The 139,531-nt window shown below is 52.0% G+C and overlaps 5 protein-coding genes and 1 pseudogene across 15 annotated transcripts in view; 2 read left to right on the top strand and 4 right to left on the bottom strand.

Annotated features, from left to right (window-relative positions):
- MMP15 (matrix metallopeptidase 15) overlaps positions 1–8,969 on the bottom strand; it is a 21,230-nt gene extending 12,261 nt beyond the window's left edge. The window contains exon 1 of one of the 2 annotated variants that reach the window (XM_036834926.1): positions 8,826–8,969. Coding sequence is in view for 1 of the 2 variants with exons in the window: in XM_036834923.1 (XP_036690818.1) it covers positions 7,993–8,154 (162 nt within the window). In the remaining variant the exon portion in view is untranslated. Of the gene's footprint in view, positions 1–7,992; positions 8,155–8,825 lie in introns of those variants that run through there. The other variant, XM_036834923.1, reaches the window with a different exon arrangement.
- Positions 8,970–21,655: 12,686 nt separating this feature from the next.
- USB1 (U6 snRNA biogenesis phosphodiesterase 1) lies at positions 21,656–41,835 on the bottom strand. Of its 8 annotated transcripts, none has more exons than XM_036833829.1 (8): positions 41,606–41,835; positions 40,571–40,737; positions 38,592–38,775; positions 27,912–27,965; positions 25,469–25,574; positions 23,825–23,908; positions 22,671–22,771; positions 21,658–21,927 (listed from the first exon to the last, which is right to left on the bottom strand). In XM_036833829.1, the coding sequence occupies exons 1-8, from the start codon at positions 41,701–41,703 to the stop codon at positions 21,702–21,704; spliced, it is 1,020 nt and encodes a 339-aa protein (XP_036689724.1). In that variant the 5' UTR covers positions 41,704–41,835; the 3' UTR covers positions 21,658–21,701. The 8 variants fall into 8 exon arrangements, with proteins under 8 accessions (XP_036689728.1, XP_036689724.1, XP_036689726.1 ...); XM_036833832.1 differs by having other exon boundaries at positions 21,788–22,026; XM_036833833.1 differs by having other exon boundaries at positions 21,656–22,771.
- LOC118885326 lies at positions 33,687–38,499 on the bottom strand (annotated as a pseudogene).
- An 821-nt stretch (positions 41,836–42,656) lies between the features above and the next one.
- Positions 42,657–50,436, top strand: ZNF319 (zinc finger protein 319). Of its 3 annotated transcripts, XR_005017479.1 has the most exons (3): positions 42,970–43,098; positions 44,825–46,986; positions 50,427–50,436. XR_005017479.1 is itself a non-coding variant. In XM_036833826.1 (2 exons), the coding sequence occupies exon 2, from the start codon at positions 45,076–45,078 to the stop codon at positions 46,831–46,833; it is 1,758 nt and encodes a 585-aa protein (XP_036689721.1). In that variant the 5' UTR covers positions 42,657–42,795; positions 44,825–45,075; the 3' UTR covers positions 46,834–48,684. The 3 variants fall into 3 exon arrangements, 2 of the variants coding, with proteins under 2 accessions (XP_036689721.1, XP_036689720.1); XM_036833826.1 differs by lacking the exons at positions 42,970–43,098; positions 50,427–50,436 and adding an exon at positions 42,657–42,795 and having other exon boundaries at positions 44,825–48,684; XM_036833825.1 differs by lacking the exon at positions 50,427–50,436 and having other exon boundaries at positions 44,825–48,684.
- A 5,029-nt stretch (positions 50,437–55,465) lies between these two features.
- On the bottom strand, positions 55,466–62,810 carry LOC118885724 (testis, prostate and placenta expressed). Its single transcript, XM_036834654.1, has 8 exons — positions 62,710–62,810; positions 61,711–61,971; positions 58,320–58,381; positions 57,925–58,099; positions 57,437–57,498; positions 57,154–57,218; positions 56,769–56,801; positions 55,466–55,642 (listed from the first exon to the last, which is right to left on the bottom strand). Exons 2-8 carry the CDS (start codon positions 61,931–61,933, stop codon positions 55,612–55,614), a joined length of 651 nt encoding a protein of 216 aa, XP_036690549.1. The 5' UTR covers positions 61,934–61,971; positions 62,710–62,810; the 3' UTR covers positions 55,466–55,611.
- A 4,283-nt stretch (positions 62,811–67,093) lies between these two features.
- Positions 67,094–137,533, top strand: CNGB1 (cyclic nucleotide gated channel subunit beta 1; the record flags this gene model as incomplete). Its single annotated transcript, XM_036832325.1, has 35 exons — positions 67,094–67,166; positions 69,275–69,435; positions 71,990–72,047; positions 72,353–72,425; positions 73,223–73,343; positions 73,445–73,490; positions 73,684–73,720; positions 75,329–75,404; positions 75,604–75,643; positions 76,019–76,178; positions 77,303–77,378; positions 78,650–78,686; positions 84,404–84,566; positions 85,544–85,682; positions 85,713–85,946; positions 86,313–86,353; positions 92,532–92,625; positions 93,292–93,328; positions 102,025–102,241; positions 105,152–105,259; positions 107,737–107,894; positions 109,311–109,466; positions 110,613–110,821; positions 111,855–111,905; positions 112,161–112,247; positions 114,140–114,204; positions 115,053–115,175; positions 120,914–121,055; positions 121,833–121,992; positions 123,821–123,918; positions 124,015–124,098; positions 127,410–127,528; positions 127,802–127,948; positions 134,438–134,654; positions 137,201–137,533. Coding segments are annotated over exons 2-35 (4,059 nt in total), but the record flags the coding sequence as incomplete, so codon positions are not given.
- Positions 137,534–139,531: the final 1,998 nt, after the last annotated feature.

Below are 139,531 nucleotides of genomic sequence, written 5' to 3'. Positions count from 1 at the left end.
CAATCACAGGCCACCAAGGGGCTGATTAGCGGTGTCTGGCGAGTGACAGGAGGAGGGCAGGGCAGGGGAGGCTCAGGCTGGGGCCCTGGGGAGGGGAGGGAGCTGGGCCTGTCTGCAGTGAAGAGCTCCAGAGCCCGGCGGGGGATGGGGCAGAGGGGCCCCTTCAATACTGGGCACAGTTCGGGGGGCTGACGGGAAAGGCCCAAGGGTGCCTGTGGACCCTCCTTCACACAGGCAAACACCCTTTGAGTCCCAGGGAAGCCAGGAACTTCCATCTCGGTATCAGCCAAGGCTTCCTGATGACAAATGTCTCTCGGCCACTGCTGGGTAAAAAGCTGAGGCTGAGGACTGGTGACATGAGTGGGCTAAGCTGAAATACAGCCTTGGCCCAGAGCAGCTGAGTCCCCGGAAGACAAGGTGAAGGAGCTGACGGAGCCCGCCTGACTGGCAATGCACCAGTCAGTCTACACCGCCCGCGGGGCTGGGGCTTTTCCTTCCCCCAGTGTCCAGGAGAAGTTTCTCATCACCTTACTGCTCTGCTAAGTTCGACAAGCCCTGGGGGTGGAGGGGAAAGACCATGGGGGGCACAGGTGCATGGCAGGTGCTGCCCTAACTCCAGCCTCCTGAGGGGCTCTGCGGCCCTGGGACAAAAGCGGGAAGCAATTCCCAAGGTCATGACTGACCCCTGGTCTCAAAGTCGGGGAAGGGCTGTGCTCAAGCCCCTGCTGCTCCTACCAGTAAAGACTGTCCCTTCCATAAGGTGTCTCCTTTTCCGTCCGGTCACCTCAACTCTCACAGGTGGGGTGAGCCAAGCAGTGAAGCTTTGTTGCTCAGCTGGGGAAACTGAGGCTCAGGGAGGTCAGTAAGCAGCAGAGTGGTGGGCCCTCCTCCATGAGGACCACTGTCCAGTGGGAGGCAGGTAAGGGTTCTGCAGAGAGAGCTCTGGGCCACGAGGCCTCCTCCTGCCTGCAGCCCAGGGAGGGAGGCTGCTGCAGGAGACCCCACCCACCCTGGTTCTTTCAGCCATTTCTTTCTCAAGCTCCAGACCCCATCCAATAAGTGTGTGTAGAGGCTTCAGGTGAGTGGTTGCCGCAGGCAAAGAGATGTAGAGCCATCAAGAGTCTGAGGGGGAATTCCTGGCCCCCTGGCCCCTAGGAGAGGCCAGAAATGCAGCAGCCAGGGGCCGAGAATCTGCTGGAGGCCAGACTGTCCACTCTCATCACCCCATTCAATGCTCACAAGTGCCCCATCCCCATTACACAGACAACGAGTTTCACAGAGGGTGCGGGGCCCAGCCAGGGTCACGCAGCTGCTCTGTGGCTAGCACCGGAGCCTGTGGGCAGTGCTACCGGACCAGGCTGTTTGTGAAGCAGCAGCAGCTCCTCTGGGCCTGAGGCAGGGCACACTGGGCCCTGGCCCTTCTCGGGAACAGCGCCCAGCCCTCCCCACACTCCACATCTCCGGCTGGGTCTGGGCGCTGGGCCACGTCAGCAGGGCTGCCCCCCAGGACTGCCGAGACAGCGGCGAGGCAGGCCCTCCCCACAGGGCGGGCGTGTCTGGCAAGGAGCTGCCCGATCAATACTGTGCATGAAGCAGCAGTGGGGGCAGGGTGAGCGCGCTGCTGCTGCCACCGCATCCAGCTCCTGGGGCTCAGACGGCCGAGCCGCCTCCCACCCGGCCTTATCAGACCCTGTGCGATAAGAAAAACCTCTCCTGGCTCTGCTTTGCTTCACTCACCCACAGCTCTCTCTGCAGGCCAAGCAGACCCTAGCGGGGCTGCCCAGACAGGCACAAAAGGCGTCTTGTCAGGCCCGCCAGCGACGGACGGACGCAGACCTTTCATGGTGTCCTGAGGTCCTCGCTGTGCCCGCAGATGGCATAACTAGTCCAAGGCCGGGCAAGAAGGGGGGCGCCAAGCCAGACCACCCTGTCCTTAGTGGATCATTTACTCCCTTTAGAGGCAGCACAGTCCATATTTAAGCAGTTCTAGAAGAACAAACTTGCTCATTTGGGGCTCAAATCTAACCCCCCAAGATGGGAAAGTTGCAGGTGGGGAAGGGGCTCTGGGTGGTGGGGAGAGCAGGCGGGGTGGGGGACGTCCAGCCAGGGAAGCAGGAAGGAAGTGGACGCCACTTCTTTACCCTGTGGCCTCCCAGCCTGCCCCGCACTCCTTAACCCGGAGGGAAAAGCAGCCGGGTCCTTCGGCCAGTGGGCGGGCAGGGGTGGGGAAAAGGGCCCTGTTTGCTAGTGGTTTTGGGCTGGCTGAGGGTCAGGCCTGGGGCCTCACCTGGAAACCCCCTGTAGGTGTTGCCTCTTACATGGGGCTGCCTTCCAGGCAGAGCCTGGGTGGCTGGACAGGCAGGGGTAGGGCTCCAGGCTCACGTGCTTGAGGGCGGGCCCTGGCTCCACCTCCACACCCTCCTTCCCACCTGGCTCAGGCCCAGTAGGCTCCTGCCTGGCGGCACTTCCAAAGGATGACACCCTGGGCTCTGACCTGTAGCCTTTAACCCAGCCTGGGGGCTGGGAGCTCAGGCTCCTCTGCCACCACCCAGGCTGGGGAATCAGGGGTAATGTCTCTCACCTCAAGGTCTCAGCTTCCTCTTCTGTACAATGGGGTCATGATTGCACCTAAGCTTACAGAGTTAATACAGGATTAAATGTGAAAATGCTTACAAAACACACCTAGGCCCTGCCCAGGATAGCACCAAGTATGTTGAAGGTGCTCAAAAATAACACTTGATCCTCCATGGGCCCCGCGTGAGCGTGAAGGACACCGTACATCGCATTCGGCATTTTACACATAAACGCACTGAATTTCCCCAGTAACTCCATCCAGTAGATACTATTACTAGTCTCATTTTGTAGACAAGGAAACTGAGGCTCAGATGGGGTCAATGACTTGCTCACAACAGCAAATGCCATGTGCTTCTCACTGTCACTGTATTTTGCCACCATTTTGTAAGCGCTTCCTATGTACCAGGCACCAGGCCCATGTGTGGTGGACACGAAGCTGGGCTCTCACCCCTCGGGGGGGGCAGCTGCTTCTGGGAGAAGGACCAGGTGGTGTCCAGGGCTAAGGGCGAATCCTAGAGAGCAGTTCTAGACCCTGACCTCCAGGCTCCGTGGCTGTGGGGCATCTTTGAGGGGTGGCTGATGGCTGGGACTCAGGTCCCCATCTGTCTGTCCAGATACTGGAGGTTGAGTTGGGTCTTCTTGCTCATTTCCTGCTATTCCCACAAGGGAAATGGGATCTGGTTAAGAGGCATCCCTCTTTGTCTCTCTGATCCAGGACCATCTCATACATCTCTGCTGTTCCTGCCCGGGGCTGCAAAATCTGTACTACCTCCCCTAAAGGGCTCAGGCATCCCCAGAACCACTGTTCTTCTGGGGAACGGCCTCATATGAGCTCTAACTCAGCGGGGGCTTGTCCACTCAGAAGGCACCTACTGTGTGCCTCAGGCCTGGAGTGTTCAGCCACCTGCAGGGTCCCAGGTCCTCACATTCATCTGTGGACTCCTCCCTGGGCCCTCTTTGAGCTGGAGAAGGATCTAAGCAGAGAGCTCCCAAGCCCTCTCTGCTTCTGCTGACTCAGAGAACACATCTCCACGCCCAGGGCAGAGCTGGCCATGGGGCTCGACCCCTGCCCGAGTGGTCAGCTGTGTGAACTACATAAATGTTGGGACGATATTGAAGATGCCAACTGCCTTAGTCCACCCTGGCTGCTATAACGAAAATACCATGAGCTGGGTGGCTCATAACAGTATTTCTCACAGTTCTGGAGGTAAGAAGTTCAAGATCGGAGAGACAACACGGTCAGGTTTGGTGAGGGCTCTCTTCCTGGCTGCTAACTTTTTGCTGTGTCCCCACATGGTGGAAGGGGCAAGGGAGCTTTCTCAGGCAGTTTTAATTATCTTTTTTAAAAAAAATTTATTTATTTAATTTATTTTTGGTTGCGTTGGGTTCCACATTGCTGCGCGCGGGCTCTCCCTAGTTGCAGTGAGCAGGGGCCCCTCTTTGTTGCGGTGCGCGGGCGTCTCACCGCGGTGACCCCATGCACTGCGGAGCACGGGCTCCAAGTGCACGGGCTTCAGTAGTTGTGGCTCGCGGGCTCTAGAGCGCAGGCTCAGTAGTTGTGGCACACAGGCCTAGTTGCTCCGCGGCACGTGGGATCCTCCCAGACCAGGGCTCGAACCCGTGTCCCCTGCATTGGTAGGCAGATTCTTAACCACTGCGCCACCAGGGAAGCCCTCTCAGGCAGTTCTTATAAGAGCACTAATCCCACTCACGAGGGCTCTGCCCTCATGACCTAATCACCTCCCAAAGGCCTACAGCACCAACTTTAATTGGAGGTGGGAAGCAGTGGCCACCACTACGACCACCTCAAGCTGGCCTCAGGCAGAAGTCAAACCTCCAGCTGGGCAGAGGCTTCGATGGCAGGGGACATCTGGACCAAGCAACAAAGGGGGCATGGAGGGGTGACCAGAACCAAGTGCTTGGCAGGGAGAGGATTTTCCTTGCTGGGCAGCATTGCTATTCTGAGTTGGCATCAGAGAACATGGGTAGTATTTGGAGGGATTTGCAGGAAGTCTTCTAAGGGGGGGTCTGGGTGTGTTTCTAGGTTGCTTCCTCTCCACCCTCCTTGGGCTGGGGCAAAGGAAGGCGTCTGAGTCCAGGGGTCAGAATGGGCAGGCCAGGTGATGCACACACATGGAGCGCACACTGGGCTGTTCTCTGCAAGGAGGAAGCTGACTGACTGCACGCCAGGGCAGACCTAACACAGGGCCCTGGCAAAGGGCTGGGCATGAAGGGCACAGCCCAGTCGGATCCCGAGTGCCTGGCAGCACCAGTCAGCCCAGTTCTCTCTGGGTTTTGAAATAAAGTATAGAGAGCAGTAGCTTGTTAGTGATAAGAGGAGAACAGATTAAAAAGCAGAGAGGGAGAAAGAAGGCGAGAAGATTCAGCTTCTGTAGGTTCCCAAAGACAAGCCCTCACATTAACCCCTTCTCCTCGAGGGTGGGCACGGGGGCCCCTGCCGCTTCTGCTCCGCAGTTAGGAAAGGGCACTGACAGGAGCACACAGTGGGGCCCCAGGGGCCAGCATGGAGGTGTGGACAGAGACTGGAACCCAGGAAGCCTGGGGCTGCGGCTCAAGTTAGACCTGAAGGTCAAAAGCAGAATTCCAGCTGACTCCTACCCCTTTTTTTGCTCTCCTGCTAAGCTGCCAGGTAGGGGCAAGGAGGTGGGTGTGTCCATGTTTCAGTGGCAGTGGCACCACACCTTTGAACTCTAGCGGCCTGAGTCACCTCCATGCGGAGGGGTGGGTGGGCTGAGGGCCTAGATGTGTGTCTGGTGGGGAGGGGAAGGTGGGGAGAGCCAAAGCTTCTCTGGTGAAAAATCAAAGGCACTTAAGCAGAGTATGCGCTATAGCCAGAAAGAGCAAGACAGAAATCTGAAGGAGGGCCTGGACTCTCAGGTCAGGGAGGCCAGGAGCTACAGCTGGCACCTCAGTCAGGCGGGGCCTGGGTCTATGTGGGCCAGAATGGCTGGAGACTGGGACCTGACAGCCAAGGGAGGGAGTGGGACAGGGCAGAGTAGCTCAGTGGTGGCTTCCCCAAGGAAGACAGCCTTCTCCAGGCTGAGGCCTGGCAGGTGGCCAGTGTCTACTGGCTCCTAGCACACGTCTGATTCCTAGTCTGATGAGATGCCTCTGGTTTCTGCCCTGGGAGGGAGAGAGAGGGAGAGGGGCTGGCCTTGCCTCAGTTTCTAAGCTGCTCAGAGACAGTCCCAGCCATGACCTGACTGGAGGTCTGGAGCTGTGGTCAAGGACCAAAGCCCTGCTCCAAGGGACGGAAGCTCTGGACACAGGGTACAGCCAGGCCCAGGAATCTCTGATGCTGGTTCTTGGTTAGCACGGACCTGGGGACAGTTTTCACAGCCTCCGGGCAAATGGGCTGGCTGCTGAAGCCATTTGACTCTTTGGGCCCAGATCGGGCCAGACTTGATGGGACTCCATGGAACAGCCTGTACTCCAAAGCCAACTCTAGGATCTGGGATAGCCCACCGGTCTCTAGTCCTGCATCTACCTTGGCTTCCAGCATTCAAGGGTGCCCTGTACTTTCCAGAGTTTCTTCCCGAAATAGCCCAACCCAAGTTTCTCCCGAGGGGAGGGGCTGCAGGTCAGTCACAGAATCCCTAGTCAGTGCCACACAGGCATAGGGTCATGGTCTGTGGCCCCAGTGCAGGCCCTGGGCTATGGGTACTCCCGCAGCTGGGAGAGGAGGAGGTGATGGAGGAGCAGAAGCAAAGGAAAGAGAGAACGAAGGCCCTCAGACCACAGGTCCCAGTGCCCCAGCTCCTGGCCATCTAAAATGCCAAATCACAATGCCTGGCTACCAAATTCCAGTTTGGTCTGCAATTGCTTTCTGTGTGGAGATGCCGTTTCTAAGTATAGATTATAAACTCCTCGGGGGTGGGTCTATGACTTGCAATTCTTTGGTATTCAACTCCAGAGAGTGGCAGGTGGGCCCAAACAGCACTCTCCGCCCAGTACCTGGATGCAGGCTGAGGGGCAATCCCCACCAGCAGGAGTCCCCAGTAAGCCCCTGCCTGCCTGCCTGTGTGAATCAGGGGTGGGGTGGTGGAGCTGGACTGGGCATGGCCTGGGGTCCCACTCTGCCTCCTGCCTGGGCCTGGCTCCCCGTAGCTTTCCCTGGCCGGGCCGAAGAGGGAGGGGGCAGAGCAGGTGGGGAACTGGCTGGGAGGTGTAACTTGAGCTGGGAGGAATTCCCTGCCCTTCCTCAGTGCTTTTATTAAAGTAGGGCGGGGAAGGGCAGGCTTCCATCGGAAAAATCTCCCAGGCAGCCGGGGAGGTGGGGAAGCCGCTGAGAGCTGGGAGGGAGCACCGGCCTGGCTGCAAATAGAAACGGCACTCAGGGCAGCAGCCCGGGCGGCAGGAGGCTCCAGGCCGGCGCAAGGGCACCGAGGGCCGAGCCTACCGGGGACGCGCTGAGGGGGGTGTCTCCCCACCATGCCAAACCTCTCCCCTTCTCCTGGGCGGGGAGCAGGGTCTTAGAAGTCGTGAAGGAACGTCTACGCTTTTGCTCTGGGTCAACGGAGCTAGTGCCCTCACTGTCCCTAATCCGGAGGACGGCGCTCAGCGACCCCATGGAGCCGGGGACGCTGGCTGGACGCAGCTCTGCGCCAGGAGGCGGCGCCTAATCACCCACGGGACCGCTCCAGAGATGGGCCCCGGTAGGGACGTCTGCCGGGCTCCTGGTGAAAAAATGTTCGGGGTCCACCCTCTTGGGCCCGGGCCTTGGCGTAGAGGCGCTGGTGGAGGAAGCGCCGGCTGAGACCGGGCTTCCCTCTTAGATGCCATCTGGCCCTGGTGCGGCTTGCGCGCAAGAGTCTGAGAAAGTCGCCAAAGCGCCCCCTCAACCCGAATGGGCTGCCTCGGAGGTTCGCACCCCCTACCCCTACCCCAGCCTGCCGCGCGAGGCTCAGTGTCACCCAAACTAGAGTCTATCTAGGCGGGAGCGCTGCCTGCTGTGCCCAAGACCCCCCCCCAACACACACACACAGAGCAGCCCCCTTCCCATTCGCAAAGAACGTCACCGTGCGTCCGCAGAGCTCTCGAGGAATCAGGAGTCTGGTAGGGAGGGAAGGAGAAGAGCAAGGGCTGGGGGCGGCAGAAGCGGCTCCCGGGACGCGGGCTGGGAAGGATCAGTGCCCAGGACGGGGCTATAGGGGTAGAGAGTGGGCGCAAGCCCTACGCCCTCCAGGGTTTGGGAAGAGGTGCACCGCCAAGGGCCAGCTGGGGAGGGGCAGCTTGCCGGGTCCCCTTTCTTCCCCGCCCCCAACTCCGGGACTGGGGTTCATCTCCGCGCCCTTCCTCTCCACGCTTCAGGCTGCGGGCGTGGCTTCCTTCCCACCCCAAGTCCCCCAGCCCCAAGTCCTCCAACCCGTGGCAAAGGGACTGGGCGAGGGTCCTTACCTCGGCATTGACTTCTGCGTCCTCCGCCGCTGCGCCGCGGCCCAGGCAGCCCAGAAGCACCAGCAGCAGCGGCAGCAGTCGCGGCCGCGCAGCCGCCTCCCGGCCGCTAAGGAGACTGCCCGCCCAGCCCGGCCGTCCGGGCGCGCTCCGGTCGCTGCCCATGCTTCCGGCGACCGGCCTGGCCCGGGGCGCTGCTGCACGCGCGGCTCGCCCGCTCGCCGGGTCCCCGCACGCGGCTCGGAAACTTGCGACGCTCCCTGGCTCCCCGCCCGGCAGGCGCGAGGCAGACCTCCCGGTCCCGGCCACCGCGGAGCCGCTTAGGTCTCCTCGGCAAATTCCCACGCCCGAGGAAAAGCGGGCCGGGCAGGGCCGGGCGCGCGGAGCCTGCCCACAGGGGAGAGGGCGGGCCGGAGCCGCCCGCCGCGGGGTCCTGCAGCCTCGGCGCCCGGGGCCCGGCTCTCGAGAGCAAGCGCAACTCCTGAGCCTTTGTCTGGCTCAGCGCTCCGGCCGCCCGGTCCCGCGGCGCCCCCTGCGCGCCCAGCTCCTTCTGTCCATGTCCGGGGCCAGGCGCTGCCCAGAGCGCGCGCCTCCCGCCCGTGGATCCTGCTCGCCCCGCGCCCGACCGGGCCCGGGTCCCCGCGCAGCCCAGGGATGAGGCGCAGGGAGCCGGTCGGAGCGAGTGAGCGAGCCAGAGAGCCGGCGCCAGAGGTTCCCGGCGAATTCCGCGCAGCCCCGAGCGCTCCCGGCCCTCCTCCCCGCGATGCACTACCGCCGCTCTTAAAGGGCCAGTGCTCTCGTGGCGGGCGGACCCGGGCGGGGGCCGGGGGCGGTACCTCAGCCAGAGGCTTTCTGGTAGCAGGTGCCGGCGGTGGAGCCGGACAGGCGACCCTTTAACTCTTCCCAGACGGCGGGAATCCTCCCCAGTTCGCCCCCGTCACTCGCCTTCTTGTTTTTGGGGAGCTGGGTTGACCCCCAAGAGGCCCGCCCCACAGAGGGAGGGGCAAAAAGGAATGAAGACGCCTCTTTCTCCCGCCTAGTGGGTTGGTGGGGACACTGAGGCAGCGGTGAGCAGGGAGAGCCGAGAAAGAGAGACCCAAGTGTCTGGTCTTAGGCTAAAAAAAAAAAAAAAAAAAAAAAAAAAGATAAACAAAAATCTAGAGATTTGTTGGCCTGAGGTCTCTTTTCAAGAGCCTCAGGGTGTCTTTGGCCCTTCAGGACTTTTCTCAGTTGCCAAGTGAAGCGTTGGGTACCTTGGATGGGCAGTGCCAAGCGACAGAGACGCGGTTGCAGTCCTGGGTTGCCACATACTTGCTGTATGGAGGTGGGCAAGTTACTTAACTTTTCTGCACCTCCAAGTCCTTATCTGGAACGCAGGGCAAAGGGCTGGGGTGGGGGGTTAGATATACTTCTGGCTGCTGGCCTAGCACACATTAGGTGTCCGAGCAAAGAACACTATTTTGTGCAAATGAAATGTGACAATGCAGCCCCACAGGGTGCTGGGCGGGTGGGCAAAACTCCCCGCAGAGCGGAGCTTAAAGTGCTAGTTTAATTCTTTTCCAAGAGCGGCTTGAGATCCGGTCGGTTTGGATGCTGAAGGCCTGAGGTGGGAGGCCTGTGTCTAAGGTCCACAGAGGCTGCGCATCCAGACCAAGGGAAGTCCGGGAGGGGCAGAGTCGTGAGGTGAAGGCCCCCGCGGGAGGGCAGGAGGGCGGAGACCGTCCCTCTCCAACGCCACCTCCCAGCCCCGGAAATGGGAGCTTTCCTTACCTGAGGGAGGGTTTCCCTAATGTAAGCCCTCAGGTTGCCCGGCAGGCCTCACGTCCTGGAAATCCACAGAGATCTGGCAGAGCTTCAGAAATGGCCTGTTCACCGACCTGCCAGGTGAAGAAAAAGAGCACTGTTAAAGAGAACAGGCAGTAAAGTGACGAAGATAGATTTTATTTTAAAAAAAAAGCTATTGCAATAGAGACTCCGATATAGAACTGGGCCTGATTCAAAATACAACTGGAACAAGTGGGGATTTACTGCCAAGGAGCAAGTGGGGGGCGGGGTGGCATTGGTGGATGGAAAATTACTAAGGGGAGACATCAAGTCTGGGGGATTCTGGCTGAAGGTAGGTGAGGGTGATCAGATATCCCCTGGGGCATAGTGGGGATGCTGCGTTTGATCAGATATCAAGGGTGGGGCATTCAGCTAAACTGACTTAGCAAGATTCTTGCTAAAACTGGATTCTGGAAGGAAGTACAGGGATGAGTCTTGTTAGGGAGAAGGTTCAAGGGAGCCTGACTAAAGTTTGGTTAAGCAAAGGGTCTTTGTCACTTCCCCCTTTTGTTCAAGGGAAGGAGAGGCATTCTTTCCTCTGATCAATATACGTTCATTTCTCATTTTATTGCTTTTTATTCATTTAGAACCAGCTGAATCATCTGTTGAGACTTGATGGTTGCTAATTGCTGTACTGTAGGATCCACAGACATTTGATGAGAGGAATACCTTGAAGATAAATGGAAAGATGAAGGTTAGAGGCTGAATTGGTCCTTGTGCCCAACTTTGTAGACCTTCAGGGATCTACCAGAAGTCCCAGGACCTGTTGTCCTTCCTCAGTGGGTGGTGTCAGCGCGATGGCAGTGATGCACACACTTCTTCGTTCACAGCTCGAACCTTCCTGGTTACGGCAGAGATGTCAGGTAGGTTGCTGAGGACAAAGGTGCAGCAGTTGTTTCCAACCACTGTACACGTGCCCCCTTTTTGGGTCGTATCAAGGGCAATGCAGTTATGGAGAATAGCACACTGGGTTTCTCACTGTTGGTGAGTCACTGATTTCAGGCCAGTGGTGATGTTATCTGGGGACAGGGTGAATTGCTTCAGCAATGAGTAGATGACTCTGTCGTTGAGTCTAGCTTCTTTTGTTTTTATTCATCTTTTAAAAAAATTAATTAATTAATTAATTATTTTTGGCTGCACACAGGCTTTCTCTAGTTGTAGTGAGTGGGGGCTACTCTTCATTGTGGTGCGCGGGCTTCTCATTGCGGTGGCTTCTCTTGTTGCAGAGCATGGGCTCTAGGTGTGTGGGCTTCAGTAGTTGTGGCATGTGGGCTTCAGTAGTTGTGGCATGTGGGCTTCAGTAGTTGTAGCACACGGGCTCAGTAGTTGTGGCTCGTGGGCTCTAGAGCACAGGCTCTAGAGCACAGGCTCAGTAGCTGTGGCACACAGGCTTAGTTGCTCCGCGGCATGTGGGATCTTCCCGGACCAGGGCTCGAACCCGTGTCCCCTGCATTGGCAGGCGGATTCTTAACCACTGTGCCACCAGGGAAGTCCCGAGTCTAACTTCTTGAGCCAGGCTATAGATTCCTGGGAATGGTACCCAAAAGGTGGCAAACCGTTCCCCCAAAAGTAGTGAGGTCGTGGATGGAATGTAGGCCCAGTTCTGTAGCTGTTTTTTTCTAAATTGTCTCCCCGGGAACCAAGATCATCTACGATGATCCTGGATACCTTTTGCTCCTACAGTGAGAGGAGATGAACCTGAGGGAGTGGGTGATTGTTTTAGAGACAGTTTAAGAGAGGAAGGAGGTTGTGGGGAATAGAGTAAGATGACGGGATTGGTAAGATTGGCAAGGTAGGAAGATCTGGCCCAGTTGGCAAGTAACAGCCAATAAACTTGGGTTCCATGGACAAAATAAGAATCATCTGGAGTTAGCGAGGGGCCATAGAGATAGTTATCTGATGGCTGAGGGTAACCAAAGGATGCTAAATTTAGGGTGGGGAAAGGATTTGTTTGAAGGTGGTCCCTGTGTGGTTGGTCTGGGTCCCAGAAATTAGGCTGGGAGGGGCAGTGGGATCATTTCCACTCATGTGAGGGATATCCAGGGTTCCTATAGTGGCTTGGGGGTTTTATGTTTGATCTAGTGGCAGCTAAGTAAGTGTAATGGTGAATGCTCATTCTCAGAAGAGAGCCTGTCGTAAAATGACGATGGCAACAGACTTGACCCTTGTGAGGATAGACTGGAATAGGTGCAGGGGTTTCTTACAGTATAAAATGGTGGAGGGGTGACTTCCCTGGCGGCCCAGGGGTTAAGACTCCGCACTTCCATTACAAGGGACACGGGTTCCATCCCTGGTCGGGTGGAGAACTAAGATCCCGCGTGCCACAAGGAGCAGCCAAAAAAAAAAAAAAAAAAAAAATGGTGGAGGGAAAGCGAGGGAGGGTTTTAGCAAAATAGATATCCTGATTGATCAAGGGATCTGGGAAATGCCAGATCAGATGTGCGCACAGGAAAGGGAGGACAGTACCAATAGTCTGTGGTGTTAATGGAAGTGGCAACTAGTTTACCCAAGCTTACAGGTTCTGTGGGCAAAATAGTCTTGCTGAGAGAGGGAAAAGCAGGGCGTGGAAGAGGAGCAGGAACTCATAAATTTAGAAGTGAAGGTGGAGACTCATCTCAGGTGAGGAAAAGTCATAGTTAAGGCAGAAGGTTATTGTGGGAAGAGCAGGAGGGTCTCCATGCAAATGGTAAGGATAAGAAGCAGAGGAGAAAGGGGAGGGACCCAGGTGGGTCTTGTTCTGTGGTCTTGAGTGGAAATTGACTCCCTCCTGACCTCATTTACTGTTCCAAGGTTCTTGGGGCAACTCTCTGCTCTGGCTGTTATCTGCTTATGGAGGCTCTCAATAGAGACCCAGTTTGAAGTCCCACTTGGAATACTTCCACGGTCTGAATAGCTCTTGTATTTCTTTTTTAAAAATTTTAATTTTATTTTATTTTTATTGAAGTTTAGTCGATGTACAGTAATATTATATAAGTTACGGGTGTATAGTATAGTGATTCACAATGTTTAAAGGTTACACTCCATTTCTGATTATTATAAAATATTGGCTATATTCCCCATGTTGTACAATATATCCTTGTAGCTTATTTTATACCTAATAGTTTATACCTCTTAATCCCCTACCTGTATATTACCTCTCCCCCTCCCCTCTCCCCACTGGTAACCACTAATTTGTATTCTATACTTGTGTGTCAGCTTCTTTTTTTTTTTTTTAAGAAAACACTTTTATTATTTATTTATTTATTTATTTTTTGGGCTGTGTTGGGTCTTCGTTTCTGTGCGAGGGCTTTCTCCAGTTGTGGCAAGCGGGGGCCACTCTTCATCGCGGTGCGCGGGCCTCTCACCATCACGGCCTCTCTCGTTGCAGAGCACAGGCTCCAGTTGCGCAGGCTCAGTAGTTGTGGCTCACGGGCCCAGCTGCTCCACGGCATGTGGGATATTCCCGGACCAGGGCTCGAACCCGTGTCCCCTGCATTGGCAGGCAGATTCTCAACCACTGCGCCACAGGGAAGCCCTCGGCTTCTTTTTTGTTATATTCACTAGTTTGTTGTATTTTTTAGATTCCACATATGAGCATACAGTATTTGTCTTTCTCTGTCTGATTTATTTCACTTAGCATAATGTTCTCCAAGTCCATCCATGTTGCTGCAGATGAGAAAATTTCATTCTTTCTTATGGCTGAGTAGTATTCCATTATATATATATATATATATACCACGTCTTCTTTATCCACTCTTCTGTTGATGGACACTTAGGTTGCTTCCATATCTTGGCTATTGTAAATAGTGCTGCTATGAACACTGGGGTGCACATATCTTTTCAAATTAGTGTTTTGGTTTTTTTCAGCTATATACCCAGGAGTGGAATTGCTGGGTCATATGATAGTTCTATTTTTAGTTTTTTGAGAAACTTCCATACCATTTTTCACAGTGGCTGCACCAATTTACATCTCCCTCAACAATGTGCAAGGGTTCCCTTTTCTCCACATCCTCTCCAGCATTTTTTATTTGTGTTCTTTTTGATGATAGCCATTCTGACAGGCGTAAGGTGATATCTCATTGTGGTTTTGATTTGCATTTCCCTAATGATTAGTGATGTTGAGCATCTTTACATGTGCCTATTGGCCATCTGTATTTCCTCTTTGGAAAAATGTCTATTCAGTTCTACTCATTTTTTTAAACTGGGTTGTTTGTTTTTTTTGACATTGAGTTGTATGAATTATTTGTATGACTCTTGTGTTTCTTTAGTTGTGAAACATGAGCCCAAGGTTTAACACCCTGTGATTTGACAGCAGTGTTAGCAACCAGTAAAACAGTATAAGGTCCCTTTTGGGCTCAAGATTGGTTTTCTAATGGTGGCATTTCTAGAATACCAGATGGCCTACTTGTAAAGCACATGAGGGATCAGGAAGTTCTAAAGGGAAGGCAATCAAGGGAAGTCTTGACTTGATTATAGGATCGAGTATATTTTGTTAATCCTTGACAGTATCTAAGGATATTGCATTGAATTAAGTTAGAATCTTCCACTAGACAAGATGAATAAGGCGTCTTTGTGGGCCTTCCTGTGATCATTTCAAAAGGGGATAGCTTGCCTGGAGATAGGGGTGATGATCTGAGAGTCTTAAGAGAAAGGGGCAGTGCTTGTGGCCATGTAAGTCCAGTCCTTCAGACAGTGGAGCCAGTTTGGTCTTGAGGATGCTGTTTCTGTGTTCTTTCTATGGCACCTGATGGCTGAGGATGGTAAGGATGGTGGAGTCTTTGACTAAATGTGTTGCCTTTTCAATTTCCTGTATAATTTTACCAATGAAATGTGATCTTCTGTCACTAGAGATGGCAGAGGGGATGCCCCAAGTGGGGAAGATTTGTTGCAGGAACACTTTGGCCTCTGATGCTGCTGAGGCATTTGGGCAGGGGAAAGCCTCTAACCATTTAGAAAACAGGCAGACGACAGTGAGAACATGTTGGTAGCCTTGTGCTTTTGGTAACTGGATAAAATCTATTTGCTAGTGAAGGAAGATCTGAGGGGGAGGTGCCTCCCTTCTTGCCCCACCTTTACAGGTTTTCCAGGGTCATGTTACTGGCAATCAAGGCAAGTGAACTGCTTGATCCAAATAAAAGCCAAAGGGTCCAAACTACTGTTTGTGTAACGCATCCTGCATCTTGTCCTTTGCATGTGAGTCATGTCATATAAACCACACACAGTGACTCAAGAGAGATACTTAAGAGCTACCAAGCAGCTGTCTCGGTGCTTGCAAAGTCCATCTGAATGGCTTGAACAGCCAGCTTTTCCCCATCCAGTTCTTTCTGAGTCTGAAGCTGTTATTTAGGCCATGTGGACCCCTTTTAAGACTTCCTTAGGAGTCATCCTAAATGAGTGCTCTCCCTCAAGAAAAGGTGAATAATCCCATTGGGGTCTAGGGCCTTGAAGCAGGATGCAGGGGGCATGGTCCCAAGGCTTAGAAACCACTTGGATTTCTTGGGTGGTTGGGGAAGACGCTGCTAATGTATCATATTTATCGGGCCTCATCTGAATGTTTTTGTGCTATGTCCTTCAGTTTTAGCTGTCATGATCTGCTAGGACAATAACAATGCCTCTAGAGGTTCTGCTATTGGGGCCCATTTTTGACTGGGGTACCAGCTGCTGTCATGAATCCTCTCTGTTTCTATCATGTACCAAAAATCATGCACTAACCCAAAGGTGTAGCAGCTATCAGCATAGATGTTCACCTTCATTCCTTATGCTCTTAGGCAAGCCCAAGTAAGAGCAATTAACTCGGCTACGTGGGCTGATCTGACATTTGGCAAGGCTTGATATTCTAGAGGTTTATATTGATCAGTGATGGCACATGCAGCCTGGAAGGCCCCATCTTCCTTCCGGAGGTAGGAGCTTTTAACATGAAGAGTGAGGTCAACTTGGGGGAGGGGTTTTTCTGCTAAATCTAGCCTAGGACAGGATAATGATCTAGTGTTAATGACACAGTCATGGGATGTCCCATCAGTGGGTAAAGGAAGCAAGATAGCAGGGTTAAGGTTTTGACAGTGACGTATTGTGATGTGAGAGGGAAAGAGTAGTAAGATTTCATAAGAGGTGAGTCGAGATGCAGAAAAGTACTGTGTGTTTTCATTAGGCAATAGGGTCTGTGCAGCATGAGGGACGTGTATGTTAAGCAGATGACCTAATACTCAGTCAGAGGTAGCTTGGACAAGTTTGGTGGTTGTAGCCATGGCTCACAGGCAAGGGGGATGTGCCTTAGCTGCTGGGTCAAAGGCCAAACTATAATATCCCAGAGGTCTTTGGTGTCCATTATGCTTCTAGGATAACACTGAGGGCATGACCCTCTCATTCGTGCACAAACAAGGAAAAAGACAGGGAGTCGTTGGAAAGTTCAAGGGTGGGAGGTGAAAGCAGAGAGCCCTTAAGGTTCTTGAAAGCATCTTTGGATAGGGGGTCCCGGACTACTGGGTCTGGGGGGTGCCTCCCCAGTCACGGCATAGAGGGGTGAGGCAATCATAGAGAATTAGGTATCCACGGCCTACAATATACCACAAGACCCCAAAACCCTGTCCGTTGCCCTTCTCTTTCAGGGACAGGAAAATGTTGAATAGCAGAGGCTCAGTCTGTGATCATTTTCCCTGAAGCTGAAATATCATGACCCAGATATCCGACACACAGAGAGCATATCTGAATTTCGTCTCTAGCCACCTCATGGCTCTTTCTTGCGAATGCCTTAAAAAGGTATTCAGTGTCCAAAAGGAGTTGTCCTAACTGCCAGAACATAGAAGGAGGTCATCTGCATATGGGATTAAAGTGGAGTCTCCTGGGAATTTAAGTCCCTCGAACTGGCATTCAGGGTGTGTGAGAAGGAAGTAGGAGCCTCAGTAAATCCCTGGGGCATAACAGTCCAGGTATATTACTGGTTATCCCAGGAGAAGGCAAACAAGTACTGGATTCCTTATAAAGGGGAATCCTAAACAACGCGCAACACAAACTGAGGGCTGGGAAATATTGGGTGTTGAGAGGAATAGCAGACAGGATAGTGCTAGGACTGGACACCAGGGCAAATCTGAGTTTCACGATTTTGATAAATCTCAGATCTGGACTGACGAACATCCTTGCCCATTGGGGGCTTTGATGGTCCAAATGGGAGTTGTGCATGGACTACAAGTGGGAGCTTGACGTTTCCTGTCTGATTAATCTTGGATTATCGGGCAGAGCCTCTCAAGGCCTTCTGGCCTTCAGTGCTATTGGGGAATCCTGCGGAGGGGCATGGAAAGATCGACTTCTATCTTAAGGGGTAGGCTTCCCCCTCCTCTCGAGGTCTGACCACTCCTAGACCCATGTCTTTTTTTCTTACAATTTCAGCAAGGGTCTTGATCCATAGGAGACCGTGATTTTGGAGCTTGCCATAGATTAAAATTTTCAGGTCGTTCTAGCTGTTTTAACTGCAATGCCATAAGCTTGTGTTGTGTATTTTCCAATTTTCTGGAAATAACATCTTCATAATGCTGGGCTAATGTCTGGAGCTCAGACATGTTTGCATTTTGCCAGTTAATATAATTTCTCTGTAATGTGTCACGAAGCTCTGGTCTGAGGCCATGTACAAAGCTTGTGGCCAGAGCAGAGGCTGTTAGGGAGGTCAGGTCCAGCCCCAGATGCTCTTTCCGTGTTGTTTCTAATTGATGGTGATGGTCAGCCACAGTTCATCTCTTTGCTGTTTACAATTTTGAATACACAAGCGACCAGTTTTGGTAAAAGGGACCCGTGGAATGGCTCCTGGTAACTTTCCTCTTACTTCCCTCGTTCTCCAATGAGAATCAGGGTCATCTGAGACCCTTGAGGGTCTTCAGGGATGGTGCTCCATTTGGCCTTTCCAAGCCAAAGGGAGGTATCCCCAGGGCCAACCAATAGGTGGATAAGTTGACATAAATTGGGGAATCTGGAGAGTATGCTCCCAGAACAGTCTTCAATTGAAGACTGAATAAATCTTCAATAAATCTTTCCTTTTTCATTTGGGAGTCAGGAAAATTCTTTTTTTAAAAAAATTAACTAATTAATTAATTAATTTGGCTGCATCGGGTCTTAGTTGCGGCACGCAGGATCATTCCTTGAGGTACGTGGGTTTTTCGTGGTGGCGCCCGGGCTTCTCTCTAGTTGTGGGCTTCTCTCTACAGGTTCAGTAGTTGCAGTGTGCGGGCTCCAGAACTCATGGGTTCGGTAGTTGCGGCACACAGGCTCTCTAGTTGTGGCACGCGGGCTCTAGAGCACATGGGCTTAGTTGTCCCGCGGCATGTGGGATCTTAGTTCCCCAACCAGGGATCGAACCCATGTTCCCTACAATGGAAGGTGGATTCTTAACCACTGGACCACCAGGGAAGTCCAGGAAATTTCTTGATGATGGCATGTAATTCTGACAGAGACCAAGGTTTAAATGTTCTCTTTTCTGTTTGCCTCCCTTGAGAATGGGTAACAGCCACACCCTGAGCTTCATCTACAAGAGGTGGGGATCTGGAGAACCTTACAGTTTCAGGGAGTTGAGGGGCTGGGGTGCCGCTGGTGAAGGACGTTCTGGGAGAGAGGGACAGATATCATGGAGAGCTGGGAGGGGAACTCCGGGGCACTGTGAATGTGTCTAGGGGGTTTCCTGGGTCAGAAAACATTTTCTTTTCTTTTTTTTTTTTTTAATATTTATTTATTTGGTTGCGCTGGGTCTTAGTTGCGGCAGGCCGGCTTCTTTAGTTGCGGCTTGCAGGCTCCTTAGTTGTGGCAGGCAGGCGGGCTCCTTAGTTGTGGCATGTAAACTTTTAGTTGCGGCATGCATGTGGGATCTAGTTCCCCGACCAGGGATCGAACCTGGGCCCCCTGCATTGGGAGTGCAGAGTCTTAACCACCATGCCACCAGGGAAGTCCCAGAAAACATTTTCTGAAGACATTATTTAAGAACTTCAATAGTTTGAATGAGGTTTGAATCATTTAGCTGTTTTCGGCTTCTTCATACCAAGTGAAAAAAGTAGACCATTGTGCATCAGAAGTTTTAGCTCCCTTTTGCCCTAGGGCTTCCCCTTCGGTAGACTAATTTGAGCAGATCCCAGGACCCCCAGAGGGGCTGTGTTAGCTTAAGAGAGTTTGTGGTCAAGTTTTGCCAACAAAAGCAGACAGTACTAGGGCCGTAGAAGCATGTGGTCAGCAGGAGTATGAGGAGAGTTCCAGTTGATTAAGAAGCCCCCATGTTCTTGACTAATAGTGCCTTTACACGTATGAACAGAAAAACGTGGGATTCTAACCCAGCCTCTGTTCCTTACAGGGACCAGCCTCGTACCAACAGAAAAGCCTAGGACTCTAACCTAGCTTGTTACAGAGAAACCCAGGACTCTCACCTGGCCTTGGCTTGTCTAGGGCTCTAACCCAGCTTCTAGAGTATACTCTGAGTCCTAAGAATCAAGATCTGTCCTCATTCCGCATCAATGGACATTTATCCAGAGCACTGGGTTTTGGAATCGGCCTCACCACTGGATCCCCAAACCAGCAAGCAGACCGGAGACACAAAGTGTAGGTAGGTGTGCCCTGTGAGGCCTGGCTGTCGCATCTGAGGATTCAGTGGTGGTTCTGATCCAGATCTGAATCATGGCACCAAAAACTGTTAAAGAGAACTAGAGCTGGACAGAGGTTAAAGTAGTAAAGATAAATTTTATTCAGAAAGACTATTGCAATAGGGGGAGAGTGATTCAGTTATATATACGTATCTCTAACTGAATGTATCTATTCTCAGTCACCCAGCTTTAAAACACCACCCCCATCTCCCCTCTATCTTTTCATCTAGCCCCTAACCTCCCCACTTTTTTTCCTGGAGTCTTTTGAATTAAAGCCCAGACACCTCATTTCACAGCACAGTTTCATTCTGAGACCCTGCTGTGGTGTGAGAGGTTATACAAACAGCTCTGGATCCGAAGCCAGGCCAGGGGTTCCTGCCCAGCACAAATTTACTTACTGGGCAATCTCGAGCAAGTTGTCTCCCTTCTTTGGGTTCGCCTCCTCATCTGTTAAAGGCAGATTCTGGCTCAGGTAGAGACTGAGATCCCTCGCTCAGGAAAGGAAAGGCACTGTGGGCTGGAGCCAGGCCCAGAGACCCCACCCCCACCCCTGGCGCCCCCTGCGGGCCCCCTGGGCTTCTGGTACCAAGACAGGGAATAAACAAACAAGCCGAGGTAATTTCCCGCTTCCTTGGAAACAAAGCTGGGGTGGTCTGGAGAGGCGTGTGGAGAGAAGGGAGAGTGCCAGGTGGAAAAGGGCCAAACAGGCCGAGAGATGATGATTTCTCTGCCCTGCGGGGAACATCTGAGGACACCGAGGCCAGATGTGTTGATTTTGCACCCTCCCTGGTGTGATAAAATCCCCCTCGAGAGCGTGTCTTTATTCTGAGCCAGCCTGCCGAGGGGTGGACCCCAGCCTGCTCTGGTCTTGCCTCCTGTCTCCGGAGCACATCTCCTCTTATGGAAGAGCCCCAGCTGCTCTTGCACTGTCAGCGCGGCGCCCATGAACGCACCCCCTCCAGCTGCACTCTCAGTGTCTGGGCGCCCGCCAAGCCCTGCCGCCTGCTGCCCCTCCCCGCTTGGTGGATCTCCTGCTTCCTTCCTCTATCACCACCTTCCATTCTCTCTTGAAGAGCCGGTTATTGATCTTGGCCCATTTCTCACAGTCGCTGCACTCTAATTCCATCCGTGCCACATCTTCCCCCAGGGGACCGGCCGGTCAGTCTGTCCTCCTGGGTTTGTTAATGGTGATGCTACACGACATGGGGCCCCCCTCCCAGAAGAGCGAGTGCCCGAGATGGAGGCTCCATGTCCCTGCTGAGGAAGATCAGGTGGTCTGTGCCCACAGAACCTGCCTTGTTGGAGGCTTGCCTCCATCCTGAGGTTGGAACCTGTAGGAAATTGGGTGGCTTTGCTTGTATCTCCCAGTCTGAGAAGTGCGAAGTTTGGGGATGGGGATTCTTCTCTGCACCCTGTCTGCTGCCACCATCCCCCCGCATCATTGCGAGTATCCAGAGGGCCGGAGGAGTCTGATTGACCCAACTGCCCAGGTCAGGGACTGGCACAGGGCAGGTGTCAGTAAGTGCTGGCTGCACAGGAGATTTGCCAGGAAGGATGGCCGGCTTCTCCCTCTCCAGCCCGTGTGACCTCAAAAGCCAGAAGAACTGACTGGCCAGTCCTAGTTGAGTCGGCAGCTCAATGCACAGGGCTTGGGGAAGAAGGCACAGAATGTGATTTCCTGGGTCTTTCAGCATGGCGATTGGGAGCTGGCCTCAGGAAGCACAGACGTTCGGGAGGCAGAGTGGGGGCCAGAGCCACAGGCCCCCTTTCCCCACATCTTTCCCTTGGGGGCCCAGGGTGGAGTACGGGAGAGCAGGCCTGGCAGGCTGCAAAGGGCAGCATTGAGGTTAGGGCCTTACCTGATTTCTCATGTGACCCAAGGCAAGTCATGGAACCAGCTTTTCTGGAAAAGCAGAATAATCATTCCAACCCAGTTTACTTTTCAGGGGGTTCTTGGGAGGAACAGCTGAGAGGGTCCTAGAAAGGACTCAGAAGTGTCATAGCAGGATTGCGTCTAAATGTCTGTGCTTACGCCCTGGTCTAGGTGTGGTGTGTGCGACCCTCTGGCCAGCAGGCCTGGCAGGCCGGGTGACCCCACCCTGTACTGAGGCATCGTTAAGGCCTCTCCCGGCCACCTTAGACGTTGTAACAGAGACTGCCGAGAGTACCGCCAAACTGTGAAGCAGGCTGGGGAAGGTGGGGGCAGAGGAAAGTCATCTTTGCACCTAGTTGAAGAGAAGTGGTCCAAAACAGAATCCAAAATAAGAATTGCAATTTTTATTTGCTGAACCTAATTTAAAACTAAAACATCAAAGTGTCTCTTCCTCCATCACTAGAAATCAGATGACAACTGGAGAGGACTGGTCCTTTGCTCCCGTGAGGGCTCGAAGAAAAACAAAGACCCCTGTGCAGCCCCTGGCCTTTCCTCGGCGTCCCCTGGGGATGCCTGCAGGCCACAGCAGGGCAGCTGGAGGCAGCAGAAGGAGAACTCTGCCTGGTGAAGGCTCCTCTCTGCTTCTTCGGGAAGCTGATGGGAAGCCAGAGGTCACAGAGCGTTGGAGGCCTGGCTTAAAGCCACCAGTCAGGCCAAGATGAAACATCTGCTCAAGTCTCCCCAGGCACCTGGCTGGGGGTGAGTGGGAGGAAGGAATGGAGAAAACTGATGCTAAACCACACATTAGCACCCTGGGCCTTGGCCCTGAAATGGCCTCCGCTGGCATAGGAGGGGGGTGAGACTAAAAACAAATAAATAAAAGCGACACCGTGTCAAGGAGGGAGGATGACAGGCCCGTGGAAGCACGCTATGTCAGGCTTGAGCAGAGATGAGCCAGGGCACGATGGCTTACAAAACTCCTCGTCTGGGGCCAATGGCATCAAAATACAGACAGCTCACGGGGCTGTGGGAAGCGGCCATTTGTTGGAGGGACTACAGTGGGGATTCAGGCTGAGTCTGGGTGGGCTCACCAGGTGACCCCCCATCTTTTGTTGTGTCTTGTTTTTGGCATAACCACCACAGACCTAGAACTAGGAAGCCCTGGCTGCCCTCTACTGGTGATTTCTGGGAATGATCGTGACGCAGCAGCACCCAACCTGCAACCCAAAAGGGCCAAAAGAGAACCAGCTCCCGGGGAGGACCAGGAGCGGCTGCACCTTTGGCCGGGCCTCCCAGTGGCGGGGCTGGCAGCATCCCCATCAGTCCGAATGGGTTCCTCCATCTCTGCCTGGCTGCAGAGGGAGGGGCCCAAGACAACAAGGGCCTCTGGTGCTCACTTCAGAGGCATCGAGAAGAATTTGTTCCCAGACTTGCAGCGGATCTGCTCAGCGTGCGCACGCAGCACCATCTCGGAGTCTTCAAACTCACCCACGATTTCCTTAAACCAGGAGAGCACCGTCACATGAAGGGGAATCAGGGACCCAGAGGGCACTGCAAACAAAGCCAGCCTACTGAAATCCTTCAGAGGTTAGGCCTGCTCAGGGCAGGCTGAGGGCCACGCAGGCGCCAGGCTCTCCAGGTTACCTTGTCTAATCAGCTCTGCAGTCTTGTGAGGTTAGTCCTATCATCCCAACTTTGCAGATGAGGAAATGGATGCTCAGAGCCCTGGACCACAGAATCCAATAAAACCAGGCTTGGGACCTGGGTCTACTGGAGCCCGAGACCGGAGCTCCTTGCTGCCTCCAGAATGATTAGACCAAGAGCAGATGTGGCTACTTGATGATGGCCCACAGGCTGTGTCCCGTCTGCACATGTGTTGTTTGGCTCGCAAAATGTTTTCTTAAAAAATACATTGGTTGCCAACATTTGAAAATAGAGGGATTACCCACAAAAATTAAGATTTCTCGCTTCTCTTGAAAAACAGAAGTGCTTGCAACACGAGGTCCACATTCCTGCATGGCAACTGCCTGCACCAGGGGTGAGTACCGGCTCCTCTGAGGGCACTGACGGGAAAGTGAACGATATCCCCTACTTATCACAATACGAGAAAGGCTGTGAGGGTGGACGTTCTTTAGACCTGGTGCGTTTCACTCATTTCCAGCACCTGCCAGGCCCCTGGGAGCACCTGAGCCTTTGACCTCTGGGTGAGGGTCTAGGACTTCAGGGGAGGCCCGCAGCATCCTCTCAGATTAGTGTTCTAGGGCAGGGCTTCTCAAATTTTAACGTGCACACAAATCCCTAGAGATCTTGTTAAATTCTGATTTCTTAGATCTGGATTGGGGCTTGGGAGTGAGTGTTGCTAATAAGTTCCCAGGTGGCCTGGGACCGCACTGTGAGGAGCAGGGTAAGGTGCTGGGGTCTCCGGCTATACCAGGTATTTCCTATGCCAGGATTCAGGTTTGCACGCCTAATCCTCAGCGCCTGTCAGCTCCCCTCCACCCCCCAGCTTCTGGAGTTCAGCACCTTCCATGCTCCTGCCCTGGGAATTCACCTGTAGTTCCCGCAGGCACTGCCCTTCCAGCTGGAGACGTGCATCACCCACGCACCAGGCCAGACTGATGTGGAATGAGGGGTCCTGCAGAGGAACGGCGGGGAGACAGGCGGTCACCTGGATGTCATGGTAGGCTCAGACATCACAGCAGCTCTGTGACAGAGTTGTCACGGTATCCCTGCTGCATCCCTGACCTGATTCATGGGACACTAGATCCTCAGTGTTGATCCCAAGCACCCTCCACAGACAGATAAAATAGCCGTGGGTTGGTCCCTGCTATGGACTGAACTGTGTCCCCCAAATTCATATATTGAAGCCTTAACCCCCAGTGTGATGGTATTTGGAGAAGGGGCCTTTGGGAGGTAATTAGGTTTAGATGAGGTCCTAAAGGTGGGGCCCTCATGATGGGATTAGTGCCCATATAAGAGATGGCAGAGAGCTGCTTCCTCTCTCTTTCCATCACGTGAGGACACAGTGAGAAGATGGCCATCTACAAGCCAGGAAGAGAGGCCTCAACAGAAACTGACCATGATGGCACCTTGGTTTTGGACGTCTAGCCTCCAGAACTGTGAGAAAGTAAATTTCTTTTTTTTTCTTTTCTCTTTTTAAAATTAATTAATTAATTATTTTTGGTTGCATTGGGTCTTTGTTGCTGTGCGTGGGCTTTCTCTAGTTGCAGCAAGCGGGGGCTACTCTTCGTTGCAGTGCGCGGGCTTCTCATCACGGTGGCTTCTCTTGTTGCGGAGCACAGGCTCTAAGTGCGTGGGCTTCAATGGTTGTGGTGCTCGGGCTTTGTTGCTCCGTGGCATGTGGGATCTTACCAGACCAGGGCTTGAACCCGTGTCCCCTGCATTGGCAGGTGGGTTCTTAACCACTGCACCACCAGGGAAGCCCGAGAAAGTAAATTTCTATTGTGTAAGTCATCCAGTCTATGGTATCTGGTTATGGCAGCCTGAGCTAAGACAGTCCTGTTCTCAGAGGCTCTCCTTTACATATCATAGAGAATCATTACCTCTGGGATGTGGAAGAGAACACATGTCCCAGATTTAATGTTTTCTGATCAAAAACATTTCAAGAGATGACATGCTTTTTAAGATGAACAAAAACCAAAATGTCTAAAATTATAAAACTATAAATTATCTCCAATCAAATTCATCCTTATATCTCTCAGCATGATTTTAAAAGAATATATCAAGCAAAATTACTGGCCCTTTGAAGCCTTGATATTCGACTTGGAGTTCAAGTTCCCCTGGAGGGCACGGGGCAAGGCACAGGAAGGTATGCGAAGCTGCAACTCTACCTGGAGTGTCAACGTGACTAAAAAGTATTGGGGAAAACTACTTCCTAAAAAATATAAAAATAAACATGGATACATTATAGAGTAGAAGACATAGATCTCATGCATATTGAAGAGATAACAGAAGATTTGTAAGAAATGTTGGACTTCCGCTGGGCTGCATCCGACTACACCTCAGACCCTCAACTCCCCAGGGTTGTGTGTCCTCTGAGGGCTGGCCGAATGGACACTTCCCACGGGCAAGTTCTGGAGGGCTCTTCGGTTTGCCTCTAACAAGGGTTTCTTTAAGGCTGATTTTATTCCTATTAGAGATGGGTCAGTGGAGAGAAAAAGACGCTGCTGATTACCTGGTAGAAAGTGGTGAGGTCAAACTCCTCCATGACCCTGTCCACCTCGGAAACCAGGTCCAGGAACTGGGTGTGCCCCGAGGTGACCTCGAGTCCAACAAAGGTCCTGGGGGGAGACAGAGGTGGAGACCACACGGGCATGAGACGCAGCCTCTGAGAACAGAAACCATCCGCGAGGGGGCAGAGGATGCGACAGAGGAAGGCCGGGAGGGAGGTCTGGGCCGTGAGTTCAGTTCGCTTCCCCGCTCTCCGAGCTGGCTCTCCATCCTTCCCCGGCTCTAATCGCACATCTCCCCTCCTTCCCCAGGGTCTAAGAACCCTAGCAGGGCCGTCTTCATCCGCCGCTGCCAAGTCTACGGACCCCCAGGCTGTGGCGCCCAGGCTCGCCGGCATCGCTCCCATGTCGGACTCTTTCTCCAGGGCTTGCCTCTCTGGCACCGGCTCCCTCCCGTCCGCACCCTCTCATCTCTAAAACCCCTCTCTTGAACCCACACCCTCAGCCAGCCCCCATCCCATTCCCGGTAAAACTTGCGTTCCGATGATTTGTCTCCCTCGGCTGTCTCTCACGCCTCCCCGCCCATCTTCAGTCCACTCGGCCAGGAACCGCTCCCGTCAAAGCTGCCAACCACCTCTGTGTTCCTGAACTCAGATACTTCTCTGCCCTCACCTTGGCCGCTCCGCAGGATCTGACACAGCTGACTCCTCCCTCCCTGAAGCCCTTTTTTCTCTTGGCTTCCAAGAGACCACCCATCACACCGTCCTGGTGTGACCCCACCTCTGGCCTCCTGTTCAGTCTCCTCTGCCGCCCTCTCTTCTTTCCAGCCTCTAAATGGTCAGGGGCTGCAGAGCCGGCTCCGCCTGCCCTCCCCAGCAGGCTGATCTCACCCAGCCCTGCTTTCAGTATCACACAGCCCGATGGCTCCCACATTTCTATCTCCGGCTGGCACCTCTCCTGTATACCCAATTGTGTATGCGACTCTTCCACCCGGGGGTCTCATAGGCGGCAAAATCCACCAGGTACAGAGCAGAACTTCTGATCTTCCTCCCACAGGTGTTTCCCATCACGGACAATGGGGCCATTTATCTATATTTACCTAGCTGTTCAAACCTCAAACCCAGGAATCTACTTTGATTCTTCCCCTTACTGTGCACAGACCCAACCCACTGGTAATTCCAGGTGATTCTACCTCCAGTATATCGGGAATGTGTCTGCTTCTTGGCTCTTCCACTGCCATCGCCCTAAGCCAGGCCACCACTGGCGCCTCACCTGTCTCCTGTCTGCTCTCCCTGCATCCAACCTCGCTCTTTTGTATCTTTTCTCCACTCAGGAGCCACAGACACAGACACGATAGGGCCGGACTGATGTTTACAAACGTAAACTGGATCACATCTCTGCTTAGATCCCTCCAATGGCTTCTGTGACACTGAAAATCCAAACTCCTGACCTTGACCTTGAAGGCCCTGCAGGAGTTAATCCTGCCTGACTCATCTCCTCACACTCTCCCATGTGCTCCCCAAGTTCTACTTCACTGGCCTCCTCCAACATGCCAGGCTCTTTCCTCCTCAGAGTCACCTCCTTGGCTGTGTCCTCTGCTTGGAGGCTCTTGGGGCAGCTCTTCCCAAGGTTGATTCCTTCTTGTCCTCATGTCACCAGCAAATGCCACCTTGCTAGCGCCCTCCTTGGCCACTTGCTCCAGACTATCGTTTCACGCGATAGTTATTAACGATCTCATTTCCTTGTTTATTGTCTGTCTCCCCTGCAGAATGTGAGATCCCACAGAGCAGGGACTATGCCGACCTTTTCACTGCTGATCTGTAGTGTACAGCAAGTGCCTGGCACCAGGCGGTGTTTAACAAATTTGTGCAGCATAGAACGAATGAGCGAATGAATGAGCGAATGAGTCCTCTTCTTAGAGGTGCTGAGAGCAGAAGGCAGCTCAGATCCAGTAAGTGGATCTGACAGGGAGGCTTGCTTTGAAGCCTTGATAACAACAGTTTCTTCTTATGTTCATCTCATCCTTGAATGCTTTTATAAAACTTGTTTTGTTCATCTGAGTTTCACAACTGCCCAATGATGGATGCTTGGAAATGTGACAGGATGTGATGGATGATGTGACAGCTTGGAAATGGCAGGTCACAGAGGTTGAAGGTATGAGCTCAACGTTAAATTGCAGACAGAGCTGGGCAGGCACCCAGGTTTTCTTTGAGTCTCAGGCTTTTCCCACTAAACCAAGGTGCTGTTCTCTACCTCTGCTCCTCCTCCCATGCTCCCTGAGTTATTTTTCTTAATGAAAGGTTCAGATTTGGGAACAGCTGCCTTTGTAGTCATAGGGCCGGTTAAAACACAAACACACAAAAAACTGAGAGAGACAAGGCCCCCTCAAGTCTTTACTCCAAAGAATCCTCTTCTGGAAACAACTGGGGGCAGAGTGGGGAGACCCACCTGGTCTTCTCTTGATTGGTGTAAATCTTTACCCGGTCGGCAGTAAAGCAGAATCTGAAATTTAGGAGAAGGACCACATTTCAGGAAGAATAATAAGGAAAAAAATCAGAGAAAATAGTGTATATTAAAAAACATCACTTTGAAAATACAGTTAACTCATTTCACATTTAGTATTGTCACCCTATTATACAGGTGGTAAGCTGAACCCTAAAATATTAGAGCTGGGCAAGACCTTAAATAATCACCCAGTCCAGGTAACACATAGCTTCACGCAGATGCTAGCAAAAATTTTACTTTATTAAGAGCAGTTGATTCCAATAAGCGATTTGAGACTACCTCAGCTTTACTGATGGGAACTGAGAAAGTCATCAGGTCGGTGATAGTAGGTCACTTAAGAGCCAGTTTTTTTCTTTCCAGGTTAACAAAAGACAATTCTGATCCAGTCTAAGCAACAACAAGAACATTTCCGTGTGCCTGGGCTGAGCTTGGGGATCCTCATACAACTCTGTGAGGCAGGTGCTATAATGGCACCCATTTTACAGACACAGAAACTGAAGCTTGGTGAGGCTGAATTTGGTGAGTCACAGTTTGAACTTCAATCTGCCTGATTCCAGAGCCCTTGCTGTCACCTGATGCTTTAGTGAGGGGTCTCTGTTGGTGTGAGATCGGGGCAGAAATACCCAGTCACCCACCTCTCAGATCAGTTACACAGGGACCATCAAGTTCAGCCAGGTAAGTGCTCTGACTCTGGCTGGTTCCGCCTGTGTTCTCTGGGACACTAGGTGATCTCAGAGGGACAAACTGGCTTCCTGCCCTTCCTGGACCAACTTGGCAAATCCCATTATAGGAAACACTCATTTTACAGGCTCCAGGCCAAGCTCTCACCCTCATCTGAGGGAACACAACAACCCAGCTTGCCGGTTAGAATCTCACAACCTGTCCAAGGGCACGAAGTCAGTTCACTTTTGGCTTTCCTGTCAGCCTTCAGCCTCCTAGTGCATCCCTTCTGGGGAAAATGTAAGGGGTGATAGAACCAGCAGGAGCTTGGTTAAGTGTAGAGCACCTGCCGAATGTCCTGGAGTGGACATGGGGTGTTTGCACCCAACTATAAAGGGTAATTTTATGCATTGACTTGACTGGACTAAGGGTTGCCCAGATAGCTGGTAAAACATTATTTCTGGGGTGTCTGTGAGGGTGTTTCCAGAAAGATTAGCATTTGAATTGGTGAACTGAGTAGAGCAAACTGCCCTCTCCAGTGTGGGTGGGCATCATCCAACTTTTCAGAATAGAACAAAAAGGCAGAGGAAGGGCAAATGCATGCTCTCTCTGCTGGAACGGAGACTTCCAGCTTCTCCCGCCCTTGGACATTGGGGTCCTTGGTTCTTAGGCTTTCAGGCTCATATCAGTCATTATGCCACCAGTGCCCCCACCCCTCCCTGGTGCTCAGGCCTTTGGACTCATGCTGAATGACACCACTGGCTTTCCTGGTTCCCCAGCTTGCTGTTGGCAGATTTGGGACCTGACCTTCATAACTGCGTGAACCAATTCCTACAATGCATTTCCTCATATCTCTATTTCTCTCTCTATCCTATTGGTTCTGTTTTTCTGGGGAACCCTAATACAGATTTTGGCACTGAGAATGGTTCTAGAGGAACAGAATTTTAAGGATGAGTTTTCTGAATTGGTTCTGGGGTTCCTGGAATTCGCTCTCTAATCTGATTAGATTCAAAGATGCTAATGACTCTATCTCCAGTAGTAAAGAGAGCACTGATAGTCCATGCACGAACTGTTTATAGAGATGTGAAAATGTCTTCCTTGATACCCCTCATCAGCCATTTATTAGAAGCAAGGAGCTAAGTGACCCTATATGATACTTGCGAACATTTTTGGAAAACTAAGGAATATAATGATGTTGGTTGGTTGCTCCTAATGTTGCTGGACAAAGTAGTGAAATAAAAAGATGAGCTCAGGGTATTGAATTCCCAACTCTAGCATAAAGGACCTAAGAGCTTCTCGGTGTGCCCTAAAGGAGACCTTGATTCCCTGTAGCTGCAGGGCTGAAATTGCTGAAAATCAAACCCGGAACCTTATCCTGCCATTTGCTGAATTATAACACAAGTTGAACTCCTCGAACAAGCAGGATTTTACAGTTAAAGTGAGGGCACTGATTGGGAAAGTATGGGGACTTGTGGGAAACTCTGATGAAGCTGGGCGTATTGAGCCCTTAAATTCTTTTTTTTTTTTTAATTTATTTATTTAATTTTTGGCTGTGTCGGGTCTTCGTTGCTGCGTGCAGGCTTTCTCTAGTTGCGGCAAGCGGGGGCTACTCTTCCTTGCGGTGCACGGGCTTCTCATTGCGGTGGCCTCTCCTGTTGCGGAGCATGGGCTCTAGGTGCGTGGGCTTCAGTAGTTGTGGCTCGCGGGCTCAGTAGTTGTGGCTCGCGGGCTCTAGAGCACAGGCTCAGTAGTTGTGGCACACAGGCTTAGTTGCTCCGCGGCATGTGGCATCTTCCTGGACCAGGGCTCGAACCCGTGTCCCCTGCATTGGCAGGCGGATTCTTAACCACTGCACCACCAGGGAAGCCCGGGCCCTTAAATTCTGATGAGTCTTCTTGGACGCAGTGGAAGGGTCCTGCCCCCACTGGTGTTATGGACCTTCCCACCTCTATCTGAGGGGATTAACCCTGCATTGCCTGAGGAAATGGTAATGGCCTCCCCTGAGGCAGATGCCAAGAAAATGCTGAGTCCCCTCAGGACCCACCTCCAACACCCCTCTTTGCTTCTAGACCTATAACTAGACTCAAGTCCCAGCAGACCCCCTAAAGGTGAGGTACGATGTGTGGCCCACGAGGAGATGTGCTACACTCCAGAACTATTTGAGTTTCCTAATATATACAAGCAGAAATCCAAGGAACGTGTGTGGGAATGGATATTAAAGGTGTGGGGTGGGACTTGCCTGGTGGTCCAGTGGTTAAGAATCCGCCTTCCAATGCAGGGGACGCGGGTTCAATCCCTGGTCGGGAAACTAGGATCCCACATGCTGCGGGGCTACTGAACCTGCACGCCACAACTAGAGAGAAGCCCGTGCGCCACAATGAAAGATCCTGCATGCCGCGACTAAGACCCGACACAGCCAAAAATAAAAATAAGTGAATATTTAAAAAAAAAAAAAAAGGTGTGGGGGTAATGACGGAAGGATCAAAAGTGGGATCAGGCTGAATTTATGGATATGGGCTTGCTAAGCAGAGATTCAGCATGTAATGCTGCAGCTCCGGGAGTTGGAAAGGGGTCTGTTTGGTTAGGAGGCTGAAACACGGACCAAAAAGTGGCCCACAGTGAGTGAACTGGAAATACCTGGCCCGCAAGGTGGGCGTAGTTACCGTAAAGGACAGCGGAGTTGAAGCAGCAATCAGAATAGTCTGACTTGTGCAGACATAGGGCGTTGGCTGTTTCTAGAAGTGACATAGATAGGAAGCCTACTAAATTCTTCCTTCATCTGTATAAGCAGAAAAGTTCTAGGCCAAGTGAGCCAAAGTCTAACTTGAATCATAAAGGCAGAGTCATGGCCCCTCAATTCCCAGAATGGAGCCAGTTCACAGACCCAGAGCCGCTTGAATGAAGGGCAGGTCGGGTCCCCTTGAGGAAGGACCCTGGTACACTACTACAAATTTATACCGTTGATCTTTCTCCCAGCCTTCCCCAAAGGGACCTATGCCATTTTACCAGGGTAACTGTGCACTGGGGAAAAGGAAATAACCAGCCTTTCGGGAACTACTGGACATTGGCTCTGAAATGACACGAATTCCTGGAGACCAAAAATGTCACTGTGGCTCATCACTCGGAGTAGGGGTTAATGGAGGTCAGGTGATCAATGGAGTTGTAGCTCAAGTCCATCTCACAGTGGGCCCAGTGGGTCCCCAAACCCATCCTGTGGTTATTTCTGCAGTTCCAGAATGTATAATTGGAAGAGACATACTCAGCAATGGGCAGAATCCATCCCCACACTGATTCTCTCACCTGTGGAGTGAGGGCTATTACGGTGGGAAAGGCCAAGTGCAAGCTATTAGGGCTGCCTCTACCTAGAAAAATGGTAAATGAAAAGCAATACCGCATCCCTGGAGGGACTGCAGAGATCAGTGCCACCATCAAGGACTTGAGAGATGCAGGGGTGGTGACTCCCACATCTCCATTCAACTCCCATCCTGTCTGTGCAGAAGACAGATGGATCGTGGAGGATGACAGTGGATGATCATAAACTGACGATTGGAGGTGGTGGCTCCAATTGCAGCTGCTCTTCCAGATGTGGTTTCATTACTTGAGCAAATTAACACATCCCCTGGTTCCTGGTTTGCAGCTATTGATTTGGCAAATACATTTCCCTCCATCCCTGTCCATAAGGACCAGAAGCAGTTTACTTTCAGGCCAGCAATGCACCTTCGCGGTCCTACCTCAGGGCTACAGCATCCTCCAGCCCTACGTCCTAATTTACTGTAGAGGGTTTGCTCATCTTTCCCTTCCACTAGATATCACACTGCTCCAGTACACTGATGACATTATGTTGACTGGACCTAATGAGCAGGAAGTGGCAACTACTCTAGACTTATTGCTAAGACATTTGTGTGTCAGAGGGTGGGAAATAAATCCAACTAAAATTCAGGGCCCTCTACCTCAGTGAAATGTCTAGAGGTCCAATGGTGTGGGGCATATCGAGATATCCCCTTTGAGATGAAAGATAAAGTATTTTTGAAATAAGGTATGTACCTTTTTTTTTTAAACATAATGCTATTGCACACTTTATAGACATAACTTTTATATGCATTGGGAAACCAAAAACTTCGTGTCATTCACTCTATTTTATTCTGGAACAGAACCCACAATATCTATATCTGCTCTGAATCAGCAGCCACATATGGTGCTGTTTCTCTTGTAGCCAGGATTCACGGGGCCAGGAATCAAGGGGTAGAAATGGGAGTGGTACCACTCACCATTGCCCTAGTGATGCATTAGCAAAATGTTTGCTTCCTGTTCCCACAACTTCATGCTCTGCTAGCCCAGAGGTCTTAGTTCCGAGGGAGGAATGCTTCCACCAGGAGACATAGTGCTTCCACTGAACTGGAAGTTGAGACTTGCCACCTTGCCACTCTGGGCTCCTGTACCTTTGAATCAACAGACAAAAGAGTTGCAGTGTTGGCTGGGGTCATTGATCCTGACTACCGGGGGGAAACTGGACTACTATTCCACAATGGAGATATGGAAGAGGATATCTGGAATACAGGAGATCTGTTAGGGCATCTTTCAGTATTACCATGCCTACTGATTTCAGGCCAATGGAAAACTACAACAACCTAATCCAGGCAGGATTAGTAATGGCCCAGACCCTTCGGGAATGAAGGTTTGGGTCACTACCCCAGGTAAAGAACCACAACCATCTGAGGTGCTTGCTGAAGGCAAAGGGAACAGAGAGCTAGGTAGTGGAAGGTAGTTGTAAATATCAGCTATGACCATGTGACCAGTTACAAAAATGAGGACTATAATCGTCATGAGTATTTCCTCCTTATTTTGTTATGAATACGTCTGCGAGTATATATACAGGATACCTCAGGGACATTGCGGGTTTGGATCCAGAACCCCACAATAAAGAGAGTCACACAATTTTCTGGCTTCCCAGTGCATATAAAAGTTACGTTTATACTACACTGTAGTCTATTAAAGGCATTGTGTCTAAAGAAACAATGTACATACCTTATTTTTAAAATACTTTATTGCTAAAAAATGCTAACCATCATTGGTGAGTCATAATCTCTTTGCCGGTGGAGGGTCTTGCCTCGATGTAGGTGGCTGCTGACTGATCAAGGTGGTGGTTGCTGAAGACTGGGTGGTGATGGCAATTTCTTAAAATGAGACGACAATAAGGCCAATGATGAAGTTTGCCGCATCGATCAATTCTTCCTTTTATGAATAATTTCTCTGTAGCATGCAATGCAATGCTGTTTGATAGCATTTTACCCACAGAACTTCTTTCAAAATTGGAGTCAATCGTCTCAAACCCTGCCACTGGTTTATCAACTAAGTTTATGGAACATTCTAAATCTTTTGTTGTCATTTCAACAATCTTCACAACATCTTTACCAGGAGTAGATTGCATCTCAAGAAGTCACTCTTTTGCTCATCCATAAGAAGCAACTCCTCATCTGTTAAACTTCTATCATGAGATGGCAGCAATTCAGTCACATCTTCAGTCTTCACTTCTAATTCTAGCTCTCTTGCTGTTTCCATCACATCTGCAGTTACTTCCTCCACTGAAGTCTTGAGCCCTTCAAAGTCATCCACGAGGGTTGGAATCAACTTCTTCCAAACTCCTGTGTATGTTGATATTTTGACCTCTTCCCATGAATCACAAATGTTCTTAATGGCATCTAGAATGGTGAATCCTTTCCAGAAGGTTTTCAAATGACTTTGCCCAGATCCATCAGAGGAATCACTATCTATGGCAGCTACAGCCTGATGAAATGTATTTCTTAAATAATAAGACTTATAAATAATAAGACTTGAAAGTTGAAATTACTCCTTGATCCATGGGCTGCAGAACTGATGTTGTGTTAGCAGCATGAAAACAACATTGATCCCATTGTACATCTCCATCAGAGCTCTTGGGTTACCAGGTGCATTGTCAATGAGCAGTAATATTTTGAAAAGAATCTTTTTTTTTCTAAGCAGTAGGTCTCAACAGTGGGCTTAAAATAGTCAGTAAACCATGCTGTCAACAGATGTGCTGTCATCCAGGCTTTGTTGTTCCATTTATAGAGCACAGACAGAGTAGACCTAACATAATTCTTAAGGGCCCTAGGATTTTTGAAATAGCTAATGACCATTGGCTTCAATTTAAAGTCACCAGCTGTATTAGCCCCTGAGGAGAGAGTCAGCCTGTCCTTTGAAGCTGTGAAGCCAGACACTGACTCCTCTCTGGCTATGAAAGTCCTAGATGGCATCTTCTTCCAATAGAAGGCTGTTTCATATATTGAAAATCAATTGTTTAGTGTAGCCACCTTCATGAATTATCTCAGCCAGATCTTCTGGATAAGTTGCTGCAGCATCTACATCAGCACTTGCTGCTTCGCCTCACACTTTTATGTTACAGAAATGGCTTCTTTCCTTATACTTCATGAACCAACCTCTGCTAGCTTCAAACTTTTCTTCTGTAGCTTCCTCACTTCTCTCAGAGAATTGAAGAGAGTTAGGGCCTTGCTCTGAATTAGGCTTTGCCCTAAGGGAATGTTGTGGCTGGTTTGATCATCTATCCAGACCACTAAAACTTTCCCCAAACCAGCAAAACACTTTCTTATCATCCTTGTGTTTACTGGAGTAGCACTTTCAATTTTGTTCAAGAACTTTTCCTTTGCATTCACAACCTGGCTAAATGGGACAAGAGACCTAGCAGCTTTCAGCCTACCTCTGCTTTTGACATGCCTTTCCTCACTAGGCTTAATCATTTTTGGCTTTTGACTTAAAGTGAGAGATGTGTGACTCTTTCTTTCACCTGAACACTTAGTGGCCGCGGTAGGGTTATTAATTTCAACATTGTTGTATCTCAAGGAATAGGGAGGCCCAAGGGGAGGGAGAGAGATGTGGGGGAATGGTAGGTTGGTGGAGCAGTCAGAACACACACATTTATCAATTAAGTTTGCCCTCTTATATGGGCGTGGCTCCTGGCACCCCAAAACAATTACAATAGTAACATCAAAGATCACTGATCACAGATCACTACAACAAAAGTAACAATGAAAAAGCTTGAAATATTGCAAGAATTACCAAAATGTGACAGACAAGAAGTGAGCAACTGTTGTTGGAAAAATGGCACTGACAGATTTGCTCAATGCAGAGTTGCCACAAACCTTCAGTTTGTAAAAAATGCAGTATATGTGAAGCACGATAAAACAAGGTTTGCCTGTACATATGTTGAGCAAATATCTTTGTTTTCTTCTCTTATTCCCTTATCATGTAACATAAGATGTAGTGACTTTATTCTAGTATTCAAGTATTGTTAATTTTACATCATAGTATTCAAGTTATGGGCTTTTAGAAGAGTAAAAAGTATCGCTCAAGAAGATTACCTCCTCTTCTGGGGAAGGGATTAATGCATTTTCAGATGTACACTGGATGTTGTATCATGTTAGGCAGAATTATGACCTTGTTGTGGTCTTAATTTAGAGATTAAGTATGATTTAAGAAGATGCATATAAGTGTCAAGTTGATAAGGGGTGGACTTGAGATGGTTAATTTTATGTGTCAACTTGACTGGGCTAAGGGATGCCCAGATAGTTGGTAAAACATCTTTGGGTTTGTCTGTGAGGGTGTTTCTGGAAAGATTAGCATTTGAATTGGTGAACTGAGTAAAGCAAACGGCCCTCCCCAATGTGGGCGGGTGGGCATCATCCAATCTGTTGAGGGCATGAATAGAACAAAAAGGCAGAGGAAGGACAAACTCCCCCTCTCTGCTTGAGCTGAGACGTCCACCTTCTCCTGCCCTCCAACACTGGCGCTGCTGGTACTCAGGCTTTCAGGCTCACACCAGGACTTACACCATCAGCCCCCTGATTTTTAGGACTTTGGAATCAAATTGAATTACACCACCGGCTTTCCTGGTTCTCTCCTTGCAGATGGCAGATAGTGGACTTCTTGGCCTCCATAACCACATAAGCCAATACCTATAACATATCTCCTCTTATGTATATCTGTATACATCTTATTGATTCTGTTTTTCTGGAGAACCCTGACTAATACATCAACCAACACCCTTTCTCCTGGTGATATTATATAGGAGGACTGCTCTCCCATTTTGTGCTGGTAGAGTGGTCAACGTGCCCCCACCCAGGGGTGTGTAGTTGACAGGCCTGGACAATCAGAGCATAGCATTCCCTCAGTCACAGCCATAGAATCAAAGGTGCACTACCCACTCTTGGTCGTCTTAGGCTCAACCAGTCAAACCTGAAGAGGCCACCCGGCCCAGCTTCCTTCAGGACACAGGCTAGGAAACACTGCACCAGCAGGGCAGCACCAGGGAGGGCCAACCCAGTGGTCCAGGGGCTGTTCCCTAAATGAGCAAGAGAACAAGCTATATCCACCCACCCCACCCACCCCGGGGAGCAATATCTCTTGTAATAGCCCTTGCGCAAAGTTTCCAGAGGTTCCAGCAAGGGACTTGCCCGGGTAGAGAACCACCGCATGCAGGGAGGCCCAAGCCATGGTTTCCCAGGAGGGGCTTAGTTCACTCACAATCTTCCCAGCCCAGACACGACGTGCTAATAAGTCATTTTTACCATAAGTGACGTGGCCCGAGAACACAGCTGGCATTCCACCTTTATCCAGGGACACAGCTAGAAGCAGGATAACTGAAGCATTCTCACGTAGAAGGGGAAAGGACTTGGTGCCATCTGACATCTCCTGGTCCCATGTATGAAGCCAGTGCTACCTCTAAACATTTTAGTTACACCAGCCTATAAATTCCCCCTGTTTAAGCCACTTTTGGTTGGATTTCTGGCACCTGCGATCAAGAGGGTCCTGACTAACATACATATGACTCAATAAAAAGAGGGATGGGGGCTGGATTAGGTGGAGAGATGAGTTTTAGTCCTGAGTCTCTGGCTAACTGACTGAATTGGAGCAAATCCCTTCCTCCTCTGGCCCTGAGTAGGGGCTACACGAAATGGGCAGTCCTCCAATGGTGCAGAGTAGTTCTATGGAATTCCTGGGCCTCGGGCCTCCTGAACTGCGAGGGTGGGACTTTGGCTAAAAGACTTCTGTTTTTCTCTCTCTTACGCAGCTACACATCAGGGATCTGCGTGACACCTCATTAGAAGAAAGGACTCTGCAGATAAGACCAGGAGGAGAAAACCACCACCTGGATGGCTTCTTAGGCTCCTACTAGAACCAACACTCAGAGGATCCAGAGGAGGATTTCTGGGCTCTCTCTCTCCTCAGTCATCCAACAAACATCCATTTGATGCCTATAGTAAGCAAAGCACCTGGAAAAAAGCCGTGGGGTAATTCAGAGAGCAGCCGCATTCCTGGCCTGCAGGAACTTGGGCTCCAAGCGGGAGATGGGACATGGGGATGACTGAATATGGACATGAGGATGAGTGGAACGAGCACTGGGGTGTAGACGAGCACAGGACAGCAGGGTCCCTGGGACTGAGGAATTCTGGAGGAGATATCAACTGGGACAGCCTCAGTGAAGGAGCAGTGCTTTGATCTGGCCAAGTCTAGAAGGAGAGGCATTTCTAGTAGAAAGAAGAGGTATGAAATAGTCAAGGGAAAAAAAGCCTAGGCTGGCAGATAAAACCAGAGTGGGGGTGAGCTCTGATCGTTCGCCAAGTGCCACATTGAGGGCACCCGGATCTCATTCACTCTCACAAGTCCCCTCTGAGGCAGCCACCACCACTCCCCTGACCCGCACACAGGCAAGGCTCGGAGGCTTCCAGAGCTTACGCGGCACGCCCAAGGGCACATGGGAGGAAGTGCACAGCAGGCGGCTCTGGGAGATGTTCGGTGTGCTAACCTTTAGGTTTGCCTGCTTGAAGGGGTGATGCATCCCACAGGTCCATCCCCGCAAGAGCTCAGGACAGGAAGAGGAGCCTTGAAGGGGAGGGAGATGAGGGGCAGAGGGAAGCACTGGGCACTCACCTCTGGAAGGAGGCCACGCGGTCTTTCAGAGCCTGCACGAAGGGGAGGATCCAGTGATGGCGCAGAACCACGCTCTGGGACAGGCTGAGGTGGAAGGCCTCCATCCTTACCAGCCGGGGGACGTATGTCTGTGCGTGGGGCAGCAGCACGTCAAGCAGGTCCAGGAACTCCTCCCTGGTTTCATCTGGAGGGGAGGAGTGGAGAGGGTGGGCCATTCTCTTAGCCAGGGCGGCATGGCTGGATGAAGCCCAGAAGGCGGAGAAAGGTTTTTGAGAGCAGCCTATGTCTATGTATTTTGAATAATACTTTAATATGCATTTATGGCTATAGAAGTAACACATACACGCTCTTTGAAAAGAATTCAAGTGAGAAAAGAAATATGTGACAGAGAAAGTAGGGGCCCCTGATATCCTATGACCTACAGCAGTGGTCTCCAAACTACTGTGATTGCACAGGCCATTAGTCAAACAAGCTCGCACACATACCCGCAATAAATGTGTATTTATTTATAAATTACAAACATGTGCTACACTGCAAAATTATGTGTGTTATAAAATGTACACTTGGAACAACAGAAATTTTAAAAGATGAGATAAAGAGAAATACATAAGAAGGTTTTAATACTTTTCTCTCTAATGGATCATCTTGATCCCTTCCCCAGGCACATACAGCCCACTTTCAAGATACTGCCCTAGAGATAAAGGCTGTCAAATGTGATGCCTATTTCCCCAGCCTCTTCTCAGTGCATGTACTAACGTATATATCTTATTTGTTAAAAAAGATGAGGGCATACCAGTTATTCCATTGGCTTTCTCCATATAACACTACATGTTGGCCAGCCTTCCTCTCATTACTTAAATCAAGCTCATGATTACAGCTCCACAGTAACCCATAATCAGAAACAGTTCATTTCTTTAATCAGACATTTATTGGACATTTAGAATCTCCTGATAGACATTTAGAATGCTCCTAATTGTTCATAAAGACAAAGAACGCAACAAGGACCACCACTGTATTTCCACAGATTATTCATTTTTTTAACCAAACATGTGACTAGAGCTGCATGGTTAATAGTCTGCTCACAACTAATAAGTTACTCGATTTGCTCAAGTGCCCTGTGGAGTAGGCAGTATAGAGAATCATTCTCATTCTGTGGATGGGAAAATGGAGGTTCCAAGAGTTTACCTGATCTAACACAATGTAATAAGAGCCACCACGTTCTCTGTGTATCGTGCTAAGAACTTGACAGAGATTATCTGATTTAATCTTCACAAAAGTCCTAGAGGATAGGTATTACTACTATCCCCATTTTAGAGATGAGGAAACCGAGGCTCTGAGAAGTTAGCAACTTACTAAAGGGCACACAGAGTAGTGGGTAGTGGAGTGAGGTCAGACTCTGAAGCCTGGGCATTTTCTGCCTGCCACTCACTCATTAGGGCTAGGGTGGGGTGGGACTGGAGACCAGCACACCTACAGCCCTCTTTGAAATAAAGTACCAGCTACAGCTGCAGTCTGGGATGGCCTTGACACTCTGCCCTAGACCCTCCCTTGGTCACATCCTCATGAGCAGGGAGAACAGTATACACAGGGTTAGTAAAAGATATTTCAGGCAACGAATTCAAATCTGAACTGTACAGCACAGGGAACTCTGCTCAATATTATGTAACAACCTAAATAGGAAAAGAATTTGAAAAAGAATAGATACATGTATATGTATAACTGAGTCACTTTGCTGTACACCTGAAACTATCACAACATTGTTAATCAACTACATCCCAATATAAAAACAAAGACCAGAAAACCTGAAACCAAGTTAACAGAAAAATTCCCTAGTTCTTGAAACTTGTTCTCTGTTGAGTTAATCTCTTTCCCACCACCAGTGTCAGAGGTTTCTGGCTTCTTCCTCCTGGTTGGGGCCAGCTTCCTCCCATAAGGGGCACCTGTCAGTGTCAGCCACGTGCCTCTCACGCATTACTCACATGGTACATAGACGTGGGTGGCCCAGTTGCCCCGCTCGTGGGGAAAGGTGCGCACCCGGCCCCCATGTTTTGCGCTATCATCTGCAAGCCTCTCCTCGGCGCCTGGGAACATGTCCAGCACACTGTCGGGTACTGGCAATTTCTGGCTGGGAAGGGGGCTCTGGCCCCTGCAAGAGAAAAGAAGAAATCAAGCACATTTAGCCTCTTAGCATTCTCTACCTCTGTACACACAATGAAAGTTGTAACCCCTTGTACCAGGTGAGTCTGCGTGTCTATTTCTCACCAGGTGCTGTAAGCAGCTTCTAGATAACCACAAAGCTCTTTCCCCAACACTGTCTCATTGGGGTCTCCCAACGGCTCGCGGAGGCCGACTTTAGCAGAGAACGTGGTCCCCATGGAAAACAACGGGGCAAGTGGCAATATGTGGTTCAGAGGTCACATGCCCTAACTGGCCAGGCCTCAGCTGGAGTGACACTTGCTAGCTCCGTGGTCTTGGGCAAGTCATGTGCCCTCTGTGGGCCTCAGTTTCCTCATCTGTACAGTGCACTGCAACCTGATAGGGCTATTGTGAGATGAACCGGGAGACTGCTTGAAAAGCACTCAGGATGCACCAGGCTTGGCAATTAAGAACTGAAGCTGCACAAAGTAGGAGGCTTGGATGGTTTTGCTCACTGCTGAGTCCCCAGTCCCGAGCCTGGCGCAGAGAAGGTGCTCAATGAATATTTACTGGATAAAGGAAAACACTCTCCAAATGAGGAAGCAGACCTAGGGTGGTACAGCGGTGCGCTCCGGGAGACAAGTGGGCCAGCGGCGGAGGCTGGACCCGTACCCACGTTTCCTGCCTCCTAACCTTGGCCTAGCCGGGTGGGGGCACTCCGGGGCTTTGCCAAGGCTGTCCTCCGGATCCTCCTTTCCCCCGGTGCCCCTTTTCCTTCCCTCGCGAGCAGCCCGGCACCCCCCCCAACCACCCCAAAGCTCGGGTCCGGTCCGGGTGCCAACCCGCACCCTCCCCAGAAAGTCTTCCTCGCTCCTCACCGACTGCAGCCTCCAGTCCCCGGCCGGACCCGGGCCCCGGCCTCAGCCTCATCCTCGGAGCCGCTGCTGCTGTATCCCACCAGGGGCGCCGCACTCATGGGGGACCCCCTCCGCTACCGCACAGCCGGCCCGCCAGCAGTCGAACCACACCCGGAATTCCTCTGCGCCGGAAGTGTTCTCCCGGGGGCGGGGCCCGGATTAGCACCGCCTCGGGGCGGGGACTGGGGCGGGGCCCGGCAGGACTCGAGCAAAGAGGCTACCCACCCAGAGCACGCTGCTTGCTGGCTCGCCGCGCTTTGACCGCTACCTGGAGCCTCCCGGAACCGCCATCCTCCGCGTGCCCATTAAACAGATCGCTCTCGGCCCTGACCTCTCTGTCCGCTGCTCGGTCTGCAGCAGCTCGGGACCTCCCAGCAGCAGATGGTCCCTGGGTCAGAGGTCAGCGCACTAGACTCATCGGAGTCTAGTGCCCTCGCCCTTTCCCTCGCCGTCTGGACGGGGTCAGAGGTCCCGGGGCCTCTTACTCAAGCCGGCCCAAAGTCCGAGCTCCGGGGTCCCCTCCGCTAAGAGCGAGCTGAACAGTCAGAGGCGGGTCAGTTCCAGAAGTTCAGAGTCTAGGAGGCTCCTCCTCTCAGGTTCAGGGGTCGGACCAGGGGCCGGGTCCTGGGAGCCCCCTCCCTTAAGGCCGAGTAGGGTGGTCGGAAACAGCGCCCTCCCTGGGTCAGCTGAGGCGTGCCGGCCGGGCGACTGGAGAGCCGGCCCGACGCGCCCAGCTGTCCGACCCGGCCCGGCCGCGGGGTCCCCGGCAGGGGGCGGCCTCGCTCCGCGCCGCCCGCTCCTCCCGCGGCCGCCGCCACCCAGGCTGCCGCTCCTCCCCCCGGCCCCGCCTCCCTGGCCCCCGCGCCGCCCGCCTGTCCGCCGGTCTCTGCAAGGCCATCGGTCCGTCCGCCCGCCCTCCCAGCGCTCCTCCGCCCCGGCCCCGCTATCCCGGCCGCGCACGTCGCTTCCTCGGTTCCGGCCGCCGCTAGCCCGTTCCCGCCCCCGAGCCGGACGCCGCCGCTACGCGAGGCCGGGGATTGGCAGAGCGCGTAGGCCGCGCTGCCGCGGATGGAGTCGGAATAAAGGGGCGGCTGAGAGAGCAGCCGGTCGCCACTCGCCCTGCGCCTGACCCCGCGGGCGGCCTGGAGCAGGTGAGCGGCTGGGCGCCCGGGGCCGCGGCTGGGCGCCACTCCCGCGCCCGCCGCACCCCTTCCCCAGCCGGCCCGGCCGCCCCTCCACTCCCTCCAGCCCGACCCGGCGGCCTCCTGAGCTCCTGGGCGGCCCAGGCCGACCTCGACGCGCAGCTGTCTCCCGGGCCAAGCCTGCAGCCCTGGGGCCTTTCTCGGGCCCAATCGCCCGCGGGGCCGGCCCTCGGGCCGCAGCGGCCTGTCCATTCCCGGCGAGGGCTGACAGGAGGCAGCCCAGCTGGGCCGGCGGGCAGTGCCGGCAGGGAGGTGATCGGCTTTCATTCGGTTTCCCAGGGAAGAGGAAGGGCTGGGGTGGGGCGCAGGTGGGGGCCTCCGCTTGCTTCCCTCACCCTAGTCTCTCATCCTCTTTCCTGAGTGGTCAGAGAGGCCTCTGGCCGCACCTTCCTGGAGGGGGGCCAGGGTGGGCAGCTGAGCTGGGGGCCTGGGACCGTGGACCCTGTGTCTGGCAGCCATTCATGCCGGAAAAAAAAAAAAACAGTTGGGTTGGCGCAGCCTGACCTAGACCTCGCTCAGAGTAGTTCTGCTTCCCTCTTTCCTGGGGAGGCTTCAGTACCTGCTCACTCATGCAACCTGCTGCCTCCACCCAGAGCAGCGGCTTCTTTACTTCTTCCCTTCCCAGAAAGATGCTGAGGTTGACAGCTTTTAGCCTGACTCTTATGTTTCTTTGGCAGAACAGTTAGAGGCCAGGCTGGCCTGTAAAGGCATCCCTTCCTTCTCTTTTCATCGGGAGAAAACTTAGAAAGTTTTCAATGTTAGAGGCAGAAGAGCTGGGAACCTGAAAGTGGGTTGCATCTGATTCTAAAAGTTGTTCCCTCTCGCTGTCATTACCTTATGCTGCCACAAAGTGGTGAGTTAGAGATTTGCCTGAGCTGGGTGGTCTTTACCTTCCATTGATTATCCAAAATGTTACAGACTTGGAGCAAGGGAAAAGGGTTCTCTCCGGAAAGGTGATAGGGACGAACACTCTGTGGTTAGCATGCTACTTCCCACATTGCAGAGGCAAACTCGAAATTGCTTACATTTTCCTACAGGCCTTGACACTGTCAGATGAAGAGGATTTAGGACTTGTTTTGGTGCTCTGGGAGATGACTAGACTAGGGAACTTCTGCTATGTGGATATCTAGGCTGCATGGGTCTGTGGACCCGTCATCTAACCCCCATCATGCACTGGCTCAGGTCCCTGCAAAGCCATCCCACTTATGTGAAGAGAGAACAGGCACATGGTCAGGGGGGAGGGCCTGGGGGGTAGTTGAGAGGGGTATGGGCCAGCCCCTGATGGGAGAAGGTTTCTGAGATGGTCCTCAGTTTCATGCAGTTGTTTTAGATATTGACTGACTGAGGCCGTTTGCTGTGGGGCCCTCAGGTCTGGGAGGCCTGGCCTCTTAGACCCACAGTCTGTTCTTATGAGCAGTTGTGTCCTGGGTTGAGATTCAGCAACAGGAGAGAAGCTGGCAGGCCTACAGGGAGGCCTCAACCAGAGCCTTTCTGCTTTTATCTATCTTATGTACTGGGCTTCCAAGTAAGAAGTGTTTTGCAAAAAAAAAAGTTATGTTACTAAAATTCTTGTTTTGGATGCCAGGGCCCTATCTGGTCACCTCCTTCTTTCTTTGGAGCAAGAGCAGAACTTGTGACTTCTTTGTATTGTGGACAGATCACCCCAGACTGTCACCCGTGAGACAGCTAATTGAAGAGGGTTGACAGTAAGCTGGGAGGTTGGGATGCCTGGCCCAGGGATGGGGAACTGAAGGTGGGTTGGGCATGGAGACAGCCACTGTCCCCTTTGCTGGAGGAGCTGAGCCGCCAGCAGACGTCTTTGGTAGCATGTGAAGGGAGCAGATCTCCCAGCCCTGAGCCCCTCTCGCTTCCCTGATGTGGTTTATGTCAATGTGGCGAGTGCAGGCAGATCAGGGAGAGGCCCCGGGAACAGCTGCATGTCCCTGCCTCAAGCTCACGATTTCTTTCTTCTCTACAGAACCAATCATCAGGGAAGGCAGAGCTTCCCTGCCATTGCTGGCACCCTGCCTCGAAGACCCCCGTCCTGTAGGCAGAGCCTTGTAGTCTGTCTTGGTTAATGACTTGGGCCGCCTGACTAGCCCCTCTCTGTGCCTTGTCTGAGGTCCTCATCCATACCTGATCCTGGGCAGCTTCTCTCTCTGGTGTGGGTCACCTTAAGCAGGGAAACTGAAGCCATTACTCTCCAAACCCTGTTTCATCTTCCCAAGCATGTCGGAAAGCTGGCAGCAGCCGCCGCAGACGCAGCCGCAGCAGCCGCAGCCGCCGCAGCCTCAACACCACGCAGAACCCCCGCCGGCCCTGGCCGAGCACACACTGACCCCAGGCACAGCTGAGAACCCCCTGGGCTGTGCCGTCTATGGCATCCTTCTGCAGCCTGACCCGGGCCTGCAGCCCCCGCAGCACGCGCCCCTGCAGCCAGCAGGCGAGCCGGGCCCCAAGTGCGGCGTGTGCGGTCACGACCTGGCGCACCTGTCCAGCCCGCATGAGCACCAGTGCCTGGCGGGCCACGACCGCTCGTTCCAGTGCACGCAGTGTCTCAAGATCTTCCACCAGGCTACCGACCTGCTGGAGCACCAGTGCGTGCAGGCCGAACAGAAGCCTTTTGTCTGTGGCGTCTGCAAGATGGGCTTCTCGCTGCTCACGTCGCTGGCGCAGCACCACAGCGCGCACAGCGGCACTGGGGGCCTCGTGAAATGTTCCATCTGCGAGAAGACATACAAGCCCGCCGAGGCGGCTGAGCCCGCGGCCACTGCCGCCCCTTCGCTGCCCCCTGCACCCCCTCCGCCCGCCGTAGCCCCTGCAGAACAGGCCGACAAGCCCTACAGCTGCCCCATCTGCCAGAAGCCCTTCAAGCACCTGTCGGAGCTCTCGCGACACGAGCGCATCCACACGGGCGAGAAGCCCTACAAGTGCACGCTGTGCGACAAGAGCTTCAGCCAGTCTTCCCACCTGGTGCACCACAAGCGCACGCACAGCTCGGAGCGGCCGTACAAGTGCGCGGTTTGCGAGAAGACCTTCAAGCACCGCTCGCACCTGGTGCGCCACATGTACGCGCACTCGGGCGAGCACCACCTGTTCCGCTGCAACGTGTGCGAGCTGCACTTCAAGGAGTCATCCGAGCTGCTGCAGCACCCGTGCACGCCCAGCGGGGAGCGGCCCTTCCGCTGCGGCGAGTGCCAGAAGGCCTTCAAGCGGCCGTCGGACCTGCGGCAGCACGAGCGCACGCACAGCGCCGAGCGGCCCTTCAAGTGCGACCTGTGCCCCATGGGCTTCAAGCAGCAGTACGCGCTGATGCGGCACCGGCGCACGCACAAGACCGAGGAGCCCTTCAAGTGCGGCCTGTGCGAGAAGGGCTTCGGGCAACCCAGCCACCTGCTTTACCACCAGCACGTGCACACCCTCGAGACCCTCTTCAAGTGCCCCGTGTGCCAGAAGGGCTTCGACCAGTCGGCCGAGCTGCTGCGGCACAAGTGCCTGCCGGGCGCGGCCGAGCGGCCCTTCAAGTGCCCGGTGTGCAACAAGGCCTACAAGCGGGCGTCGGCTCTGCAGAAGCACCAGCTGGCCCACTGCTCGGCCGCCGAGAAGCCTCTGCGCTGCACCCTGTGTGAGCGCCGCTTCTTCTCGTCCTCCGAGTTCGTGCAGCACCGCTGCGACCCGGCCCGCGAGAAGCCGCTCAAGTGCCCGGACTGCGAGAAGCGCTTCAAGTACGCCTCCGACCTGCAGCGGCACCGGAGGGTGCACACGGGCGAGAAACCCTACAAGTGCCCCAACTGCGACAAGGCCTTCAAGCAGCGTGAGCACCTCAACAAGCACCAGGGCGTGCACGCCCGGGAGCAGCAGTTCAAGTGCGTGTGGTGCGGCGAGCGCTTCCTGGACGTGGCCCTGCTGCAGGAGCACAGCGCGCAGCACAGCGCCGCCGCAGCTGCGGCCGAGGGCGCCTACCAGGTAGCCGCCTGCCTGCCCTGAGTCCCCGCCGCGGCCCCCACCAGGCCCGGCCCGGCCTCCTCGCACCCATCCCTGCACCGGCTCGGTGTTGTGAGGGAGGCCCTGGGCGTGAGGACAGAAGGGCACTGGGCAGGTGGAGGGTGTGGGTGCCTGGCACTCCCGGTACAGGCCTGGGTGGGGGCGGGGACGGCAGATTGCTGTGGCTGGTCCTGACCCCACAGACCTCTTTCCCATTACAGGATTCGCTCTCTTGAGAGACCTCAGCGTCCCTTGTCTCTGGGGGCCTGGAACCAGGCTGGAAGTCCAATGGCCTCTCTCCACCCCAACGAGGGGGTGGTGCTAGCCCAACCTTCCCAGACCTTTCAGCCTAATTAGAAATCGGATAGGTTAGGAAAGAGGAGGGTCACGGTAGCGCCTGGGAGAAGGGCTGGACTCCAGAGGTAGGCTGGGTGTAGGGCATCCCCCTTCAGGTTGCTGTTTGAGGGAGAAGGCCAGCTCCGTGATGTAGTCCTGGAACCAGGAGGGCAAACTGTGAGCCACCGGCCTCTCTGTCAGCTTCAGCCGGGGGCGATGCATCCTCCAGGTTTCTGGCAGGCGAGACATACAGGGGTGCTGCACACCTGTGGGCTCAGTCTGCTTGGAGGACAATTGGCCCAGCCAGAGGGAGGAGGCAGAGAAGTTCTCCTGTGACTCACTCAGCCAGGGACAGTGCTGTCCGCAGGGAAAGGAGGAAAGGCAGCCTTTGCACCCAGGGCTAATCCCACTGTTTTGGAAGTGCCCCTCCCACCTTTGTGGCATGGTTCCAAGCACTGGTGGGGAATGCGCTCTCAGCCCGACAGAACTACTGATGTGAAAGAGGGGACTGTTAGATCACCTGGTGCCTGGGAGGAAGCAGGGCTAAGCCCGTGATCTTCCCAGTGGATGGGAACAAGTGTCACCCCTTTGAATTGTGTGAACCAAAGCCTCAAGGGCGTGGCCCTAATCAGCTCGCCCCAGCCCTGCTTCAGGGCCAAGACCATGCCTGGGTACCCAGGGTAGGGGAGGTGAAAGGACCATGGGAACGCCTCTGACCCCACAGTGCCCTCCCAGCCCATGGGCACCCTCCCCCATCAGTCTGGCTGCTGGCCTGTACTCCAGGGGTCTTGCTCTACCAAGATGCTCTAGACAACATCCAGCTACTTCCAAGGCCAGAGTGTTCTCCTTCGGGTCCTCCTAGGGTCCCCCTAGGTCTCTGGCTGCCCACTGGGCTCATGGAGCTGAGGGTGTCCAGGATAAGGAGTGGGCAGGGGAAGAGGGTTGTTAAGGAAACCGGTAGGGAGATGGAGTCGATTGGTATTGCTTGCTGGCTGGGACTCTTCTCGGGAAGGCCAGAAGATCTTTACTATCAAAATGATTCTTTTGAACCCAGCTCTGCCCCACCCTCTCCCAGACCCCTTCCCTGGGTCTTAAAAGGAGACTTTAATCAGTGCCCACCCCAAGATCCCAGAGGAGCAGGGAGACCCGTCTTGTCCCACTCTCACCTTCAGAAGTCTGAAAAGCCCTCATCCCCCTCCTCTGCCTAGGTTCCTTTCCTGTGCCCGCAGAGAGGGGCTGGTCCTTCCCCTCGGTGCTGGCTTTAGTCACAATGCCTCAAAAGACATGGAACCCAGGCTGAAAACAGTCCCAACTGCTAATGTTTTTCTTTCATTTTGCTTTCTAAAAGCAGTTGTTATACTGTTCATAACATTGTATAGTTTAATTTCATGTCATTTTGGATCTTATATAAAAATGTGAGAATTTGGATTTTTAAAAAGAATGATTCCATTTTAGATAGCCCTTTTGATGTTAATATATAGTGAGTCCAATGTATGCTTTAGAAGTAAAGACATTGACCTTCACAGACCAAAGCACAGTTTGTTCTGGTCATTCTTTAGAGGGGAATGTTGGGTCGTGGAGAGGGAGTGAGGTGTGCAGGCCAGGGTGGCAGGCTTGGGATTGGGACATAAGGCTGGGTTCGAATGTTTTGAACATTCTGGTTGTGTGACTTTGGGCAAGTCACTTAACCTCTTTGGGACTCAGTTACCTCATCTATAAAATGGGGAGGTTAACCCTTGCCTTGCTTGGTTCTTGTGAGAGTTAAGTGGAGTCGCATATGGCGGCCCTGGTGGGGAAGCTGTGACGATGCTGACGGTACCAACTGCAGGACACTTGGGATCCTTGGGCTGTGACCTCTTGACATCCTTGGGGTTTAACTGCAGCCCCTGTAAAGGGAGCTGATCTGTGAGGGACCGGCAGCTCATGGATGGTCAGAAGCTGGGCACTGGGCCTGGTAAGCAGGAGAGCTTGCTTAGCCCCAGTGGAAAATCAGGGTCTGCCTGGAGCAGCCTACAGGCGCCGCCCCCGAGGATCACATGCTCTCACCCCACTCCTGCTCACCCTGTCGCACGGTGATCCCTCTGCATGTCCAACCCAGCCGCCTCCACCTCAGCCTTCCTGCACCCCTCTTCTGTCCCCTATCCTGTCCCCCAGTGGGCCAACTGCAACTCAAGCTCCTCCTGTTTCTCAAAGGCAAGGGTGGAGGTGGGGAGAGGAAGGTAGAAGCAACTCCCCCCAGGTCTGAGAGCCAGTGGAGGGTGGTCAGGAGGGACCCCTGCCCTGAAGGTAGGGGTGGAGGTGAGGGTAGAAAGAGGACAAGGAGCTACCCACGCCGCAGGGAGCTCAAAACTGGCTGCAGAAGTCTTAGTGGAGAGGCCAGGGGGGACCCCGGATGTGACCAGGACCCCATGGTCCTCTTACTCCCTCGGCGTGTGGCCACAGGAGGACTCTGCCCTTGAGAAGCCGTGTGCAAGCGTCCACCTCTCAGCAAGGACGCCCAGGGCCCCTTGTCCCTGTGCCCGGCTTGAATCCTGGCTTCCTTTCTAGTTCAGTGACCTTAGGCAAAACCCACCCACCTCGCAGAGACTCCTGGAAAGCACTGGCATGTGTTGGGTGCCTTATAGCTTCAGGTTGCTCTTCCTGAACAGGTGGTGTTCTGCGTGTGCCCTGGTGTTCTTCCTTTGTCCCCACCTTGCCTCCCCTCACAAAGCAGTGGGGCTCCCACCTGGACTAAAACCAGGGCCGTGAATGGAGCCCTGGCCTGGGGGCCTGTGTGTTCAGGCTCAGGTCTTAGACCTTTGATAAGTGATCCCAGGCAGGCTCTGTTCCTCTTGGGGCCTTGATTCCATCTGAAGCAGAGTTCTTGACCTCTGATCTCTAAGGGTCCTTAGAGACCTGTCGCTCTGATTCTGGGAAGGTAACTGGATCAACCCGTGGGCCCTATTCCCCTTCCTGCCTCTCTCAGCCTCCAGTCTGCTCCCCACCTGTCTCATTCTGGTCTCTCTTGATTGTAAGTGACAGAAACAGCACAAACTGGCTTAAGCAGCTACACACTGTACCCGGCCACACACACAGGTACCTCTCCCACCTACCTGCCCAGGAACCCCACCGCTTCCTGTGTCCCATAGCTGATGTGAGGCTCCATCTCTTAGAGCATGGAATTTTCATGGGGGAACTTCAGGTTCTATGGCTGGGGTACAAACTAGCACTATCATCTTTAATCTCCGGGTAGTCATCCCCTTTGCCCCAACCACTGACAGGATGGGAAGAGGGTGGTACCTTGGGGTGAGGGGTGACATGTGGATGAGGGCCAGAGGAGCGAGAGCGAGAGGCTGACATAAATTCACACTCTGGACTTAATAATTTCCCCTTCCTGGGGAAAGAGGCACTGCTGGGTGGGGTGGGGGTCCCTTCTCCTGGGTCCTTGAAGTCATTGCCAGGGCAAGCTGGGCCACCAAAGACAACTTTCCTAGGGAGCCCATCATCTTGACGGCTCTGTCAGACTCCCACTGTGTGGCTGGCTCTGTGCTCGGCCCCCCAGGGGGGCAGTGGGAGAGGACCCTGCTCTCCAGGGGTGGAGCCTGCGCTCGTGAACCACCGTGGCAGTGCTGTGCTGTCGTAGTTAAGAGCACCACAGTCAGGCCTGGCTGGAGTCCTGCCTCTGCCACTCATCAGCACCAAAGCTTTGGGAAGGTTTTTGGATCTCTCTGGGCCTCATTTTCCTCATCTGTGAAATGGAGCCATTAATGCTCTCTTCTGGGCTTAGGGTGAGGGTCCCATGAAATGACCTGTGTGGAGTGTTTGCCACGTAGTGGCCACTCAGGAAAGCAGAGCACTGGGAGGTCAGAGGCAGAAGGGAGCCAGCCTAGCTCTCCTACCTGAGCGTCAGGGCTCTCCCACGCCCACCCTGCTACACAAGACCTTTCCCATCCACCAGCTGGTCTGAGCCTCATACCACCTCCATGAGATGGGCAGGGCAGACCTGAGGATGTGTTTTGTGCTGATCCTTGAGAAGTCCAGGGGCTTCCCAAAGCCGTACGCTTAGTGATGAGAGAGGCCTGGCGTTGTGGGGTCTGGCTAGGTGGGGGGATAGGCGGCGGGGTGGGACCGCCTGGGCTCTGAACCCACAGACCTCCAGCTGCAGCCACTGAAGCCTGGGGCTCTGGCTCCAACCCACTCTTTGCGGGCCAGGAAGCCGGGAACAATGGCCGGGACTGGTGCTGGCACCAGGGCTGATGGGGGCAGGAAAGCTCTTCACCAGCAGGCAGAGGGGACAGCCAGCCCTCGGGCCTACTCTCAGCTCCTTGAGGGACTGGAGCCTCCGTTTTCTGTCCTGCCATCTGTGCAGAGGCAGCTCCATGGAGAGCCTCCACCTGACTTCCCAGTCCCCAACCTCATCCCTCCTCCAGAGCAGGCCCCAGACAGGACCATGGACTGCTCAGGCCTTGGAAATTTGCCCAAGGCCTCTGCGCCTGGGCCAGGCTCGCCTGTGATAAGCTCCGCATCCCATCCTCAAGACGGTGCTTTCTTTGTTCCTTGAAGGTCATGCCTCCAGGAAAAGCCTTGGCCGCTATTGATTTTTGCAGATTCTGGCAGGAATGCCCAGTCCTCCTTCAGGGCCCTGAAAAGGAGGTTGAGGGGAGGGGCGGAGGTGGGCTGGGGCCCGTGGGGTCTCCCTCCTCACCATGCGTGTGTCTCCATCCCCACTCTGGGTCTGCATTCCTGCCTTTGTTCATCCATAAGCATCACTGAGCACCGGCTGTTTGCCAGACACTGAGCTGGCGTGGCAGGGCATGAAGGTAGAACTTCAGATGAGAGAGTTTTGAGGTTTTCATGTATCAAAAGGTAGGGTCAAAAATGTCAAAGCTGCTGGTACTTAGTACAAAATATTACCTGTGAGAGTCCTCCCCAGCCCTCACCCCGTTCTCCCTGAGCTAGGACCCTTACTCCATCCCTGACCCTCCCCGTTGCCAGCCCCAGGGTGAGGGTATGTGTTTTGCGTGTTGCTTTGTAATAAACACAACTATTACTTTGTAGTAGTTGTTTCATTTAGTCCACATCCGTGTGTTGGTTCTGGGAGGCCCCAGGCCCCATTCCTGAGTCCCAGATCCTGTTAGAGAGATAAGAGGGGCCGGCGAGTGCAGTATTTCCCAAGATCCTACTGTGGGCCAGAGGCTATGAGTTAGTCCCCCTGAAACAGCTACGGTTCCTGTCCTCATAGTCTTGGGGAAGAATTGGGGAGAAGGGAGGATTTGAGAGAGGTCTGCCTGGAAGAAAGGGTGAGGTTTGGATAGGAAGAGATGGGGAAAGCATTTCAGGTGGGAGGAAGGCGTTGACTAAAGGTTAGGAGGCAGACAGGAGCCTGGGTGTTTGGAACAGCAAGGAGACTGGTGATGCCGTCGGGGGTAGGGGTAGCACATGGAGGCCCAGGGCCTGGGTACTGGATTGGGATCAGGCCAGAAAAGCCTGGAGGTGAGGCCATGGGGGCTGGGCTGTCCCCAAGGCAATGGCCACAGGGAGGATTTCTACTGTGATCTCTCTATGAGGAGCAAAGAGCCCCCTGAGGCTGAGGGAACTTCCAGGCGGGGAGACAGTGGCACAGGCTGGGTGGCTTCTCTCCATCTCTTGGGATTTTCAACCTGCAGATTCTGCCACTGGCAGTAACTCCAAGAGAACTTTCTGGTGGAACATCTTCTCCTCTCTCTAAGCTCAGGTCGAATGTCCCCACTGGTTTCCCCCCGACTCTTGGCGTGCATCTCTCTCATAGCAGGAAGGCAGTAGAGTATGGTGGCCACAGGCTCAGGGGGTCAGGCAGGCTGGCTTCAATTCCCAGCTCTGCCAACCACCAGCTGTGTGACCATGGGCCAGTCACTTAGCCTTTCTGAGTTCATTTCATCATCTGTAAAATGGGTCTAAAACTGCCCACCTCCTGGGCACTGCAAAGTGCTTAATATTGATACATTGCCTTGCACGTAAAAAATAGCAAGTGCATACTAAATCAGACTTGTTAATGTGCATCTACTCTGTATTTCCTTTATTCTTGGGCACATATTTTTATATCTATGAAATTAGGATTCCATGTACAACTGGTGAGGAAGGACCTAATCAAATTCCTAGGCTTGAGGAACATGGTCTAGGTGTGCTCACATTCTCACCTTCTGCTTTCAGGTTTGAATCAGCTGGGTTTACCTCTCTCCTACTGGACTAGAAGTACCTCTAAGGCAGGCAAGTCTTCTGGTCTGTGTCCCAGCACCTAGCATGGGGTCTGGCAAGGCCTTGAATGTCTGCTGGGCCAAATTCCCAGAGGGACTTGTCCAGTCATTCAGTGCCAAGGAAGCAGGGCCACGAGAAGACACACAGGCACTTGATTCCCTCTGGTATCTCAGCACGCTCTCTGGAGCTCCCTGACTGCCCACAGTCTCACACAGGCCAGGACTCCAGCATCTCCGCTATGAGCCTCGGGCAAATCTATTTCTCTCTGAGCTGTCATGTTGGAGGGGACACTCAGGGCTGAAGAATGTGGCTCTCATACCTCAGGGGCCTTCGCCAATGGCTTCCCAAGGTTCAATCCAGGTGGACTGCCCCTGGGCTTGGAGGAAAGTGCTTCTTCCTGCATGAAATGGCAGGAAGCTGGATACCTCCTTGACAGGCCCCCAAGGAGGAAAGGGCTCTGATCTACTTACCACTTCCCATCCCCTCCTCCCCATGCTCCTGTCTCCTGCCCGGTTGTCAGCAGAGCTCCATACTTCAGGACAGAGGACAGACTCCCTCCCTCACCTCGGTATAAGGGTGATGATCTCCAACACCACCCCCAAAAGAAATTAAAATCAGCCTCGAATTTGTAAGGCAGGCTCTGCCTGCATATCAGACAACAAAACAACTCATTTCCTTGTTTATTACCCAAGGTTGAACAAAAGACCCCCATTCTGGGAAATAACTTATTCTACGAATATTGAGCACAAACTGTATGTGAGTACTGTGACAAGTGCTGGGACTGACTTCGAGTCCTGGGTTCTGGTTTTGGCTGGAGCCTTTCCCTGATCTGGGCCTCAGTTTTCCAATCTGTGAAATAGAGTAGCTTTGGTTCTGCTCACTCTCCTGGGTACTTATGGAGTATGAGGCCTGGAGGAGATGATGTGTTCTAAACAGTATAACACAGGGTCCAGAGGTGAGGGGCTGGTATTATTGTTTTAAACTCCTTCCACCTGAGACCAGGCTTGCATCCACTAGGTGCTCAGTAAATATTAGTGGAAGGGGATGAGGAGGATGTAAGTCAGGGTTTCCTAACCTTTGTGGGCACTGACTCTCCTGAGAATCAGATGAAAACAAGGAGACTTTCCATGGAAAATGCACATGTGGGTGGACCCATGGTTTTGGACATGATTTCAGAAGGTTCATGGATCCCTGAGGCCTCAGATCCTAGCACCAGAAGTCCTGTTCAAACAGTTCTTGAGCTTGGCGGCTATTTACCCTGATCTGGGTCTGTCCTTGCAGACTGGCCACAGGTGGGATGGTATTTGGAAGGTCCTGGAGCTAAGTGCTGATGCTGGCTTCTCTAACACCCAGCCACGCCGAGACACTCTTCTTTAGCCCAAAACTTTGAGCAGGGTTATTCTGGACCTGGCCCAGGAGCCCCACGGCTGTCCCCAGCACATCAGGCCTCCTTTCTGTAGGTTGGTAGGCAGATGAGGGCTAGTCCTGAAGCTATGTGGATAGAGCAGATAACTTTTTGCTTACATGGTATGTTCATTGGCGGTGCTTTGGGGAGAGGAAACTTTCTTCTCTGAGTGGGCTTGGGCACCTCATCTTACTTCCACACTCAGCTGCTTCACAGGGAATAGAGACCATAGGCCAACCCTCCAGGGCCTGATTCCACTTCTTCAGGGGAACCCTGGGCCCAGGGAGGCCCCCAGCACACGCTGGGATGGCAAGGGCTTCTGAGAGAGGGGTCTAAAATCCCTTTTGAGCCCCCTCTTTTCTCTTTAGGGCTCAAGTTCAGAGTCTGAGGTGGAAGGGGCTTGGTTGTAGGCTTATGAGCAGGGGAACGGGGGCACAAAGAAAACCTAATTCTCAGGCGGGCCTGCCTCTGTACTTCATCCCTGGCTGGGCCCTGGGGCCTAGACCCTGATTCTCTACCTGGGGTCACCAGACATCTTTCCCAACTCCCCCCACCGCCACCAGTCCTCCAGGAGTTGGCAGGAGGCAGGTAAGGGTAAGACATCCTGAGGTCCTGAGGTCCTGATCCTCCCCCAGCCCCTGCACCACACACACACACACACACACACACACACACGGGTGTGGTGCCTGCTTATGGAGCATAAGGTTTATTTCCAGTCAGGCTAAACTCTTAGGGAGATGGGTGCTGCCGCCATACACCCTCTGTCCTGCTGGGGAACCTGAGGTGGCATGGTTCGGCAGCCTGGGGATCGGCCTCCTTTTCACAGATTAACGCCAGGGTGTCAGGTAGTTAACACGACTGTGGAAAGAAACAGGTGAGGTGGGGGCCTCTAGGATGTCCTGGGGAAAAATCAGGCTGTCCTTCTCTAGGCCTTCCCCACCAAACCCACCTTCCTGCCCTCAAGGCTCTGAAAACACAGCTTCTGTCCTGTCTCTCTATGGCTCAAGAGCCTTCAATGGCTCCCTATTTCCTTTAATATATTTTTGACTGGTCTGTTTGACTTTCAAGCCCCACTCCCGGTTTGCCTCATCTTTATCTCCCGTGAGCTTTACTCACTTTTCAATCATTTAGTGAGCCTACTCTGGCAGGCATTATATGGTAGTAAAAAAAAAAAGCTTTCCCTTGTGTGTGCACAGGGCAGGTGAAAGAAGGCAAACTTTCATCAATAATTATAATGCAATAGCCTGTGTGCTCTAAGATGGAAAGAGATACACATACGGAGACCAACTGGAGGGGGGTTTGAGCTGGAGGGGAAAGGCAGAAGGTCAGAGAAGACTTCAAGGAGGATGGGACATCTGGGCTGGGTTTTAAAGTGTAAGGAAGAGTTTTCCAGGCAGAGGTAGAAAGATCATCTAGGTGCTGAAACAGCACAAGCAAAGATATGGAGTGCTTGGTTGCTTGGTTTGGGTTGCACCCAGGAGTCTGGTACTGCTAAAGTGTAGGGAATGGGGCTGGAGAGGTGGGAGATGGCCAAATTATGAAGGTGCTTGAATATCTTGCATTCTTCTCCTGGGAGCACTTGTCCCAGCCCTTACCACTTCACCTGCTTCCTGGAAGGCAGATTCTTGGCTCCTTCCATTATATTTCTTATATGTCTGTTTACTCTTCCAGTCCCTGCTCTTCTCCTAGGTAACCCCGCCCCCCCTAATCCCCCTAACCCCCGTCTTTGCCTTTTGGTCTCCTCTGGGCCAAATCGAGAGGGAAAGGCACTCTACTGCCTCCACCTCCCAGTGGGCTGCACTTTTGCCTGGCGAAGATCTCTCCAGGGGGAAGACCTTCGCGCCCCCCTGACATCATCCAGGAGGGTACCAATCCTCTGGCGCCTCCTTCATGAGGGCCCGCGCGCTGCCCGACTGGGGGGCGTGGCCAAATGTGGGGCGGGGGCGGGGTCATTCCCCCCCCACCACTGCAGTTGGAGCCCTACCTGTAGATAGAGCCGAAGCGTCGGAAAGCATTCCTGCAAAAGAGAGAAGAGGGTGAGGCCGAGGTGAGGAAGGGTGACCCTCTCTGGGAACAAACTCGTCAGCAGGCGCCATCCCACCAAGATTACACTGCACCTTCGCCCCACCTTAACTCCTCCACTCTGAAAGGTGGAGTTGCTAGGGACTGGATGACAGGATGCTCCGTTTGGTAGGAATTAAACATTTAGTCGTTTTAAAGTTGCAATTTTCTTGTGGTGTTTCGGAGCCAATCAATTCTTCCTAGGTCTCACATTTTCAAGGGCCACTAGGTATGCGGTGGTGAAAGCAGCCAAGACCGCACTCTCCTTCCGCCAGGTATGGGGTCCCGGGGTCTGTGGGGTCACTTACAGGGAGTCGAAAGGCAGGGGTTTCTGTCCATAGCGATCCAGGCTGGGATTCTGGTTAAGACAGAACTGGGGCGGGCCAGAGGAATTAGGGGGGGGGATGTCCACTGAGTAGAGGGGACACGGACTCCCCCGCCGAGGCCCCGCACAGCACTCTCTGCCGGGGATATTGGCCCTGGGCACTGGGAGACCTTACTCTCGGTCTCTTCTCCCCCTCCCCGACCCCCGTGTTAGCCGCTTCTCTCCCACCCCCGCCCCGCCAGGGACGGAGCAGCGCGCCTACCTACCCGCCAGTTCTGGGTCACCTGCGGCTTCAAGTACCGCACCGCGTAGCCGCTGAAACTCTCGACTGCGGAGAGAGCGCCCATCTCTGGCCCCCCGCCAGCCCAGAGCAAGCCCCGCCCCTACTCTTAACTGAGCCCCGCCCCTAGATCAAGCCACGCCCACGCCTGCTCCTAGAACCAGTCCCCCCTCCGGACTAAGCTCCGGCAGTCCCAGAACCAACCCTGCCCTCCACCTCCGCCCCACTGGCTCCCACTGGCTCGGGCCTGGCCCCGCCCCCTCCCCAGGACAAGCCCTGTCTCCGTGAACCTCAGTCTGTCTGGGTCCAGCCCGCTCTGAGTGCCCCAGCTGCTCCTATCTCCTAGACCTGTCTTTGTCAGAGCCCACCCCCGAAGCCCCCGCCCGCGGTCAGCGCTCGGGGTCCCGGCTCCAGGGACCCAGCGGCCCAGTTGTCTCTCCCACAGTAAGGCATCCTCCCCGCCGGTAGACTGACCCTTCCTGCTCGGGCAGGGCAGCTTGAATTCGCCGGCAGAGGACACGAAGCGGGACCAGTCCTCGATGGCGCGCGTGAAGTTGGGCCAGTCGACCCTGTTGATGCCCGGTGCGATGGGCTCCAGCTTTCTCTCGCGGCACCTATTTTGGAGCCTCTGGCCGGTCGCCGTGATGTCCTGCCAGGATGAAGGGAGTCAGGGCGCGGGGGGCACTTGAACCATCTGACCCAGGGGGCTCTGAAGCCCCTGAAGGAGATGCAAAGGGGCTAGGGTCCCAAGCTGGTAGCTGAGGAAGTGCACGGAGTAGAGCCCAGCACTCGAGGTGCTTGGGGCTAGGTGCACGCGGGACCTTCAGGTCCCCAGAGCAAACCCAGGGCCAGGGGCAAAGGACACTCACCAAACACTGCAGGCGTTTGTTGGGGACACCGAGGAGTGTGAAGTAGGCATTGTCAAAGTCATCTGAAGGAGAAAGAGAAAGGGAGGAGTCCACCAGTGGTCACAGGCCCACACAGGAGAGGTTTGGTCCACACTGCTTTAAAAGGTTTTTGAAATACTTGACAACTTTAAAAAAATCTAAGATCAAGTGGATTCTTACTTAACACACCCCATTCAACAGAACAAACTCCAAATAGATAAAAAATTTCAATGTAAACCATAGACGTACTAGAAGAAAACATGGATAAATTTCTTTATAACCTTGGGGTGGGGGAGGCCTTACCAACTCTAATTCAAAATCAGGTAGCCTAAAGAAAATGTTGATAACTTGGACTACATAGAAATAAACTTCTGCATGGCAACATAAGGAAACACAAGGAAAGTCAAAAGACAAATGGGAAAAGAATATTTCCACTTATTTTGTAGATGAGGTGAAATTTCCGTAATATTGAAAGAATTCCTATAAATCAAGACAAAATAAAATAAAATAAAACAAAATAGAAGAAAAAGAGAAAAAAAGAAAAATGGGTCAACAGTCTGCATAGGTAGTTCACACACAAACACAAGAAATGCAAATGGTCCCTAAACTATGAAAAGACACTCAGCTTCATTCATAATAAGATGCATGCATATTCAAACTACATTGATACCAATTTTTCATATCAGATTGGAAACAATCCAAAAATGAGTGCAGTTATCAGAAACAGGGCCATTGCCATATATTGCCAGCAGGGGTTATAAACTGATTTGAGCCTATGGAAAGAAATTGGCATTATCTATCAGAATTATAAATACACATACCTTTTGACCCTATAGTCCCACTTCTGGGAATTTATCCTACTTTACAGTTGCACAACTGGGAAATGATGTGGGTAGAAAGTTTACCCATTTCAGCATAGTTTGTAATAGAAAATGATTGGAAATAACTCAAGTGTCTGTCATTAAATGACTGGTTAAATAAACTATGATACATCCTCACTATGCCTTGATTAAAAATCAGTAGAGGAAGTTCTTGATTCAAAACCTTCCAAGGTGCAGAAGAGTATATGCCTTTATATGGCTTTAAAGCCTAAAATTGAGATGATTGGAGGCAGAGAAGAATATACATTCAGGTCATCACCTAACCAAGTCATCAAACTTAGCATCATGCATAGTGGGATAATGACATTATGTGCCTCCTGCTGAGCCATCATGGCAAATATGGCATCCAACACCTGTGAAAGCTTCTACAATCAAGCTTCTACACCTATCTTCTAGTTTACAGAAAATAGACTATCAAGGTAAACAGCACCATAAGGAAACAATCACTCAAATTCACAATGTAGGACTCGTCTACAATAAAACTGTTTTGGACTCTTTAAAAAGTCAATATTATGAGGGAAAAATGGAAAGTGGGTAGACTGTTTTAGACTAAGACACAAGAGACATGACAACAAATTACAAGGCACAATCCTAGATTGAACCCTGGTTCCAAAATTTTTTTGACAGCTATAAAGGACATCTTTGGGGATAATTGGGGACATTTTAATACGGACTGAATATTAGATGTTAGGGAATTATTTTTAACTTTCCTAGACGTGATAATGGTATTGAGTTTGTTTCTATCATTGGGAACTGCTTGCTAAAGTGTGTGTGTGTGTGTGTGTGTGTGTGTGTGTGTGTGTGTATGTTTGTGAGAGAGAGAGAGAATGAAAACAATATGTCAAAACATTAATTGAAGCAGGTGGAAGGTAATGAATGTTCATAGTATTAGTCTTTCAACCTTCCTCTATGTTTGAATATGTTCCTAACAAAAAAAGTTGGGGAGGAAAATAATAGGTTTGTATTTACAGTAGCAAACAATGGAAGGATTCAGCAGGAGCTCAGAGTGGTTACCTGTAAGTGGGGATGGCAGGGGGAGGAGTGAGAATTTTTAAAATGTACATTGTTACAGCATTTTGAATTTTGAAACTGTGACTCCATTGCTTTTATTAAAAACATACTTGCAATACTCAAGAGCTCGCCCTAAAAATCTAGATCCCTGGCCTCTCCTGGAAGCCAGGAAATTGGTAGAACTGTGCTGACCTTTCCCACACAGTATCAGCAGGACCCCATAGCTGCTCCCCTTCGGAGGGGGGGGTGTGGGGACTCCACCTCACCTTTCACCCCTTCCCCCCACTGCGTTCCCACCCACTTCCCGTATTTGTGTTTCCCATCGTGGCCCTGTAGGGGTCTCTGTGGGACCTCTGGAGATCTCCCTATAGTCTCTGACACCCTCACTCCACCTGTCACCTGGGTCTGAACCTGGGTATCACCCTGGACTCCTCACTCTTGCCCCTCTACCCACACTGGTACCAAATCGTGTTACTTTATCTCCTAAATACCTTCCAAATCCCTCCCCTGTGGCCAGACACTATCACTACTTCCTGAAGACTGTGGTCCCTCCCAGTGTCCTAATCACTCACCCTCCCCCCCATCATCCACTTCTAGTCTCTCTGGGTCACCCACTCCCCACGGCCCCAATGCTCGGACCTCTTTCCTTCTTAAAGTCTTCAGAGGTTCTTATCTACCTCCCCAGGAAGTCCAGACCCCTGAGCTTAGCCCTCCCTGAGCTGTGTCCTCATCCCCAGCCACAGCTCCTGCTGCCCCCGCACTCCTTATCCTCCCACCCAACCACACCCCTCAAGTTCACCAACACCTCATGCAGCTTTTCCCCTCCAGGCCTCTGCATGTGCTGTCCCCGCTAGCTGGAGCGCCTTTGTTCCAGGCACAGTGTCAGGCACAAAGCAGGCAATGAATAAATGTGCTGGAATGAATGAGTGTGGGTGTCTGTGTGGCACCCCTATCTCCATACCCAAGCTTCTCAATCGATGAAGAGTTCTTCCTTAGCCCCGTGTGGCCCTTTACCCCAAAGGCTCCCATGTCCACCTCTCTTTCATGACAGGTGTCTTTCTCTTCCTTTTTCAAAGGGAGAGATGATTGGGCAGAAGTTGTTATTATTGCTATTATTATTCCTCCTCCTCCTGCAACTGCTGACCTCTGCACAGTTCCCTCTCCATTAATAATAATAACAACATTATTGTTGAGCACATATTATGTGCCAGGCACTACTCCAAGTGCTCTTCATGCCTTATCTCATTTTAATCTCAAAATAGCCCTGACAGGCCGGCACTGTTAGCGTCCCCATTTTACTGATAAGGAAACAGAGGCTCAGACCTGGAAGATACCCAGGCAGGGAGGAGCAGAGCGGGGACGACTCCCTTTAACCCTTTCACCTGCCACTCATGGTTTCTCCCTCCGAGATCTCTCTCCTCCAAACCACCCACGCCTTCCCCGAAGGCCCAGAGGGGCCGGTGGTGGCCAGGTGGCCTGACCTTTGCGGCAGTAGGTGGTGGTCTGGCAGTGCTCGTCGGAAAGGCAGGCCCTGACGGAGTCCATGTCCATGCGGCGCAGGCTGGGCAGGGCTGGGTGGTAGAGCTGCTGCTTCACGCCGGCCAGCTTGTTGCGCCGCCGCGCCACGGGCAGCAGGACGGCCGGGGGTGCGTACACGTGGGTGGAGCCGTCCTCCCAGGGCACCAGGTTGATGATGCGGGCCATGGCTTGGGGGGGCAGAGACACCCCAACCAGACACCCTTCTGTGCGGGAACACAACCTTGGCCAGTGCCGGTTTGTCTACTCGTCCAACAGGTACTGACCACCTACTGTGTGCCAGGAGCTATGGTGGGGTCAGGGACGCTCAAATACACACACACACAGAGGGTGTGCTAAGGGCCCTGGCAGAGGACAGTACAGGGGGTGTGTGTCTGGGGAGGCTGAGGCATTCAGCGAATGGTCTAAAAGAGATGCCATTTGTGTCTGTTCTTCAATAATGAGCAGGAAGCGGCAGCAGCAGCAAGTGGACTCACAATTGAGCTCAGTCTGCCTCTGGGTAGTTAATTATGGACTTCTGGCCTTAGCTAAGGTGTCTGGCATTTACTCAACATTCTACAGGGAGACATAGAAAGGTTTTAAATAAGGGGAGAGACGTGATAGACGTGAACTAGAAAAAGTATGGCTGGTTCCCCAGTGCTTCGTTTTAAAAAGTGGATATTCCCAGAGCCTTTGAGTCATTTAAACTTTAGTGAGAATTTGTTGAGTCCCGTTGCTTTCTTCCTGACCCCAGTTGGAGGTGAGAGATGGAGGTGGGCGGTAGGGAGGTGGGCAGGAGGAGAGAGGACCTTGGGCCATGGAGGAGCACGGAGAGGGCATGACGACCAGATGGGGAAGCCGCCTCGAAGGCTGGGCCTTCGTGGGGAAGGGACAGGGAAGTGGGGAAGTGAGGGTAGAGGGGAGGGAGGACTCCCTGCTCCTGATCCACCACAGTGGTACCTCACCTGCAGGCCACGGGCCCCAGGTGCACAGGCTTACGGGGATTTTCTGCTCTTCCGACTGCTCAATGGGGAAAAGAGGCAGGGAGATGGGCTGAGCCCCAGTGCCTTATGAGGCAGTAGGAGAATAAAGGGACATTCTGCGGAGACAATGCCCATTGCAGCCTGATTGTGAGGGCACCGTCTCCTCGGCAACCATGACAACCGGAGGCTCCGAGGAGAAGAGCCTGCTGCCAGGGGTCCTTGCCCTGGCCCCCTCTTTCAGCCTTCCTGAAGGATGCTGTCTCCCAGGCCTCACACAGGCTGGGCATGTTGGGGAAATCAGACAAGGAGCTGGGTCTCCCTGGGGGTGGCCATGCCAGGGCTGGCCAGGGCTGGCCAGGGCAGGCTGTGTGACCCTAGACTACTTATTGTCTCTCTCTGGGCCTCAAATCTCCCATCTGTGTTAGGCAAGGGCCCCGGGCCCTGCCAGGAGGAGTGTCTGTGAGCTGGCAGGGCTCACGGACACTTACTGCCCTCCTTACAAGCCTCAGGGAAGAGGGCACTGCCCTGCCTGCCAGTCCTTGAGTCTCCAGAGGTGGAGATTAGTGGCTGCCAGGATCCAGGGTCAGCATAAGGGGATCAGGGAGAGTGGTGGCCTCAGCAGGACAGGGATTAGCAGGTGATACTCCCCCTGCAGGCCTGCAGCCTCCCTCCCGCCTTCCCAAAAAAGCAAGGTCATGAGGTCCTAAGCCCAGCACTGAAGCCCTGGGGCCTGACCACCACCAAGGTCAGAACCACTGGGGGAGTTCCCTGGCGGTCCAGTGGTTAGGACTAAGTGCTTTCACTGCCGCGGTCCTGGGTTCAATCCCTGGTCAGGGGACTGAGATCCCACAAGGCTTGCAGCGAGGCCAAAAAAAAAAAAAAAGAACCGCTGGAGGTGGACCCTGCTCCCCCCACCCCGTGAGGAAACCCTGGGGAGACTCAACTTATTTGCATATCTTGGCACGTGCTTTTGCATACACCTGCCCAAGTGCTGAGCCTGATGGGCCCTGGCACCCCTACTGTGAGGTTCAAGTAGGATTTGCCTCCCTAGTTGCTCCTCCTCCAGTGCTCCATCCAGCCCCAGAGCAGCATCCCCAAGTCCCACCCCTTAAAGAAAACTTTCCCTGGACTTCATTCACCACCCCATCATAATTTATTTTTTTTAAAACTCTTTTAAAGTTAAAAATATAACAAAATCCAGAAAGTGCGTAAATATATAATGTAACTCATAATTTATAAAGTGAGACCCTGTGTAACTACCAGTCAGGTCAAGACATGGGTACTACTTTGCAAAACAGTGTAGCAGTTTCTTAAATAGTGAAACATAAATTTACCATATGACCCAGCAATTCTACCCCTAGGAATCTTCCCAAGAGAAATTAAGATATATGTCCACACAAAGACTTGCATACAGATGTTCATAGCAGCATTATTTATAATAGCCAAAAGGTGGAAACAACTTAAGTGTCCATTGACTAGCAGATAGGTAAACAGACTCTAATATATCTCTGCCATGGAAACAGACTGTATGCCATGGAATACTCTTGGGAATTAAAAAGAAATGAATTATGGATACGTGCTACAATGTAGATGATCATCAAAACATTATGCTAAATGAAAGAAACCAGACACAGAAACACTCCACATATTATATGCTCCATTTATATAGAATGTCTAGAAAAGGCACATGTTTAGAGACAGAAAGCAGATTAGTGGTTGCCTGAGGCTGGCGGGGGGGAATGCGGAGTGATTCTAACGAGCATGAGGGATCTTACTGGGCTGATGGAAATGTTCTAAAACTAGATGTTGCATAGCTCAGTAAATTTACTAAAAATCATTGAGTTGTACCCTTAAAACTGGTGAATTTTACGGCATACAAATTATACGACAATAACGTTGTTTTAAAAAATTGATATCAGCTAAAGAAAGCAAGTTAGGGCCCCGCCAGCCCCTAGAAGCTTCCGCTTACCCCTTCCCAGTCCCACCTCCTGCAAGAGGTAACCACTCTCCTGGCCGAGTAGTATAACCACTGCTTTTCTTTATAATTTTACTACCTATGTTTGCAGCCATAGACAAGATAGGCTAATTGTGCCCTATTTGAGCTTTGTATGCGTGGGCCATTGGTGTCTTTTGAGTCTGGCTTCTTTCCCTCCGTATATATGCACACGAGAGTCATCCAACTGGGGTGTAGCTGAGGTTCGTTCATTTGCCTCACCCTAGAGCTCGTTACTCTTCAGCCAGGCCCACCTGACTCTGCCCACTGGCCGGGCTGCATGCCCCCAGGTTGCCGAGCCTTGGGGCACAGGTCAGCCTCCGCTCACACGGTGGTCCCATGTGGCCAGTCCTCCCCCAACACACTCAGCCGTCTTGGCTGCAGCAAACTCGGCTTCCTGGCTCTTCCCCTACCCCACCAGCAGCTCTTTCAGTCTCCTTTCCTAGCTCCTCCTTCTTTTCCCAACTTCGAAATGTGCCAGTGTGCTCCAGGCACCATCTCTGGTCCTTCTCTTCTTTACTTTTGATTCAATCAGTCCTGTGGCTTTAAGCATCATCTACAAGCTGAGCTGGTGCCTCCAAAATTTCCATCTCCAGTCGTCCACCTCTCCCAGACTCCAGACACCCTCCACCCCCCAAAACACACCTCTCAACACCTGCTGCACATTTCCACTCAGATGTCTCTCAGACATCTTAACGAAGTAGAGCTCGTGGTTTCCCCCCAAAACTCTTCCACATCACAGCCCCAGGCTCCCTCTTTTCAGTAAATGGCACCACCTGCCAGTCGCCTAAGCTGAGCACCCTCAACAGCTCCCTTTTCCCTCCCCTCCCCTTTTCTCTCTCCTGCCACCTGCTGGGTCCAAGCCTCGTCATCTCTGCACTGGCCTCCGTGGAGCTAGAGGCAAGGGAGAGCATCACCGATGACGCTGGCCATCACTTGCACACCCTGGCAGAGCAGTAGAGCTCACTGTGCTCTCTGGCTGGAGGTGCCATGGGGAGGAGCGCTGATCCCCAGCAGCCTGGCGTATTGACAGAGCACGGCAGAAAGAACATTCTCTCACACCAGTTGCCTTGGGGGTGGGTGCATATCAGAGGTTCTGCACAGGAAGGAGAGGACAGGGGTCGTCCAGTCACAAACTGGTTTGTTCCACCGCTACCTCCTGACTAGTGCCTTGCTTCCACACCTGCCCACTACGAAACAGCTGCACAGATGGCGTCCGGCCCCTGTTCTAGACCATCATGGGCTTCCATGGGCCATCAGCTAAAACCCAATCTTCCGACCATGACTTACAGGCCCTACCTGATCTGTCCTGGACCTCATCTCCCACCACTCTCCCTTACACCCACTAAGCCCCTGGCGCCCTCTCTGTTCCTCAGGTGCATTCAAGCTCATTCCAGCCTCAGGACCTTTATTCACCCTTGCCTGGAACACCATTCACTCAGATCTAATGTCTCAGCTCAAATATGTCCCTCTTCATAGAGGCACCTATGCCCACTCCCACTCCCCACCACCTCACACATGTCTGCCCTGTGTGTTTCTTTCATGGTACTCAACATATCTGCAATATTTTTAAGGTCATCGTTAATCTTTTTTACTTCTGAGTCTTCCATTGGAATGTAAGGTCCGTGAGGGCAGGTCCTATTTCTGTCTTTCTCAATGTGCCAAGGCTGGCAAGCTGCCTGGCACGTAGGCAAGGTCGAGAAATGTTGTAGGTGATCAAGTCAAGTTCCCTGCCCCTTTGCTAAAGAGCCCACTGCCCTGCCCCCCACCAGGTCCTGTCACCTCACTGACCCCTTTGTGCTGGGCCTCTGTCGCTCTCCCCCTCTCCCCTGAGATCGCCATCCCCCTCTAGGGTTCGACCTCAGTTCAGGAGGCCGGCTTGGATGCAGTCATCTATCCGTCCTTGGATCCTCCCTAAAGGCCCAGCCCTTCTGGTGGATCCCAAGGCAGTGGGTGCTGAGGCCCTGCCCAAGCTGCAGAAGATTCTGAGACAGAGGGACTCTGCTTGAGTCCCTGCATTGGGGCTGGAGAGCTGGAATGTGCCTCCTGCCACTGCTGACTGAGAGTTGACAGGCCCCTGCTACCTTGAGGAGTCTCCCAGAATCACCTGGGGACTCCAAGCTCTTATCCTCCCACCAGCCGCTCTGTGGGTTGGCCAGGGTATGCAGGGAACCAGGTCCTCTGGCAGCTCCTGGTGCCCCAGACCAGGGCCATGTAGGGCTCCTTCCCCGGGGCCGACTCCTGGTGGCCCCTGGGGTTTGCTGCCGGCTCCCTCCGCATCAATCTCTTCTCTTCCGCTGCCACCTCCCCACCCTCTTTAGCACCTCCTAATCCTTTGCATACGGGCCGGGCCGGCTGCTGCCAATTAATCCCCTCTGTGTCTGAGAGGCCAGCTGAGAGAGGCAGGAAGAAGGCAATTCCTGGCTGGTGGACGGCATCTGAGCAGGTAACTCAGGGTGAGGTGGCGGCTCGGTGGGACCCCTGATGAGACTCCCTCCATGCTCTCCTCCCATCAAGCCATTTAGACATGGAGAACCCGGCAAGGCTGGAAACCTGAGGCTTCTGTCTTCCCCTGTGAGGCTCAAACCTTAGAGAATATCCAAGGCAGCTTGTGAAATACGGATTCCAGATCCTGCAGAGGGTTTAGAGGGGCCTAGGAATCTGTATCTTCCACAGCTCCCCGGAAGACTCTGAAAGGCTGGTGGTCCAAGCACTGCTGTTTTTCCGGGTACCACTCCCAGGCCCCCCTTCCTGCCTGCACCTCCCTCATCAACGTGGAATCAGCAGCAACAGGGCAAAAAGATGGGAGGGGCCTGCACGTGTTTCTATGCAGGAGGAAATGGCTGGGTCTGGGGGAAGAAGGGAAACTGGGAGTGGGGAAGGCTTCCCTAGTCATTTCCAGAAGGTTCAGAAGCACAAGCCAGCATTGCTGCCTGCTGGGAAATGGCTTGCAGGACTGGCCTGCAGAAGCAGCCGATCCTGGGCAAACGTCAGTACCTCCGGGGTAGATGTGGGACACCTGGAGCCAGGCAGACCTGAGCGTAAACTCAGCTGGGCCACTTACTGGCTGTGTCACTTTGGGCAAGTCTGCTGACCTCTCTGTACCTCCATTTCCTTGGCTATAAAGTGGTGATGAAAACGCTTATTTACTGAGGCTGAGTGGGAGGAGGTGAGGGTGAGGTGATCATGGCTTATGGGGCTGCCTGGGCTGGCTGGGGTCGGTGGAATCTGCCATCCTAAACATGCAATCTTGGGCTCTACCAACCTTGGAAATCAGTGTTTTTACCCCCATACCCAACAAGGAAGTGGAAGACCAGGGGTGTCATGTCTGGCCCAAGTCACATTTTTGGCGGCTGAGCCAGGGATCTGACCCCCCACTCAGAGCTGTGTCCTTCAGCACAGCTTCACTTAGGAGAAGCTGGGCTGCTGAGGCCAGAGCAGGGACAGAAGTCGGGGCTGTGAGTAGTAGGGCAGGCAGCATGGCCGGGGCTGCGGGGAGATGGGCACTGGGGCAGGGGTCCTGGGCCCTGTGCCTGCCCTTTGCAGCCTGTGGCCAGGGTCGCTGGCAGACGAGGGACAGAGAATACCTTGGCTGCCCATGGCTGGGGGGAGGGAGGATACACCATGCCGGGCACGGCCTCGGAAGGGCCCTTCAAGGCTGGGAGTTTGCATATATTGACCTGTGTGGCGCCCGCTGGGCCAGGCCATCCTGCAGGGATTTAGTCATAAGGGCAGGGCTGCCCATTCCCTGAAAGTAAATGATGCCAGAAACTGAGCCCGTGTAAGGTAGGGCTGAACTATTGCAGTAAACCATGAAAAAAGGGGCTTGTTATTTTATCTTAAAAATGTCTAAATCATGAAAATAGGTTGATTTTTATCTTATATTAAACAAAAAATATTTTCCATTCATATGCTGCTCATAATGTATTTTTAAAAATTTATAATGGGATTATGCTGAACATGATAGTCTATCATTAGCATTTTGGCTTAACATCCAATAATAGTCACAGCCAACATTTATTAAGCTCTCAGTGTGTGCCAGTCACTGTTCTTATCAGTTTATTTTATCCTCACAATAACCTCCACAAGATAGCTACTATTAACATCCCCATTTTACAGACAAGCAAACTGAGCATTTAACTGATTTGCTCATGACTGGAGTCCAAAGCGTGTAGATCTTTCCATGTTAGTTCAAATTGACCTACTTAAAAAAATGGCTCCATAATATTCCATTATTGGATATATTATAATTTATTTAATCTGTGCCCCTCTTACAGAAGACCGATTAGGTACTTCCCAGTAACCAGTCTCCTACTGATGGATATTTGGATGTTTTTCATCTTTTGCTCTAACACTGTTGTGACCGACCTCTTTACACACATATGTTTGTGGGCTTGAGTATTTCTATCAGGAAAATACCTGGAGGTATAACTGCAAAAATATTTTTAAAGATGATGAAGGAAAAGGGAAATATATAACTCACAAAAGGAGCCCATGAATGGTGGGAGCAACTGTGAGCATTCTGGAGAGGCCTAAGGACTCGGTCCCCTACAGGTGTCAGGATGCTGGGCTGGGTCCAGAGGGTGCTGCCTCAGCCCCCAGGGACACCAGTGAAGACCAAGAGAGAGGAGGAGGAGGGGGCAGAACCAGAGCCAGAGTTGGAGCCGGAGCCTGAAACAGCCCCTGAGGAGACTGAGCTAGAGGAAGAGTCCCTGGTAAGAACTGCATGGTGAGGAAGGGCACATTGGCCTCACTGCTCGGAAAATCCCCAGCTCAGGTCAGCTGCCCCCAGCGACCTTCCACAACAGAGAAAATTGGAGCCAGAAGGAAACGTGGCGGTCACCTGGTTCTGTAAACAGCCAGATAGTAAATATTTCAGGCTTTGTAGGTCATGCCATCTCTGTTAATTACTCAACTCTGCCACTGTAGTGTGAAAACAGCCATAGACAATACGTAAATGAATGAGCGTAGCTGGTTGTGTTCCAATAAAACTTTATTTACAAAAACAAACAATAGGCTGGATTTGGCCCATTGTTTACCAACCTCTAGAGCTACTCAAAGTAGCCAATCCATGAACTGTTTGTTACCAGTCCAGGAGGCGATCAGAAGCTTGCCAGATGTAAATTTACTATATAAGTAAGCACACTGCTTAGTTCAGTTGTATTTGTTTTGCAGTAAGACTTTCTCCATGAGGGAAGCCGTGTGTTGCTATAAAATCTGCTGCAAACTGCTTAATCACTGTGGACCAGTAACAGTTTGCAGACTGACACTGGTTCCTGGACCACATTTTGAGCAGCACTGCTCTAGAACTTTCAGTCAAGCACATCAAACTTGCCAGTTCTGTATCCCATTCATTCGGGAACCTGATGACAACCAATTCAGAAACTCAGACAGATTTGATTTTGCTTCTAATTGATGCCAGGCCTGTATGCGGTGCCTGGAGCACAGTGATGAATAAAGCATTGCTCCTGGGGGTCAGCAGACGAGAACCCAACCAGGTTATTCTTCTAGGAGACAGAGGTGATGAGGGAAGGTGGGGAGCTTCAACAGCATCCTCAGCTTACCCTTCTGGGAGGACCAAAGAAGTGTATCAGACTGGAAACTCTGGGAGCTCAGAGGAGAGAGTCATCTTAATTTTGGAGATTGGAAGCTGGTGGAGGAGTGCTTCCTAGCCACAGTGGGCTGGGCCAAATCGTAACTGGAGGAGATGAAGAGGTGGGGCCTTCCTGGCAGAGGAAAGGCTATTACTGGGTAATGCAGGGTGTGTTTAGGAAACAGTGAGCTATCCAGGTATAGGGTTGCTGTGCATATGTGTTTGCATGTGCACACAGGTGTATGTACATACATGTGTGCCTCGTGTTCTTAGTGGTATGTTTGTGTATGCATGTGTATTAGCAAACTGTGTGCCCACAAACACATGCATGCTGATTCACAGGTGTGTGTGCACACATACATGTATGCACATATATGTGTATGTGCACATGCATTCGTGTGCCTGTAGTTCCATGTGCATGTGAAGCATGCTAGTGTGTATAAGTGTGTGAATCTATTCATGTGTGTGTGCATGTATGCTCGTTTGCGTATCTGTGCTTGTATGTTTGTATGGATGGACATATTGGTATGTGCCTGCATGTTTGTATATACACATATTTTGTGCACCTGTGCATGTATGCACATCTATGTGTGTATTTGTGTGTTAATACACGTATGAAATAATGTGTTCATGAGTGCATGTTTGTGTGTCAGTGCAGGTACGCGTGTGTATGTGTGTATATGCCTGTTTATGTGACTGAACATATATATGTACATGTGTGTACACACAGATATCTGTGTCTGTGTATATATGCAAATGTATTGTGTGCATATGCATGTTTGTATGTCTGTGTCTGTACACTTGCAGATATTTGCACGTGTGTGCATCTGCATGCATGTACATGTGTATATGCACAAGTGGGCATGTGCCTGTATGCACATGTGTGTGTGTTGGGACATGCACGCACATGCAAATGTATGTGCACGTGTGCTTTGTGTCTTGCATGTGCACATCTATGTGTGAGCAGATGGACTTATTTTTGTGTCAGCTCGTGTGTGTATGCATGTGTGTATACACACGTGTCTGTGTGTCACTTTCTGTTACACATGTGCTTGTGTGTGTCTGTGTCTGTGTGTAAAGTATATGAGAGTGAGTGTATTAGTGTCTGTGTGCACACATGTTAGTGTGTCTGTACGCACGTGCATGCTTGTCTGTACCTGCACACATGCGCACACAGCAGCAGAGGTGCAGCTGCAGAGGCAGATGAGAGGCAGAGGGCAGAAGCTGAAGGCCGCCCAGCTACTAGGGGGGAAATGGAAGGTTTGGCGCAGAATGAGAGGGAGCGGCTGGCTGGGGGCTGGCCGAGGGGTGGGCTCTTCCCGCCTCCTCCTCCCCTCAGTTGCCCCAAGGCCTTGTAACTCTCTTCCTCTTTCTTTTCAGGCCACTTGAGTGGGGCAGCTTCCTGGGGGATGTGATAGGCCTGGGGGGGGACCTTGGCGGGGGGCGGGGTGTGGGGGGGTGGGCATGGTGAGGGCCCAGCCCTGGATGAGGGGCCCCTGGGGCTGGGAAGAAGGGAGTGTCCCAGGTGGAAGATGAGGCCACCAGGATTTACAGAGACCACTGTGAGAATAGAGCTGTTTGATCCTGTGGGGGTCGGTTGTGAGGGGGATCAGGGGCTGCCCCTGCCTTAGGCTAGTCTCTCTGAGGGTTTACATGGTCCTGTTTGAACCCTCCAGCCACCTGAGGAGGCCTGCGTGGGGAAGGAAGTGGCTGAGGCTGATCCGGGCCCTCAGGGTGAGTGCTGGAAGCCCAGGCTGGCAGGGTGGCTGGAGGCGGGGGAAGGGCTGTGTTCTCCACTGCTCGGAGCCTTGCAGCAGCCCACGAGGTGGGCAGACCCATTTCACAGATGAAGAAACTGAGGCTCAGAGAAGCTAAGGGTGGGCTCCTGGGGACCTTTTAGCTGAGCTGAGCTGGAACCCTGGGCTTTTGACTCCCTCAGCGTTCTCCCCTCTCCTCTGCCTCTGACTTGACCTCCCCAGCAGGGTAGAAACAGGTCTCTCTGAGGCTCCAGTTCTAAAGTATGAGGGACTCCTTTCCAGAAACCCAGGAGGCTGCCCCTTCTCCACCCACATCCCTCCAGGCTCAGGTCGCTGTGGTTCCGGAAGCGAACAGGTACTGCACCACCCTCCCCTCTCCTCAGGGCCAGCCCCCCAGCCAAGCTAGGGAGCCATTGAGGGGGTGGGGATGGGCACTGCTCTCAGGTCTACAGTCACGCCCAAGCAAAGGCCCAGAACATCTTAGGAATTGGCTGCAGGGAGCCTCAGGCAGAGGTGGGGGTCTCCTGGGCCAAATGGACCATGTGACCAAGAGAAATGGAGCGGGGGTGGGGGGGGGGGGACCAGAGGTTTCTCAGTGCTTGGGTGAAACGCAGGTTTAGTGCGGCCAGAGCTTCTGATTTTCCCAATGAAGACAGAAATCCAGACTTTTCCGTGAAATCTCCCAGATAGCTCAGACATTTTAGACCCTTGGTACTTATCCAGGTAAGCATGTCTGCAGGGGGGGGGAGGGCTGGCTTCAGATGGTGAGTCTGTGACCCTCATGTTTAGGCTGACTAGCCTCCATCACAAGGAAACACCTCACAGGAAACTCTCAACCCTTTCAGAGCACAAGACATGTGCCGAGTGCAGGAGGGGCCCCCTGGAGCCAGGCTAATGGGGCAGCAGGGTGATACGGTGATGTTTTACTGAGTATCTGATGGCGGTGGGCTTGGAATGGCACCAAGGGTTGGCATCCCCCATTTTCCAGAGAGGGACACGAGGTTCCAGGAGGGAGGTGATGTGTCTGCAGTGTCACAGTGGGGAGATAGAGGTTTGGGGTTCAAACCAAGTTCTTTAGGATGCTGTGCACTGCCATGCCGACCAGAGAGGGGCTGGGGACATTGAGGGCAGGCCGGTATCTCTGTCTCTCAGTGGTCCCAGCAGCCAGGTGCTGACCTGGCTCAGAAAGGGTGTGGAGAAGGTCGTCCCGCAGCCCGTCCACAGTGGCAGGGCTGCCCAGAGCACCGCTGCTGGCTTGGAGGGTCCAGCTCAGGTACTACCGGGGCCGGGAGCTGAGGCAAACCGGGTGGGGAAGGGGCGGGAGGAAGGCTGATGGCCCTGGACTCTCTGCCCACGTCTGTCTGTCTGTCCCAGCAGGCAGGAGGACAGAACCTTGGGCACCGCAGCACTGGGGGCTCAGGTAAGGCCAGGAAGCAGGATGGCTTAGGGGTGGGCTCAGGGACTGTCGCGTTGGGCCCTGCTCCCTGGGGTGAGTCCACGGGGCCAGAGCTTCTCATCTGACTCGGCCCGGGTTCGAACCTGGGTTTGAGTTGGGCTAACCGGGGAGCTCCGGGCAGTCCTCTTGCTGCTGACCGGCTTCCTTTCTTCTGCAGATGGACACAGTGAGGCCCCCAGGGCCCAAGACAATGGGTGAGTCCCCATCCTTGAGCCCCATCTGTAGTGTGTGTGGTGGGCTCAGCGTGCCCAGAGCCCAGGGTCCACCACCACTTGTGTGTGACCTTGGACATGCCTCTCATCTCTTCTGGACCTCACTTTTCTCATCCACAAAACCGGAACGATGGGTCCGGTGCTGCTCATGGTTTTTTGTGCTGATTACTGAGAGATCCCCGGGTGGGGGCCACCTTCTGAGGATGGGGAGAAGGCATGGATGAGCTCCTCAGAGATGGGCCTCGAGTAGGTGGGTGCCGCGTGAAGCCCGGAAGCAGGGCCTGGGCTACCGTGGGGGACGTTGGGGTGCCCAGGTTGGTCTCACGGTTGGGAACAGCTTCAGACTTCTCAGAGCTGAGCGAGGTGGGTGACAGGCTGGATGGGAACTGTGGCAAACGGGGGAGCCCATGTCTCTCTCCAGGGAGGGGCCCCACTGAACTCCACTTCCCTCTGCCCTGCAGGAGTGCTGACCCGGTGTGGCCAGATCCTCCAGTTTTTCAAGAGAAGCTAGAAATTTAGGTTTTACATCATCCTTAATTTTTAGATGTTGCCAACTAATTGAAAAGTTTTCAAAAACGCTATGACCTCCCCCAGTAAACCTGAAGCCTCCAGTTTGCTGTCTCTGCTGGAAATTCAGAGTCATGCCTTCATCTCCATTCACCCCACCCATTCATTCCTTCCCTCATTCGTTCATTAGACTGTTGGGTCCTTGAGCACAGGGGCTTTTGTCTTAGTCACTGCTGAACGCCCTGGTGCCCAGCACAGTGCCTGCCATACAAAGGGGACTCAGCACAGAAGGGATGAATGAATATATGAATGAATGAATGAATGAACATGTACAATCACACACTCCATTCATTCATCCATTGCTCCAGTTTGCTGTCTATTTCTTTTGTCCCCTGGAGGCTGCCCTGGTCATGGGTCCCCAGGGCCACTCCGCTGACTTGTGAGACCAGTAAAACGATTTAGGATGAAGGCACCCAAAGGACTTGCCAGCTTTTTTGGGGGCCGTATCTGGGGGATGGGTTCCCCTGGGAGCATGGAGCTTCCCTGAAGAGGACAGGGCTGCCTGGAGGTCAGATGGATTGGGGGACCCAACGTTTGTCCCAGGGCCAGCTACATAATTGGTGGGGCCCGGCGCAAAATGAAAATGTAGGACTCCTTTAAAAAAATTATTAAGAGTTTAAGACAGTGATGATAGAGCATTAAACCAAAAATGGGCCCTTTAAGTATGGGGCCCTATGTGACCACAGTGCTCACATACCCATGAAGACAGACCTCTCTGTCCCAGTCACAGGGAGGGCCCTAGGCTGCATTCGGGTCCCCAGGCAGCCTCCGTTCTCATCTGTGCCCAGGAGGCCAAGGCTGGGCCTGTTGTTCCAGAGCCTGGTCCAGCCCTGGGTCAGAATTTTTGGTTGGTGGAAGTCCCCCACCCCGGAGGCCCTTTAAGAGTATCCAGTCCAAGGTCCCCAGTGTGCAGAATGGGAGCTGAGGAAGGGCTGGTTGAGGCCTGGGACCCCAGCAGGTGGTCAGGACAGCGTGGCTGGGCACTCCTTGAGGCTGCTTGGCTGACCTCTGGCCCCTCTGCAGGCCCAGGCCCTGGCTGCTCAGGTGGCTTGAGCAGAATCTGGAGAAAATGCTGCCTCAGCCTCCGAAAACCTCCGAGGTAAGTCGAGGAAAAGGGGGAGCAGGCAGCTGACCACCCAGGAAGTGCCTACCTGCTCCAGCAGGCTGTCCTCACCCCTGGGACCCACGGAGTGGCTGCAAGAGGGGCAGGGCATTCAGGGGAAGGGTGGGCGGGGCTGGCCGGGGCAGGGAATGCACCTGACCTTCTTTCGTGACGTCACTTCCTGTTTACGACCCAGGGCTGGAGAGATGAGCCTGCAGATGCCGCCTTGGGTCCAGGTACAGGGAGGGGACCTGGGAAGGGGCTGCCTGGGATGGTCACAGACTGGGCTGGGGGTACAACTGGGGCCTGAAGGACGCTCGGGGCGGGGTTCAGGGCTTGCAGGGAGCAGGTTGTTGTGGGAGTCCTAAACCCCCCTCCCTAGTCCAGGCTGGGAAGCCAGTGGCCTGGGACAGCCTTGTGAGGTCCTGAACAAGTCCCTTCCCCTCCCTGCACCTCAGCTCTGTGTCTGTCTGATGATGAGGGGAGTTGGGGTGGTCCCAAGGGGCTCCCCACTCAGTCACGTTGGCACCTTGAATCTGGACTCCGTGCCCTAGGGGTTTCATGGAGCCCCACCATGTCATCCTTAGTCTCCTGCCCTCCCTGCTGCATAGAGCCCCCAGGACCCCCTTTGGAAATGGAGCCCGTGCCGCAGGCCCAGGAGAGCACCTCCCTGCCTGCTCCTGCCCCCCCGAAGCCCGAGGAGGAGCCGACTCCAGAGCCCCAGTCCGGCATCCAGGCCTCCTCCCTGCCGCCCCCACAGGACTCTGCCAGGTGAGCCTCCCAAATGCCTCTCCTCCCACAAGCAGCAGGCTCAGTGCGCGGCCCCAGCCCAACATCCACCAAATGAGTCTTTTAAATTAGAAAAGTAACACATGCACCTGAGAGAAAATTCAAAGGGGTTTGCAGCGCCCCCTCCCCGGGCATTCGCATCAGCAGCTTCTCCTGCTTCCGCGCATTTCCTACACGTAGACAAGCTCTGAGCACATTTCTCCTTTAAACTCACGTACCTGGCAGCAGCAAACTCTAGATACTGTTCCTCATCTCACTTTTTTCACCTAAAAACGTAACTCAGAGGTGGTTTTATGCATAGAGGTCTGCTCCATTCTTTCAACGGCTGCATAGTATGTTATACGGATGTACCAGCTTTTATTTAAGCATTCAGTGGACATTTAGGTTTGTTTCCACTTTTGCTGCAGTTAATAGCCTTGTACAGGCATCATTGCGTTCATGTGCAAGTAAATCGGAGGAAATGGAGTTGTTGGTCCAAGTGATACATGCATTTGAAATCAGGATAGGGACTTCCCTCATGGTGCAGTGGTTAAGAATCTGCCTGCCAATGCAGGGGACATGGGTTCAAGCCCTGGTCCGGGAGGATCGCACATGCCGCGGAGCAACTAAGTCCGTGTGCTACAACTACTGAGCCTGCGCTCTAGAGCCTGCAAGCCACAACTACTGAAGCTCTTGGCGCCTAGAGCCCGGGTTCCACAACAAGAGAAGCCACCGCAATGAGAAGCCCACGCACCGCAACGAAGAGTAGCCCCCGCTCGCCGCAACTAGAGAAAACCCGTGCGCAGCAACAAAGACCCAACGCAGCCAAAAATAAATAAATAAATTTATTTTTTTTTTTAAAATGAAAAAAATAAAATAAAATCAGGGTGGGTACTGCTAGGTGCTCCTGCCCTGGCAGTGTGTGAGGGACCTGAAATGCACCTTGGGGGTGGCAGGGAGGGTGGGGGGGACTGAGTTACCTGCTGGGGTCCGAACAGTAGCCAGAGGCTTTCCTGGGGAGGCCAGGGATGGGGCAGTGGTTTTCAGGGCCGGGGGCTTCAGTCCACCTTTGGGCGGGCTTGCTACCTGCCTTGGGAGGGCTCTGACTCTCTCTCTCCCCCTTGCAGGTTGATGGCATGGCTCCTGCACAGGCTGGAGATGGCCCTGCCACAGCCAGTGATCCGTGGGAAGGCTGGGGAGCAGGTCGGTGCTGGGCTGGGGGGAGTGGGGGCCTTGAGTGGTGGTTGGAGGCGTCTTGGGAGCTCAGGCAAGGGTGGGATGGTCCCTGGGTGGTGGGGAGGGCACAGAAGGAAGAAGGGAGCCTGCAGCTGGAGCTCAGCCCACCCAGCCCGCCTGTCTGCATGGCTCACACTCATTCCACACACACTCTCTGGTCACTGTGGCCACAGGGCTGAGAAGTGCTGGCCCAGCCCCTCCTGCCAGGTGGGCACAGTCAGTGGGGGAGGTGCTCCCCCGGGGCGGGGCAGAGAGGACGTGGGGTGCAGAGGAGGAGCCTCCCAGGAGCATCAAGGAAGACTTCCTAGTGGAAGCGGCCTGCAAGCTGAGAACTGAAGGGGGAGGAGGAGGAGGAAGAGGGTGGGTGAAAGTGAAGGGGGTGGTGTAGGAAGGGCCCTGCAGGCAGAGGATCAGTATGTGCAAAGGCCCAGAGGCAAGAGAGGCCTGGAATGTTCTGGGAAGAAGTGGGGCTCTCAGGAAGCCAGTGGGCCCTGTTTGCATTTCTGACGACCTAGGGCTCCCACATGGGTGGGCGGGGGGAGCAGGGCCTCCCCCATCTCTCCCTCTCCCAGAACCTCCCACCTGGCCCTTCTCTCCTGGGGACAATTGGCCATCTCCATAGAAGCACCTGGAACTGGGGGGCAGGAGGCCTGGATCGCAGTCCCCCTGCAGTAGGAGGTAGACAGGAAGCTTCAGGGTCCCTTCCCCGTGGGCTGAGCCTTCAGCCTCCACGTTCATGACCTCTGTGGGTGGCAAAGGAAGCTCAGATTTGGAGCTCCCCAACAGGAGGAAAGCGGGGTGTCCAGTGGCAGGAGCGATCAGTGGGTGAAGATGTGCTCACTGAGGGGGGGATCCCTGAGGATGGGGCTGCAGGGGGATTGTGTGGTGCTGGCGGGGAGAGGCCTTCGTGCAGACGGAACTTTGAGACAACACTCCAGGGAAGGATGGGAGAGGTTTTTCATACATAGAGAACCAGAGAGAGGGCATTCCAGGCAGGGGCCCAGCCTGGGCAAAGGAGCTGAGGTGGGACGAGGCAAGTGGTGACCCTGGTGGGGGAGTGACTGGAGGAGCGGACGACCTCTGAGGCGGGAGGGAAGAAGCAGGACAGGTATCTTCTGCAGTGTCCCGGGAGCCGTGAGGAAACCCCCTTGCACCTGCGTGTGCCGGGAGGGCTGATGGAAGCAGGGAGGCCGGTGAGGAGTCCACAGCAGTTTTTTTCTCCTTTTCTCCCCATACAGGAGCCTGACGCCCCTGTGACATGTGATGTGCAGAGCAGTAAGTGACACGTTAGTGGGTCCTCGTGTGTGTCTCCATGGGGGTTGCTTGGTCTGAGCGTGCACGGGTCGTGGGGCAGGCAGAGCCTCCGGACCTGGGGCTGGGAGAGCCCCATGTTCTGTAGGCCCCGCCTCAGGTCAGCCTGGCCAGGTCGCCAGAGCCCGGCCCAGAGCCCGATGGTGGCCGGCGGCCCCTCCTGGGAGCCGGGGGTGGGTGGATGCACACGTAGGCAGGAGCCTGGCTTGCCTTCCAGCTTCTATCCAGAAAAAATAATTCTGAGGTCAAGTTGGATGGGCCCCCCTTTCCTGCTAGGAGCCCCTGGTGAGAACTCCCCACAGCCCCCTGGGCCAGTGGGTTTGGCTAAGCAGAGTCCCTGGTTGTGGGGTGAAAGGAGGGAGATGGGCTTTCTCTCCTGGGGGAACTGGACCCCTTGAGCTGAGAGGGCATTCCCTCCCCTGTGGGGTATGTGTGCTGCCTTTTATCCCAGCTCTGCACCAGGACTGGGGCCCAGACTGAGGCCAGGAGGGGAGGGCTAGGGTCCAAAATCTGCTCTTCCTTCATTTCATGGCCTCTGGAAAGGCATGTGGTATATGGGGCATTCATTCATTCATCCATCCATCCATTCATCCATTCACAAATGCTCATGGAGGGCTGCGATGTGCCAGGCCAGTGATGAGCGCTGGAGGTGAGCAGAGCGGAGTTAAGGCCTGGGAACAGTGGCCCTATTCCACCCTGGACACAGGCCCTTGGACCGTGGGCCCGGGGCGTCCCAGGGCTGCCAGCCCCAGGCCCGCTGGGCCAATGGTGGCCTTTATGAGCACTCTGACATGGGCGGCCACCACAGGCTGGCCAGCTGTGGAGCTCGGGTGTGGGTGTGATGGGGTTTGTATAATCGTGACAGCGTCGTGAAGGGGAGGCTCAGAGCAGGGCTCGCTCAGTCTCGAGCTCGTGGCCACCCTGGAGGGCCCAGCGCGGGCCGCCTATGGCTGTTGGGGAAGGCAGAGGGGCAGAGACGTGTCCAAGGTCACAAAGCAAGTTGTCATGGAGCAGTGACTAGAGTCCCCTGGGCTAAGCAGCTGCTCAGCCAGGCCAAGGTTAGAGGAATGGAAAACCTTCCCTGGAACAGAGAGCCACCCACACGCCCCCTCCTACCAGGGGCCGCTGAGAGCTCTGAGGATGGAGTCCCCAGCCCTCTTACCCTCCTCCCTGCTCCTCTGGAAGGAGGCAGGTCTCAGCCAGCTGTAGCAGGGCCTGCCTGTGTGCCTGGAGCGTGCCGGTCATGGGTGGGCCTGGGGCAGCCATGGGGCGGACTCAGCCCCGGGGCCAGTAACCGAGGTGTGTCAGTTTCCTGGGGCTGCCGTAACAAAGGACCACGAACGGTGCCTTCAAATAGCAGAAGTGTATTCTCTCGTGGTTCGGGAGGCCAGGACCCCAAAATCAAAGTGTTGGCAGGGTTGTTTCTTTCTGGGGCTCTGAGTGGGAAAACGTGCCAGGCCTCTCTCCTGGCTCTGGTGGCTGCTGGCGATCCTTGGTGCCCCGTGGCATCTAGCTGCCCTCCAATCTCTGCCTTTTCCTCTGTGTCTGCCAAATCTCCCTCTCCTGTCTTCTATAAGGACACCAGTCATTGGATTAGGGCCCAACCTAAATCCAGCATGATCTCATCTTGAGATCTTTAACTAGTGACATCTGCAAAGACCCTACTTCCAAATAAGGTCACACAGGTAACAGAGGATAGGACTGGGATATACGTTTTTGGGGGGACACTATTCAACCCACTACAAGGGTGACCCTGAGGGGTGAGGGGTGAGTATCCCTCCCCCACTCCGTCCCCCAGCTTCCCCATCCTTTCGCTCATTCATTCCCTCCGCCTGTCCACCCCGACACCTACCCTTCTCTCTTCTCCTTTGTTTCAGGGGTGGCGGCAGCTGGAGGCCTCTGAAACAAAAGGGAGGGGAGCCTGGGAGAGTGCAGATGGACAAATGGACAGACGGATGGAAGGAAAGAAGGGTCCCCTGAAGAGAAGACCTGCAGGGGAGGGGGAGGAGGTGGCCGTCGACCCCCCTACCCTCCTTGAACCCCCTGCTTCCCGCCCCCAGTCCCAGGCAGGGTGAGGGGGAGCCAGTCCCAGAACTGCCTCTCGGAGACCAAGGTTGGCCCCTTTCCACCAGAGCAAGGGGAAGGCCAACCAAGGGCAGCCTGTGGGATTTAGGCTAGACAGCAGGAGGACTTCCCACCAGAGGCTGCGTGCGGGAAAGCCCGCGGGGACTGTCTTTGAGAAGACGCCGGCACAGCCCTCAGCATGGTGCCTGGCACACTCAGCGCCCCCCCGGGACACAGCTTTTCCCCGAAGAGGATCTCCTTAGGCTTGGCCATGTTCTCTGCCTCAAAGAGTTGGGGACTACCAGTGGACGGCAGCACGTGCTTTAATTGACATTAAAAAGCATACGGTAGCACATCAAACCTGTGATCGCATGATATTATTGCTTCAGATGAGGCTAAAGTGAGTACCTAGGTTTGAGAAGTGGGTGGATTAATATGGCCTGTGGTATTGGGGTTGCTGGAAGGAGTTAGCCGGGGGTCCTGAGCCAGTTGCCCTGGGTCCCAGCTGGCTCCACAGATGTCTTCATCTGGGGCAAGGAGTGGTTTTAAAAATTAGAATTAGTTGTCAACATTTAAAAATCAGGCGGCTTTGCATAGAAAAATCTGGCTTCTCTTGAAAACTGGGAAGATCGAGCTGTAGTGGTCCCGCGCTGTGCTTGTGAGGACAGTCTGAGTGGCAGCTGCCACCTGAGGGCAGGTGGCACCCTCCGCTTTACCCATATGCACCATCTCCCTGGCTACATAGGCCTTGGAGTTTGAGACCCCTGAGATCTCAAACTGGCAGCGAGGGGAGGGCAAGCTGGTAGACGTAATAAAATGAACATACGCCTGGAGGTGAGAGTGTACAGGGAGAGAGGTGGGCACTTCAGCTAATCTGGAGCCCAGAGTCCTTGAGGCAGAAGGTAAAACTAGAAGAGTTGGGGCCTGATGTTAGGGGACGAGGCTGTAGGCAATGGGGAGCCATTGAAGGTGGTTGAGCAGGGCAGTGACTTCACAAAGATTACTCTGAGGCTCAGCAAGCATTGGAGGCAGAGAAAGCAATCAACACAAGGGTTCTTGAACTTCCGGCCACATCTGGGGGGAGCTATGAAGGATGTCCCATGCCCAGACCTTTCCATCTGAAGAGCGTGGGAGCCTGATACTCTGCATTTTCAAGAAGCACCCACCTCCCCAGATGATTCTGATGATGGGGTAGTGGCAAGGACCGTGCTTTGAGAAATACCCAGTTAGTGAGAAGTTAGTGCTTGGAGGGTCAGATGGGAGAAGATGTGGGTCTGGACCGGGGAGAGGCAGAGGGAGTGGGTATCATGACCCAGGCCTGCCAGGGAGGATGGGGGTTTCGAGTCAAGGCCTGGGCTTTGCCAGCAACCCAGGGACCGGGCGGGGGCCTTGGCCTAGAATCCATGCTCCTGGGTTTCCTGCCTGCTGCTCCTAGAAACAGCAGCTCCCTCCGCATATGGGGCTATTGATCTGCACTGCCGGGGTCAGAACCCTATTCAGCCGCCCTGAGGGCCATCGTAGGCTGGCAGAGAGGATGCCGCGTGGGAGCTGGTGTGCCCGTGAGGGACTCCAGGGTGAAGTTTAAGCCCTGGATGGAGCAGCAGTTTCCATGTGAGTTTGAGCACCTGTGGTGCATCGTAGCCCCATCTGTGACCCGGGTGGACCCTGGAAAAGCCGGGAGAGCTGTGCATCAGATGCCTGCAGAGAGGGCTGGGAACTCCACGGGAGGGAGGGCCCTGCCCAGGGATTGGTATCCCCTGCCTGCCCTTCCTGGCTGGTACCCTCCGGCACCATCCTCTTCCTTGGCTGTAAAATGGGGACAGGCCTGGCACAAAGATGAAAGGAGGAAGTGTTTATAAAATGCCTACTCACTAATTAGTACCTAAAAAGAAAGGGTTAATGCAAGGGAAAGCAAGGATGCAAGCAAGGACGGCCTCCAGCGCCCATTATGGAGTGGCCGCCAATGGCAGGGAGGCGCTCCTGGGGCATGTTTGTCACTTGGGATAGCACCAGGGAAATGAGTCAGGGGACCTGGCGCTGCTTCCAGCATCCTGTGTGGCCTTGGACAAGTCGCTCATCCTCTCTGGTCGATAAGATGGAGGAGAGTAGTGTTCTTACCCTGCAGGGTTGCAGGGTTGAAAGCTCATGAGCTCACAGGCCAGGGGATATTCTCTCCCCTGGATGTCACCTGGATGTCAGGCAGGAACTTGAACCCTCAGGGGCTGATCAGGATGAAGACACTGCAACATTACTGGGTGGCAACATAGAACGACACATACCTGTGACATGTATGTCCCGCCAATGGATTCAGGGCTACAGTTGGAGGATGCCCCCTGGTCAACCCCCAGGGCTGCTTGTAGAGATGGGGGAGCCAGGACCGTAGTTCAGGAAGCATGTGGGAGGCTTCCCTGGAGGGCAGGCAGTAACCTCCTCTGTGAGGCCATCGGTACCTGGAAGCCAGGAGGCAGGAGTGGGGAGTGAGGTGACTCTTGGAAGGCAGACAGCCCCGTGCCTGGCACGTGGGGAGCACCCCGTAAAAGAAGGTATTAACCTGCATCTCAGCGTGCTCACCTGTAAAATGGGGAATAAGATATAAAAGAGGGAAAATAAAATGGGAGTAATAGTTATTCCCACTTCAAAAGGTTGATGTGAGGACTGATGGAGTTAGTCCATGTAAATCACTTAGCACAGGGCCTGGCATATAGTAAATGCTCAACAAATGTAGCTGGTGCTGTTATTATTACCATTACTATTATTAATATTATTAGTGTACACCATGAACAATAACTTCCAAAGTCAAAGGCTAAGACTTGAGGCTAGCTTCCATTTAAAGTCGCCATTAGTAATTCATGCCTGGCCTGAAGGCCACCAAGACCGCTGGAGCTTTTTGGGAACACCTGCTACCAGGCAATCTCCACCTTTCTCCTGTCTTGGGGTGGGCTTAGGCTCCTGATGAGACTCCCCTGCACCCACTTCTGCCAAGGTCACAGCCCCACAGTGTTTTCATTGCCAGGGACCAGGGTACGTGGAGAAGTGTTGAAAGTGAGACCACCTCCACGAGAAAGTCAAGTTCCCTTGGAGGTTGGAGCCTCTAGTCCAGGAGGAAGTCTTCCTAGACCCCCAGAAGGAGGTTCTGAGATTATGGGCATGTAGTACGCTGTCACCAGGGGGTGGCGTCTAGAGAACAGGTGGTGGGCAAGCTTTGTCTGCATCCCTCGGGACATTCCAGGCCACTGCACCTGGATGTGGCAGGGTGGACTTCGAGCCTGGGTCTCTTGGCATCACCTGCAGTGCTGTGGCGGAAGCATAGTTTCTGCTTCTGCACAAACCTCCAAGAAGGAGGCTCCGGTGAGAAACAAGACTAACTGTAACTGAAGCTCTGTCTCAAGGGGAAAAAGAGAGGGAAAACTAATGGAGGGAGACAGGATGAGTGATTGTGGGCTTCAGCCCATCGCTTTAGCACTGACCTGGTTGTCAGTGGTCCCACTGATAGCGGTGCCCTTTCTGCTGCTTGGCTGAGAGCTGGCATGTAGCTGGTGGTGACCAAGGCTCCCTGTGTGGTCCCTGGGACTCAGAGGCCCAGGCCCACTCTCCCCCACACCCTGTGTCCCCTGTAGTCACCATCCTCCCGGGAGAGCAAGAGGAGCCCAATCTCATCCTAGAAGATGTTGACCCTCCCTGGGAAGAAGATGAGCATCGGGAGGTCAGCAGCAGCCCACAGGGCGCAGAGGCAGCTCCAGCTGATGAAGAGGAGAGCGAGGTGGTGGAGCAGATGCCCAGGTGGGAGCCAGAGAAAGCCCTGAAAAAAACAGTGCTTGGGAAGATAACAGGCACATGGTACAGAATCCCAAAGGTATAAAAGGGCATAGAGCGGGGACCAAGTCTGCCTCTTCCTCCCTTTCCCTCCCACCAGACGCCCATCCCTCTCCCCACGGGCACAGTGGCTGCCAGCATCTTCTGTACCTTTCCAGGGCCCATCTGAGCATATATGAGCATGGATTCCCTTCATTTTCTGTACAAAAGATAGCATATCACATGCACCGACCTATCTGCACCTTGCTACATTCATTCAACAATGTACCTTAAGATCTTTCCACATTTAGTACGTGGAGATCATCCTCATTTTTTTTTACAACTGCATAGTATTCCATCATATGAATATGCCAGAATGTATTTAACCTGTCCGCTATTGATGACCATTTAGGTTGATTCCAAAATTTTATTATTATAAACAATTCTGCGACAAGCACTCTTGTCCACATGTCCTTGCATGTGCATGTGTGTACCCCCTGCAGGACACATTTCCAGAAGGGAGTTGCAAGGTCCTCGGGGAAGGGAATGTGTAGCCGTGGCAGTGATGTCTGGGTCACCCTCCGCAGGGGCTGAACCATCTTAGTTCCCACCTGTGAGCTGGGTGATAGCTGCTCAAGCCAGGAGGCCTCAGGTCCTCAGGCCCATGAGCTACATTGCAAAGATGGGGAAACTGAGGTCCAGGGAGGATCAGGGGCTGACCTAGGGTCAGCACCAGGACAGTTGGGGGCCAGGACCAGCCCCTGATGCACTGAGGGAGCCCTGTTACTAGAGAGAAGCCGGGGCTGCTCAGGCAGGGCTCCCCAGGTAAAGTCTTGGGTGGGAAGTTAAGGTCTGGTCTCTGGGGGGGGGGGGTCACAGTCCATCGTACTGAAAATGGGGGTCAGGAGGTGGATTCGGGGTACAGCTACAGGCGACCTCACCTCCTGCCTTTGACCTCAACTCAGGGAGCTGCCTCAGATTCAAGAGGAGAAAGAAGACGAGGAGGAGGAGGACGCAGAGGAGGAGGAGGATGGAGAGGAGGAGGAGGAGGACGCAGAGGAGGAGGAGGTCGCAGAGGAGGAGGAGGACGCAGAGGAGAAGGAGGTCGCAGAGGAGGAGGAGGACGGAAAGGAGGAGGAGGATGGAAAGGAGGAGGAGGTTGCAGAGGAGGAGGAGGACGCAGAGGAGGAGGAGGACGGAAAGGAGGAGGAGGACGGAAAGGAGGAGGAGGACGCAGAGGAGGAGGAGGACGCAGAGGAGGAGGAGGTCGCAGAGGAGGAGGAGGACGGAAAGGAGGAGGACGAAGAGAAAGAGGAGGAGGACGGAAAGGAGGAGGAGGACGGAAAGGAGGAGGAGGTTGCAGAGGAGGAGGAGGACGGAAAGGAAGAGGAGGATGCAGAGGAGGAGGTCGCAGAGGAGGAGGAGGACGGAAAGGAGGAGGAGGTTGCAGAGGAGGAGGAGGACGGAAAGGAAGAGGAGGATGCAGAGGAGGAGATCGCAGAGGAGGAGGAGGACGCAGAGGAGGAGGTCGCAGAGGAGGAGGAGGTCGCAGAGGAGGAGGACGAAGAGAAAGAGGAGGAGGACGGAAAGGAGGAGGAGGACGGAAAGGAGGAAGAGGTCACAGAGGAGGAGAAGGAGGACCGAAAGGAAGAGGACGACCAAGAGAAGGAGGAGGAGGACCGAAAGGAAGAGGAGGACGCAGAGGAGGAGGAGGAGGACCGAAAGGAGGAGGAGGATGCTGAGGAGGAGGAGGACGAAGAGACGGAGGAGCCTGAGTAAGGACCCATGCCCCTGGCTGAGGGATGGCCCAGGGAGGGGCTGCCAGGGCTTCTGGGGTGAGGGTGCTTTCTGCCGCTCATGGGAGCTCCTCCCTTTGTTCCGTGCTGTGTGCTGTGCCGCTGGGCACTGACCAGAAAGGCTGAGGCAGTGCTGGGGGACCCCACTGTGCTCATAATGACCTTGGGATTCACAGTACCTAATACTCAGCGACCACCTCCACGCCACCCACACTCACACATACAGATGTAGAATGCACCTCCACGGGGTGGGTATTTTTGTCTGTTGCCTTCACTGCCATGTCTCCAGAGCCTAGAACAGTGCCTAGCACAGTAGGCACCAAATCAGTGTTGGTTGAATGCATGGAAGGATGCACAGACCCATGCAGTGGGCGCCCAGCCCTCCTGTGTAATTAACAAAGCCAAGGCGCAGAGCTGTCTCTGTCCCTCACACCCTCCCCAACAGTCGGTCCCCAATGGTTGCCTTTGATCCCTCTTAAGGCTGCCCTGGATTCTGCTCTATCGTCCATAATGGTTGATTCTGTATCCACATCCATAAAAATTTCAACATCAGAACACACAAAAGAATTCAGTTACAGTAAGAGCTTAAAAATGGAACTCAGAAACCGCTAAAAGTTATAATTCAAACTTGCCAAGAGACTAGATCTTAATTATTCCCACCACTGAAAAGAAATGATAATTAGGTGATGTGATAGAGTGCCCATTATCGCTACAATGGCAACCATATCATAATATACAAATGTATCAGTCAGCATGTTGTATACCTTATAAAATGTTATATGTCAAATATATTTGAATAATAAGAAAAGAAACCACTAAGAGGGAGATGATTCTGAGCAATGTGGGCTGCACAGAAGGGCAGATGGCTGGATGCCTGAGTGGAGTTAGGGGATGAGAGGCTGGACCAGAGATGTAAAGATGGGCGTCTGATCTCATAGACGGAATGAAAGTGGGGTTGGAGGAGTTGCCCGGGGAGTGAGTGTAGATGGAGGAGAGGCCAAAATGCCAGATCAGAGGTCAGGGAGACGAGGAGGAACCAGAAAGGACCAAGGAGGGGGAGGCGCCCATGGGGGGTGAGGGAAATGAGAAGAGTGTGAGGCCTGGAGGCCCAGTTGGAAAGTGTCTCAAGGAGGAGGGAGGGAACTGCTGCCTTGCGAGCAGCCCGCATGTCCCGGGAAGAGTGACAGTGTAGCTCGTGGAAGTGGTGGGAGATGATCCTTCAGAGGTGGTGGGGCCAGATTGTGAAGGCCTTGAACTTGATTTCCCGGGAGCAATGGGGAGCCATGGAAGGTTTGTGAGCAGGGAAGTGACACAGGCTGGCAGCTGCATTGTGCAGAGACTGAGGCAGGAGGAGCAGCGAGGTGGCTGTTGTACCGCAGATCAGGCCAGATGGTTTAACCTGTCCCCTGGCTCTATCCCCTTGTATTATTCCCTGTCCCTGTCACTCTGCCCTCTGTGGTACCCCCGGCCCGTACACTTCCTCCCTGTCCCTTTGGCCATGGCCTGAGGCGAGGTAGCATCACAAATGTTAGGAGCACAAGCTTTTCTTCTCTCAGCAGAGTGACCTGGGCAAGTGGCTGATGGGCACAGAGCTTCTGCCTCCACATCTCTAAAATGGGGGGAGAGGTTGATAACAGCCCCTCCTGAGTGGTCAGAGGGCTGGCTGTGAGAACAGATGCGGTAGGACCTGGTGTGGAGTAAGTGCTCCATCAAAAGTCACCCATCTTCTCATCCCTACTGAGGGTCACTTTTAGTCCCAGTCAGGAAAGAGTTAAACCATGAGGCCACACAGGATTTGGGGGCTAGAAGCCTGCTTAGTGTCATCTACTTTGGGTCTACGCTTGCCCAGTTCACCTATAATCTTTCCATCCTCAGCAAGAGGCCACACAGCTACTTGATTGCCTCCAATAACAGGGAGCTCACAACCTTTCAAAGGCTGTCCATTCCATCCATATGCACCTCTGACTTAGGAAATTATTTATTCTGCCAAAACTATGGCTTCTGTAACCCAGTCCTAATTCTACCCTCCAGGCTTCTCCAGAGCCAGGATGCTCTCATTAACAGGTAACTGCCCCTCCCCTAAACGAAGACCTTAGATGCTGCCTGGCTGCATTAGTGCAGTTCTGTTTGCCCCCTGCTTTCACCTGCCTCTGTGTAGAGTGCAGAGACCTGAGCTGTTCCGCCACCAAACCCGTATGCCCAACACATAGGCCTGCAAATCTCTTTATATGTCACAGCTCCTGAGCTAAAACACCACTTGAAAGCCAGTGAGCCAATGTGCACACACACAGGCACACGCACTAACTACATACGTGTTCTCTGCACAGTACACACAGACACACACACACATATCTGCACCGCACATACACACCTGCACACAGACACAGCCACACATGCTGGGTTATGTGCACACTTATGTGTAGGCAGGGCACTTACACACACAGCCTGCATACATGCACAGCAACACACACACGGGCACACGTGTACACACTTGCACATATCCACACTAGACACAAGCGCATACATTCAGTTACCTACAAACAGTGCAGGCACACACAGGCTCATACAGATGTTCACCCAGAGCTTCAAACTCAGGGCACTTTGGGGTCTGGGGCCCCAGGTAGGGACGAGGGCCCTGTGGTGACAGAGCCAGTGATCCCAGGGCCAAGGCCAGAGGGTGTCAGGCGTGGGACAGGTGGGCTGGGCTGTCACTGGCTGGGGAAGGATGCTTTTGCCAGTTTTGCGGAGGCACAGGGGTTACTGATGACGCGCGAGCCCTGGTAACGGGCAGATGGTCGCCTAGCGACCTGGTCTCTGCTGGCAACAACTCAGCTTTTCATAGCAACGGAAGCCTTTTGGTCCCCACCTGGCCTCCCTGGGGGCATTTCCGCAGAGTTCCCCGCACATCCCCTCAATCTGATTAGAAGCAGGAAGGATTGGTGGCTCATCTGCCACCCGAGCCACATTGGCTCCAGAGCTGGCCTCACAGGCTCGGGGCTGGGCTCGGGCTCCCCCAATTCTCCACTGGCATGCACCGACCTGGGGCTTGGAATGAATGTCATCGCCCCCAGCTGAACTCCTGCACCACGGGCGTCCTTGTCGGCAAAGACAGCGAGACCCAAGTAGGTGGCTGCTTCTCCCTAAGGGCTCCCCTCCTTCCTTCTTCCGGGGCTGGGGTACCGGGTGAAGAGTCTGCCGAAGGCAACAGTGAGGACCTTAACTTGGGGGCTCAGCCTGTTTCGTGACTTGGGGGAGGACAGTGGGCTGGTAAACTCTTGCCAGCTGGCTGTTGCTGCTACTCCCCACACCTTTAACTCGGAGAGCCAGGACCTCTGGGATGCCCACCTCAGCCAGTCTGTCTGATCCTCTACTTGGAAATCCCTGGGACTTGGGAACTTTCCAGAAGTTGATGGCCCACTGCATCTGGGCTGGTCAAGAGGGGGCCTTAGCAGGCACCAGGCATACTGCCAACCAGGGGCAACATGATTTGGGGGTACATGGGTCCCCAAACAGCCCCTGGTGGAGCTGACAGGGCCACTGTAAGGCTTGTTACGTGTCTCGGTAGCTGGAGATGTTTGTGCAAAATGTTCCGCAATCTGTGTGGGTGAGTCACAGACCTGCAGAAGGCCGCCTCCTCTGGGATTTATGATAATAATGACAAGAACAGTCATAATAACAGCTGTCACCTGATTAGCACTTGTTTTCCGTGCCAGACGTTGTGCTAAGGCTCCTACTGCTAATCCCATTTCACAGATGAGAGAACTGGGGCTCAGAGATAGCAGCCCACACATCCACGGGTGGCCTGCCAGCGAGCGCAGAGCTGGGATTCCGTCCCAGGTCAGGCTGGGCTGCTAAGCGGACACCTGGTACTACAGACGAGGAAAGCTGCTTACCAGTGTTTACAGATGGAGAATCCAGATGATGCCGGACGTGGGGAGGTTTTTTGAGTTTTCCGTGAGCTTCTCACTGGCCCTTCTGACCTCATTCAAATAAGCCAGTCTGTACAGTACAGGCTGGATGAGTCCTACCCATTTGACAGATAAGCAAACGCAGGCTTCCCGGGGACTTGCTTTCCAGGCCAGATTCTAGAATGAGCAAGACCCCAGGAAGCCTCTGACTGGGACTGTGGGAAGTTCATTTCCTGGGCCTTTGTGCTCTGAGAACCGAGGAGGCCCCTGCATCTGTTCCAGGGAAGGAGAATCCAGTCTGCCCCTCGCAGCACAAGCCCATCCCACCCTTCCGGGCAGGGCCGACTTCTCTGTCAGGTGTGGAAGGCACGGTTCCCATAATACTTTTAGAGGCCCCCCAAAAACATTTTAATTTCTTTTAAAATCAGACCAAGAAATGCACTTTTAGATGGAAGAGAATATTTTAATATATAATATTAACATATTAATCTTCGTATGAATGCAGTCACAAAATGGAATTTGAAAAATATATTTATGGAGGAAGGAGCCCGTGAAGGCTGAAGTGCCCAGGCCCTATGAAAGTCATAATATGCCCTTTTCTTCAAGAAAAGCTGTTTCTTCCTGGGCAGGGTAGAGAGTGTGACTCTGACCATTCAGGCCCCTCACAATGGAAATGCGTATGCAATGAAGAGAAATAAAGTGAGTTAGGTGCTTGGATCCTCCAAACACTCGCCTCACTCCTCCACGTCACCTGGGGCTGTGCAGACACTCAGAGGCAGGCAGTGGAGTATTAAAGACTTGGTGCTGGGGTCAGAGACACCCATCTTTTATCCAGGTTCACCTGGTGCAGGCTGTGTGACCTTGGACAGGCCATCTGACCTCTCTGAGCCTCCGATTTCTAAGCTCAAATAGGATCAGTCATAGCTGGGCTCTCGGGTTTATTTGGGTGAGGATTTGGTGAGACACTGTGTGTGCCATGTGCTTGGGCTAGTGCCTGGCACACAGCCCTTGGGAGCTGCTGTGACAGTATGATTACTGGCTGATTCCTGCTCCCAGGCTGCTGGCTCCAAACTGACTGGGCTGTAATTCCGTCCCCATCTCGTCACCCACCTCAGGAGGGCTGAGACTTGGCCCTCTGGGTAAAGGATGGGGAATTCAGGTTTTCTGGGCAGCAGATGCCAAAGAACATCCTCCAGGAGCCCCTTGGCGACAGTGGTCCATGGCATGGGGTGAGGCCGTTAGGAAGCAGAATCTAATTCTAAACACAAAAATCACATTAGCCCTTGGTCCCAAGTCATCATTTTAACCCAGAGATTGCACACAGGCATCTCAGGGCCCAATTTAGTCTGGAAACAGGCTCTTTTGTATATTGACATATTAATATAGATATTAATATAGATAATACAGATGTTAATATAGATCTATTAATTTGGATTAATTATCAGCATCTAGAGATGCGGAGGTCCCACCTTTAAAACGTGTAGTTCAGGCTCCTCTTGAAAATCAGCAGATCTGGCCACGGGACTCCCATTCCAAGCAGAGTGGGGTTGCTGACTCAGATGGGCACAGGTTCTCTCCTCCCTATAGTCTCACCCTGGCCCCCGTCACTCATGTATGCCTCTGCCTGGTCCAGGGACCCCTGAAACCTTCAGCAGTTGCAGTGTGGCTCTGATCTCATGGCATGGAAAAAACCAGGGTCTGTGTCCGAGGTTTGTGTGATGTGGGACAATTTGCTGTGTGATTTTGGCCAGGCCAATTGACCTCTCTGTGCCTCACTTTTCTCATACTCTCTGCTCTGCCTATATCCCCAAGGTTGCCTGGAGACTCTCAGAGGGGAAATGCTGGGCATAGATTTTGAACACTCTACAGTGCCCTTTGGTCAGCCCCCAAAGGACAGTTCCTCAAAACCGTCCTCCGTGATTTTCTTTGCACTTGCTGTTCCCCTTTCCTGGACACTATTCCCTACCTATTCCCAGCTCACAGGCCACCTCCTCTGGGAAGCCCTCCTTCCTAGGCAGAATTGTGCTGTGCCCTTCATAGCTACTTGCTCCAGAGTGTGACTCAGACTGGGAACTTGTTAGCAGGATGTGAGATCTGCCACCTGCCCTGTGCTGGGAGCTTCAAGAGGGCGAGGACCTATCCTTAGGCGTCTTTGTGCCCCAGCTCCTGGCACAGAGCCTGGCACTCAGCACAGTTCAGGAAACATTTAACACCCCTAACCCCGGCCCTTCCCTCCTGCCCCCTCGCAGTCACAGTGTCCTGCTGGATAGCTGCCTGGTGGCGCAGGGCGGCGAGGACCAGAGTGGAGTAGGCGGAACTGAGCACCAGAGCGCCTCACACCAGGTATGGAGCAGCACCAGGCCTGGCGCCCGAGCTACCTCGGAGGCCTGGACTGGAGTCGGCGGAAGGGGCTGGGCCTTGTCCCCTTTGCTTACAGGGGCGGGGTTTGGCTGATGAGATGCCCACAGGACAGAGGTGAGCAGGGTGGTGCGTGCTGTGAGGCCCTGCTTGTAGCAGGGGTCAGATGGTGTCAGGAAGGGCCCCGGGTGGTATGGCCATGGGTGGGAGCAGTGGGCTTAGACTCCAGTCCTCACGTGGCTGTGTGACCCTGGGCAAGTCACCTCCCCACTCTGGGCCTCAGTGGCCACCTCTGTAAAATGGGGCTAAAAACCTTTCCCTGGAGTATTGTATACAGTTCTACGCTGTGAAGTGTGTGGTGCCGGATGGAGAGTGCCGTGGTGGCTGCTTTAGGTGCTTTGTCCCCACACGCAGAGGGCTGCCCGAGAATTTCCCCTCATTACATGTGACAGGTCCAGGTGTTGGGGCCTGGGGCTCCTGTGTGCACTGGATGCCCCAGAAGGTGAGCTGGAGGGTATGACCAAAAAGGCAGGGCCAGGACTAGTCTTGGGGCCCATCCTGAGGGTAGATCCCCCCACAGGGGCTGGGCTGGACTAGGGCTAGGACAGGGCTTGATGGTCACAGCTTCGGTTTCCTCTTTATCTTTTGCAGGAGCTGCAGGAGGAGGCCGCGGCCGCCAGCTCAGGAGGTAGGTGTGTGGTGGGGTTGCATAAGAATGTCCAGGATGCTTTCAGGCTGGGGGCAGCCAGGGTACAGGGGCAAACCCTCCTCCTCTCCCTCTCAACTCGTCCCCCAACCCCATCCTATCCTCAGGCAAAACCCATTCTGTGCATCTTAGGGCCATGTTGTCAGAGCCTGATGATGTATTTCAAAGGCCCCAGGGGAATTGCACTGAGGCCCCCCAGGACCCCAGGAGGCCTGGGGAAACCGTACTCCCAGCCAACCCCTCCTGCCAACCCCCTCACTGGGAACGCAGCTCTCTAGGTTACTGCCCAGTGAGGATTTGGTTCAAATGTAAAGTACCTGAGTGAAAATTGGGGCCAGAGCTCGCTAAGGGCGTGTCCTAGACTCTGTCTTTTGAGCTTTTCCTTACTGCTAAGATCCCCAGCACAATTTGATTATTTATCACTCCCACCCCTAATCCTGAGAACTTCAGGGATGATGGGGACAGACTCTAGGGGAGTGAGGGTGTCTGGACACTGAGCTCTGGCCTTGCAAACTTCCACAGGCCTCAAGACACTGGTGGTGCTCCATCTGCCCTTTGAGGCAGACAGACCATTTTACAGATGAGAAAACTGAGGCTCCATGTGGGCAGCATTTGGCTCAGTGGTCAAGGACACAGACCTACGTTTCACTATTGGCTCCTCCCTCTTCCTCGCTCTGTGACCTGGAGCCAGTTCTGTGACCTCTCTTAACTGTGGCTCCCAAATCAAGAAAGAGGGGGCTATAACAGTACCTACCTCACTGGGTTGCCGGGCAGAGTGGGGGTGACAGTGCATCACTGGAACTGAAAGAAGAGACCATAATAGGGACCATGACAATGATGTTTGTGTCCCAGGCAGCCACTGACGCAAATTGGACTGAACCCGGGTGTCTCAACCCCAGGTGTCCTGAGCCTGCCCCCCACCTGATCTTTGAAAAACATCCTCTGTTAACTTTAACCCAAATCTGCCGGAAACCTACTAAGTCTGCACCCCACATGGATGAACAAGACCAGGATCACCCGGTTGCAGACTCAGGTTCCGTGGGGCTGGTTCCACCCCCTTCCTCAGGTTCTTTGGAAGCAGGTGGCCTGGGAACCACACTTTGAGAAACAGTGAAGCACAGCCCTTTGTCTGCTTCTACTCGAAAGTGTGGATCTTGAACCAGCAGCTTTGGTGTCGCCTGGGAGCTGGTTAGAAATGCAGAATCCCAGGCCCCATCCCAGACCTGCTGAACCAGAATCTGCATTGTTAACAAGATCCCTGGTGATTTCTCTGTGCATTTGTGTTTGAGAGGCAATGGCCTTGAGCCCTTGTTCTCAATCGTGACTGCACATTGGAATCATTTGGGGAGATTTAAAAATCCGGGTGCCAGTCCTCACCCCAGACCATTAAATCAGAATCTCTGGGGATGGGCCCACGCATCAGGCATTTCCAGACCTGCCCAGGCGATTCCAATATGCAGCCCATTTGGGGAAACAGGGACCTAGGAAAAGTTATTGCTTCTGGTTGGAAGTGAAATTAATTGAGCTCCAGGATTTCTTTGGGATGGAAAATCCTACCAGGCTAAGAACGTTTGAGTCTGTGAGCCTAAGCCTGAGGAGTTCTGGGTTCTCTGACTCTAATTTCTTTGAGTCTAAAGTATGAAATGCTACGATGGTGGGTTAGCAGAGAAAGCTCCAGAGCTGGGGCGCTCAGGGCAGGGCTCTCTCTCAGAGCTGTTGGGCGGACGACGAGCCGCATGACTGGTGACACTCTTGACACTGAACTCCGGGGACGAGAGTGATGCTCCAGACTTTGCGTGCAGCTGCTGCAAGCGCAGGCGGGCACCGGGCTGGTGTGTGTTGGCGCTGGTGGGGAAGAGCCCCACCTGCCCTGCCTCTCCCAACTCTGTGCTCCTCATTGCAGTCCCCAGGGTCCCGCCTCTGCCTGAGATCCCCTGCCCCCAGCACCATGGCTAAACCAGGCCGGGACATGGAGCTGAATCGCCTGGTCCGGGACAAGCCACCTGGCCAAGTGACCCCCGGGCTTGCTCCCCCAAACCTGGTGGAGCACCTCCCCAATGTGCCCAGCTACCACCCCCCGATCACCCGCATCCCTGTCCTCATCTTCCGGAGGACAGCCTTGTCCAACTCCAGCTTCGCCAAGGAGACCAGGAGCTCCATCCGTCGCCTAGGTAGCGTGAAATTGACCACCCAGCGCGCTGGTGTCTGTGGTGTGCTTCTGCATGGCTTGGGCTCTTTCCTGCATGGGTGCCATGGTCTTGGCGTGGGACCACTATTTGGGCTCATGGAACACCACCCCTTCTTCCTCTGCTGACCAGTGCCTTCATCTTGCTTTGTGGTGACTTGAAGGGTATTAGTCCCCTTCTCTCTGTGCCTAAAATTCCACAATTAGCAATTCATTTCTTTGGGTTAAACATGGCTTTTTGCAGATCATCAATTTTTATACAGGTAGTCACTCATACCTGAGTTTAAACAAGTCCCTCAGATCTCCAGGCCAAGAGGCTTGGGGCAGGGAGCTGGGTGGGGGAAGAGAATAATCAGGGGAATGGAACAGAAGAGGAATGTGGAGGTCCGTTGCAGACAGAATCTACTGACCTTGAGAGTTGGCTGGGAGCTAGACTTTCTGAGGACTGCTGTTATCTGCTCAGCAAATTCCCTTTCAGGAAAGGGGAGGCCCCCAGGTGCTGACAGGCAGACCCAGAGGAGGCGTCCTCAGGGGCCAGTGCAGAGAGAGAGCCAGTCTGGATCCATTTAATTGTGACAAGATCCCCGCAGTGGCCTTCGGGCTCCTGCTGTTTGCTGCCTGATGACAAAGTGCTGGGGGACATACTGGTGCCTCTGGGCTAACCCCTGTCACTTTCTGCCTTGACTCAAACCAGACCTGCCATTTTCCCTTTAATTTGTTTGTTTTTGGATTACACTGGGCAAGGTTGCCTCTGAGATTCACAGGCAGGTCGAGCTGAACATTTCACAAGAAGAGATCCACTCTCGTCCTCTCCCTCCTCCTGGCTTGGGGTGGGCACAGAGTTGGGGCAAGGTGGCACGTGATCAACCCCGTGACAGGGGATGACACGCCAGGCTCAGTGTTCCGGGCAAGGCCTAAATCTCCTCACTCCAAAGGGTCCTCCATGTCCTCTACCCTTATATCGCGGCTCGATTTTTGTGCATTCTGTACCAGCTCTGCATTTATTTGCTTACTATCTTTCTTTCAGTGGATTCACTTTTTCATTTAATTGAGTGTATTTAAACAGGAAGCTTTACATTATAATTCAAATGGAAAACCAGCATGGCCTGCCATAAATATAGAGAAGGCATAAATAGAAATAACCACAAAGGTATGGAGAACAATGTAGAGTTGGTAGTTTCCAGTGAGGTACGTGGCCTGCTGAAGGCTCATAGCTGAGTCTGCTCTCCCAGCTGCAAAGGGGGATTCAGACGTGTCAGAGAGGTGTTAAGGCCATAGCAGCACTAACCTGAGGCTTTCTCTCTGCCTTCTCAGGATCCAGACAGAACCGGACAGGGAGGAATGGTTCCGTTCTGTCATCCTTTGCCTTGGCTGTGCCATCTAAAATCATTGTGTGCCTTCTCTGGTCCCTGGGAGCCCCACACTTTGAGAAATAGTCCCAGTGACACATTGGCACAGTGGGTTGAACCGGCTGTCATTGACACATGATGATTTTATTTTATTTACTGATGAATAGGCAAGGATGTTTACTGCAGCACTGTTTAAATATTCATTAATACAGGCTATTTTTTTAAAATTAATTAATTTATTTATGGCTGTGTTGGGTCTTTGTTTCTGTGTGAGGGCTTTCTCTAGTTGTGGCAAGCGGGGGCCACTCTTCATCGCTGTGCGCGGGCCTCTCACTATCGCGGCCTCTCTTGTTGCAGAGCACAGGCTCCAGACGCGCAGGCTCAGTAATTGTGGCTCACGGGCTCAGTTGCTCCGCGGCATGTGGGATCTTCCCAGACCAGGACTCGAACCCGTGTCGCCTGCATTGGCAGGCAGATTCTCAACCACTGCGCCACCAGGGAAGCCCAGTACAAGCTATTTATAAAATGCCTATATTAGCCATTAAAAGTAAAACAAGTAGAGAAATAGAAAATATTGTCAGTCAAAAAAATCTTTCAAATAATTAAAAGATTTAAAAAACAGGGATTTATATAAGGCTTGGTATTGGTCACGGTAGTGGTCGAATTTACAACACAGATTAATAGAGAGATGTAAATCAAGGCCTTCTTGCCCAGACTTGGTTCTAAAACCTTTACTGTCTAGGATCAAGAGCCAGGTCCTTTGGTGATAGTTTGCGGGTCTTATATATGGTTTCTACCTACGCCCAATCTAAACAGTAGGATGCACGATGATTTTAGATGCTGCAGACAAGGCGGTGACAGCATGTAGTGAGAACATTATTCCCATTTCAGTGGTGCTGCTTGGCCCCTCTCAGCCGAGGTTTCATTTTGACAGAGGCCTCTACATATGCTGGTCACCAGCCTCCGGATGGGATAAGAGTTTCAGGTCTGGACCCAGGCTGCCTGGGTCCAGATCTGGGCTCTGCTGAAAGCTTCTTAACCTCTCTGTGCTTCGGGTTTCCTTCTCTGCAAAATGGGGACAATGATGACAGAGACCTCACAGAGCGGCCGGGAATGATGAAAGGGTTTATATATATAACGCACTTAGAGTTTAGTGAAACTAATGCCTAGCAGGCATATAGGAAGTGCTTAACAGTAAATATTATTATTCTCTAAACCAATTTAAGCATAAAATATTCTTTATATTCTGAATTATAGTATTCTTTTTTTTTTGAATTATAGTATTCTTATTCTATAAATCAGTATAATATAAACGAATATAATTTCTGCTTTGAGTTTCTACTCTCCCAAGCTGGCAGGAAATGAAACATCAGGCTTAGGAGTTCCCCGCCCTCCCCTGGGAGTGATTGAGTTCACAGGGTCTGGTGCAGGACGAGGCAGGGGGTAAGGGGACCACCTTCTCCCTCCCAGGTTCCGTGAGACAGCCTCATGGATGCTGAGACCAGGGTGTTTTTTTGCTGCCTGGGGGCCATGCTGGGGGCACCCCAGGGCCCTGAGCATTTTTGAGAAGCTGCCCTTGTCCTGGCTGCCTCCACGCCCCTGGCCCACCTCCAGCTCACCTCTCCCGAGGTCTGCAGGGAAGCAGGGGGACGTCCCTGCCGCCCCGTGGCTGTCTCCTGTTTTCCACAGCCTGGGGCATCTCTGGTGAGTCTAGCAAAGCTTCTTAAGCTTCTTGAGTCCTGTTCATCCTCTTCCCCTGAGAGCTTAGGGTTAGTAAAACAAACGCCCCAAAGTCTTGAGGTCTGCTTACGTTCCCTCCGCCAAACTTCATAAAGTGCTGGCTTTTCCCATGGTGGCCATTAGAAAAAGCTCACGTATCCAAGTGTTTCAAAATGCTCCCCTCCCCATTTTGGGGGTGTGCCCCTGCCTTGCTGGCGCCCAGGTCTATGCCTGGCTGCTATTGGGTGGTCCCGCCCAGGCATGGTGGGGAGTGGGGACACCATTCCAGCCCCTCAGCATCCTCTGAGCTCTGCCTTGGGGCAGACCTGTCCCCACAGTCACTGGGGTGGGTAACGAAGACTGAGGTAGGGCCACACCCAGGCTCCCCAGGGAGGACCCAATTCTCAGGATGCGAGGTCTCTCAGAGGTCAGGAGAGGGGTTGGGTTGATGAATTTCGGGGGCTCTTGGCATGTACAAAAATAAGGAAATACCAAACGTGTACCCAAACAGGGATAACACACAATACAAAAACAACCTGTTACCCTTGATTGCAGGAAACTTCCAAATGTCTCCATTGGAGGCCCTTCAAGAGTGTGAGGCCCTGAAGAGGTAAAATTGTCACTATATGCAAAAACGTGATACTATATATAGAAAATCCTAAGGACTCCACACAAAAACTACTAGATCTAATAAATGAGTTCAGCAAAGTAGCAGGATACAGGATAAACATTCAAAAATCGGTTGCATTTCTTTACACTAACAATGATATATCAGAAAGGGAATGTAAAAAAAGAATACCTTTTAAAACAGCACCAGAAAAAATAAAATAAAATACCTAGGAATAAACCTGACTAAGGAGGTGAAAGACTTATACACTGAAAACTATGAAACATTAATAAACGGAATTAAAGAGGATTCAAAGAAATGGAAAGATATCCCATGCTCTTGGATTGGAAGAATTAATATTGTTAAAATGACAATACTACCCAAAGCAATCTACAGATTTAATATGATCCCTATCAAAATACCCAAGACATTTTTCACAGAACTAGAACAAATAATCAAAAAATTTATATGGAACCATAAAAGACCCAGAATTTCCAAAGCAATGCTGAGGAAAAAAAACAACTCTCTGGTGGCGCAGTGGTTGGGAGTCCACCTGCCAGTGCAGGGGACACGGGTTCAAGCCCTAGTCTGGGAAGATCCCACATGCCACAGAGCAACTAAGCCCGTGTGCCACAACTACTGAGCCTGTACTCTAGAGCCCACGAGCCACAACTACTGAGCCCACGAGCCACAACTACTGAAGCCCACACGCCTAGAGCCCGTGCTCCGAAACAAGAGAAGCCACCGCAATGAGAAGCCCGCGCAATGCAATGAAGAGTAGCATAACTCTCCCAGACTTCAGACAATACTACAAAGCTACAGTAATCAAAACAGCATGGTATTGGTACAAAAACATACATACAGATCAATGGAACAGAATAGAGAGCCCAGAAATAAACCCACACACCTACAGTCAATCTTTGACAAAGGAGGCAAGAATATAAAATGGGGGAAAGACAGTGTCTTCAGAAAGTGGTGCTGGGAAAGTTGGACAGCTGCATGTAAATCAACGAAGTAGAACACACCCTCACAGCATACACGACAATAAACTCAAAATGGCTTAAAGACTCAAACATAAGACATGACACCATAAAACTCCAAGAAGAGAGCATAGGCAAAACATTCTCTGACATAAATAGTACCAATGTTTTCTTAGGTCAGTCTCCCAAGGCAATAGAAATAAAAACAAAAATAAACAAATGGGACCTAATCAAACTTACAAGCTTTTGCACAACAAAGGAAACCATTAAAAACAAAAACCAAAAACAAAAAAGACAACCTATGGAATGGGAGAAAATATTTGCAAATGATGTGACAGACAAGGGCTTAATCTCCAAAATATACAAACAGCTCATACAACTCAACAACAACAACAACAAAACAACCCAATTGAAAAATGGGCAGAAGACGTTAATAGACATTTCTCCAAAGAAGACATAGAGATGGCCAATAGACACATGAAAAGTTGCTCAACATCACTAATTATTAGAGAAATGCAAATCAAAACTACAGTGAGGTACCACCTCACACTAGTCAGAATGGCTATCTTTAAAAAGTCTACAAACAACAAATGCTGGAGAGGGTGTGGAGAAAAGGGAACCCTCCTATACTGTTGGTGGGAATGTAAATTGGTGCAGCCACTATGGAGAACAGTATGGAGGTTCCTCAGAAAACTAAAACTAGAGTTGCCATATGCTCCAGCAATCCCACTCCTGGGCATATACCCAGACAAAACTATAATTCAAAAAGATGCATGCACCCCTACATTCATAGCAGCACTATTCACAACAGCCAAGATGTGAAAATAACCTACATGTCCACTGACAGAAGAATGGATAAAGAAGATGTGGTGCATATATATAATGGAATACTACTCAGCCATAAAAAAGAATGAAATAAGGCCATTTGCAGCAACATGGATGCAACTAGAGATTATCACACTAAGTGAAGTAAGTCAGAAAGAGAAATACCGTATGATACCACTTACATGTGGAATCTAAATATGGCACAAATGAACCTATCTACAAGACAGAAACAGACTCACAGACATAGAGAGCAGACTGGTGGTTGCCAAAGGGGAGAAGGGTGGGGAGGGAAGGACTGGGAGTTTGGGATTAGCAGAGGTAAACTATTATACATAGGATGGATAAACAACAAGGTCCTACTGTATAGCACAGGGAACTATATTCAATATCCTGTGACAAACCATAATAGAAAAGAATATTAAAAAAAGGAATGTTGATATGTGTATAACTGAGTCACTTTGCTGTACAGCAGAGATTGACACAACATGGTAAATCAACTATAAAAAGAGTGTGAGGCCTTTTAGCCCCATGTCTCATGCCCCCACAGGCCTGGGAGAGCCTTGTCACCCCTACCTTGGGATGGGGAAACTGAGGCCCAGAGAGGGGAAGCAGCTGAGCCAGGCCGCACCAGGCCAGGCCCTCGGACGTGGCACCCCCAGGCTCCCCATGCCCTATCTGAGTGATGCACCCCCATCACCCACCCCAGGGCCTTGATGCTTCTCTAGGCCCAGGGAAACCAGGCTGGGTTTTGGAGAGCTGGGCTCCAGGCTGTGTCCAGGAGCTCCTGTGGCTTCTGTGGCTCCTGGGTTAGTGGCTGGCATGGGCGTGGCGGTCGGAGGGCCCTGGGCTCTGCATCGTTTTGCCCCCTGCATGGATCTCTCCTGTGGGCCCTGTTGGGAGGCAAGGCTTCCAGAGGCCCCTCCACACAGGCTTTCTGTGGCTTCCCTGTAGAATACAGCAAGGCCCTGGGACCTGGCTTCTCTCTGACGCTGTGCTCTCCTTCCTCTCCCCAGTACCTGCCACGGAAGAGCACCCGAAAGTGCAGGTGGAAGACGCTGATGCTGACAGCCAGCCCCTCTACGAGGAGGAGAATCCACCCTCTCCTGTGCCACTGCCCCCGTCTCCTGCCGAATCCGAGGAGGAGAATCCACCCTCTCCCGTGCCGCTGCCCCCGTCTCCTGCCGAATCCGACACACCTGGGGCCCCAGGATCAGCCACAGGGAGCCTCAGGTCACCTTTTATGCTTCTCTTGGGCTTTTCATAGCACTGTGCCACGTGTGCATTTGGCATTTGAGGACACTGGGGCCAGAGAGGGGAAGAAGCTGGCCCAAGTCACTCAGCGAGTTGCTGTCAGCGCTGGGACTATGGCCCCACCATTTTCAGTTCTCCTAATTTCTGGCTTCAGGCTCTAGAAAGAGCTCTCTGAGGAAACCCTGTCCAGAATACCTTCAATTGTACGTTTGAAGGGGGTAATAAATGTGACAGGGCTAATTTTATTGTTAAATAATACAGTGGACATACCAAAGAGCACTAGATACAATAACCAACCCTAATCCCACCACTCTAGGTGGTAGTTTTATTTTTCTGCCTTCTCTTCCATACCTTGTTTGTGGGCCCATGCTTTTGAGTGGTTTTAGTTGAAGGAGTGATTGGATCATATCTCATTTGAGACCACATCTTATTTATTGAGCCCTTTTCCGTATTGCCAGTCTGTCTCCTTAACACTCATCGTGATGCTGTGTTGACATCCTCCAGCTCCATGTGCCAGGATAGACATAACAATCCTCTCTTGTTGAATACTGTCCACAGTGGTGCTACAAATATCTCTTTGGTCTTCTGCCCTCTGTCCTTGGGCTCCTTTCTTGAGAGTGGGTTTCCTGGTCAGGGTTGCATGCATTTTTGTGCCTCTCGAGATAAGTTAGTTGCTGCATGGTTAGAGTTGGTTTTGGACAACCTGAGCCAGGTAACTGAGAGAGGGCCTGCCTAGAGCTGTAGGCAGTCTGTGAAGTGCAGTACAGTGCTTTGTGAATGGTTAATTAAGCTAAAGGGGAGCTGCCAGTGCATCTCCTTTGCTGGCTAGATTGAGGGATGGTTCTTTTTTCTTGATTAATTCTTGCTTTTATCCATGAACCCTTGAGTAATTTCTCAGCTGAGGTCAGAAGACTGCCAAAACAGAGATGGTTGGATGTAGCAAACAGAAGGCTCTCAGATTTTGATGTGGAGAAAAGAGTCATAATCTCACCCAGCCTTGGAACACAGCTCACAGACACATCAGTCCTCACGCTTAATTCACTGAATCATGCACAGAGTACAGAGAACAGAAGACAGGGCACCACCATAATTGTAGACATCTGGTCTACCTCCCTCTGTTCCCTTTATAAGGGTAGGGAAACTGTACAGGCTGGGTTAGAGGTGGATATTTGGGAGGAGGGAGGGGACTAAGATCATGTGAGACAAGAATCAAAGCCTCCTGCCTTTTGCTTATGAGCTGGGTCTGTGAGGCTCCTCTTATTATCATTCATTCATTCATTTGCAAACATTTACTGAACGTCTTTATGTGCCAGGCTCTGCTCTAGGTGCTGTGGATGCATCAGGGAGAAGCCTGAGAGGGGCCTGCCCTCATGGAGCTGACATTCTAGTGGGGCCGAGATAGACAATGAACAAGTAATCACACAAGATTTTTCCAGAGAGTGCTAAGGAGAATGTGACTGTGAGAAACTGGGAAGCCTCCGCCTGAGCTTGGCGCCAAGAAGGAATTCTGATGCCTGACATGAGAGGCCAGTGCGGCTGCCTGTGGTCCGGGATGGAATGAGCACTGGGGGCAACTGATGGGAACAGAAAAGCCACAAAAACAGAGGGGCACACGGGCAAGGCCCTTCTCACAGTGCAAGGCTGTGGTTTGGAGTGAATCCCAAACAACCCCTGTCTACTAGGATTATGAAAATTCTGCAAGCTACTGTATGTGAGGCGCTCAGCACAGGGCCAGGCACCGGGCGGTGCTGGAGGAGCATAGCTGCTGATTTAGTTCCACACTCTGGATTCTCTCCAGGCCCGGAGAGGGCACTGAGCTGGGAGCAGGAGGCCTGAGTTTAACTCCCAGTTGTGAGATTTTTGCCCCAGTCTTCTTGTTTGCAGGCATCCTCTTAATTAGAGTGTAAAAGAGGTGAACCCATGAGGTTTGCCATTCTAGGTGAGTTGGCAGAAGGTAATAGGGTGGTTTCAGAGCCTTCTGGAATAAAGCAAATGCTGCACATCCCTCTGACTGTATCCTTTTACAAGCCCTAATGGTGGAATCCTGAGTCACGGTGGTTGAGTATGGGAAGAGTACCAAGTGGATTCAAATCTAGACACCAGCAGCTGAGACACCAGTGATTCCAAATGCAGCACTCTGTGGCAGACTTGAACTGAATGATGGGGACCTGGGCATAATTTAGTCTTCATTCTTCAGACAGGGAAGCGGGAACTCCAGGAGGGGATGGGCTTTCCCCAGGTCACACCATGAGCTGGAAAACAGACTTCATGGCCCATGGGTGTCAACTTTTCCAGCCAGGGGCACATCTGCAAAGGGAGAGAAGCTGAGCTTCCAGGAGAGTTAATAAGATGGAATGTGAGCCCTCACACCTTCTCAGTAGCTGGAAGGGTGGTGTGATGGAGAAGGGGACGGGGTGGACTGGGGAGGGCAGTGCCCTCAGACTGGGAGGTGGAAGGGAGAAGGATGTTTAAACTGAGACCCAACTGAGTGATAAGCACCTCATTGAATTGGATAGATTTAGTCCCATTTTATAGAGGGGGAAAACTGAGGCAGCTCAGAGGGTTTGAGTAACTTGCCAAGGTCACACACTGGGAAGAAGCAGGGCTGGGGTGCAAATTCGGGTTTGCCCGATCCCAAGTCAGTGCTGTTACTTTTATGCTAGGCCATTGAATGGATGCAGAGACTGAGATCCAGAGGTTGGATGTGTCCCCTCTTCTCCTTTTTTGTTTCCCTGCAGGCAAGCGAGGACCCTTTGGCAGCACCATCCTCTGTCCCCACCTCCCCGCCAGGACTCACTCTGGGTGATCTGCAGGGCTCAAAGTTGGTTCATCCCCTCGCGGCCCCTGCCTCCCTGAAGGCCCCTCCCTTCCATGTCTGTGCTCTTGCAGGAAGAGGCTGTGCTCCCAAGATGATGAGGCTGAAGAGCTCAAGATGCTGTCACCGGCCGTATCCCCCGTGGTCGCTTGGTCGGACCCCACCAGCCTGCAGGGCACTGAGTAAGTGGGGGCCACCTCTGGGGTCTCAGGGAATCAGAAGTCTGGGTGGGGATGGGCAAGCAAAGGGAGGTGAGTTGGGGGGAGAATGGATGTTTTTAGAACCTTCCACCCCAAGGCAGACTGTGCCAGTGGCTTCCCAGCAGTAAGAGAGGGCCGGGTCTCCTGCCCAGGCTGCTTCCGACCAGCCCAGAGATTCTGAAAAATCTGGTCTGCAGAATGGGCTCAAGCTCTGGGCCCAGCTGTGCCCAGAACTACAGAGAGTGGGCCCTGGGGAATCCACAGCTTTATAAGCTCCCCAGGTGATTCTGATGCAACTGGTCTGTGGAACAATGTTTAGAGGCCACTACAAGGGCATCGGGACCTGTGTCTCTGACATCGAAGTGTCACAAGGGCTGGGCCAGTGGGAGGTGTTTTCCTGAAGGGTCTACGTAGGCTGGTGACAGTGAATACCCCAGCCCTGGGCTCTGGCCTGGGATCCTCACCTCCTCTCCAGCCACAGCTTCTGGAGTGACCTTAGGAGACAATATACTTTCATTCCAGTCTTTTTTTCTGTGCATAATTTTATGGAGTTTATGCTTAACAGTATTGTGGAAAGTTCAGAAAAGCAAAAGAATCAGGAAGAAACCCAAACCTCACGTATTGTCCAGTGATCCATTTTAGCATACAGTGGAGTCACATCTCATGCAGTAGGGTAGGGGTAGGGGTAGGGTTTAATATCAGAAAATAAGCCAGAAATCAGGTATAATAATAAAAATTACCTTTGAAAACTCTTAAGGTGGTCAGCACGGAACCCCATGTATTACCTCAGTAGGTTAAGATGCTATAACAAATAGACCTCAATGATTCAGTGGCTTAAGGAACAAGACGTCTCATATGTCATAGTTGTGTCACCAGTGGTGTGTTTCAGGTCAGTGGAAGGCTCTGCTCCTTGCAGTCATTTAGGGCCCCAGCCAACGGTGGCTCTGCCACCTTTGTGTGGCTTTCAAGATCCTGCTGGTCACCACTGGAAAGGGAGAGTGCCAGGCCGCTCTTCCACAGGGAGGCCCGGAATTGCACTAGCATGTCCACCCGTGAGAGCTCGCACGGCCACACCTGGGCAACGTAGTCCCTGGCTGCGTGGTGACTACTCCCTGCAGGAGGGAGTGGGTGTGGGTGAGCAGCTCGTGTCTCCTCCGCCCCCCAGTGCCATCTCTCATTATGACCCCCCCGCTGCTTTTCTCCAGCTAGCTCCCTCAGCTGAGCACAAGAAGAGTAGCTGGCTTGAGTTTCAGTGCCTCAATGTATGAAAAAAACCAGTAGATCTGTAAACATTAGTGTTACCCTCAGCTCAGCAAGAGGATCACAGGCCACTCAGAGGAGAACATAGAACACAGGCTGGGGCTTCCCTGGTGGCTCAGTGGTTAAGAATCCGCCTGCCAGTGCAGGGGACACGGGTTCAAGCCCTGGTCCGGGAAGATCCCACATGCCGCGGAGCAACGAAGCCCGTGCGCCACAACTACTGAGCCTGCGCTCTAGAGCCTGCAAGCCACAACTACTGAAGCCCGTGTGCCTAGAGCCCGTGCTCCGCAACAAGAGAAGCCACCACAACGAGAAGCCTGCGCACCACAAGGAAGAGTAGCCCCCGCTCGCCGCAACTAGAGAAAGCACGCACGCAGCAAGGAAGACCCAACGCAGCCAAAAATAAATTAAAAAAAAAAAAAAAAAAAAAAGAACATAGGCTGGTTCACACGGCCGCCCGTCTCAACTCACCCGGGGCTCTTGACCCACACTGAGTGGAAGACTCTCATTCATTCTCTCTGTCTGTCTGTGTCTGTGTCTCCCTTGCTGCAAGTTCATGCAGTTTAAATTCCTATAAATTAAAAGAATATGTAATGTATCTGCACTGTTTTTAATATTTATTTATTTATTTATTTATTTATTTATTTATTTATTTATTTATTTATTTATTTATTTATTTATTTTGGCTGCGCTGTGCAGCTTCTAGGATCTTAGTTCCCCAACCAGGGATCGAACCTGGGCCCTCGGCAGTGAGAGCGCAGAATCCTAACCACCAGACCGCCAGGGAATTCCCTGCACTGTTTTTTCCATCATCTATTTCCTAAGCCTAAAAAAGTAGCCCCTGTCCCCTCTCTGATCTGTCCTGTATCTCATGTGAACCCCAAGCTGAGACTAACAGCCCTGAACTGAGTTCCAGAGTTTCCCCCTAAATCACAAGTATAATCCAAGTTTTTTTGGAATTGCCCATCTGAATCAGAGCATACGTGGTACATTTTCTGAAAGCTGGGCACCCGGGTGTTACTCCCAGACTGAATTTCCTCCCAGGAGATATCAAGGTGGGTTTGATGTTTTGATGTCAGAAGGATACTGGGGCAGGATTTACCCCCTGAGGCCAGGTGGGATACAGATTCAGCTCTTGCCCGGGGGCGCAGGGGTCCCTCCCCACGCAGCCCGCTCAGCTCTGGGTGGTGTTCCCTCAGTGACCAGGACCGCGCAGCCTCCACAGCCAGCCAGACGGGCACCCTCATCAACGACCGGCTCCAGGAGCTGGTGAAGCTTTTCAAGGAGCGGACGGAGAAGGTGAAGGAGAAGCTCATCGACCCTGATGTCACCTCTGATGAAGAGAGCCCCAAGCCCTGTGAGTCCAGAGCTGGGGCTGGGCCACCTGACCAGGGGTGGGGTGGGGCCCCTTAAGGCCCCTGTCAATTCTTGGGGAGGGTGAACCCAAGGAAACGGTTGGGGTGCTTGAGAGAAGCCCAGATCTCCATTCTCTGGAACTTGAGGTCCTTTATGTACAGGTTTAGCTACATGTCCAGGGGAGGAAAGAATGTCAAAGTTCTGACCAGTGATCCAGTTGTACTTGGCTCTCCCTCCCACAGGGCAAGTTGCCTTGTTGACCCTCTGCCCCTTTCCCACTGGAGGGCAGGTGGTCCACCCTGGGATGTATCTCATGGTCTTGCACTTAGATGGTGTCCATAACCCACTCTGGAACTACACAGTCTTATTTTTCAGAGGCCTCCATTGCAATATTCTTATGGGGTTACCTGAAAGTTTCCTGCTTTCAAAGTGCCAGGAGGAGATAAGAACCATGCTCTCTCGCCAGGGAGGTTTTCTAGGTCTTTTCAAAAGGAGGGTTGTGCCTTAGAACTCATGGTGCCAACAGCGGACCTAGCAGAGCCTGACTTCACACTCCTAAAGCTGGAAACATAGCCATATTAAACCTGTAAGAGCCAATCTCTAGGTCACCAACAACATCACCATAGATGCACAGGAAAACTGTGATCCCATTTGGTGTCTTGTTTTAGAGGTGAGACAGCTGAGATTTCTGCTCTGAAAAACCTAGAACAATGTTTTCCTGATTTCTGGCCCTGGGTGGTGGAAGTTCTGGGTACCAATGCCCCTAGCCCTCCAGAGAAACCAAGGGGTCCAAGCACAGACACACAAGCACACACTCAACTGAAACATCCAACTTGCCCAGAAACACCTCATTTTAGGCAGTTCCGGAGAAGCAGTCCCAGACTGGTAGCTGTAAGAGCTTCAGAGCAGGTGCCCAGGTTGCTGTTAAAGAGGATCTGTGTGGTTTGCTGCAGGAGAGCACACAGAGCTTGTAGCAGGTTGTGGGATGGTGCCAGGGTCCCCTCAGCTTCAGTTCCAGAGTCTGCAGTTGGGAGCCTTCTCTCTTTTTTAAAAAAATAATTAATTAGTTAATTAATTAATGAATGTTTGGTTGCGTTGGGTCTTTGTTGCTGCGTGCGGGCTTTCTCTAGTTGTGGCAAGCGGGGGCTACCCTCCGTTGCGGTGCGCAGGCTTCTCACTACGGTGACTTCTCTTGTTGTGAAGCACGGGCTCCAGGTGCATGGGTTCCAGTAGTTGTGGCGCACGGGCTTCAGTAGGTGTGTGGGATCTTCCCAGATCAGGGCTTGAACCCGTGTCCCCTGCACTGGCAGGTGGATTCTTAACCACTGCGCCACCAGGGAAGTCCTGCGAGCCTTCTCTTTGCATCCTCTACCCGAGCCTCAGGGCTGGTTCAGAGGGTCACAGTGTCATCCCATAGCCCCAGCCAAGAAAGCCCCAGAGCCGGCCCTGGATGTGAAGCCAGCTGAAGCGGGGCAGGTGGAGGAGGAACACTATTGTGAAATGCTCTGCTGCAAGTTCAAACGCCGCCCCTGGAAGAAGTACCAGTTTCCCCAGAGCATCGACCCGCTGACCAGTGAGTCCTGGGAAGGCGGTGGGTGTTGCCACATGTCACATGAGAGGGCAGGAGAATGGGAGGGGGTGGGGGCAGTGCAAGCGTGGGCCCCAAACTAACAAAGTCCCTGAACTAGGAACATAAGATCATACCTATCTTAACAGACAAGCAAACTAAGGTACAGAGAAGTTAACTGGCCTAAAGACACAACTAGTCCGTGGCAGACTCAGGACTCCTGACTCTTGGCCAAGTCTTTTTTCTACTCTGCTTTTCCTGGCTCCTTCCCAGAGCTGCTGCTCTGAGCAGAAAAGGGGAAAAGTTCTTCCAACATCTAAAGTGAAGTCCCTCTCACTTGCCTTTTAGCCCATTTTGTATTCTTCAGGAGTAACAACGCTTCATATGTGCACAGCACTTTACAGTTTACAAAGGATCTCCCTGCCTCTTTTATCTGACTTCTCCTTATGACTTCTCTGAGGAGGACAGAACAGGTGCCAGAGAGGGACTTTCCTAAGGACACACAAGAAGTCATTTGGGGGGCAGGACTTCAACCCTGGTGTCCATTGGTCCTTTAAAATGCCCAGGTGGGGGGAATTCCCTGGTGGTCCAGTGGTTAGGACTCTGCGCTTCTACCACAGGGGGCATGGGTTTGATCCCTGGTCGGGGAACTAAGATCCCGCAAGCTGCCCAGCGTGGCCAAAAAAATTAAAAACAAAAATAAGTAAATAAATAAATAAATGATAAAATGCCCAGGTGACCTACAGTATCCATCCATCCATGCACTTGTCCTTCTGTGTATCCATCTGTCCATCTTCTATGCATTATTTACTATTGTGTATTTACAAAGGCAGGAAATACATTTTTGGAAAAATTTCAACAGGAATGAGAGCAAAAGTGTTTCCTGGTTAGCTGTCTATTAACTAATAGTGACTCCATATCCCATATCCCCTACTCAGAGTACTCAATTTGTTAGGGCCTTGCCGTGGTTTATTTTTATATCAAAGATAGTTTTACATGCCCCGCCCCCAAATTACGGAAGGGCCGCATATAGTGCTTGTAGGAAAGTGCAGACAGACAAGTGGGAAAAAGAAAGCCCCACCCTCATCCCATGGCGAGGAGCCCTTCTCTGGCTGACGTTCTAGCATATTCCTGCCCCTCCCACCCCCGCAGGCCTGATGTACATCCTGTGGCTGTCCTTCGTGGTGCTGGCCTGGAACTGGAACTGCTGGCTGATTCCCGTGCGCTGGGCCTTCCCCTACCAGATGCCGGACAACATCCACCTCTGGCTGCTGATGGATTACCTGTGTGACCTCATCTACCTCCTGGACATCACCGTGTTCCAGCTGCGTCTGCAGTTTGTCAGAGGCGGGGACGTCATTGTGAGTCACAGACAGGTGGGGGGTGATGGCTGGGAGCAGACCCTGCAGCCAGAGCATTCGTGGGGCTGACCCCTGATGCTGGGATGGACCAGAAGCTAAATGAACAAGGAAATCTCAGGACATCCACCCATGCTTATTCAACAGCACCATTGCTTGTTTCACACATCTTTGGTACATTCAAATTACATACATCAAGTCTCGCTCATGGGTGAAATGGTTCCTGGACCACCTGATGGAATGAGAGATGAAGAAGTGGCCTAGAGAATGGCCTTTAGAACAGGCAGACCTGGTTCAAATCTTGGCTCAACCAGGACAACTGTATCACCTCTTGGAGCCTCAGTTTCCTCATCTGTAAAATGGGGATAGTAATCGCTCCCACCTCATACCATTGCTGTGAGGATCTATGGAGGTGATGTATGCAGAATGCTCAGCACAGGTATCTGCTGACAATCAACATTTCCTGCAACACTACTCAGACCAGTTTGGGACCCTGTGCTCTGGTGCACTTATTAGGGAGAAAACCTAAGTCCTGATTGTGACTTGGCAGAGTTCCCATCTCCCTGTGCATGTCACTTTTCAAAATCCCATGCTGGCAGAGCCTGCTCCACTGTGTGCAGGCAAGTTGAGTTTGAGCCTCTAAAACAATTCAGAGGAAAAAGAATTCCCTGAGCAACCTCTTTCCTGGTCTGATCAGAGCAGTGGCCAGCTCCTCAGTGAATAAGGTTGCAAATGGTCCAGGTAAGAGAGAATAAGCTCAATGTCCCTGCTTTCCATCCAAGAAGTCGGAATTGAGCTGAGTGACCTTGGACAGCCTCCCCCCTCACCCACCATGCCACCCCCGGGAGCTCGACCTCCCTATCTGTAGACTGTGAGGCTTTCATCGAAGCTCTGCTGGTCCATTCTGCTACACATCCATGGGGCTGTTACTTCAATAGGAAGGTGGAGGTTGTACGGGGATTTCCATTGCTGCTCCCATGGGGTCAGGGATTAAGCTCTCAGACCATTTCACAGTCAGTATTCCATTTTATTCCAGACAGACAAAAAGGAGATGCGCAACAATTATCTGAAATCTCAGCGCTTTAAGGTGTGTGCCAGGGATCTTGGGAGGTGGTCTCTGGGGTCTCTGGGCGCTTTGGGGCCAATGTGACGTGGTTCCCGCCAGGACCAGCACGGGCTGGAGCTCGTTGGTAGGATGCCTCCTGCCCTAATTGTAGCCCCTCCAGGGGCATTCTGACCTCACCTTTCCATTGAAGGTGGAGACCCCTGCCCCTCACCCCATCCCACAACCCTGGGAGTTATATACTGTTTTATGCACTGTGGTGTCCTGCTGGGATTTCAGATGGACATGCTCTGCCTCTTGCCCTTGGACTTTCTCTACTTGAAATTCGGTGTGAATCCCCTCCTGCGCTTGCCCCGCTGTTTGAAGGTAAGACCATCCAAGGCCTTCAGCTCCTCCGTGCTCTGCACCTGCAGTGGCATCTTAATGTCTGGCCTGAGCAGCACTGGGGAGCAGGAGGCATCTGGGAAGGGTGGCCCCGAGGGGAGATGGGAAATTCCTTACAATTGTTAGTGCTTCTTAGTTGTGCTGTGTGTTAGATATTGTTCTGGAGGCTTTACAAGTGCCTACTCCTCAACAGCATGAGATGAGTGTTGTTAGTAACAGAATTTCACAAATGAGATACCTGAGGCACAGAGAGGTTAAGTAACTTGCCCAAGGTCACACAGGTAGGAAGGAGTAGAGTCTGGATTTGAACCCAGGCAGCCTGTTTCCACTGTCTATGCTTTCAGTTACTATAGAGATTCAACAGAGAGACTTGTGCTTTATGATAGTCTTCATCTAAAAGATGGAGAAACAGAGGCTTGGAAAGCTTGGGTGACTTGCCCAAGGTCACAGGAGCCAGGAAGTGCCCAGGATGGATTTGAACATGCAGCCCGACACCTGTTTCATCATTAGTTGTTGTCATTACAGTGTCACTACAACCATTCCTCCTGTCACCGGGGCAGAGCCAATATCTCAGTGAGGGTGACACAGTGTAGAGTGGAGACCTGGCAACATCCTTTAATATGACCAGAGTGGACAGCTAGTCAGAGCACTCAGTATCCCACAAATGGATTTTTCTGGCAGACCAAGTAAATTCATCTTTCTCCTTACATAATACCTGATGCTTCTTCCCCAAAATGGTAATGAGGGAATTTACAAAAGAGGCAAACGCAATAACCTTAATAACTTGGAGAAATAGGGCAGAGAAAAGCTGGAAGAATGCAAGTACCTCGATGAAAAGCAAACATATCTGGAATTGAGCATGAAAGCTGCTTCTGAGCTTCCTGGCTGCCCAGAGGAAGAGGGAAACTGGAAGTGGCACCAGTCTTATTTGACACATGCCAGCCTTCCAGGGGCGGCAGAGGTTGCTTTACAGCCATACATCAGAGTGAGGAGGGTTAGATCCACAGCCCAAGTTTTACCCCAAATACAGAGGCTGGATCCATATCTTGGTCCCCGTGGTAGTAGTGAACATAACTCAAGCACCTAACATCTAGCAGGACTCAGAGGATGCAACTCTTTGGGTCCACGGTGAGGATCCAAGTCCGTGGTCCTTCATCCAATGCAAACTCCAGATGGGAATTAGAATGAACACCTGGGTGATAGCTAGCATGGCCCACAGGGAATCTTCATCAGTGTTATTTTCAAAGGTCAAACAACATGTGTGCAGAGATCTAGAGGCAAGTGTAACACTGTGGAAAGAGCTTGCAGTTTTGAGTGTGATCTGGCTTTGAACCCTGGCTCTGTCACTTACCAGCTGTGTGTTTTGGGCAAGTTCCTGAACTCCCCTGAGTGCCAGTTTCCTCTCCGTAAAAGGAGAAGGATAATATATGTAAATAAGTGCTAAGGTAAAGTGTATAAAGTGCGGTCATACAAGGGGCTCAGTAATGGGCAGTTATCTTACACTTTATTATTATAAATAAGCTTTTCGAGGAGATCAGCGAGCGGCTGTTTCTTTATATAATTGTTGTCTTTATAAGTAAACCTTGAAAACAGGGTCCTTAACCTGGGATGCATGTACCTTAAAAGTTTCATGATAGGATTTGGAAGGTCTAGGAGTCCCCTGAAGTTATATACAAACTGTGACAACATGATTATATGTAATTTCCAAGGAAGAGGGGCCTCAAAGGGCTAAGGACCACTGATTTTGAATGTTCACTCTCCAACCCCCTCCCACCGGGGGTCTGCAGAAAGAACCCTCAGTCTTGGCAGCTGTGGGGAATGGTCCGGGAGGTGAGGGCAGCGGGCCGCCCCTGATGCCTTGCTCTTTCTCCCAGTACGTGGCCTTCTTCGAGTTTAACGACCGCCTGGAATCCGTCCTCAGCAAAGCCTACATTTACAGGTGAGACCCCTATACACACACACACACATGCACGCACACACATGCCCCAGGACATTTGCAGCAAGAACGGAGCAAGGCATTCTCTACCCCCATCACTTCCCCTTTCGGGCTCCCCTGGCCCCCAGGCCCCCTCGCCACTGCCACTCACCGGAAGCCAGGCCTCTTCCTGGCCCTTCTGCGAAGGGATGTTTGTTTTTTAGAGAACCAGGAATGTCCCGTTTCCCCCAATTGTGAGGAGGGCTCATGTAGGTTGACGTGCACGGCTCCCCTGCATTTCCAGGGAGCTGGGCCTCAATTTAGTCTCAGCTCAGGAAACTGACCCCCCTAACCGCTCAAACACGGGGGTAGTGGCTGTATGGACACAGTGGGCCATCTTGCAGATGTCCAAGCTTGGGACCCAGGACCCGCCAGGCCACGCTCGGGGACAGGGCTCCTCTCCCCATCTCTCATGGGGCAGCGCTTCTCTGTATGCATCTGTCCCTTCTTTGCCCCCCGCCCCGATGCATCCCCCACTCAGCTCCTCCACTTCCCTGGAATTGTCTGCACATGTAGCTCTGTGCCTATTCCAGCCCCCGGTCTTGAGAACTTTCTGTTCAAGTATCACCATTCGTAACCAGCACAGTCTCAATAGAGCAGCCAGTTGGCCCAGTCCAGCCACTGGTTCCCATCGGTCAAGTGTCCATCGCACCAGACAGCTGGGCAGGGCTGTGCAGCTCCGACAGGGAGGTCTCTGAGGTGGGCTCTGGGAAAGGTGAAGACTAGCTTGTTCCCTGCAGTTCTGACCCCTGGGGTGATATGTCATTGCCGCCCTTTCTGCTACTGTGTTCATGCCTTTCCTTCTTTTGCAGGGTTATCAGGACCACAGCCTACCTGCTCTACACTTTACATGTGAACTCATGTCTGTATTACTGGGCTTCAGCCCATGAGGGCCTTGGCTCCACTCACTGGGTTTACGATGGCGTGGGAAACAGGTGAGCCGCAGTCTTCCTCCTGTGTCTTAATAATTCACGGTACCAAGACTCCCAGAAAGGAGTCCCACTGCCGCCATGTTGCCGAGGCCACCTTGCTCCCAAAGAATCATTGTCATGATAAGGTTCAAGGGCCAAGTCTCCACGTCCTCACTAATCTAACATTTTCTGAGCACCTGCCACGTGCCAGGCAAAAGGGGGCAGACATGAACAAGACCTGCTAGAAAGATCCTTTCAGCATCCCAAAGTCTACTGAGTTGGCCAATTCACAGCACGTGCGTGTCCACTCCTCCACCCTGCGGGCACGGCTGTACGGGAAGAAGGCCAGGGAATACAGCTTAACATGCTCCCTGGGCATTGCTAGCCGTGGAGGAGCTGGCGAACAAGGGGAAGTCTACTTGCCAGTCCAGAGAGCTGCCACACATAGAGGTCCATGCTCAAATGTTGATGATGGCGACACTGATAGTAATAATAATAATAGCAAGCATTGGAGAAGGCTTATACAGACCAGCCCTGTTCTAAGCACTTCACATAGTATCTCACTTAATCCTCCCAACAATCACACAAGGCAGGAACCATCAGCATCCCCATTTTACAGATGAGGTAACAGACGTGAAGTGACTTCCCCAGGTCACACAGAGAGCTGGGATTTGAACCCAGACAGCATGACGACAGAGTCTTAACTGTGGTACCATCTGCCCGGTGCCCTGGGTGGGGGGAGGGGGGCGTGGGACGGTCAGTTCTGAAAGGTTAAGTTTGAGCTCGGCCTGGGTAGGTGCAGGGAAGGGGCAGAGAATCCCGGGGGGAGGGAACAGCAGGAAGAAAGGTGTGGCGTTGCGAAATAGTGGAGTCAAGGAGCCAGCGGTCCTCTGTCGCTGGTGGGGGCAGGGTGTGTGGAAGGATCCAGAGAGGGAGGCGGGGCCGGGTTGCCGAGCAGCCTCCCACCTGAGCCAATCCCGAAGCCACTGGCTGCCAGGGGCTGCGGAGTTCAGTACTTGAAGTGCAAGGGCCACTGAGATACGCTGCAGCTGTAGAGAACACACAGGTTTTGGATTAGTCTCTTATTACTAATTTTTAAAATATTGGTTACATGTGCATATGATATTAATTTTGATATTTTGGGTTAACTGAAATACATTATTGAAATTAATTTTTTTACTTTTCAAAAATGTGGTTGCTCAAAATTTTAAATTACATATGTGGATCACATCATATTTTTATTGGATAGAGCTGCCCTAGGCAAAACCAGCAAAAGTCTCTTTTTTACTGCTCATATACATATATATACTCTGATTATAAAAGAAAGATCAGGAACATACTCCATTTCTTTGAGTCTAAGATGCAGTTAATTATGATACATTATTGAGTCAATATAGCTTTTTGGGAAAAAAAGGAAATATTACACTAAACGTATACATGGATAATAAGATAATCCTTATTTTAGAAATGTGAAAATGTGAAAAGAATTGTCACCAACAAAGAAATAGAATAACATAATATTGTGCATATTTTCCCATCAGTAAATTTTTTAAAACCATGATACCAATGCCCCACCACACAGAGATACCACCAATTATTTAGCCATTTCCTTGTCATTGGCTACTTAAGTTATCTCGAGTTTTTTCATGATGACATGTGATGCTGCAGAGAGTGTCTGTGTTTAGGAATCTTTGTCTTCTGGTCTGACAGTTTCCTCATAATAAATTCCTACAGAGGGATGGCAGGGCCAAGGGTATGAACATTTTATGAAGTGTTTAAAAAAATTATTCTTATTTTTATTAATAGACTATTTTTTTAGAGCAGTTTTAGGTTTACAGAAAAGTGGATTGGAAAGTACAGAGAGTTCCCGTATGCCACCTCATTTCTGAGGCTTGGTTGGTTATTGAAAGCTGCATTTACACTCTCACCACTTGCCTTTCAAAGCCTTTTAAGCAGGAGAATGACAGGACCCGGGGGGATCCCAGAAAGATGATTTTGCCAATGGTGGCTGATGGGAGGATGGATGGGGAGGACAGGCAGGAAGCAGACAGATGAACTGGTTAGCGGTTAGGGACCTGTCCGTGAGGGCAAAAAAAAGGTCAAGAGAGGGTTTGTGTGATAAGGAGGATGGAAGGCAGAGTGGGAAGGAGACAGAAGCACTTAGGGTCAAGGTCAGGGATGAGCCTGGAGATTCAGAGCACAGGCTTTAGCAACAGGAATCCGGAGGTCACTCCTGGCGCTGCCACCTGCTAGCAATGGGCAGGTCACTTCGTTTCTCTGAGCCTCAGTTTCCTGATCTGCCCAATGGGGCTGATAATAGGAGCTCCACACCTTGAAGAGGTAACTGTGAGGATTAGGTGCATCTGAGTCACTGGTCCCGTGCCAGGCCGTAGCCGGCACTCGGTCAGCTGTGGTGACAAAGAGGCGGAGGAGGAGTTCAGGCCCAGGGGGTCAGTGAGTCCCCTCAGGCAGGCCCTGCCTCGCCCTGGGCTGTGCCCACTAGTGACACAAAATGCTCTCAGTCCAGCTGTCAACACTTTCACCTCCTCCACGTGCTTGTTTCCAGTTGGCGCTAGAACAGGCCACTTGTGTCCAAGGTGGCTTCTCTGTAGAGTGATTGTTGGTCCAGAAAGTCCCTTCTCAGTACAGATGCCCCAACCTTGGCCCCAGTGGCCACAGCTGTCGCCCTCTGCGACGGGCCTGTGGCCTGAGGGGAGCTCACCTAGAGAGTCACAGGGTCCAGGGCAACCAGGCAGGCGGGTGGGGGGGGAATCCTGCCATCTGTTCTGGGGTGGAGTGGGTCGGGGATGGGGCTAAGGGCCCAGCATGCCTACATCACCACTGGCCCCGCTCCCTCTTCCCCGCGGCTGAACCCACCCACAGCCCTGCTCCTGAGCCCATGACTAGACCATTCATTCACTCATTCATTCATTCATTCATTCATCCCCTCACAAGGGGGCAGAGGGAGGACTCGAAGACATTCTGTGCAAAGGGAAGAACAGAAGCTATTCATTAAATCTTGCTCTGTGGCCTTGGGTAAGGCCCTTACCCTTTCTGAGACTCAATTTTCTCATCTATAAAATGGGGGTAGGATTACACTCAGATTTCTCGTGAGGAATAAATAAACTAAAGTATGTAACATGTCCAGCCTGTGCCTGGACAGGAGTCAGTGACCTCACTTCCTAGCTATGGCCATTCTTATGGGGAAGCCGGCACACCAGGAAAGGGCTCCTAACCTGGGGTCCAGAGATTTAAGGGGGTCACAACCACCCCTTGAAATTGGAACTAAATTTTGGGAGCATGCTGGCTTTTCTAAGGAGAAGCTTCCTAATAACTTTTGTTAGCTTTTCAAAGGGGTTTGTGTCCTAACAGGCTAAGAACCCACGTCCTGGAGCTGGGCCTGGCACCCATCACGGGTAGGCCTGGGAGGAATGGCAGGCAGGGCAGGGGAGGACAGGGCCAACCATCTGGGACGTCCCTCTGCAGGGCCCTGGGGAGTTCTCGCTGCTCCGCAGTGGAGGGGCACACTTTTCTGGCGGCATTACCCTTTTCCGAATGGAATCCTGTAGGGAACCCCAGGATATGCAAAAGCACAAGTAGTGAAGGAGAATTCCTCTAGAAATCCAACATCATCCATAATAATAACTTTCAAAATAGTGACCATTTCTTGAGTACCTGCTATAGGCCAGGGAGCATAAGGACCTAAGTTCCTATATATTAATATTTGGTTTCTTCATCCTGCTGTGCTTTGGCCGGGTCTGGGGCAGCATGCAGGGGTCCCCACAGACCCAGTGGCATGGAAGACTTGGGAAGCCCCTAAGATGTGCCATCCATGCCAGTGGCTGACCTCTCCAGCCAGTAAGGGTTTAGGGGAAAGCAGGAGCTGTGTGGATATCACTCATCTTCTATTGGTGGCCCAGTGGCACCCAGAGCGCAGGCAGTGCCCAGGCAGCGCCCAGCTCAGTCCTCCTAAAGGCTGCTTAGCACGCCCTCTGGTGGCCAGGACTGGTATGATGGGGATTGACAGGGCAGGCCTGTCTCATGATTCTGAGATTTTTCTTGCACCAGGTGGTAATGAGGGGGTCAGGAGGCCCAGAGCCCTGCCCCAGGCCTCGCAGCTATTCAGAGGTAGAGCCCCCCACTGCCCCAACTCCCCAGCAACCTCTGCTTCCCCACCGCCCAGTGCTCATTGCACATTGACTTGCCTGTCCCCACTAGACAGTGAACTTCTTGAGGACATAGGTGAGTCTATTGTTCCCCACTGCCGGCACCAGTGACAGTGAAGGCTCTGATAGCTGACATTTACTGAGAGCCCACCGTGTGCCAGGTGCTCTTTTGCACCTCATGTCACCTTCATGATCGCCCTGTGAAGGATGCTCTATTGCCATGTCCCTTTCAGGGGAAGGACACTGAGGCTTGGCTAGATGAGTAACTTGTCCAGGTTATGCAGCTAGAAAGTGGCAGAGCTGGGTTTGAGCCCAGGCGGTCCAGCTCCAGAGCCCATGCTCTAAGCATGGTGCTGCATATATAGCTGGTGAACAGAGCCCAGGGGAGGACAAATGTGGGGTCATTCCTGGACCAGATGATTGGCCAGCTGGATGATGTTCTCCATTTCCCAGTAGAGCAGGGACCCTGGAAACATGGGTGTATAAGGACACTGGAGCCAGGGCAGGCCCTGGGCAATTCCTGTGCCCTGGTGGGAGGACAGGAAGCACGGGAAAGCCTGCCCTGGGTTTAGGCCCTGCTGACCTCAGCCTTGCTGACCCCTGGGAGGGCACGGTCTGAAGGTATGAACATAAGCACCTTGGTAACTAAATCCCTTTAAATAGCTATAAAGATTTTAGTTCTGTATTGTTTAAGATATTGTAAAAGCTTGGGTTTATTTTTGTAGGACTTAATGGCTAAGAATTAGAACATAGCAATGGGGCTGCTCTGTTGGAGTAATGTACACTTGTAATTATAAACAAACATGAAGAACTTTAAAACTCAAAAAAAGAAAAAAAAGGGAGGGACTCTCACTGCTTTGTGATAATTAGACAAGTGAGGGCATTTCCTATGCCTTTTACCACACAGTAGGGCCCCATCACCCATACCTCCCTTTCCGATGACCCATGAGCTTGTGTCAAGGCTTACTGATGGTGGGTGCTAGCTCAGAGAAGCAGATGACATCTGGTTTCCAGTCTGAGCTCTGGAACTTGCCAGCTGGTGACCATGGGTGTTCCCTTTCCCTCTGCGGCCCTCAATTTCACTATCTGGTTAGTGGACAGGCAAGGGGGAGGGTCAGAAAAGGGGATCCTCCAGATATCTTCCACTTTTGAGCTTGTGCTTGAACCTCATGATGGGATAGCAAAGGAAAGACTGTGGACATTGAAAACATATTGAGGGAAACTGAGGGATCCGAGGCATCAGGAGCCGGAAAACCCTGGTTTATCCTCCTGCCAAGTCTTCTAAGCAATCTCCGGAAGCCTCAGTTTCCACATCTGTAAATGGGGATGACAACATGTCTCTGCAGGGTCGGGTCAGAGCCACAACAAAACCACACAGCACCTGTGAACATGCTCTACAAGCGGCAGAGGGCTCTGAAGTTGGGAGAGGGTTTTTTCTTTTTCCTTTTTTTTTTCGATTTTGTTTTGTTTGTTTGCACTTATGAGCTGTAAAGCTTTTTCTCTTTTGTACAGTGTACACGTATCCAAGCCAGGCTGCCCAGGATCGACAGGGCGGGGCCTGTGATGACCGAGGTTCCCTTCCTCTTCTCTCCCTAGTTACATTCGCTGTTACTACTGGGCTGTGAAGACCCTCATCACCATCGGCGGCCTGCCCGACCCCAAGACGCTCTTTGAAATTGCCTTCCAGGGTCTGAACTATTTCACAGGTGTCTTCGCTTTCTCCGTGATGATCGGACAGGTAGCTGGGTCACTAGTCTGTTCCAAACCACCTGCCTGCAGGGCCCTTTGCCCTCTTGCTGCTGCCAGAAGCATCACCATCTGTGCCCGTTCCTTTCAGACTAAGCCCAGGAAACAGCACTGGGCCGAGAGTTAGGAGCCTGGAGCTCTGGGACCCGCTGAGTGAAGGGGTGGTGATGGAGGTGTAGGCCCCAGTTCCTCTCTGAGGTTGCTTCCCATTTGAAATGTCAGTCCTTTGGGAGAGCTGGGGAGCTGGGCTGAGTGGCTTTCTGCAGGGGCTGAGGATTCGGGCTGTTCCCTTGGAGAGAAGCCCCCGGAGGATTCTAATGTGCTGGGGGTGCGGCTCATAACTGTAGTCAGTGCCTGAGGCAACCACCAGGGACCCTCAGAGTTACCTTTGAGGGGCTCTGCTCCAAGCAGCAGCACCCCTGGTTCATATTTCCTCAGGGGGCGGGAGGCTGGCACATGGTGTCAAAGTGACCTCTGGCACCAAGGGGCCACGTTGTACCAGAACCAGCCCAGCCCAGGGAGGCCTTCCCTCCTTGTGTGGCCCCAGAGACCTGAGGCCAGGGAGCGGGCCCGCAGCCTCGCTCCTCCACGTCCAGCATCGTCGGAAAACCTGTGTGTGGACATGGGATTCCCTCCCTCCTGATCTCCCCCCAGCCCCGCAGGCACGTACCCCTGGCCTGTGTTAAGTACATGTGCCCACAACACACGTCCCCAGAGCCCGGCCCCGCTCTGACCCAGCGGCTCCCCTGACCACCCTCCTTACCCCCAGATGAGAGACGTGGTGGGGGCCGCTACGGCGGGAAAGACCTACTACCGCAACTGTATGGACAGCACCGTGAAGTACATGAACTTCTACAAGATCCCCAGGTCCGTGCAGAACCGGGTCAAGACCTGGTATGAGTACACCTGGCACTCCCAAGGCATGCTGGGTAAGACCACGCCCCCTCCCCACGCCCCTCCCCGCCCCAACCCAGCTGTCACCAGCTCCCCCCCCCCCCCCCCCGCCCGACCCGGTGCCCTGCCTTCCTGGACCGTGGCCTCATCCCGTGTCCCTGAGGGCCCGAGCATGGGGGCCTCTCTTGGCCCCGACATTTAAGTGAGAGTGGCCTGGGGAGGCCTTGGGCGGTGCCCAAGTTAAGCCATCAGGAGACCCCTGAAGACTTGAAGGGCTTGTCTTCCGAATGCCGTCCCCCACCTTGAAATGCATCTCCATTTGAAGATGGAAGTACAGTTGGAACCAGGAGGGAAGGAAGACTCTGTCTCTGTTTCTCTCTCCTCTCTTCCTCTTCATACACATCCATACATATAATACATATTTTGTAAATTTTTAAAAATTCTTTTTCAGATTATTTTCCATTAGAGTTTATTACAATATATTTTTAAAATTTTTTGATGTTATACTTTGCTTCTGAAATTGGCTAAAACAATGCATTTTCATTCACTGCTCTTTCTGCTTTCTTGTCAATGATGAGGTGTGCTCAGTCATTCTTGCAAAGTAGGAGAATCTTACCTGTAAACTGTTTCCAAATGTAGTGAAGTTTTCACAGATTCTAAATGGAATCCTTAGTGAAATTTGAATAGGTTAATTACATGTTAATTGACTTTAATTTTTTCCTGTTTCCTTTTTATTTTGGGGAGCTAGTAATTTTGTTTTCAGAGCCTAGACATCGTTTTGGAGGGCTCTGAAAAGCTTATGGACCACTGGCACTGTGCCTAGAGTCTCCCAAGGCCCTCAGCAAAATGAAAGGGCCCCCCACTGCTTCTGTGGGGTTCACTCTGGTCTCAAAGAAGCCACACTTGAGGCCCACGGTCTCCTGAGTTGGGAGTGTTGGCCAAGTCTGTGGACAAAGCACATGACTACAGTTTCCAAGGCATGTTCATTTCCACTGCCTCATTCTGTTCTAGTGACAGCCTTGTGACTTTTCACAGGGGCACATGTTAAGGACCAGAGAGGGCTCTGACCTGCCCAGGGTTGCACAGACCCAGCACTTGAGCCCTAAGCTAATTGTGGTGCAGCGGACAGAGCACGGGGCTGGGGCCCCTGTGGTACATTTCTGTCTCCAGTTACCGACCTTCACTCTGTGCCAGGCTCTCAGCTGCGCACCATGGACCCCATGGTGGGCAGACATACTGCTCTCCCAGGATAGGTTCTGAAGTCACAGGGCCGGGGTGTGGTCCTGATTCCATTCCCCTGGGCTGCATGGACATGGGCAAGTCACTGCCCTCTGGAGTCTCCCTGTCCTTGTCTGTAAAGTGGGTTATAGTGGGCACCTCTTGAGCTGCCAGGAGGATTTAATGAAATCATCTTGGTAAAGCACTCTGTAAAACTGCCTGGCACATAGTAAGTGCTCCATATACTTTATTTCTTGCTAATGTTGTTCTTATAATGTGAGTGGAGAAGACAGATCGTTGGCAATTGCAGTAAAGGGTGTGATATGTGCTATGGCACAGGGACTGATAACATAATAGCTAGGTGGGAGGATGTCAAGGGAAGGCTTCCTGGAGGAGGTGACATGAGTGCTGGGTTCTGCAGAATGAGTAGGGTTAGCCAGGCAGGTGAAGGGGGTTGTTCCCAGCAGAGGGAACGGCATTGGCAAAGGCCTGGAGGCAGAGAGGATACCCTCCCCATCTAGAGTGGTTCCAGGCGGTAGAGGAATGGTGTGCCTGGGGTCCCCGCCAGTGTGGTGTAAACGGGCCCTGTGTGTGTGAAGGAGGGTTCCCGCTGTGCCTCTGAACCTTGCAGGGTCTCATTTGCAGACGAGTCAGAGCTGATGGTGCAGCTTCCAGATAAGATGCGGATGGACCTCGCCATCGATGTGAACTATGACATCGTCAGCAAAGTGGCACTCTTCCAGGTATGGCCCGCCCAGTGTCCCCACCCTCAGGACTCTGGAAGGTCCAGAGCCCACACCTTCCTCTAAACGGCTCCTTTCCCCTCCTCTCGGGGCCAGGGCTGTGACCGGCAGATGATCTTCGACATGCTGAAGAGGCTTCGCTCTGTTGTCTACCTGCCCAACGACTATGTGTGCAAGAAGGTGAGTGGCCCAGGGCAGCCTCAAGGCGGTCTGGGATTCACAGCCACCGCCTGTCGCAGCTGGGCTGGAGTGGGGGCCTATGAAGGCATAGCGGGGAGAGTGGAATTGCCAGGAGGGTAGGAGTGTGGTGAGCTGACCCCAGGGCTCCTGGCTTCTTTGGCGCAAGGAGGCTCTGTCCAGCTCTAGGCACTGAACTCAGATGTGCCTCAGGCCTTGCTCCCTCTTCATGGGACCATGGGGGCCAGGACGAGGAGCCCCACTTTATAGAAGAGGAAAGTGAGGAGCGTAAAGAGGGGCAGGGTCTTGACTGTGTAGATGGACATGCTTCCAGGGTCTTGGTCTTCCTGTCAGGAAAATGGGGCTGGAGGAGGGGTAGGCTAGGTCAGAGGTTGCAAACTGATGGTCCTTGCATAGGAGCCAGCCCACAGATGTTTCATGGGTTTTTTTTTTTCTTTTTTTTGGCCTAATCTAAAAATAAAATTTTGAATTAGTCTCCATCCTTTAAAAATTGGAAGGTGGGCTTCCCTGGTGGCGCAGTGGTTGAGAATCTGCCTGCCAGTGCAGGAGACACGGGTTCGAGCCCTGGTCTGGGAAGATCCCACATGCCGCGGAGCAACTAGGCCCGTGAGCCACAATTACTGAGCCTGCGCGTCTGGAGCCTGTGCTCTGCAACAAGAGAGGCCGCGATAGTGAGAGGCCCGCGCACCGCGATGAAGAGTGGTCCCCGCTTGCCACAACTAGAGAAAGCCCTCGCACAGAAACAAAGACCCAACACAGCCAAAAATAAATAAATAAATAAAAAATTTAAAAAAAAAAAAAAAAAAAAAATTGGAAGGTTTCGGGAATTCCCTGGAGGTCCAGTGGTTAGGACTTGGTGCTTTCACTGCCGTGACCTGGGTTCAGTCCTTGGTTAGGGAACTAGGATCCTGCAAACTGCGCAGCATTGCCAAAAAAACCTGGAAGATTTCACATAAAAATCCAGATTTCCAGCTGAAAACAGAAAATCGGCTAGCATTGAGCCCCACTTTCCCAAATAGCCAGAATCATGTGGAGTGGAGAAGGGGCTGGCCCTGAAGGGGATGTCGTCCTCTCCTGATGCCACAGGTCCCACCACTCTCCACTGCCCCACAGGCTCCCTTCTCTCCTTTACATCATCCCCCTGATCCTGGGACACATTTGGGTTTGAATGCCAGGGCTACACAGTGTCTAAGGCCCCTTCTGCTCCCATTTTTTGGGATTTTAGGTGAGACCGAGGTCACTTGGTGAGTGAGTGGTCAGGGTGGAGGAGCAGGAAGCAGATTTCAGAGCTGTTAATAAGGCTTAGTGTGTCTACAGGGGTGAAAATATTGCCCAAGAACCCCATGTGAGACTCAGGAACCCCCAGCCCCAGAAGGGCCCCATCTCCAAGTTGTATGATGCATAACAGTGAAGTTTCTGGAATCAAAGAGCTGGGGGAATGGGGACAAGGGTATGGCTGAGAATTTAAAGCTGCAACCTTAGTGGCCAAGGGAAGTTTGGGAACAGTAGAATGATTTGTCTGACATTGGAGCCACTTCCTAGCTGTGCAACCTTGGGGAAGTGGCTTGCCCTCTCTGAGCCTGGCTCTTTTCATGGGTAAGTAGGGATATTGATAGTATCTCCCTCATGGGGTGATTGTGAGAATTGAAGAAGATATGCATACGGAGTTTGGCACCATGGCTGGCACAGAGTCGGTGCCATTGCTGTTGCTAATATCCTTGTGGGTGATGTAGACTTTACCTCTGATGAGGGAGAATGAATCAGATTGTTGGGAAGTTTGCCGTGGAAGCTGAAGTGAACACTTGGTGAACATGTGTAAATGGCGCCCTCTGCTGACAGGTTAGGCTCTGTGACAACCTCGCTGAGACAACCCGAGGCCACCCCAGGACCACCCCTGGGCTGGTTAGTGAGATGAGGGTGAGCTCTATAGCCCCCTCACACTTCAGCCCCATGTCAAATTGGACACTGAAACAGGGAAACGAGACTTTCTTCCTTTTTGTTAAGAAGGCCATGCATGTGTGAGATGCCCAGGAAATATTTGTCAAATGAATCAAAAGCATAAGCCAAATCAAAAGCATAAGCCACTTACCAGTCTTTGGTCTCTCTCCCTTTAAACACACCAGGTGTGGCCGATAGGTATCAGGCCAGGGCACCGGTCTGTGAAGGCATGAGGATTGGAAGGTGCTGGCAGACTGGGTATTTCTGATTCTAGTCCGAAGCAAACTATTCATTCATTCATTCATTCATTTGGTTTAATTTGTGATTAAGACCATTGTATCAGTCTGCTAGGGCTGCCATAACAAAGTACCACAAATGGAATGGCTTAAATGACAGAACTGTATTGTCTCACAATTCTGGAGGCTAGAAGTCCGAGATCCAAGTGTCAGTGGGGTAGGTTCCTTCTGAGGACCGTGAGCAAAGGGTCTGCTCCAGGCCTCTCTCCTGGCTTGTAGATGACTGCCTTCTCCCTGTGCCTCCTCACATTGTCTTCCCTCTGTGCCTGTCTCTGTGCCCAAATGTCCCTTTATAAGGACACCAGTCCTATTGGATTAGGGGCTCACCCAACTGCAGTATGATCTCATCTTCTTTTAACTAATTACATCTGTAATGACCCTATTTCCAAATAAAGTTACATTCTGAGGAGCCGGGGGTTAGGATTTCAACATATGAATGGGGGTTCATAACAACCATGAACTCTGGGTTCATGAAACCAGACTGCCTGATTTCAAATCCCGGCTCGGCTTTGCTTAACTTTGTGACCTTGGGCAGAGTTCCTACTGCAGAGGGCTGTTGAGGGCTAAGCAGGCTCAGTCACGTAAAGCACTTAGAGCAGCGCCTGGCACAGAAAAGCGTTAGGTAATGCTGGACATTCATATTAAAGCTGTTATCATTCCTATTTCAGTTAGCAAATGCCTCCCAAGCTCCTGATAGGATATGGGGGAGGCACAGGTATCAGCTGATTGTATGAACCACTGTGAGCTTTTCCATGCCTCTGGGTCCTCCATGGGTGCGTATAATTGGAAATTTACTGAATACCACTACACCTGGGCCTCGTTATCTAGCATTTTCCATCACACCACTAACTCCCCACCGTAATCCTGCAATCTACAGGTGGGGAGACTGAGACCCCGGAGCGGAAGTGACTATCTCTACACCACATACCAAATCGGTAGGAGGGCTCGATCCCAGCCCAGGTTCCTCTGCACTGTGCCACCAGCGCCTGGGCCCAGCCCTGCTGCTTCTGTGGTTGCTTTTGGTGATGACAGAGGGACTCGCCCCCTTCTCTGTTTCAGGGGGAGATAGGCCGGGAGATGTACATCATCCAGGCAGGGCAGGTGCAGGTCTTGGGTGGCCCGGATGGGAAGTCCGTACTGGTGACGCTGAAAGCCGGATCTGTGTTTGGAGAAATAAGGTCAGAACGGGGTGAAACAAGGGGACCTCGGCAAAGGCTGGGGAAGGGGGGGATGGCCAGTGGGTGGGACCACGTCCTCAAGGGCCCTTCGGTGGGTCTGAGGAAACCGCTATGCATGCAGCACTCGCACCTGCTGACATACACAAGGTGGGCCCAGCTCGCACCCGTGTGAGGCCATCGTGATGCTCCAGGCAGGGGGGGAAAATGAAGATGCTAGTGTGATCAAAACTGCAGCCTCCTAAGGGTCTCACCTCCCTCCCTTCTCTGCCCCAGCTTGCTGGCCGTTGGGGGCGGGAACCGGCGCACGGCTAACGTGATAGCCCACGGGTTTACCAACCTCTTCATTCTGGATAAGAAGGACCTGAATGAAATTTTGGTGCATTATCCCGAGTCTGAGAAGTTGCTCCGGAAGAAGGCCAGGTACATTTTTTTTTTTTAATAAAAGAAATCCATATATACTTTAGTGTGCATTTCTTAAGGACTCAGACTTTCTTTTACATAACTGTAGTACCTTTCTCAAAATCACGAAATTCAATATTGAAACAATACTGTTATCTCATCCCTAATCCATAGTCAAATTTTGTTAATCGTCCCCATAGTGTCTTTTATAGCTTTTCTTTTCCTCTTTTCCGTTCCTGGATCCCCCACTGCACGGTGTTGCCATTTTAGTCTCCTTTGATCTGGGATCAAAGTTCCTCACCTTTTCCTATCTTCAATGAGTTTGACTTCTCTGAAGAGGACAGGCCAGTTATTCTGTAGAATGTCCCTCCATTTAAGTTTATATGTTTTCTCATCATTACCTTCAGGTTCTGCATTTTGGGCAGGAATTACTCGGCAGTGATGTTGTGTCCTTCTCAGTACAGTGTATTGAGAGGCTGCTTTCTCCCTATTCTGATGATTTTTTACTCTGATCACTTGGTTAAAGTTTCCACACTCTCAAGTTACTATTTTTCCCTTTGAAATTAATAAGTAATGAGTGGCGAGTCACCTTGAGATGATGTAGATTTCCTGTTCCTTATCTCACTTTACCTCACTACTTTCAACCTCCATTGAAGGTTCCTTGCAATGATTGCCATGATGGTTGCAAAGTGGTGATTTTCTAACTCTGTCATGCTTTCTACATTTATTAGCTAGCAATGTACTGTAAGGAAGAACTTTCTTTTCTTTCCCATTTATTTGATTATTCATTTATCTATTTATAATGGTATGGATTTGCTTTATTCCATGAATATCCTGTTACAATCATCATTTTCATGCTCAAATTGTTCCACATTGGCCACTGGACACCTCTTTAGGCTGGGTATAGTGAACTTTTGTTACATCCCTGTTATATTTTAGCACTTTTTTGCTTATAGGCACAATAAGATGCCGTAGATTCATCTTATACTTTCCCTGCTGCATCCCTGGAAATGGCCATTTCTCCAAGGAGGCTTGATTCCTTTTAGAGGGGAATGGTTTTTAGAAACCAAGATATGAGTACTAAGTGCTCTCATTGCTACTGGGGTCTTACTAGGCCTCCACAGTGGACAGAGCTGGCAAATACATCCACATATACACCTGTACGTATAAATGCAAATATATATATATATACACACACACACACATACATATATGTATATGCACATACATATACATATATATCAACATCTATTTTTTTGTCTGTGTCTATCTATATCTCTGTATATCTCTGTCTCTATTTCCACTATCTAACAATTTCGATCCAACATCACAGAGTTCATTCTAATCTCCTTTTCCATATTTGTAAATTCCTTCTCCAACACTGAGAAATTTGACTCCCTTTATCCTCATTACATTGATTCATTTGTTCAGTCCTACAATATAGAGAAAGTAGCACCAGAATTCCTATTTCATACTACTGGAAAGAAGAAAGCCTTCTAAACAGAGAGCAGTTCTTTCTGTCTTTAGCCTGAGGACCCATGATGTAGGTGTTGTGTTCAAGGTTATCTGGATTGGTTCTCTGTCTTCCTCCCTTTACTGTGGTTGTTCGGTTCATTTGAAATACAGCTAGGCTCACGTGTTTCAGTTTGCATTCCATTTCAGGGTTCCCCCACACTGACCCTTGTTGATTTCTTGTGGTTTGAATACGTAGAACATGAACATGGCAGAGGCTACAAAACAGCGCACTCAGAGTCCCAACTCCCCGCACCTGTTGCCACCCACCCCTTACAGGAATCTAATCTCCTTAGTTTCTGCTTTTTTCTTCTTGTGTTTCCTTTTGCAAAAATAGGCAGATCTGTGAATATTTGCTTATTTCCCTTTCTGTCTTACACAAAGGATAGCACACTGCAGATTCTCTTTTGCACTTGACTTTTTTTCACGTGACAAGAAATCCCAGAAAGCATTCACTGAGTCCACAGACAGCTTCCTCATTCCTTTTGACAACTGCAAAGCATTCCTTTGAATGGGCATTTAGGCTATTTCCAATATTTTGCAATTATAAATAGTTTTGTAACGAATAACCTTGTGCATCTGTATTTTGTATTGTTGGAGAATAGGTAATTTTTTTTTTTTTTTGGGCCATGCCGTGCAGTTTGTGGGCTCTTAGTTCCCCAACCAGGGATTGAACTCGGGCCCCCAGCAGTGAAAGCCTGGAATCCTAACCACTGGACTGCTAGGGAATTCCCTGGAATGGGTAATTTTTAAGAAAAGCAGTTTTTTGCTTTCAAACACTTAAGATCAGGTTTTAAATTGAGTGATGGAAGCAGCATGATGTGGTAGAAAATGCACAATAGGCTTGGGAGGCTGATAGGGGTCAAGTCCTGTCCATGTGCAGTACTGGCTGTGTGACCCTGGAAAAGTTACTTTACTTTTCTGGTCTCAGTTTCTCCACTGTAAAATAAGGGTAATCACTTTGTTGTGGAGATGATTAAATAAAATAGTGTATGTGAATGTCTCTAGCAGGGGGCCTGGCACACAGGAGAGCTCAATACATGGTAATAATAATAATTGTTCCTCTTTATCCATTAAATTCTCTCTATAATTTTCCCATGGGATAAAGCCTTTTTAATCCACCTATCTGGTATTTCGTCCCTTGCCTTTTATCACATATTCATATTTTCCACTTCAGTCACCGTAAATAAGCTGTACAGAGAGTGGTCATGATAAAGGGAACAAACTCACCACGTCCATTCATACAGCACAATAATTTATTGAGCTGATAGTTCGAGGCCCTGGGGACACAGGAGGGAGCAAACAAAGCTTACATTCTAGTCGGGGAAGCCAACAATGGAGAAAGGAATGACTATGTGATGTGTCAGCTGGGGATAAAGGCCATAAGGAAACATAAAGCCACACGAAGAGATAGAGGTGATGGAGGGAGCTATGTGAGATAAGTTGGTCAGGAAAAGTTATTCTCAGGATGTGGCACTTCAACTGAGACCTGCCAGAGTGAAGGAGTGATCTGGGGAGCTGCCTGCAGGGAAAAGCATTCCAGGCAGAGGGAACAGCATGTGCAAAGGTCTCAAGGAGGCACAGACTGAGTGTTACATGGAGACCAACAAGAAAATGAGTGTAGCTTGATATGGGATGGGAGCAGTGTAGGGGGTGAGATTGGGTAGGGCCTTGTAGGGGAAGCCTCACAATGGCTTTAGCTTTTACTCTGAGGGAGATGGGAGCTATGCAGGGTTTTACACTGAGGAGTGACTTACTGTGACTTAAGTTTTTACAGAATCCCTCTGGCAGCTTCCAGGTGAGTGGATGCAGTGTTGGCCTTAGAGCATAATATAGATAAGGCGTTGGGGTCTCCCAGGGAAGGAAGCTGCCCTGTAATTCTTCTTACCTGGCTGTTCTCAGAGAAGCCATGGGGCCCTTCCAATGGCTGGTCTACCTGATCTTTCCCCCAAGTCTGTCCACTTCCCCCTACTGTCCCGAGGGACAGGGATGCCCAGTCAATCCTCATTATTCACAGATTCCATACTTGCAATTCGCCTACTCACTAAATTTATTTGTAATCCCAAATCAATACTCAAAGGCTTACGCAGACATTCACAGACGTGTGCCCAGAGGCGAAAATTTGAGTCACCTAAAGTGCACGTTCCCAGCTAAAGCTGAAGAAGGTGACGGTCTGCCTTCTTGTTTCAGCTCATATTGTAAACAAGTGTCTTTGTGTGGTCCATTATGTAGCATATTTTTCACATTTTTGTGATTTTTGTTGGTGATTTTGCTGTTGAAATGGCCCCAGGTGTAGTGCTGAAGTGCTATCTCGTGTCGCCCCACGCAGGGGCTCTCTGAGTTAGAGAGCCATGCATTCATTGTAAACAAATCAATGATGTATATTAAATAAGATGTCTTTAAACAGAAACACACACAAGGCAAGATTATGTAATGAACAGTTGATGAAAATGTTGTGTCGAGAGGCTCACCATAACCGAATCCTGTATTTCTCCCAGAAGCCATGGCTCAGTAGTCAGTAATTCCGTGTCTGCAGATACTTTACAGAACTTAACTACCGCAGATAATGAGAACTGACTGCTTATGTCTGAGAATAGGCACCGGGTTCCCCTCCCCCTGCCTTCCTGCCCCCTGCAAGAGGAACATGGCTCAGAAAAGCCACGCTCATAGCTGTCACCCCATTCCTCCGGCTGGGTTAGGTGTGGGTTTAGCAAGTCAGCCGGGATCCCGAAGAGGCCTTGCCTCCTGGCCGCGCCTGCGGTGTGCTGGGGTGAGGCAGCCAGAGGGAGGAGGAGGGGCTGGTGGGCCGTGGCACGGTTCATCAGAGGCTGCTTCTCTGGACAGGCAAGCTTGAGGAGAGAGGCAGGGGATCACAGATGAGCTCTGCCCATCCAAGGAGATATGGGTCTGAGAACCACAGGGCCTGGGGATGTCTGAGTTGCTGAGATTCTGTCCAAGCGCCCCACTTTACAGATGGGGGACCTGAGGCCCCAAAGAAGTGAGATGCTTCGCTCTCTGACTTGGCCACTCCGAGAAATGGGGCAAAAAGATCTCATGCATGCCACTCTCTCCGGGGGTGAATTATATAGTAATTATAGTGAAACTCATGTCATCTGAAAATGAGGATAAATTTCCTTAATCTGGAAATGTCCCAGAAGTCAGCTCAGTGTTTCAAAACAGAGATAGCCATTAGCGATCAGCAAAGGCCCTGTAGATGGTTCTTTCATGTCATTTGAGTACCACGCTGAGCCTTCCCACGGACTGCCGTGCTGTGAATTATGGACTCAAATAACACAGGTGACAGTGCCGGGTTTGGAAGAGGCCTCTGATAATTATCATGTTTGTGGTCTCCTGGGGGAGCCCCAGCTCGAAAATGTAAGTCTTGGGCAATTAATATCAATATGCACAATTTAAATCCACTGCCTCTGATTAGATAAGCAGCCAGTAATGGCCTCATTTTTAAACAAACAAGTTTGGCCGGAACCCTGATGAATGAATTTGCCAATTAGTCGTCTAGACCTGCTAGACTGCAGGGAAACTCATTTGTTCGTGAGCCAAACCACTCATCACGTATTTGTAGTATGAAGAATTCCTTATAAAAGGCTGGGGCTCCCTTTGATGGAAAATTCTCTCCTTATTTGGAGAAGCAGGGTGGTATATTGCATTGGATCTGGGTTGTAATTCTGTCTCTGCCACTTCCTGTAACCTTGGGCGTGTCACTCCTCCCATTCTGAGCCTCAGTTTCCCCAACCCTTCTAGGTACAGTAATCCCAGCCCTTTCCAGGTCATGGAGTATTGTCAGCGTCCAAGAAGATAATGACCATGATACTGCTTTGTAATCCTTAAGACCTGGGGTGCTGGGGTCAAAGGCATGGGTTTGAATTCCAGCTCTGCCACTTCCTAGCTGTGTGGCCTTGGAAAAGTTACTCACCCCCTCTAGACGGCCACATCCTCATTTGAAATGCGGGAGAATAATAGGACCTACCTCTAAGGATTACTGTGAGACTTAAAGTATGTATCAGTTACCTATTGCTGCATAACAATGTTACCACAAATTGAGTGGCTTAAAACCACACATATTTATTATCTCAGAGGTTCTACGTGTCAGAAGTCTGGGGACAGCTTAGGTGCATCCATTACAAGGCAGTAATCAGGATGTGGGCCAGAGCTGGGTCTCGTCTCAAGTCTCGACTGGGGAAGGATCTGCTTCCAAGGTCCCATGGTTGTTGACTGAATTCAGTTCCTTGTGGTTGTGGGACTGGGGGCTTCGGTTCCTAGCTAGTCATTGGCCAGTGGCTGCCCTCAGGTTCTTGCCATGTAGGCCTTTCCCAACATGGCCACTTGCTTTATCACAACCAGCAAGGGAGAGTCTCCTTGTAAGACAGAGACCACAATCCTATGTGACACAGTCACAAAAATGACATTTGATCTCCCTTGCTGTATTCCACTGGTTGAAAGCATGTCACATGTCCCACTACCCCCAAGGGGAGGGGGTCACACACAGGTGTCAACACCAGGAAGGGGGATCGCAGGGGTCACCAAAGAATGCCTGCCTGTAAAGGTCTGAGCACAGAGCCTGACACATACAGACACTCATGTCCACGTTGGTGATGGTGATGATGGTGAAATGACAATGAAGCAAAAGAAGGAGAAGCAGAAAGCTCGGGCTCTTTTTCATCTGGGCATCCTATTTCTGATTCCATATACTAAAGTATCCTGCATCATTTCCTGTGTGACCTCAGAAAAGCCACTTAACCCCTCTGAGCCTCATCTATAAGGTACAGGCAATAAGACCCACATCATTATGGTTGTTCTGATTGTTCAGTGAGATGTGATGCCTCAAACAGCACTGTGCTGGGCTCAGAAAAGGAGCTCAAAAACTGTTAGTCAAAACAAACGCCATCACACAACTCAACTAAAGGACTCTGCCCGAACCAATGAGGCTTCATTCTCTCCCAGAGCTTGCTGGTGATGTTAGCGGACGCTGCTTTCTTTCAGGAGAATGCTGAGAAATAACAACAAGCCCAAGGAGCAGAGTGTACCCATCCTTCCTCCACGGGCAGGCACCCCCAAGCTCTTCAGTGCCGCCCTGGCTGCAGCAGGAAAGATGAGTGCCAAGGGGGCCAAAGGTGGCAAGCTCGCCCACCTCAGGGCGCGACTCAAGGAGCTGGCTGCGCTGGAGGTGGCTGCAAGACAGCAGCAGGTGCTGGAACAGGTAATGCAGTTGGAGACACAGCCACCTGGTCCATTTCAACCACGTGCCAGGAAAAAGGCCTAGGGACCCACGCATTCCATTTTAGGGACTATTTTTCCTTCTTCCTATCAGTCAGGATTCATTTGGTTGCGAGTGACAGAAATGCAAGTGACAGTGCAAGCTCAAATTAGCTTGAAAAAACAGGGAATTTATAGGAGCAAGTCATTGAAAAGTTCAGGCAAGGCTGGATCTAAAAGTTCAAATGATGCCAGTAGGATGAGTTCTGCCATTCTATCACCTTTGCTTCCCTTGGGGATGGCTCCATTCCCAGGCAGGCCCCCAAGAGCTTAAGAGGACATCCCCCAAGATCACATCCTCCTGGTTGAGGAACTCCCACAGAAAGAAAGTACCTCTTTCTCAGTAGCTCCAGCAAAAAGTCCCAGGGCTTATAGTCACTGGACAGAATTGGGTCACATGTCAGTTCCTGAGCCATTCAGCGTGGTGCTCTGGGGAGGACCAGCTCATATGCCCATCCCTGGACTGAGGGTGGGGATTGGGGTGGGCGCATTCCCCCAAATGGACAGCCGGCTGCTGCTGCAGAGGTAGGAGCAGTGGGTGTGGCCAGGGAATGTCCCTCCCCAGACCACAGTGATGTTCTCATATTTAATGTTGTGTCTGTGACAATTTAAAAGATCTGAAAGGAGAATCCAAGGTGACAGGCATGGTGCCAACTGTCCCCACCCCCTAAATCTAAAGGGAATTTTTAACTTAGTTCTGGGACTTTTTTCTGTGACTAATGCCAAGAATGCCAATTAGAATGATTGCACTAATTATGGTTGTTCATGACTGTCCTTTAGGGAGGCTGCTGGGAAAGGGTGGGTGGGGTTAGGCAGAAGCTCAGGGAGGGAGGGGACAGCAGTCTACATGACAGAAATCAAAGGAGCCTGGTGAACTCAGTCTCAATGCAGGCTGGTCCAGGAGACCCATCCAGAGGTCATTTGACAGCAGGAGTTGGGGAATAACACCAAAGTCACCCAGGGTTCCAAGACATTCTCCAGATGCATCCACCGATGGCCCCAAATTGAGGACAGATGTGATTGTCTGGCTCACAAACTGTCAAGGGCAGGGTCGAGCTGGCAAGCTGGGGTCTTTAGTGCTGGCTGGTGTGTGGGGCTGAGCGGACATGACCTCCGAGAATGTCCTCAGTACAGTGAAAGGTTTTATCTGAAATGGGATTTGTTGCTTCTAAGTGTTAGCTCTTCACCCAGGCAACTTGGAGATGTGAATTAAATTTGCATGTGTGTTCTCATAAAAGGCAATTTTAGAACAACCAGGGCAGAAAGGCAGAGTGCATGGAGCTCTTAAATAGCAGCCTATAGACACAGGTCCAAATCCTGACTGTCACTGCCAGCCCTGTGTCCTGGGGAATCTCCTCCAGGACCTTCTGGGACCCAGATTACTCCTGGCTGTCACATGGGGTAGCAGAGATGAAGCAGGATACCTTGGATACTTTTATAAAAGCATCTTAAACACAGTGAAGCACTTGATCAAACTTCCCATGATCCTTCTGGCTCCATTCACAGCAGGATGCTTCAAGAAGACCCCATAATGGGCACCATCTGGGCATCCTGCCCCGGAAGCGTGTTGTCAGAGTTGACAGTGCTGCCGTGGGATCTAGGAGTGTCTTGGCTCCCCCACCCCACCCAACTCCCCTCCTTCAGCGCCCTCTGACTTCTCTATTCCTCATAAGCACGCTGACTGCTCTCACTTTAAACTCCCTACAGACCACTGGGCCTCCTGCTCTGGGGGCTGCTCCCTCCCCAGTTTCCTCTCATGCAGAGATGGCATCAGAGAGAGCAGGAGGGGCCGTGGGTATCCACAAAGGCTTGGGTTTTCACCCAATTCCCTAATTCTACCCACAGGAACCCCATCCATGGGAAACCCGCAGGCTGGAGGTTGGAGGTACCCACCAAGTCTCCAGACACAGGGGCTCAGCTCAGCCTAATGCCAGTGGTACCCAGCCCATTCTTCCGCCGGTGGGGAGGGGGGCGGTGTCTCAACCTTTGAGACCTTCCAGGAAACGGGCCAGGCCGCAGCTGCTCCTGCCCTCATCAGCCTTTACCTTAGTATTTGCTTAGAGCTTTTTCTCATTCACCAGGGAGCTCACATCCCAGGTAACCGGGCAGGGCAGGCTGGCTGAGCTCTGCAGAGGCTTTGGTGGCGCTCCCTCCTGGTCACAGCCTCTCTTCCCTCAACAGCTCAGTGACCGTTGATGGGGCTCTGCCCTTGAACTCGCAACTTCACTCCGGCTTCCAGCCCTGCAACTCCACAGAGACCTAAAATATCCCAAAGAGCTTCACCACATCCTACCGGGACTTTTAATCCTTAAACTTCCCCGTAATATATTGTTTCTACCACATAACCCTGATGCAGCTCCGCCCAACCTTCCAGCTATTAGATTTCGGAGCGCTGTCTTCCTCCTCAGGGGTCCCAGGGGTCCGAGAAGGAGGGAACTGGGAAGTGTCCAAGACCCCTCTGCCTCACGAGTCACTTTTTCTGGATTCCAGGCCAGGAGCTCGGAAGATGCAGCGGGAGAGACGGGATCAGCTACCCCAAAACAGTCCGCGGCCCCGGAGACCCCAGCCCCAGGCTCTCTGCCACCTGCATCCCAGGGGAGGTCCGAGGGAGAAGAGGGGGGCGCGGCCTGGCCCGAGGAGGGCTCGGTGCGGATCCACATGAGCCCAGGCGCGGATCCCGGCGAACAGATCCTGTTGGTGGAGATCCCCGAGAAGGAGGAGAAGGAGGGGGAGGAGGAGAGGGAGGAGGGGAAGGAGGAGAGGGAGGAGGAGGAGGAGACAGAGGAGGAGGAGGAGGGGGAGGAGGAGGGGGAGGAGGAGAGGGAGGAGGGGAAGGAGGAGGAGGGGGAGGAGGAGAGGGAGGAGGGGAAGGAGGAGGAGGGGGAGGAGGAGAGGGAGGAGGGGGAGGAGGAGGAGACGGAGGAGGAGGAGGAGGGGGAGGAGGAGAAGAAGGAAGAGGAGACGGAGGAGGGGGAGGAGGAGAAGGAGAAGAAAGAGGAGGAGAAAAAGGAGAAGAAGGAGGAGAAGGAGGAGGAGGAATAGAGAGGCGGCAGCTAGTGCGCCACAACCCGGCAGGTGTGCGCCCCGCCCCGCCCCGCCCGCCCCCTCGCTCCCCTGCTCTCCTGCTCCCCGTGAGCCCTGAGTCCCTGCACCACAAGAAGGCCAAGACGCTGGTCTGCAGTAGTGGCCTCAGTTGCCCTCAGTCAGCGGCTCAGCCAGCGATCCTGCCCTGATGTCAGCTTCTCTGTCTCCCAGGGCTGGTCTTGAAATTAACAAACTTCATAGTGTTTGTGCCCCGAAGTTCCCACCGTCACTAGAGAACCCTACCTCCCCCCCCCCCCCACCGCCTGTTATTATTTTTAAGAACAAAATACTTTTCTGTGGGGCTTCAACACATGGGAAGCCTTGTTGGAGAAGCAAACGGTTGTTGAATGTTTGGGTTTTCCCCTCAGGAATTTGTCTCCCACATTTCAAGAATGGAAAACCTTTCTGGCAGAAGGGAGGGCAGCTACGCTGTTTTTTTGACAAAGTGGGAATTCCGGCACATCTGACCCATGGTCCGATGCTGTTTTTGTTTGCTGGGCAGTCACATAAGGAACGCGGTGCTCCTTAGGGCAGTTAGTACTTGTCTTCCCCAGACTATATTCCGTTCTCAGTGATGCTGTTATCTTAGAACAGATACAGTGGAAACGGCTTACTGGCAAGGGGTTTGAGCGCTTCTGAGCACCTGCTCTGCCAGTTACCCAAGCCTCCTCAGCAGGGATTAATCTATTACTTGCTTTTTACACCCTTGCTCTAGAGAGGATGGTAGTAACTTCCTTTAAGCCTAGAAGGTGGAGTCTCATGGCCGACATCACTGAAGTTTCTGAGGTTTCTTCAGATCAAGTCGTGTTGCTTTTATAATTTAAAAAAAAAAAAAAGGAAAAAGAGTCATTCGGTGAAATGAATATTTATTGAGAGGATTATATTTGCATACTGAATGGCTCTTCAGTGATTAAAAACAAAAACTAGTATTAGGCCATTTGTTTCCATCAGCAATGATGAATACAAAAGACCTGGCATTCCAGTCCTGCCCATTTCATATAAAATCACAGGAACCTTGTGAACTACTGAAGGGGCCTTTGAAGGCTGGCAAAGTTGTGTTTTTATCCATTCAACTAAAGCAGAACTTTCATTTCCCCTGTGAAAAGAAGTAAACAATATGGGAATTCCCAGACTGGTCTAAGCATTTTCAAATCCCAGGGTAACAAGCAGATTCAGCTAGTCCATGACATATCATGTGATGGGAGTAATCATTATATTGAATATAGTGATGAGCGATGTTATTATTTGACCTTTTAAAAAGCTTTTATTTATTTTTAAATGTAATAACGTGTTTACATGTGTACAAAAGGATATCCAGTAAAAACTCTCCCTCCTACTACAGACGCCCAACCTCCCTGGTCCCCTTCCTGGAAGCAACCACTATTATCAGTTTCTTGTTTATTGTTTCAGAGATATTTTTAAGCTTGCACAAGGAAATATGTAAATTCATTCTTGTTTCCTTCCTTGTTTTCCCCCCACAAATGGTAACATACTAGAGCTGCTGTTATTTTTCACTTGATTTATTTTGGAGATTGTTTCCTATCAGAACATAAAGGGTGTGCTTATTTTTTCAGGACTGCAATCTAGTCCATTGTATGCATGTACCATAACATTTAACCGCTGTCCCATCGATGGCCATTTGCATTGTTTCCAATCTTATGCTGTTAAAAATAATGCTGTAATTAAAAAATATTGTACAGACATAATTTCACTGGTAAACACTTTTTAAATAAGAGA

Source organism: Balaenoptera musculus, chromosome 19 (genome assembly GCF_009873245.2).
Source record: "Balaenoptera musculus isolate JJ_BM4_2016_0621 chromosome 19, mBalMus1.pri.v3, whole genome shotgun sequence".
NCBI lineage: Eukaryota > Metazoa > Chordata > Mammalia > Artiodactyla > Balaenopteridae > Balaenoptera > Balaenoptera musculus.
The sequence above is the reverse complement of the archived record's forward strand: the minus strand, read 5'-3'. Positions and strand labels throughout refer to the sequence as shown.

Excerpts from the sequence above, each read along its gene's own strand:
- USB1 (XM_036833829.1), bottom strand. The coding sequence starts at position 41,703 with ATGAGTGCGGCGCCCCTGGTGGGATACAGCAGCAGCGGCTCCGAGGAT. Across the intron at positions 25,575-27,911 it reads ACCAATCAAGAGAAGACCAG|GACCTTTGTTGGACTCGAGG; the intron begins GTGGGTCTCCCC and ends GTCTCCCCCCAG. Across the intron at positions 21,928-22,670 it reads TTCTTCTCGATGCCTCTGAA|CTTCCCGAAGAAGCAGAGAG; the intron begins GTGAGCACCAGA and ends GCTTCCCATCAG.
- ZNF319 (XM_036833826.1), top strand. The coding sequence starts at position 45,076 with ATGTCGGAAAGCTGGCAGCAGCCGCCGCAGACGCAGCCGCAGCAGCCG.
- LOC118885724 (XM_036834654.1), bottom strand. The coding sequence starts at position 61,933 with ATGGCCCGCATCATCAACCTGGTGCCCTGGGAGGACGGCTCCACCCAC. Across the intron at positions 57,219-57,436 it reads AGGTGACCCAGAACTGGCGG|TTCTGTCTTAACCAGAATCC; the intron begins GTAGGTAGGCGC and ends GGCCCGCCCCAG. Across the intron at positions 56,802-57,153 it reads CCCCTGCCTTTCGACTCCCT|GAATGCTTTCCGACGCTTCG; the intron begins GTAAGTGACCCC and ends TCTCTTTTGCAG.